Below are 144,179 nucleotides of genomic sequence, written 5' to 3'. Positions count from 1 at the left end.
ATGTAACCGTTTCAGAGAGAAATGCGACCAATGTGACGATCTCGCGTTATATCGATTCGATGGTGAATGACGAAACACGGAGATTTTCTAAGGTTTTTACTACATATTAACACTTTTCACATTTTCTCGTGTTACGTGGCTGCCAGTCCTCGGTTCATGCAAAATCGTAAGGTCCTCGGTCATGTCCAAGGCACCAAACCGACCAATAATTCAATAATCGATAACTAAAACTATAAATGTAGCTCTTCTTACTGGGCGATTGCATCAACTTAGATGCTTCTCCTGTGTTCTACTGTGCTGCTTGTATTGTCCCCACATACCGCAGCACGCGACAAGGGCTGGCAGACCATAAATGTAACCGTTTCAGGGAGAAATGCGACCCATGTGACGATCTCGCGTTATATCGATTCGATGGTGAATGACGAAACACGGAGATTTTCTAAGGTTTTTACTACATATTAACACTTTTCACATTTTCTCGTGTTACGTGGCTGCCAGTCCTCGGTTCATGCAAAATCTTAACGTCCTCGGTCATGTCCAAGGCACCAAACCGACCAATAATTCAATAATCGATAACTAAAACTATAAATGTAGCTCTTCTTACTGGGCGATTGCATCAACTTAGATGCTTCTCCTGTGTTCTACTGTGCTGCTTGTATTGTCCCCACATACCGCAGCACGCGACAAGGGCTGGCAGACCATAAATGTAACCGTTTCAGAGAGAAATGCGACCAATGTGACGATCTCGCGTTATATCGATTCGATGGTGAATGACGAAACACGGAGATTTTCTAAGGTTTTTACTACATATTAACACTTTTCACATTTTCTCGTGTTACGTGGCTGCCAGTCCTCGGTTCATGCAAAATCTTAAGGTCCTCGGTCATGTCCAAGGCACCAAACCGACCAATAATTCAATAATCGATAACTAAAACTATAAATGTAGCTCTTCTTACTGGGCGATTGCATCAACTTAGATGCTTCTCCTGTGTTCTACTGTGCTGCTTGTATTGTCCCTACATACCGCAGCACGCGACAAGGGCTGGCAGACCATAAATGTAACCGTTTCAGAGAGAAATGCGACCAATGTGACGATCTCGCGTTATATCGATTCGATGGTGAATGACGAAACACGGAGATTTTCTAAGGTTTTTACTACATATTAACACTTTTCACATTTTCTCGTGTTACGTGGCTGCCAGTCCTCGGTTCATGCAAAATCTTAAGGTCCTCGGTCATGTCCAAGGCACCAAACCGACCAATAATTCAATAATCGATAACTAAAACTATAAATGTAGCTCTTCTTACTGGGCGATTGCATCAACTTAGATGCTTCTCCTGTGTTCTACTGTGCTGCTTGTATTGTCCCCACATACCGCAGCACGCGACAAGGGCTGGCAGACCATAAATGTAACCGTTTCAGAGAGAAATGCGACCAATGTGACGATCTCGCGTTATATCGATTCGATGGTGAATGACGAAACAAGGAGATTTTCTAAGGTTTTTACTAAATATTAACATTTTTCACATTTTCTCGTGTTACGTGGGTACCCGTCCTCGGTTCATGCACAATCTTAAGGTCCTCGGTAATGTCCAGGGCACCAAACCGACCAATAATTCAATAATCGATAACTAAAACTATAAATGTAGCTCTTCTTACTGGGCGATTGCATCAACTTAGATGCTTCTCCTGTGTTCTACTGTGCTGCTTGTATTGTCCCCACATCCCGCAGCACGCGACAAGGGCTGGCAGACCATAAATGTAACCGTTTCAGAGAGAAATGCGACCAATGTGACGATCTCGCGTTATATCGATTCGATGGTGAATGACGAAACACGGAGATTTTCTAAGGTTTTTACTACATATTAACACTTTTCACATTTTCTCGTGTTACGTGGCTGCCAGTCCTCGGTTCATGCAAAATCGTAAGGTCCTCGGTCATGTCCAAGGCACCAAACCGACCAATAATTCAATAATCGATAACTAAAACTATAAATGTAGCTCTTCTTACTGGGCGATTGCATCAACTTAGATGCTTCTCCTGTGTTCTACTGTGCTGCTTGTATTGTCCCCACATACCGCAGCACGCGACAAGGGCTGGCAGACCATAAAGGTAACCGTTTCAGAGAGAAATGTGACCAATGTGACGATCTCGCGTTATATCGATTCGATGGTGAATGACGAAACACGGAGATTTTCTAAGGTTTTTACTACATATTAACACTTTTCACATTTTCTCGTGTTACGTGGCTGCCAGTTCTCGGTTCATGCAAAATCTTAAGGTCCTCGATGTCCAAGGCACCAAACCGACCAATAATTCAATAATCGATAACTAAAACTATAAATGTAGCTCTTCTTACTGGGCGATTGCATCAACTTAGATGCTTCTCCTGTGTTCTACTGTGCTGCTTGTATTGTCCCCACATCCCGCAGCACGCGACAAGGGCTGGCAGACCATAAATGTAACCGTTTCAGAGAGAAATGCGACCAATGTGACGATCTCGCGTTATATCGATTCGATGGTGAATGACGAAACACGGAGATTTTCTAAGGTTTTTACTACATATTAACACTTTTCACATTTTCTCGTGTTACGTGGCTGCCAGTTCTCGGTTCATGCAAAATCTTAAGGTCCTCGGTCATGTCCAAGGCACCAAACCGACCAATAATTCAATAATCGATAACTAAAACTATAAATGTAGCTCTTCTTACTGGGCGATTGCATCAACTTAGATGCTTCTCCTGTGTTGTGCTATGCTGCTTGTATTGTCCCCACATACCGCAGCACGCGACAAGGGCTGGCAGACCATAAATGTAACCGTTTCAGAGAGAAATGCGACCAATGTGACGATCTCGCGTTATATCGATTCGATGGTGAATGACGAAACACGGAGATTTTCTAAGGTTTTTACTACATATTAACACTTTTCACATTTTCTCGTGTTACGTGGCTGCCAGTCCTCGGTTCATGCAAAATCTTAAGGTCCTCGGTCATGTCCAAGGCACCAAACCGACCAATAATTCAATAATCGATAACTAAAACTATAAATGTAGCTCTTCTTACTGGGCGATTGCATCAACTTAGATGCTTCTCCTGTGTTCTACTGTGCTGCTTGTATTGTCCCCACATACCGCAGCACGCGACAAGGGCTGGCAGACCATAATAGTAACCGTTTCAGAGAGAAATGCGACCAATGTGACGATCTCGCGTTATATCGATTCGATGATGAATCACGAAACACGGAGATTTTCTAAGGTTTTTACTACATATTAACACTTTTCACATTTTCTCGTGTTACATGGCTGCCAGTCCTCGGTTCATGCAAAATCTTAAGGTCCTCGGTCATGTCCAAGGCACCAAACCGACCAATAATTCAATAATCGATAACTAAAACTATAAATGTAGCTCTTCTTACTGGGCGATTGCATCAACTTAGATGCTTCTCCTGTGTTCTACTGTGCTGCTTGTATTGTCCCCACATACCGCAGCACGCGACAAGGGCTGGCAGACCATAAATGTAACCGTTTCAGAGAGAAATGCGACCAATGTGACGATCTCGCGTTATATCGATTCGATGGTGAATGACGAAAACGGAGATTTTCTAAGGTTTTTACTACATATTAACAGTTTTCACATTTTCTCGTGTTACGTGGCTGCCAGTCCTTGGTTCATGCAAAATCTTAATGTCCTCGGTCATGTCCAAGGCACCAAACCGACCAATAATTCAATAATCGATAACTAAAACTATAAATGTAGCTCTTCTTACTGGGCGATTGCATCAACTTAGATGCTTCTCCTGTGTTCTACTGTGCTGCTTGTATTGTCCCCACATACCGCAGCACGCGACAAGGGCTGGCAGACCATAAATGTAACCGTTTCAGAGAGAAATGCGACCAATGTGACGATCTCGCGTTATATCGATTCGATGGTGAATGACGAAACACGGAGATTTTCTAAGGTTTTTACTACATATTAACACTTTTCACATTTTCTCGTGTTACGTGGCTGCCAGTCCTCGGTTCATGCAAAATCGTAAGGTCCTCGGTCATGTCCAAGGCACCTAACCGACCAATAATTCAATAATCGATAACTAAAACTATAAATGTAGCTCTTCTTACTGGGCGATTGCATCAACTTAGATGCTTCTCCTGTGTTCTACTGTGCTGCTTGTATTGTCCCCACATACCGCAGCACGCGACAAGGGCTGGCAGACCATAAATGTAACCGTTTCAGAGAGAAATGCGACCAATGTGACGATCTCGCGTTATATCGATTCGATGGTGAATGACGAAACACGGAGATTTTCTAAGGTTTTTACTACATATTAACACTTTTCACATTTTCTCGTGTTACGTGGCTGCCAGTCCTCGGTTCATGCAAAATCTTAAGGTCCTCGGTCATGTCCAAGGCACCAAACCGACCAATAATTCAATAATCGATAACTAAAACTATAAATGTAGCTCTTCTTACTGGGCGATTGCATCAACTTAGATGCTTCTCCTGTGTTCTACTGTGCTGCTTGTATTGTCCCCACATACCGCAGCACGCGATTAGGGCTGGCAGACCATAAATGTAACCGTTTCAGAGAGAAATGCGACCAATGTGACGATCTCGCGTTATATCGATTCGATGGTGAATGACGAAACACGGAGATTTTCTAAGGTTTTTACTACATATTAACACTTTTCACATTTTCTCGTGTTACGTGGCTGCCAGTCCTCGGTTCATGCAAAATCTTAAGGTCCTCGGTCATGTCCAAGGCACCAAACCGACCAATAATTCAATAATCGATAAATAAAACTATAAATGTAGCTCTTCTTACTGGGCGATTGCATCAACTTAGATGCTTCTCCTGTGTTCTACTGTGCTGCTTGTATTGTCCCCACATACCGCAGCACGCGACAAGGGCTGGCAGACCATAAATGTAACCGTTTCAGAGAGAAATGCGACCAATGTGACGATCTCGCGTTATATCGATTCGATGGTGAATGACGAAACACGGAGATTTTCTAAGGTTTTTACTACATATTAACACTTTTCACATTTTCTCGTGTTACCTGGCTGCCAGTCCTCGGTTCATGCAAAATCTTAAGGTCCTCGGTCATGTCCAAGGCACCAAACCGACCAATAATTCAATAGTCGATAACTAAAACAATAATTGTAGCTCTTCTTACTGGGCGATTGCATCAACCTAAGCTTCTCCTGTGTTCTACTGTGCTGCTTGTATTGTCCCCACATACCGCAGCACGCGACAAGGGCTGGCAGACCATAAATGTAACCGTTTCAGAGAGAAATGCGACCAATGTGACGATTTCGCGTTATATCGATTCGATGGTGAATGACGAAACACGGAGATTTTCTAAGGTTTTTACTACATATTAACACTTTTCACATTTTCTCGTGTTACCTGGCTGCCAGTCCTCGGTTCATGCAAAATCTTAAGGTCCTCGGTCATGTCCAAGGCACCAAACCGACCAATAATTCAATAATCGATAACTAAAACTATAAATGTAGCTCTTCTTACTGGGCGATTGCATCAACTTAGATGCTTCTCCTGTGTTCTACTGTGCTGCTTGTATTGTCCCCACATACCGCAGCACGCGATTAGGGCTGGCAGACCATAAATGTAACCGTTTCAGCGAGAAATGCGACCAATTTGACGATCTCGCGTTATATCGATTCGATGGTGAATGACGAAACACGGAGATTTTCTAAGGTTTTTACTACATATTAACACTTTTCACATTTTCTCGTGTTACGTGGCTGCCAGTCCTCGGTTCATGCAAAATCTTAAGGTCCTCTGTCATGTCCAAGGCACCAAACCGACCAATAATTCAATAATCGATAACTAAAACTATAAATGTAGCTCTTCTTACTGGGCGATTGCATCAACTTAGATGCTTCTCCTGTGTTCTACTGTGCTGCTTGTACTGTCCCCACATACCGCAGCACGCGACAAGGGCTGGCAGACCATAAATGTAACCGTTTCAGAGAGAAATGCGACCAATGTGACGATCTCGCGTTATATCGATTCGATGGTGAATGACGAAACACGGAGATTTTCTAAGGTTTTTACTACATATTAACACTTTTCACATTTTCTCGTGTTACGTGGCTGCCAGTCCTCGGTTCATGCAAAATCTTAAGGTCCTCGGTCATGTCCAAGGCACCAAACCGACCAATAATTCAATAATCGATAACTAAAACTATAATTGTAGCTCTTCTTACTGGGCGATTGCATCAACTTAGATGCTTCTCCTGTGCTGCTTGTATTGTCCCCACATCTCGCAGCACGCGACAAGGGCTGGCAGACCATAAATGTAACCGTTTTAGAGAGAAATGCGACCAATGTGACGATCTCGCGTTATATCGATTCGATGGTGAATGACGAAACACGGAGATTTTCTAAGGTTTTTACTACATATTAACACTTTTCACATTTTCTCGTGTTACGTGGCTGCCAGATCTCGGTTCATGCAAAATCGTAAGGTCCTCGGTCATGTCCAAGGCACCAAACCGACCAATAATTCAATAATCGATAACTAAAACTATAATTGTAGCTCTTCTTACTGGGCGATTGCATCAACTTAGATGCTTCTCCTGTGTTCTACTGTGCTGCTTGTATTGTCCCCACATACCGCAGCACGCGTCAAGGGCTGGCAGACCATAAATGTAACCATTTCAGAGAGAAATGCGACCAATGTGACGATCTCGCGTTATATCGATTCGATGGTGGATGACGAAACACGGAGATTTTCTAAGGTTTTTGCTACATATTAACACTTTTCACATTTTCTCGTGTTACGTGGCTGCCAGTCCTCGGTTCATGCAAAATCTTAAGGTCCTCGGTCATGTCCAAGGCACCAAACCGACCAATAATTCAATAATCGATAACTAAAACTATAAATGTAGCTCTTCTTACTGGGCGATTGCATCAACTTAGATGCTTCTCCTGTGTTCTACTGTGCTGCTTATATTGTCCCCACATACCGCAGCACGCGACAAGGGCTGGCAGACCATAAATGTAACCGTTTCAGAGAGAAATGCGACCAATGTGACGATCTCGCGTTATATCGATTCGATGGTGAATGACAAAACACGGAGATTTTCTAAGGTTTTTACTACATATTAACACTTTTCACATTTTCTCGTGTTACGTGGCTGCCAGTCCTCGGTTCATGCGAAATCTTTAGGTCCTCGCTCATGTCCAAGGCACCAAACCGACCAATAATTCAATAATCGATAACTAAAACTATAAATGTAGCTCTTCTTACTGGGCGATTGCATCAATTTAGATGCTTCTCCTGTGTTCTACTGTGCTGCTTGTATTGTCCCCACATACCGCAGCACGCGACAAGGGCTGGCAGACCATAAATGTAACCGTTTCAGAGAGAAATGCGACCAATGTGACGATCTCGCGTTATATCGATTCGATGGTGAATGACGAAACACGGAGATTTTCTAAGGTTTTTACTACATATTAACACTTTTCACATTTTCTCGTCTTACGTGGCTGCCAGTCCTCGGTTCATGCAAAATCTTAAGGTCCTCGGTCATGTCCAAGGCACCAAACCGACCAATAATTCAATAATCGATAACTAAAACTATAAATGTAGCTCTTCTTACTTGGCGATTGCATCATCTTAGATGCTTCTCCTGTGTTCTACTGTGCTGCTTGTATTGTCCCCACATACCGCAGCACGCGACAAGGGCTGGCAGACCATAAATGTAACCGTTTCAGAGAGAAATGCGACCAATGTGACGATCTCGCGTTATATCGATTCGATGGTGAATGACGAAACACGGAGATTTTCTAAGGTTTTTACTACATATAAACACTTTTCACATTTTCTCGTTTTACGTGGCTGCCAGTCCTCGGTTCATGCAAAATCTTAAGGTCCTCGGTCATGTCCAAGGCACCAAACCGACCAATAATTCAATAATCGATAACTAAAACTATAAATGTAGCTCTTCTTACTGGGCGATTGCATCAACTTAGATGCTTCTCCTGTGTTCTACTGTGCTGCTTGTATTGTCCCCACATACCGCAGCACGCGACAAGGGCTGGCAGACCATAAATGTATCCGTTTCAGAGAGAAATGCGACCAATGTGACGATCTCGCGTTATATCGATTCGATGGTGAATGACGAAACACGGAGATTTTCTAAGGTTTTTACTACATATTAACACTTTTCACATTTTCTCGTGTTACGTGGCTGCCAGTCCTCGGTTCATGCAAAATCTTAAGGTCCTCGGTCATGTCCAAGGCACCAAACCGACCAATAATTCAATAATCGATAACTAAAACTATAAATGTAGCTCTTCTTACTGGGCGATTGCATCAACTTAGATGCTTCTCCTGTGTTCTACTGTGCTGCTTGTATTGTCCCCACATACCGCAGCACGCGACAAGGGCTGGCAGACCATAAATGTAACCGTTTCAGAGAGAAATGCGACCAATGTGTCGATCTCGCGTTATATCGATTCGATGGTTAATGATGAAACACGGAGATTTTCTAAGGTTTTTACTACATATTAACACTTTTCACATTTTCTCGTGTTACGTGGCTGCCAGTCCTCGGTTCATGCAAAATCTTAAGGTCCTCGGTCATGTCCAAGGCACCAAACCGACCAATAATTCAATAATCGATAACTAAAACTATAAATGTAGCTCTTCTTACTGGGCGATTGCATCAACTTAGATGCTTCTCCTGTGTTCTACTGTGCTGCTTGTATTGTCCCCACATACCGCAGCACGCGACAAGGGCTGGCAGACCATAAATGTAACTGTTTCAGAGAGAAATGCGACCAATGTGACGATCTCGCGTTATATCGATTCGATGGTGAATGACGAAACACGGAGATTTTCTAAGGTTTTTACTACATATTAACACTTTTCACATTTTCTCGTGTTACGTGGCTGCCAGTCCTCGGTTCATGCAAAATCTTAAGGTCCTCGGTCATGTCCAAGGCACCAAACCGACCAATAATTCAATAATCGATAACTAAAACTATAAATGTAGCTCTTCTTACTGGGCGATTGCATCAACTTAGATGCTTCTCCTGTGTTCTACTGTGCTGCTTGTATTGTCCCCACATACCGCAGCACGCGACAAGGGCTGGCAGACCATAAATGTAACCGTTTCAGAGAGAAATGCGACCAATGTGACGATCTCGCGTTATATCGATTCGATGGTGAATGACGAAACACGGAGATTTTCTAAGGTTTTTACTACATATTAACACTTTTCACATTTTCTCGTGTTACGTCGCTGCCAGTCCTCGGTTCATGCAAAATCTTAAGGTCTTCGGTCATGTCCAAGGCACCAAACCGACCAATAATTCAATAATCGATAACTAAAACTATAAATGTAGCTCTTCTTACTGGGCGATTGCATCAACTTAGATGCTTCTCCTGTGTTCTACTGTGCTGCTTGTATTGTCCCCACATACCGCAGCACGCGACAAGGGCTGGCAGACCATAAATGTAACCGTTTTAGAGAGAAATGCGACCAATGTGTCGATCTCGCGTTATATCGATTCGATGGTGAATGATGAAACACGGAGATTTTCTAAGGTTTTTACTACATATTAACACTTTTCACATTTTCTCGTGTTACGTGGCTGCCAGTCCTCGGTTCATGCAAAATCTTAAGGTCCTCGGTCATGTCCAAGGCACCAAACCGACCAATAATTCAATAATCGATAACTAAAACTATAAATGTAGCTCTTCTTACTGGGCGATTGCATCAACTTAGATGCTTCTCCTGTATTCTACTGTGCTGCTTGTATTGTCCCCACATACCGCAGCACGCGACAAGGGCTGGCAGACCATAAATGTAACCGTTTCAGAGAGAAATGCGACCAATGTGACGATCTCGCGTTATATCGATTCGATGGTGAATGACGAAACACGGAGATTTTCTAAGGTTTTTACTACATATTAACACTTTTCACATTTTCTCGTCTTACGTGGCTGCCAGTCCTCGGTTCATGCAAAATCTTAAGGTCCTCGGTCATGTCCAAGGCACCAAACCGACCAATAATTCAATAATCGATAACTAAAACTATAAATGTAGCTCTTCTTACTTGGCGATTGCATCATCTTAGATGCTTCTCCTGTGTTCTACTGTGCTGCTTGTATTGTCCCCACATACCGCAGCACGCGACAAGGGCTGGCAGACCATAAATGTAACCGTTTCAGAGAGAAATGCGACCAATGTGACGATCTCGCGTTATATCGATTCGATGGTGAATGACGAAACACGGAGATTTTCTAAGGTTTTTACTACATATAAACACTTTTCACATTTTCTCGTTTTACGTGGCTGCCAGTCCTCGGTTCATGCAAAATCTTAAGGTCCTCGGTCATGTCCAAGGCACCAAACCGACCAATAATTCAATAATCGATAACTAAAACTATAAATGTAGCTCTTCTTACTGGGCGATTGCATCAACTTAGATGCTTCTCCTGTGTTCTACTGTGCTGCTTGTATTGTCCCCACATACCGCAGCACGCGACAAGGGCTGGCAGACCATAAATGTATCCGTTTCAGAGAGAAATGCGACCAATGTGACGATCTCGCGTTATATCGATTCGATGGTGAATGACGAAACACGGAGATTTTCTAAGGTTTTTACTACATATTAACACTTTTCACATTTTCTCGTGTTACGTGGCTGCCAGTCCTCGGTTCATGCAAAATCTTAAGGTCCTCGGTCATGTCCAAGGCACCAAACCGACCAATAATTCAATAATCGATAACTAAAACTATAAATGTAGCTCTTCTTACTGGGCGATTGCATCAACTTAGATGCTTCTCCTGTGTTCTACTGTGCTGCTTGTATTGTCCCCACATACCGCAGCACGCGACAAGGGCTGGCAGACCATAAATGTAACCGTTTCAGAGAGAAATGCGACCAATGTGTCGATCTCGCGTTATATCGATTCGATGGTTAATGATGAAACACGGAGATTTTCTAAGGTTTTTACTACATATTAACACTTTTCACATTTTCTCGTGTTACGTGGCTGCCAGTCCTCGGTTCATGCAAAATCTTAAGGTCCTCGGTCATGTCCAAGGCACCAAACCGACCAATAATTCAATAATCGATAACTAAAACTATAAATGTAGCTCTTCTTACTGGGCGATTGCATCAACTTAGATGCTTCTCCTGTGTTCTACTGTGCTGCTTGTATTGTCCCCACATACCGCAGCACGCGACAAGGGCTGGCAGACCATAAATGTAACTGTTTCAGAGAGAAATGCGACCAATGTGACGATCTCGCGTTATATCGATTCGATGGTGAATGACGAAACACGGAGATTTTCTAAGGTTTTTACTACATATTAACACTTTTCACATTTTCTCGTGTTACGTGGCTGCCAGTCCTCGGTTCATGCAAAATCTTAAGGTCCTCGGTCATGTCCAAGGCACCAAACCGACCAATAATTCAATAATCGATAACTAAAACTATAAATGTAGCTCTTCTTACTGGGCGATTGCATCAACTTAGATGCTTCTCCTGTGTTCTACTGTGCTGCTTGTATTGTCCCCACATACCGCAGCACGCGACAAGGGCTGGCAGACCATAAATGTAACCGTTTCAGAGAGAAATGCGACCAATGTGACGATCTCGCGTTATATCGATTCGATGGTGAATGACGAAACACGGAGATTTTCTAAGGTTTTTACTACATATTAACACTTTTCACATTTTCTCGTGTTACGTCGCTGCCAGTCCTCGGTTCATGCAAAATCTTAAGGTCTTCGGTCATGTCCAAGGCACCAAACCGACCAATAATTCAATAATCGATAACTAAAACTATAAATGTAGCTCTTCTTACTGGGCGATTGCATCAACTTAGATGCTTCTCCTGTGTTCTACTGTGCTGCTTGTATTGTCCCCACATACCGCAGCACGCGACAAGGGCTGGCAGACCATAAATGTAACCGTTTTAGAGAGAAATGCGACCAATGTGTCGATCTCGCGTTATATCGATTCGATGGTGAATGATGAAACACGGAGATTTTCTAAGGTTTTTACTACATATTAACACTTTTCACATTTTCTCGTGTTACGTGGCTGCCAGTCCTCGGTTCATGCAAAATCTTAAGGTCCTCGGTCATGTCCAAGGCACCAAACCGACCAATAATTCAATAATCGATAACTAAAACTATAAATGTAGCTCTTCTTACTGGGCGATTGCATCAACTTAGATGCTTCTCCTGTATTCTACTGTGCTGCTTGTATTGTCCCCACATACCGCAGCACGCGACAAGGGCTGGCAGACCATAAATGTAACCGTTTCAGAGAGAAATGCGACCAATGTGACGATCTCGCGTTATATCGATTCGATGGTGAATGACGAAACACGGAGATTTTCTAAGGTTTTTACTACATATTAACACTTTTCACATTTTCTCGTGTTACGTGGCTGCCAGTCCTCGGTTCATGCAAAATCTTAAGGTCCTCGGTCATGTCCAAGGCACCAAACCGCCCAATAATTCAATAATCGATAACTAAAACTATAAATGTAGCTCTTCTTACTGGGCGATTGCATCAACTTAGATGCTTCTCCTGTGTTCTACTGTGCTGCTTGTATTGTCCCCACATACCGCAGCACGCGACAAGGGCTGGCAGACCATAAATGTAACCGTTTCAGAGAGAAATGCGACCAATGTGACGATCTCGCGTTATATCGATTCGATGGTGAATGACGAAACACGGAGATTTTCTAAGGTTTTTACTAAATATTAACACTTTTCACATTTTCTCGTGTTACGTGGGTACCCGTCCTCGGTTCATGCACAATCTTAAGGTCCTCGGTAATGTCCAAGGCACCAAACCGACCAATAATTCAATAATCGATAACTAAAACTATAAATGTAGCTCTTCTTACTGGGCGATTGCATCAACTTAGATGCTTCTCCTGTGTTCTACTGTGCTGCTTGTATTGTCCCCACATACCGCAGCACGCGACAAGGGCTGGCAGACCATAAATGTAACCGTTTCAGAGAGAAATGCGACCAATGTGACGATCTCGCGTTATATCGATTCGATGGTGAATGACGAAACACGGAGATTTTCTAAGGTTTTTACTACATATTAACACTTTTCACATTTTCTCGTGTTACGTGGGTACCAGTCCTCGGTTCATGCAAAATCTTAAGGTCCTCGGTCATGTCCAAGGCACCAAACCGACCAATAATTCAATAATCGATAACTAAAACTATAAATGTAGCTCTTCTTACTGGACGATTGCATCAACTTAGATGCTTCTCCTGTGTTCTACTGTGCTGCTTGTATTGTCCCCACATACCGCAGCACGCGACAAGGGCTGGCAGACCATAAATGTAACCGTTTCAGAGAGAAATGCGACCAATGTGACGATCTCGCGTTATATCGATTCGATGGTGAATGACGAAACACGGATATTTTCTAAGGTTTTTACTACATATTAACACTTTTCACATTTTCTCGTGTTACGTGGGTACCAGTCCTCGGTTCATGCAAAATCTTAAGGTCCTCGGTCATGTCCAAGGCACCAAACCGACCAATAATTCAATAATCGATAACTAAAACTATAAATGTAGCTCTTCTTACTGGACGATTGCATCAACTTAGATGCTTCTCCTGTGTTCTACTGTGCTGCTTGTATTGTCCCCACATACCGCAGCACGCGACAAGGGCTGGCAGACCATAAATGTAACCGTTTCGGAGAGAAATGCGACCAATGTGACGATCTCGCGTTATATCGATTCGATGGTGAATGACGAAACACGGAGATTTTCTAAGGTTTTTACTACATATTAACACTTTTCACATTTTCTCGTGTTACGTGGGTACCAGTCCTCGGTTCATGCAAAATCTTAAGGTCCTCGGTCATGTCCAAGGCACCAAACCGACCAATAATTCAATAATCGATAACTAAAACTATAAATGTAGCTCTTCTTACTGGGCGATTGCATCAACTTAGATGCTTCTCCTGTGTTCTACTGTGCTGCTTGTATTGTCCCCACATACCGCAGCACGCGACAAGGGCTGGCAGACCATAAATGTAACCGTTTCAGAGATAAATGCGACCAATGTGACGATCTCGCGTTATATCGATTCGATGGTGAATGACGAAACACGGATATTTTCTAAGGTTTTTACTACATATTAACACTTTTCACATTTTCTCGTGTTACGTGGCTGCCAGTCCTCGGTTCTTGCAAAATCTTAAGGTCCTCGGTCATGTCCAAGGCACCAAACCGACCAATAATTCAATAATCGATAACTAAAACTATAAATGTAGCTCTTCTTACTGGGCGATTGCATCAACTTAGATGCTTCTCCTGTGTTCTACTGTGCTGCTTGTATTGTCGCCACATACCGCAGCACGCGACAAGGGCTGGCAGACCATAAATGTAACCGTTTCAGAGAGAAATGCGACCAATGTGACGATCTCGCGTTATATCGATTCGATGGTGAATGACGAAACACGGAGATTTTCTAAGGTTTTTACTACATATTAACACTTTTCACATTTTCTCGTGTTACGTGGCTGCCAGTCCTCGGTTCATGCAAAATCGTAAGGTCCTCGGTCATGTCCAAGGCACCAAACCGACCAATAATTCAATAATCGATAACTAAAACTATAAATGTAGCTCTTCTTACTGGGCGATTGCATCAACTTAGATGCTTCTCCTGTGTTCTACTGTGCTGCTTGTATTGTCCCCACATACCGCAGCACGCGACAAGGGCTGGCAGACCATAAATGTAATCATTTCAGAGAGAAATGCGACCCATGTGACGATCTCGCGTTATATCGATTCGATGGTGAATGACGAAACACGGAGATTTTCTAAGGTTTTTACTACATATTAACACTTTTCACATTTTCTCGTGTTACGTGGCTGCCAGTCCTCGGTTCATGCAAAATCTTAAGGTCCTCGGTCATGTCCAAGGCACCAAACCGACCAATAATTCAATAATCGATAACTAAAACTATAAATGTAGCTCTTCTTACTGGGCGATTGCATCAACTTAGATGCTTCTCCTGTGTTCTACTTTGCTGCTTGTATTGTCCCCACATACCGCAGCACGCGACAAGGGCTGGCAGACCATAAATGTAACCGTTTCAGAGAGAAATGCGACCAATGTGACGATCTCGCGTTATATCGATTCGATGGTGAATGACGAAACACGGAGATTTTCTAAGGTTTTTACTACATATTAACACTTTTCACATTTTCTCGTGTTACGTGGCTGCCAGTCCTCGGTTCATGCAAAATCTTAAGGTCCTCGGTCATGTCCAAGGCACCAAACCGACCAATAATTCAATAATCGATAACTAAAACTATAAATGTAGCTCTTCTTACTGGGCGATTGCATCAACTTAGATGCTTCTCCTGTGTTCTACTGTGCTGCTTGTATTGTCCCTACATACCGCAGCACGCGACAAGGGCTGGCAGACCATAAATGTAACCGTTTCAGAGAGAAATGCGACCAATGTGACGATCTCGCGTTATATCGGTTCGATGGTGAATGACGAAACACGGAGATTTTCTAAGGTTTTTACTACATATTAACACTTTTCACATTTTCTCGTGTTACGTGGCTGCCAGTTCTCGGTTCATGCAAAATCTTAAGGTCCTCTGTCATGTCCAAGGCACCAAACCGACCAATAATTCAATAATCGATAACTAAAACTATAAATGTAGCTCTTCTTACTGGGCGATTGCATCAACTTAGATGCTTCTCCTGTGTTCTACTGTGCTGCTTGTATTGTCCCCACATACCGCAGCACGCGACAAGGGCTGGCAGACCATAAATGTAACCGTTTCAGAGAGAAATGCGACCAATGTGACGATCTCGCGTTATATCGATTCGATGGTGAATGACGAAACACGGAGATTTTCTAAGGTTTTTACTACATATTAACACTTTTCACATTTTCTCGTGTTACGTGGGTACCAGTCCTCGGTTCATGCAAAATCTTAAGGTCCTCGGTCATGTCCAAGGCACCAAACCGACCAATAATTCAATAATCGATAACTAAAACTATAAATGTAGCTCTTCTTACTGGGCGATTGCATCAACTTAGATGCTTCTCCTGTGTTCTACTGTGCTGCTTGTATTGTCCCCACATACCGCAGCACGCGACAAGGGCTGGCAGACCATAAATGTAACCGTTTCAGAGAGAAATGCGACCAATGTGACGATCTCGCGTAATATCGATTCGATGGTGAATGACGAAACACGGAGATTTTCTAAGGTTTTTACTACATATTAACACTTTTCACATTTTCTCGTGTTACGTGGCTGCCAGTTCTCGGTTCATGCAAAATCTTAAGGTCCTCGGTCATGTCCAAGGCACCAAACCGACCAATAATTCAATAATCGATAACTAAAACTATAAATGTAGCTCTTCTTACTGGGCGATTGCATCAACTTAGATGCTTCTCCTGTGTTCTACTGTGCTGCTTGTATTGTCCCCACATACCGCAGCACGCGACAAGGGCTGGCAGACCATAAATGTAACCGTTTCAGAGAGAAATGCGACCAATGTGACGATCTCGCGTTATATCGATTCGATGGTGAATGACGAAACACGGAGATTTTCTAAGGTTTTTACTAAATATTAACACTTTTCACATTTTCTCGTGTTACGTGGGTACCCGTCCTCGGTTCATGCACAATCTTAAGGTCCTCGGTAATGTCCAAGGCACCAAACCGACCAATAATTCAATAATCGATAACTAAAACTATAAATGTAGCTCTTCTTACTGGGCGATTGCATCAACTTAGATGCTTCTCCTGTGTTCTACTGTGCTGCTTGTATTGTCCCCACATACCGCAGCACGCGACAAGGGCTGGCAGACCATAAATGTAACCGTTTCAGAGAGAAATGCGACCAATGTGACGATCTCGCGTAATATCGATTCGATGGTGAATGACGAAACACGGAGATTTTCTAAGGTTTTTACTACATATTAACACTTTTCACATTTTCTCGTGTTACGTGGCTGCCAGTTCTCGGTTCATGCAAAATCTTAAGGTCCTCGGTCATGTCCAAGGCACCAAACCGACCAATAATTCAATAATCGATAACTAAAACTATAAATGTAGCTCTTCTTACTGGGCGATTGCATCAACTTAGATGCTTCTCCTGTGTTCTACTGTGCTGCTTGTATTGTCCCCACATACCGCAGCACGCGACAAGGGCTGGCAGACCATAAATGTAACCGTTTCAGAGAGAAATGCGACCAATGTGACGATCTCGCGTTATATCGATTCGATGGTGAATGACGAAACACGGAGATTTTCTAAGGTTTTTACTAAATATTAACACTTTTCACATTTTCTCGTGTTACGTGGGTACCCGTCCTCGGTTCATGCACAATCTTAAGGTCCTCGGTAATGTCCAAGGCACCAAACCGACCAATAATTCAATAATCGATAACTAAAACTATAAATGTAGCTCTTCTTACTGGGCGATTGCATCAACTTAGATGCTTCTCCTGTGTTCTACTGTGCTGCTTGTATTGTCCCCACATACCGCAGCACGCGACAAGGGCTGGCAGACCATAAATGTAACCGTTTCAGAGAGAAATGCGACCAATGTGACGATCTCGCGTTATATCGATTCGATGGTGAATGACGAAACACGGAGATTTTCTAAGGTTTTTACTACATATTAACACTTTTCACATTTTCTCGTGTTACCTGGCTGCCAGTCCTCGGTTCATGCAAAATCGTAAGGTCCTCGGTCATGTCCAAGGCACCAAACCGACCAATAATTCAATAATCGATAACTAAAACTATAAATGTAGATCTTCTTACTGGGCGATTGCATCAACTTAGATGCTTCTCCTGTGTTCTACTGTGCTGCTTGTATTGTCCCCACATCCCGCAGCACGCGACAAGGGCTGGCAGACCATAAATGTAACCGTTTCAGAGAGAAATGCGACCAATGTGACGATCTCGCGTTATATCGATTCGATGGTGAATGACGAAACACGGAGATTTTCTAAGGTTTTTACTACATATTAACACTTTTCACATTTTCTCGTGTTACGTGGCTGCCAGTTCTCGGTTCATGCAAAATCTTAAGGTCCTCTGTCATGTCCAAGGCACCAAACCGACCAATAATTCAATAATCGATAACTAAAACTATAAATGTAGCTCTTCTTACTGGGCGATTGCATCAACTTAGATGCTTCTCCTGTGTTCTACTGTGCTGCTTGTATTGTCCCCACATACCGCAGCACGCGACAAGGGCTGGCAGACCATAAATGTAACCGTTTCAGAGAGAAATGCGACCAATGTGACGATCTCGCGTTATATCGATTCGATGGTGAATGACGAAACACGGAGATTTTCTAAGGTTTTTACTACATATTAACACTTTTCACATTTTCTTGTGTTACGTGGGTACCAGTCCTCGGTTCATGCAAAATCTTAAGGTCCTCGGTCATGTCCAAGGCACCAAACCGACCAATAATTCAATAATCGATAACTAAAACTATAAATGTAGCTCTTCTTACTGGGCAATTGCATCAACTTAGATGCTTCTCCTGTGTTCTACTGTGCTGCTTGTATTGTCCCCACATACCGCAGCACGCGACAAGGGCTGGCAGACCATAAATGTAACCGTTTCAGAGAGAAATGCGACCAATGTGACGATCTCGCGTAATATCGATTCGATGGTGAATGACGAAACACGGAGATTTTCTAAGGTTTTTACTACATATTAACACTTTTCACATTTTCTCGTGTTACGTGGCTGCCAGTTCTCGGTTCATGCAAAATCTTAAGGTCCTCGGTCATGTCCAAGGCACCAAACCGACCAATAATTCAATAATCGATAACTAAAACTATAAATGTAGCTCTTCTTACTGGGCGATTGCATCAACTTAGATGCTTCTCCTGTGTTCTACTGTGCTGCTTGTATTGTCCCCACATACCGCAGCACGCGACAAGGGCTGGCAGACCATAAATGTAACCGTTTCAGAGAGAAATGCGACCAATGTGACGATCTCGCGTTATATCGATTCGATGGTGAATGACGAAACACGGAGATTTTCTAAGGTTTTTACTAAATATTAACACTTTTCACATTTTCTCGTGTTATGTGGGTACCCGTCCTCGGTTCATGCACAATCTTAAGGTCCTCGGTAATGTCCAAGGCACCAAACCGACCAATAATTCAATAATCGATAACTAAAACTATAAATGTAGCTCTTCTTACTGGGCGATTGCATCAACTTAGATGCTTCTCCTGTGTTCTACTGTGCTGCTTGTATTGTCCCCACATACCGCAGCACGCGACAAGGGCTGGCAGACCATAAATGTAACCGTTTCAGAGAGAAATGCGACCAATGTGACGATCTCGCGTTATATCGATTCGATGGTGAATGACGAAACACGGAGATTTTCTAAGGTTTTTACTACATATTAACACTTTTCACATTTTCTCGTGTTACGTGGCTGCCAGTTCTCGGTTCATGCAAAATCTTAAGGTCCTCGATGTCCAAGGCACCAAACCGACCAATAATTCAATAATCGATAACTAAAACTATAAATGTAGCTCTTCTTACTGGGCGATTGCATCAACTTAGATGCTTCTCCTGTGTTCTACTGTGCTGCTTGTATTGTCCCCACATCCCGCAGCACGCGACAAGGGCTGGCAGACCATAAATGTAACCGTTTCAGAGAGAAATGCGACCAATGTGACGATCTCGCGTTATATCGATTCGATGGTGAATGACGAAACACGGAGATTTTCTAAGGTTTTTACTACATATTAACACTTTTCACATTTTCTCGTGTTACGTGGCTGCCAGTCCTCGGTTCTTGCAAAATCTTAAGGTCCTCGGTAATGTCCAAGGCACCAAACCGACCAATAATTCAATAATCGATAACTAAAACTATAAATGTAGCTCTTCTTACTGGGCGATTGCATCAACTTAGATGCTTCTCCTGTGTTCTACTGTGCTGCTTGTATTGTCGCCACATACCGCAGCACGCGACAAGGGCTGGCAGACCATAAATGTAACCGTTTCAGAGAGAAATGCGACCAATGTGACGATCTCGCGTTATATCGATTCGATGGTGAATCACGAAACACGGAGATTTTCTAAGGTTTTTACTACATATTAACACTTTTCACATTTTCTCGTGTTACGTGGCTGCCAGTCCTCGGTTCATGCAAAATCGTAAGGTCCTCGGTCATGTCCAAGGCACCAAACCGACCAATAATTCAATAATCGATAACTAAAACTATAAATGTAGCTCTTCTTACTGGGCGATTGCATCAACTTAGATGCTTCTCCTGTGTTCTACTGTGCTGCTTGTATTGTCCCCACATACCGCAGCACGCGACAAGGGCTGGCAGACCATAAATGTAACCATTTCAGAGAGAAATGCGACCCATGTGACGATCTCGCGTTATATCGATTCGATGGTGAATGACGAAACACGGAGATTTTCTAAGGTTTTTACTACATATTAACACTTTTCACATTTTCTCGTGTTACGTGGGTACCAGTCCTCGGTTCATGCAAAATCTTAAGGTCCTCGGTCATGTCCAAGGCACCAAACCGACCAATAATTCAATAATCGATAACTAAAACTATAAATGTAGCTCTTCTTACTGGGCGATTGCATCAACTTAGATGCTTCTCCTGTGTTCTACTGTGCTGCTTGTATTGTCCCCACATACCGCAGCACGCGACAAGGGCTGGCAGACCATAAATGTAACCGTTTCAGAGAGAAATGCGACCAATGTGACGATCTCGCGTTATATCGATTCGATGGTGAATGACGAAACACGGAGATTTTCTAAGGTTTTTACTACATATTAACACTTTTCACATTTTCTCGTGTTACGTGGCTGCCAGTCCTCGGTTCATGCAAAATCTTAAGGTCCTCGGTCATGTCCAAGGCACCAAACCGACCAATAATTCAATAATCGATAACTAAAACTATAAATGTAGCTCTTCTTACTGGGCGATTGCATCAACTTAGATGCTTCTCCTGTGTTCTACTGTGCTGCTTGTATTGTCCCCACATACCGCAGCACGCGACAAGGGCTGGCAGACCATAAATGTAACCGTTTCAGAGAGAAATGCGACCAATGTGACGATCTCGCGTTATATCGATTCGATGGTGAATGACGAAACAAGGAGATTTTCTAAGGTTTTTACTAAATATTAACATTTTTCACATTTTCTCGTGTTACGTGGGTACCCGTCCTCGGTTCATGCACAATCTTAAGGTCCTCGGTAATGTCCAGGGCACCAAACCGACCAATAATTCAATAATCGATAACTAAAACTATAAATGTAGCTCTTCTTACTGGGCGATTGCATCAACTTAGATGCTTCTCCTGTGTTCTACTGTGCTGCTTGTATTGTCCCCACATACCGCAGCACGCGACAAGGGCTGGCAGACCATAAATGTAACCGTTTCAGAGAGAAATGCGACCAATGTGACGATCTCGCGTTATATCGATTCGATGGTGAATGACGAAACACGGAGATTTTCTAAGGTTTTTACAACATATTAACACTTTTCACATTTTCTCGTGTTACGTGGCTGCCAGTCCTCGGTTCATGCAAAATCGTAAGGTCCTCGGTCATGTCCAAGGCACCAAACCGACCAATAATTCAATAATCGATAACTAAAACTATAAATGTAGATCTTCTTACTGGGCGATTGCATCAACTTAGATGCTTCTCCTGTGTTCTACTGTGCTGCTTGTATTGTCCCCACATCCCGCAGCACGCGACAAGGGCAGGCAGACCATAAATGTAACCGTTTCAGAGAGAAATGCGACCAATGTGACGATCTCGCGTTATATCGATTCGATGGTGAATGACGAAACACGGAGATTTTCTAAGGTTTTTACTACATATTAACACTTTTCACATTTTCTCGTGTTACGTGGCTGCCAGTTCTCGGTTCATGCAAAATCTTAAGGTCCTCTGTCATGTCCAAGGCACCAAACCGACCAATAATTCAATAATCGATAACTAAAACTATAAATGTAGCTCTTCTTACTGGGCGATTGCATCAACTTAGATGCTTCTCCTGTGTTCTACTGTGCTGCTTGTATTGTCCCCACATACCGCAGCACGCGACAAGGGCTGGCAGACCATAAATGTAACCGTTTCAGAGAGAAATGCGACCAATGTGACGATTTCGCGTTATATCGATTCGATGGTGAATGACGAAACACGGAGATTTTCTAAGGTTTTTACTACATATTAACACTTTTCACATTTTCTCGTGTTACGTGGGTACCAGTCCTCGGTTCATGCAAAATCTTAAGGTCCTCGGTCATGTCCAAGGCACCAAACCGACCAATAATTCAATAATCGATAACTAAAACTATAAATGTAGCTCTTCTTACTGGGCGATTGCATCAACTTAGATGCTTCTCCTGTGTTCTACTGTGCTGCTTGTATTGTCCCCACATACCGCAGCACGCGACAAGGGCTGGCAGACCATAAATGTAACCGTTTCAGAGAGAAATGCGACCAATGTGACGATCTCGCGTAATATCGATTCGATGGTGAATGACGAAAAACGGAGATTTTCTAAGGTTTTTACTACATATTAACACTTTTCACATTTTCTCGTGTTACGTGGCTGCCAGTTCTCGGTTCATGCAAAATCTTAAGGTCCTCGGTCATGTCCAAGGCACCAAACCGACCAATAATTCAATAATCGATAACTAAAACTATAAATGTAGCTCTTCTTACTGGGCGATTGCATCAACTTAGATGCTTCTCCTGTGTTCTACTGTGCTGCTTGTATTGTCCCCACATACCGCAGCACGCGACAAGGGCTGGCAGACCATAAATGTAACCGTTTCAGAGAGAAATGCGACCAATGTGACGATCTCGCGTTATATCGATTCGATGGTGAATGACGAAACACGGAGATTTTCTAAGGTTTTTACTACATATTAACACTTTTCACATTTTCTCGTGTTACGTGGCTGCCAGTTCTCGGTTCATGCAAAATCTTAAGGTCCTCGATGTCCAAGGCACCAAACCGACCAATAATTCAATAATCGATAACTAAAACTATAAATGTAGCTCTTCTTACTGGGCGATTGCATCAACTTAGATGCTTCTCCTGTGTTCTACTGTGCTGCTTGTATTGTCCCCACATCCCGCAGCACGCGACAAGGGCTGGCAGACCATAAATGTAACCGTTTCAGAGAGAAATGCGACCAATGTGACGATCTCGCGTTATATCGATTCGATGGTGAATGACGAAACACGGAGATTTTCTAAGGTTTTTACTACATATTAACACTTTTCACATTTTCTCGTGTTACGTGGCTGCCAGTCCTCGGTTCATGCAAAATCTTAAGGTCCTCGGTCATGTCCAAGGCACCAAACCGACCAATAATTCAATAATCGATAACTAAAACTATAAATGTAGCTCTTCTTACTGGGCGATTGCATCAACTTAGATGCTTCTCCTGTGTTGTGCTATGCTGCTTGTATTGTCCCCACATACCGCAGCACGCGACAAGGGCTGGCAGACCATAAATGTAACCGTTTCAGAGAGAAATGCGACCAATGTGACGATCTCGCGTTATATCGATTCGATGGTGAATGACGAAACACGGAGATTTTCTAAGGTTTTTACTACATATTAACACTTTTCACATTTTCTCGTGTTACGTGGCTGCCAGTCCTCGGTTCATGCAAAATCTTAAGGTCCTCGGTCATGTCCAAGGCACCAAACCGACCAATAATTCAATAATCGATAACTAAAACTATAAATGTAGCTCTTCTTACTGGGCGATTGCATCAACTTAGATGCTTCTCCTGTGTTCTACTGTGCTGCTTGTATTGTCCCCACATACCGCAGCACGCGACAAGGGCTGGCAGACCATAATAGTAACCGTTTCAGAGAGAAATGCGACCAATGTGACGATCTCGCGTTATATCGATTCGATGATGAATCACGAAACACGGAGATTTTCTAAGGTTTTTACTACATATTAACACTTTTCACATTTTCTCGTGTTACGTGGCTGCCAGTCCTCGGTTCATGCAAAATCTTAAGGTCCTCGGTCATGTCCAAGGCACCAAACCGACCAATAATTCAATAATCGATAACTAAAACTATAAATGTAGCTCTTCTTACTGGGCGATTGCATCAATTTAGATGCTTCTCCTGTGTTCTACTGTGCTGCTTGTATTGTCCCCACATACCGCAGCACGCGACAAGGGCTGGCAGACCATAAATGTAACCGTTTCAGAGAGAAATGCGACCAATGTGACGATCTCGCGTTATATCGATTCGATGGTGAATGACGAAACACGGAGATTTTCTAAGGTTTTTACTACATATTAACACTTTTCACATTTTCTCGTGTTACGTGGCTGCCAGTCCTCGGTTCATGCAAAATCTTAAGGTCCTCGGTCATGTCCAAGGCACCAAACCGACCAATAATTCAATAATCGATAACTAAAACTATAAATGTAGCTCTTCTTACTGGGCGATTGCATCAACTTAGATGCTTCTCCTGTGTTCTACTGTGCTGCTTGTATTGTCCCCACATACCGCAGCACGCGACAAGGGCTGGCAGACCATAAATGTAACCGTTTCAGAGAGAAATGCGACCAATGTGACGATCTCGCGTTATATCGATTCGATGGTGAATGACGAAACACGGAGATTTTCTAAGGTTTTTACTACATATTAACACTTTTCACATTTTCTCGTGTTACGTGGCTGCCAGTCCTCGGTTCATGCAAAATCGTAAGGTCCTCGGTCATGTCCAAGGCACCTAACCGACCAATAATTCAATAATCGATAACTAAAACTATAAATGTAGCTCTTCTTACTGGGCGATTGCATCAACTTAGATGCTTCTCCTGTGTTCTACTGTGCTGCTTGTATTGTCCCCACATACCGCAGCACGCGACAAGGGCTGGCAGACCATAAATGTAACCGTTTCAGAGAGAAATGCGACCAATGTGACGATCTCGCGTTATATCGATTCGATGGTGAATGACGAAACACGGAGATTTTCTAAGGTTTTTACTACATATTAACACTTTTCACATTTTCTCGTGTTACGTGGCTGCCAGTCCTCGGTTCATGCAAAATCTTAAGGTCCTCGGTCATGTCCAAGGCACCAAACCGACCAATAATTCAATAATCGATAACTAAAACTATAAATGTAGCTCTTCTTACTGGGCGATTGCATCAACTTAGATGCTTCTCCTGTGTTCTACTGTGCTGCTTGTATTGTCCCCACATACCGCAGCACGCGACAAGGGCTGGCAGACCATAAATGTAACCGTTTCAGAGAGAAATGCGACCAATGTGACGATCTCGCGTTATATCGATTCGATGGTGAATGACGAAACACGGAGATTTTCTAAGGTTTTTACTACATATTAACACTTTTCACATTTTCTCGTGTTACATGGCTGCCAGTCCTCGGTTCATGCAAAATCGTAAGGTCCTCGGTCATGTCCAAGGCACCTAACCGACCAATAATTCAATAATCGATAACTAAAACTATAAATGTAGCTCTTCTTACTGGGCGATTGCATCAACTTAGATGCTTCTCCTGTGTTCTACTGTGCTGCTTGTATTGTCCCCACATACCGCAGCACGCGACAAGGGCTGGCAGACCATAAATGTAACCGTTTCAGAGAGAAATGCGACCAATGTGACGATCTCGCGTTATATCGATTCGATGGTGAATGACGAAACACGGAGATTTTCTAAGGTTTTTACTACATATTAACACTTTTCACATTTTCTCGTGTTACGTGGCTGCCAGTCCTCGGTTCATGCAAAATCTTAAGGTCCTCGCTCATGTCCAAGGCACCAAACCGACCAATAATTCAATAATCGATAACTAAAAGTATAAATGTAGCTCTTCTTACTGGGCGATTGCATCAACTTAGATGCTTCTCCTGTGTTCTACTGTGCTGCTTGTATTGTCCCCACATACCGCAGCACGCGACAAGGGCTGGCAGACCATAAATGTAACCGTTTCAGAGAGAAATGCGACCAATGTGACGATCTCGCGTTATATCGATTCGATGGTGAATGACGAAACACGGAGATTTTCTAAGGTTTTTACTACATATTAACACTTTTCACATTTTCTCGTGTTACGTGGCTGCCAGTTCTCGGTTCATGCAAAATCTTAAGGTCCTCGATGTCCAAGGCACCAAACCGACCAATAATTCAATAATCGATAACTAAAACTATAAATGTAGCTCTTCTTACTGGGCGATTGCATCAACTTAGATGCTTCTCCTGTGTTCTACTGTGCTGCTTGTATTGTCCCCACATCCCGCAGCACGCGACAAGGGCTGGCAGACCATAAATGTAACCGTTTCAGAGAGAAATGCGACCAATGTGACGATCTCGCGTTATATCGATTCGATGGTGAATGACGAAACACGGAGATTTTCTAAGGTTTTTACTACATATTAACACTTTTCACATTTTCTCGTGTTACGTGGCTGCCAGTCCTCGGTTCATGCAAAATCTTAAGGTCCTCGGTCATGTCCAAGGCACCAAACCGACCAATAATTCAATAATCGATAACTAAAACTATAAATGTAGCTCTTCTTACTGGGCGATTGCATCAACTTAGATGCTTCTCCTGTGCTCTACTGTGCTGCTTGTATTGTCCCCACATACCGCAGCACGCGACAAGGGCTGGCAGACCATAATAGTAACCGTTTCAGAGAGAAATGCGACCAATGTGACGATCTCGCGTTATATCGATTCGATGATGAATCACGAAACACGGAGATTTTCTAAGGTTTTTACTACATATTAACACTTTTCACATTTTCTCGTGTTACGTGGCTGCCAGTCCTCGGTTCATGCAAAATCTTAAGGTCCTCGGTCATGTCCAAGGCACCAAACCGACCAATAATTCAATAATCGATAACTAAAACTATAAATGTAGCTCTTCTTACTGGGCGATTGCATCAACTTAGATGCTTCTCCTGTGTTCTACTGTGCTGCTTGTATTGTCCCCACATACCGCAGCACGCGACAAGGGCTGGCAGACCATAAATGTAACCGTTTCAGAGAGAAATGCGACCAATGTGACGATCTCGCGTTATATCGATTCGATGGTGAATGACGAAAACGGAGATTTTCTAAGGTTTTTACTACATATTAACAGTTTTCACATTTTCTCGTGTTACGTGGCTGCCAGTCCTTGGTTCATGCAAAATCTTAATGTCCTCGGTCATGTCCAAGGCACCAAACCGACCAATAATTCAATAATCGATAACTAAAACTATAAATGTAGCTCTTCTTACTGGGCGATTGCATCAACTTAGATGCTTCTCCTGTGTTCTACTGTGCTGCTTGTATTGTCCCCACATACCGCAGCACGCGACAAGGGCTGGCAGACCATAAATGTAACCGTTTCAGAGAGAAATGCGACCAATGTGACGATCTCGCGTTATATCGATTCGATGGTGAATGACGAAACACGGAGATTTTCTAAGGTTTTTACTACATATTAACACTTTTCACATTTTCTCGTGTTACGTGGCTGCCAGTCCTCGGTTCATGCAAAATCGTAAGGTCCTCGGTCATGTCCAAGGCACCTAACCGACCAATAATTCAATAATCGATAACTAAAACTATAAATGTAGCTCTTCTTACTGGGCGATTGCATCAACTTAGATGCTTCTCCTGTGTTCTACTGTGCTGCTTGTATTGTCCCCACATACCGCAGCACGCGACAAGGGCTGGCAGACCATAAATGTAACCGTTTCAGAGAGAAATGCGACCAATGTGACGATCTCGCGTTATATCGATTCGATGGTGAATGACGAAACACGGAGATTTTCTAAGGTTTTTACTACATATTAACACTTTTCACATTTTCTCGTGTTACGTGGCTGCCAGTCCTCGGTTCATGCAAAATCTTAAGGTCCTCGGTCATGTCCAAGGCACCAAACCGACCAATAATTCAATAATCGATAACTAAAACTATAAATGTAGCTCTTCTTACTGGGCGATTGCATCAACTTAGATGCTTCTCCTGTGTTGTGCTATGCTGCTTGTATTGTCCCCACATACCGCAGCACGCGACAAGGGCTGGCAGACCATAAATGTAACCGTTTCAGAGAGAAATGCGACCAATGTGACGATCTCGCGTTATATCGATTCGATGGTGAATGACGAAACACGGAGATTTTCTAAGGTTTTTACTACATATTAACACTTTTCACATTTTCTCGTGTTACGTGGCTGCCAGTCCTCGGTTCATGCAAAATCTTAAGGTCCTCGGTCATGTCCAAGGCACCAAACCGACCAATAATTCAATAATCGATAACTAAAACTATAAATGTAGCTCTTCTTACTGGGCGATTGCATCAACTTAGATGCTTCTCCTGTGTTCTACTGTGCTGCTTGTATTGTCCCCACATACCGCAGCACGCGACAAGGGCTGGCAGACCATAATAGTAACCGTTTCAGAGAGAAATGCGACCAATGTGACGATCTCGCGTTATATCGATTCGATGATGAATCACGAAACACGGAGATTTTCTAAGGTTTTTACTACATATTAACACTTTTCACATTTTCTCGTGTTACGTGGCTGCCAGTCCTCGGTTCATGCAAAATCTTAAGGTCCTCGGTCATGTCCAAGGCACCAAACCGACCAATAATTCAATAATCGATAACTAAAACTATAAATGTAGCTCTTCTTACTGGGCGATTGCATCAACTTAGATGCTTCTCCTGTGTTCTACTGTGCTGCTTGTATTGTCCCCACATACCGCAGCACGCGACAAGGGCTGGCAGACCATAAATGTAACCGTTTCAGAGAGAAATGCGACCAATGTGACGATCTCGCGTTATATCGATTCGATGGTGAATGACGAAAACGGAGATTTTCTAAGGTTTTTACTACATATTAACAGTTTTCACATTTTCTCGTGTTACGTGGCTGCCAGTCCTTGGTTCATGCAAAATCTTAATGTCCTCGGTCATGTCCAAGGCACCAAACCGACCAATAATTCAATAATCGATAACTAAAACTATAAATGTAGCTCTTCTTACTGGGCGATTGCATCAACTTAGATGCTTCTCCTGTGTTCTACTGTGCTGCTTGTATTGTCCCCACATACCGCAGCACGCGACAAGGGCTGGCAGACCATAAATGTAACCGTTTCAGAGAGAAATGCGACCAATGTGACGATCTCGCGTTATATCGATTCGATGGTGAATGACGAAACACGGAGATTTTCTAAGGTTTTTACTACATATTAACACTTTTCACATTTTCTCGTGTTACCTGGCTGCCAGTCCTCGGTTCATGCAAAATCTTAAGGTCCTCGGTCATGTCCAAGGCACCAAACCGACCAATAATTCAATAGTCGATAACTAAAACAATAATTGTAGCTCTTCTTACTGGGCGATTGCATCAACCTAAGCTTCTCCTGTGTTCTACTGTGCTGCTTGTATTGTCCCCACATACCGCAGCACGCGACAAGGGCTGGCAGACCATAAATGTAACGGTTTCAGAGAGAAATGCGACCAATGTGACGATTTCGCGTTATATCGATTCGATGGTGAATGACGAAACACGGAGATTTTCTAAGGTTTTTACTACATATTAACACTTTTCACATTTTCTCGTGTTACGTGGCTGCCAGTCCTCGGTTCATGCAAAATCGTAAGGTCCTCGGTCATGTCCAAGGCACCAAACCGACCAATAATTCAATAATCGATAACTAAAACTATAAATGTAGCTCTTCTTACTTGGCGATTGCATCATCTTAGATGCTTCTCCTGTGTTCTACTGTGCTGCTTGTATTGTCCCCACATACCGCAGCACGCGACAAGGGCTGGCAGACCATAAATGTAACCGTTTCAGAGAGAAATGCGACCAATGTGACGATCTCGCGTTATATCGATTCGATGGTGAATGACGAAACACGGAGATTTTCTAAGGTTTTTACTACATATTAACACTTTTCACATTTTCTCGTGTTACGTGGCTGCCAGTCCTCGGTTCATGCAAAATCTTAAGGTCCTCGGTCATGTCCAAGGCACCAAACCGACCAATAATTCAATAATCGATAACTAAAACTATAAATGTAGCTCTTCTTACTGGGCGATTGCATCAACTTAGATGCTTCTCCTGTGTTCTACTGTGCTGCTTGTATTGTCCCCACATACCGCAGCACGCGACAAGGGCTGGCAGACCATAAATGTAACCGTTTCAGAGAGAAATGCGACCAATGTGTCGATCTCGCGTTATATCGATTCGATGGTTAATGATGAAACACGGAGATTTTCTAAGGTTTTTACTACATATTAACACTTTTCACATTTTCTCGTGTTACGTGGCTGCCAGTCCTCGGTTCATGCAAAATCTTAAGGTCCTCGGTCATGTCCAAGGCACCAAACCGACCAATAATTCAATAATCGATAACTAAAACTATAAATGTAGCTCTTCTTACTGGGCGATTGCATCAACTTAGATGCTTCTCCTGTGTTCTACCGTGCTGCTTGTATTGTCCCCACATACCGCAACACGCGACAAGGGCTGGCAGACCATAAATGTAACCGTTTCAGAGAGAAATGCGACCAATGTGACGATCTCGCGTTATATCGATTCGATGGTGAATGACGAAACACGGAGATTTTCTAAGGTTTTTACTACATATTAACACTTTTCACATTTTCTCGTGTTACGTGGCTGCCAGTCCTCGGTTCATGCAAAATCTTAAGGTCCTCGGTCATGTCCAAGGCACCAAACCGACCAATAATTCAATAATCGATAACTAAAACTATAAATGTAGCTCTTCTTACTGGGCGATTGCATCAACTTAGATGCTTCTCCTGTGTTCTACTGTGCTGCTTGTATTGTCCCCACATACCGCAGCACGCGACAAGGGCTGGCAGACCATAAATGTAACCGTTTCAGAGAGAAATGCGACCAATGTGAGGATCTCGCGTTATATCGATTCGATGGTGAATGACGAAACACGGAGATTTTCTAAGGTTTTTACTACATATTAACACTTTTCATATTTTCTCGTGTTACGTGGCTGCCAGTCCTCGGTTCATGCAAAATCTTAAGGTCCTCGGTCATGTCCAAGGCACCAAACCGACCAATAATTCAATAATCGATAACTAAAACTATAAATGTAGCTCTTCTTACTGGGCGATTGCATAAACTTAGATGCTTCTCCTGTGTTCTACTGTGCTGCTTGTATTGTCCCCACATACCACAGCACGCGACAAGGGCTGGCAGACCATAAATGTAACCGTTTCAGAGAGAAATGCGACCAATGTGACGATCTCGCGTTATATCGATTCGATGGTGAATGACGAAACACGGAGATTTTCTAAGGTTTTTACTACATATTAACACTTTTCACATTTTCTCGTGTTACGTGGCTGCCAGTCCTCGGTTCATGCAAAATCTTAAGGTCCTCGGTCATGTCCAAGGCACCAAACCGACCAATAATTCAATAATCGATAACTAAAACTATAAATGTAGCTCTTCTTACTGGGCGATTGCATCAACTTAGATGCTTCTCCTGTGTTCTACTGTGCCGCTTGTATTGTCCCCACATACCGCAGCACGCGACAAGGGCTGGCAGACCATAAATGTAACCGTTTCAGAGAGAAATGCGACCAATGTGACGATCTCGCGTTATATCGATTCGATGGTGAATGACGAAACACGGAGATTTTCTAAGGTTTTTACTACATATTAACACTTTTCACATTTTCTCGTGTTACGTGGCTGCCAGTCCTCGGTTCATGCAAAATCTTAAGGTCCTCGGTCATGTCCAAGGCACCAAACCGACCAATAATTCAATAATCGATAACTAAAACTATAAATGTAGCTCTTCTTACTGGGCGATTGCATCAACTTAGATGCTTCTCCTGTGTTGTGCTATGCTGCTTGTATTGTCCCCACATACCGCAGCACGCGACAAGGGCTGGCAGACCATAAATGTAACCGTTTCAGAGAGAAATGCGACCAATGTGACGATCTCGCGTTATATCGATTCGATGGTGAATGACGAAACACGGAGATTTTCTAAGGTTTTTACTACATATTAACACTTTTCACATTTTCTCGTGTTACGTGGCTGCCAGTCCTCGGTTCATGCAAAATCTTAAGGTCCTCGGTCATGTCCAAGGCACCAAACCGACCAATAATTCAATAATCGATAACTAAAACTATAAATGTAGCTCTTCTTACTGGGCGATTGCATCAACTTAGATGCTTCTCCTGTGTTCTACTGTGCTGCTTGTATTGTCCCCACATACCGCAGCACGCGACAAGGGCTGGCAGACCATAATAGTAACCGTTTCAGAGAGAAATGCGACCAATGTGACGATCTCGCGTTATATCGATTCGATGATGAATCACGAAACACGGAGATTTTCTAAGGTTTTTACTACATATTAACACTTTTCACATTTTCTCGTGTTACGTGGCTGCCAGTCCTCGGTTCATGCAAAATCTTAAGGTCCTCGGTCATGTCCAAGGCACCAAACCGACCAATAATTCAATAATCGATAACTAAAACTATAAATGTAGCTCTTCTTACTGGGCGATTGCATCAACTTAGATGCTTCTCCTGTGTTCTACTGTGCTGCTTGTATTGTCCCCACATACCGCAGCACGCGACAAGGGCTGGCAGACCATAAATGTAACCGTTTCAGAGAGAAATGCGACCAATGTGACGATCTCGCGTTATATCGATTCGATGGTGAATGACGAAAACGGAGATTTTCTAAGGTTTTTACTACATATTAACAGTTTTCACATTTTCTCGTGTTACGTGGCTGCCAGTCCTTGGTTCATGCAAAATCTTAATGTCCTCGGTCATGTCCAAGGCACCAAACCGACCAATAATTCAATAATCGATAACTAAAACTATAAATGTAGCTCTTCTTACTGGGCGATTGCATCAACTTAGATGCTTCTCCTGTGTTCTACTGTGCTGCTTGTATTGTCCCCACATACCGCAGCACGCGACAAGGGCTGGCAGACCATAAATGTAACCGTTTCAGAGAGAAATGCGACCAATGTGACGATCTCGCGTTATATCGATTCGATGGTGAATGACGAAACACGGAGATTTTCTAAGGTTTTTACTACATATTAACACTTTTCACATTTTCTCGTGTTACCTGGCTGCCAGTCCTCGGTTCATGCAAAATCTTAAGGTCCTCGGTCATGTCCAAGGCACCAAACCGACCAATAATTCAATAGTCGATAACTAAAACAATAATTGTAGCTCTTCTTACTGGGCGATTGCATCAACCTAAGCTTCTCCTGTGTTCTACTGTGCTGCTTGTATTGTCCCCACATACCGCAGCACGCGACAAGGGCTGGCAGACCATAAATGTAACGGTTTCAGAGAGAAATGCGACCAATGTGACGATTTCGCGTTATATCGATTCGATGGTGAATGACGAAACACGGAGATTTTCTAAGGTTTTTACTACATATTAACACTTTTCACATTTTCTCGTGTTACGTGGCTGCCAGTCCTCGGTTCATGCAAAATCGTAAGGTCCTCGGTCATGTCCAAGGCACCAAACCGACCAATAATTCAATAATCGATAACTAAAACTATAAATGTAGCTCTTCTTACTTGGCGATTGCATCATCTTAGATGCTTCTCCTGTGTTCTACTGTGCTGCTTGTATTGTCCCCACATACCGCAGCACGCGACAAGGGCTGGCAGACCATAAATGTAACCGTTTCAGAGAGAAATGCGACCAATGTGACGATCTCGCGTTATATCGATTCGATGGTGAATGACGAAACACGGAGATTTTCTAAGGTTTTTACTACATATTAACACTTTTCACATTTTCTCGTGTTACGTGGCTGCCAGTCCTCGGTTCATGCAAAATCTTAAGGTCCTCGGTCATGTCCAAGGCACCAAACCGACCAATAATTCAATAATCGATAACTAAAACTATAAATGTAGCTCTTCTTACTGGGCGATTGCATCAACTTAGATGCTTCTCCTGTGTTCTACTGTGCTGCTTGTATTGTCCCCACATACCGCAGCACGCGACAAGGGCTGGCAGACCATAAATGTAACCGTTTCAGAGAGAAATGCGACCAATGTGTCGATCTCGCGTTATATCGATTCGATGGTTAATGATGAAACACGGAGATTTTCTAAGGTTTTTACTACATATTAACACTTTTCACATTTTCTCGTGTTACGTGGCTGCCAGTCCTCGGTTCATGCAAAATCTTAAGGTCCTCGGTCATGTCCAAGGCACCAAACCGACCAATAATTCAATAATCGATAACTAAAACTATAAATGTAGCTCTTCTTACTGGGCGATTGCATCAACTTAGATGCTTCTCCTGTGTTCTACTGTGCTGCTTGTATTGTCCCCACATACCGCAGCACGCGACAAGGGCTGGCAGACCATAAATGTAACTGTTTCAGAGAGAAATGCGACCAAAGTGACGATCTCGCGTTATATCGATTCGATGGTGAATGACGAAACACGGAGATTTTCTAAGGTTTTTACTACATATTAACACTTTTCACATTTTCTCGTGTTACGTGGCTGCCAGTCCTCGGTTCATGCAAAATCTTAAGGTCCTCGGTCATGTCCAAGGCACCAAACCGACCAATAATTCAATAATCGATAACTAAAACTATAAATGTAGCTCTTCTTACTGGGCGATTGCATCAACTTAGATGCTTCTCCTGTGTTCTACTGTGCTGCTTGTATTGTCCCCACATACCGCAGCACGCGACAAGGGCTGGCAGACCATAAATGTAACCGTTTCAGAGAGAAATGCGACCAATGTGACGATCTCGCGTTATATCGATTCGATGGTGAATGACGAAACACGGAGATTTTCTAAGGTTTTTACTACATATTAACACTTTTCACATTTTCTCGTGTTACGTCGCTGCCAGTCCTCGGTTCATGCAAAATCTTAAGGTCTTCGGTCATGTCCAAGGCACCAAACCGACCAATAATTCAATAATCGATAACTAAAACTATAAATGTAGCTCTTCTTACTGGGCGATTGCATCAACTTAGATGCTTCTCCTGTGTTCTACTGTGCTGCTTGTATTGTCCCCACATACCGCAGCACGCGACAAGGGCTGGCAGACCATAAATGTAACCGTTTTAGAGAGAAATGCGACCAATGTGTCGATCTCGCGTTATATCGATTCGATGGTGAATGATGAAACACGGAGATTTTCTAAGGTTTGTACTACATATTAACACTTTTCACATTTTCTCGTGTTACGTGGCTGCCAGTCCTCGGTTCATGCAAAATCTTAAGGTCCTCGGTCATGTCCAAGGCACCAAACCGACCAATAATTCAATAATCGATATCTAAAACTATAAATGTAGCTCTTCTTACTGGGCGATTGCATCAACTTAGATGCTTCTCCTGTATTCTACTGTGCTGCTTGTATTGTCCCCACATACCGCAGCACGCGACAAGGGCTGGCAGACCATAAATGTAACCGTTTCAGAGAGAAATGCGACCAATGTGACGATCTCGCGTTATATCGATTCGATGGTGAATGACGAAACACGGAGATTTTCTAAGGTTTTTACTACATATTAACACTTTTCACATTTTCTCGTGTTACGTGGCTGCCAGTCCTCGGTTCATGCAAAATCTTAAGGTCCTCGGTCATGTCCAAGGCACCAAACCGCCCAATAATTCAATAATCGATAACTAAAACTATAAATGTAGCTCTTCTTACTGGGCGATTGCATCAACTTAGATGCTTCTCCTGTGTTCTACTGTGCTGCTTGTATTGTCCCCACATACCGCAGCACGCGACAAGGGCTGGCAGACCATAAATGTAACCGTTTCAGAGAGAAATGCGACCAATGTGACGATCTCGCGTTATATCGATTCGATGGTGAATGACGAAACACGGAGATTTTCTAAGGTTTTTACTACATATTAACACTTTTCACATTTTCTCGTGTTACGTGGCTGCCAGTCCTCGGTTCATGCAAAATCTTAAGGTCCTCGGTCATGTCCAAGGCACCAAACCGACCAATAATTCAATAATCGATAACTAAAACTATAAATGTAGCTCTTCTTACTGGGCGATTGCATCAACTTAGATGCTTCTCCTGTGTTCTACTGTGCTGCTTGTATTGTCCCCACATACCGCAACACGCGACAAGGGCTGGCAGACCATAAATGTAACCGTTTCAGAGAGAAATGCGACCAATGTGACGATCTCGCGTTATATCGATTCGATGGTGAATGACGAAACACGGAGATTTTCTAAGGTTTTTACTACATATTAACACTTTTCACATTTTCTCGTGTTACGTGGCTGCCAGTCCTCGGTTCATGCAAAATCTTAAGGTCCTCGGTCATGTCCAAGGCACCAAACCGACCAATAATTCAATAATCGATATCTAAAACTATAAATGTAGCTCTTCTTACTGGGCGATTGCATCAACTTAGATGCTTCTCCTGTGTTCTACTGTGCTGCTTGTATTGTCCCCACATACCGCATAACGCGACAAGGGCTGGCAGACCATAAATGTAACCGTTTCAGAGAGAAATGCGGCCAATGTGACGATCTCGCGTTATATCGATTCGATGGTGAATGACGAAACACGGAGATTTTCTAAGGTATTTACTACATATTAACACTTTTCACATTTTCTCGTGTTACGTCGCTGCCAGTCCTCCGTTCATGCAAAATCTTAAGGTCCTCGGTCATGTCCAAGGCACCAAACCGACCAATAATTTAATAATCGATAACTAAAACTATAAATGTAGCTCTTCTTACTGGGCGATTGCATCAACTTAGATGCTTCTCCTGTGTTCTACTGTGCTGCTTGTATTGTCCCCACATACAGCAGCACGCGACAAGGGCTGGCAGACCATAAATGTAACCGTTTCAGAGAGAAATGCGACCAATGTGACGATCTCGCGTTATATCGATTCGATGGTGAATGACGAAACACGGAGATTTTCTAAGGTTTTTACTACATATTAACACTTTTCACATTTTATCGTGTTACGTGGCTGCCAGTCCTCGGTTCATGCAAAATCTTAAGGTCCTCTGTCATGTCCAAGGCACCAAACCGACCAATAATTCAATAATCGATAACTAAAACTATAAATGTAGCTCTTCTTACTGGGCGATTGCATCAACTTAGATGCTTCTCCTGTGTTCTACTGTGCTGCTTGTATTGTCCCCACATACCGCAGCACGCGACAAGGGCTGGCAGACCATAAATGTAACCGTTTCAGAGAGAAATGCGACCAATGTGACGATCTCGCGTTATATCGATTCGATGGTGAATGACGAAACACGGAGATTTTCTAAGGTTTTTACTACATATTAACACTTTTCACATTTTCTCGTGTTACGTGGCTGCCAGTCCTCGGTTCATGCAAAATCTTAAGGTCCTCGGTCATGTCCAAGGCACCAATCCGACCAATAATTCAATAATCGATAACTAAAACTATAAATGTAGCTCTTCTTACTGGGCGATTGCATCAACTTAGATTCTTCTCCTGTATTCTACTGTGCTGCTTGTATTGTCCCCATATACAGCAGCACGCGACAAGGGCTGGCAGACCATAAATATAACCGTTTCAGAGAGAAATGCGACCAGTGTGACGATCTCGCGTTCTATCGATTCGATGGTGAATGACGAAACACGGAGATTTTCTAAGGTTTTTACTACATATTAACACTTTTCACATTTTCTCGTGTTACGTGGCTGCCAGTCCTCGGTTCATGCAAAATCTTACGGTCCTCGGTCATGTCCAAGGCACCAACCCGACCAATAATTCAATAATCGATAACTAAAACTATAAATGTAGCTCTTCTTACTGGGCGATTGCATCAACTTAGATGCTTCTCCTGTGTTCTACCGTGCTGCTTGTATTGTCCCCACATACCGCAACACGCGACAAGGGCTGGCAGACCATAAATGTAACCGTTTCAGAGAGAAATGCGACCAATGTGACGATCTCGCGTTATATCGATTCGATGGTGAATGACGAAACACGGAGATTTTCTAAGGTTTTTACTACATATTAACACTTTTCACATTTTCTCGTGTTACGTGGCTGCCAGTCCTCGGTTCATGCAAAATCTTAAGGTCCTCGGTCATGTCCAAGGCACCAAACCGACCAATAATTCAATAATCGATAACTAAAACTATAAATGTAGCTCTTCTTACTGGGCGATTGCATCAACTTAGATGCTTCTCCTGTGTTCTACTGTGCTGCTTGTATTGTCCCCACATACCGCAGCACGCGACAAGGGCTGGCAGACCATAAATGTAACCGTTTCAGAGAGAAATGCGACCAATGTGAGGATCTCGCGTTATATCGATTCGATGGTGAATGACGAAACACGGAGATTTTCTAAGGTTTTTACTACATATTAACACTTTTCATATTTTCTCGTGTTACGTGGCTGCCAGTCCTCGGTTCATGCAAAATCTTAAGGTCCTCGGTCATGTCCAAGGCACCAAACCGACCAATAATTCAATAATCGATAACTAAAACTATAAATGTAGCTCTTCTTACTGGGCGATTGCATCAACTTAGATGCTTCTCCTGTGTTCTACTGTGCTGCTTGTATTGTCCCCACATACCGCAGCACGCGACAAGGGCTGGCACACCATAAATGTAACCGTTTCAGAGAGAAATGCGACCAATGTGACGATCTCGCGTTATATCGATTCGATGGTGAATGACGAAACACGGAGATTTTCTAAGGTTTTTACTACATATTAACACTTTTCACATTTTCTCGTGTTACGTGGCTGCCAGTCCTCGGTTCATGCAAAATCTTAAGGTCCTCGGTCATGTCCAAGGCACCAAACCGACCAATAATTCAATAATCGATAACTAAAACTATAAATGTAGCTATTCTTACTGGGCGATTGCATCAACTTAGATGCTTCTCCTGTGTTCTACTGTGCTGCTTGTATTGTCCCCATATACCGCAGCACGCGACAAGGGCTGGCAGACCATAAATGTAACCGTTTCAGAGAGAAATGCGACCAATGTGACGATCTCGCGTTATATCGATTCGATGGTGAATGACGAAACACGGAGATTTTCTAAGGTTTTTACTACATATTAACACTTTTCACATTTTCTCGTGTTACGTGGCTGCCAGTCCTCGGTTCATGCAAAATCTTAAGGTCCTCGGTCATGTCCAAGGCACCAAACCGACCAATAATTTAATAATCGATAACTAAAACTATAAATGTAGCTCTTCTTACTGGGCGATTGCATCAACTTAGATGCTTCTCCTGTGTTCTACTGTGCTGCTTGTATTGTCCCCACATACCGCAGCACGCGACAAGGGCTGGCACACCATAAATGTAACCGTTTCAGAGAGAAATGCGACCAATGTGACGATCTCGCGTTATATCGATTCGATGGTGAATGACGAAACACGGAGATTTTCTAAGGTTTTTACTACATATTAACACTTTTCACATTTTCTCGTGTTACGTGGGTACCAGTCCTCGGTTCATGCACAATCTTAAGGTCCTCAGTCATGTCCAAGGCACCAAACCGACCAATAATTCAATAATCGATAATTAAAACTATAAATGTAGCTCTTCTTACTGGGCGATTGCATCAACTTAGATGCTTCTCCTGTGTTCTACTGTGCTGCTTGTATTGTCCCCACATACCGCAGCACGCGACAAGGGCTGGCAGACCATAAATGTAACCGTTTGAGAGAGAAATGCGACCAATGTGACGATCTCGCGTTATATCGATTCGATGGTGAATGACGAAACACGGAGATTTTCTAAGGTTTTTACTACATATTAACACTTTTCACATTTTCTCGTGTTACGTGGCTGCCAGTCCTCGGTTCATGCAAAATCTTAAGGTCCTCTGTCATGTCCAAGGCACCAAACCGACCAATAATTCAATAATCGATAACTAAAACTATAAATGTAGCTCTTCTTACTGGGCGATTGCATCAACTTAGATGCTTCTCCTGTGTTCTACTGTGCTGCTTGTATTGTCCCCACATACCGCAGCACGCGACAAGGGCTGGCAGACCATAAATGTAACCGTTTCAGAGAGAAATGCGACCAATGTGACGATCTCGCGTTATATCGATTCGATGGTGAATGACGAAACACGGAGATTTTCTAAGGTTTTTACTACATATTAACACTTTTCACATTTTCTCGTGTTACGTGGCGGCCAGTACTCGGTTCATGCAAAATCTTAAGGTCCTCGGTCATGTCCAAGGCACCAAACCGACCAATAATTCAATAATCGATAACTAAAACTATAAATGTAGCTCTTCTTACTGGGCGATTGCATCAACTTAGATGCTTCTCCTGTGTTCTACTGTGCTGCTTGTATTGTCCCCACATACCGCAGCACGCGACAAAGGCTGGCAGACCATAAATGTAACCGTTTCAGAGAGAAATGCGACCAATGTGACGATCTCGCGTTATATCGATTCGATGGTGAATGACGAAACACGGAGATTTTCTAAGGTTTTTACTACATATTAACACTTTTCACATTTTCTCGTGTTACGTGGCTGCCAGTCCTCGGTTCATGCAAAATCTTAAGGTCCTCGGTCATGTCCAAGGCACCAAACCGACCAATAATTCAATAATCGATAACTAAAACTATAAATGTAGCTCTTCTTACTGGGCGATTGCATCAACTTAGATGCTTCTCCTGTGTTCTACTGTGCTGCTTGTATTGTCCCCACATACCGCAGCACGTGACAAGGGCTGGCAGACCATAAATGTAACCGTTTCAGAGAGAAATGCGACCAATGTGACGATCTCGCGTTATATCGATTCGATGGTGAATGACGAAACACGGAGATTTTCTAAGGTTTTTACTACATATTAACAATTTTCACATTTTCTCGTGTTACTTGGCTGCCAGTCCTCGGTTCATGCAAAATCTTAAGGTCCTGGCTCATGTCCAAGGCACCAAACCGACCAATAATTCAATAATCGATAACTAAAACTATAAATGTAGCTCTTCTTACTGGGCGATTGCATCAACTTAGATGCTTCTCCTGTGTTCTACTGTGCTGCTTGTATTGTCCCCACATACCGCAGCACGCGACAAGGGCTGGCAGACCATAAATGTAACCGTTTCAGAGAGAAATGCGACCAATGTGACGATCTCGCGTTATATCGATTCGATGGTGAATGACGAAACACGAAGAGTTTCTAAGGTTTTTACTACATATTAACACTTTTCACATTTTCTCGTGTTACGTGGGTACCAGTCCTCGGTTCATGCAAAATCTTAAGGTCCTCGGTCATGTCCAAGGCACCAAACCGACCAATAATTCAATAATCGATAACTAAAACTATAAATGTAGCTCTTCTTACTGGGCGATTGCATCAACTTAGATGCTTCTCCTGTGTTCTACTGTGCTGCTTGTATTGTCCCCACATACCGCAGCACGCGACAAGGGCTGGCAGACCATAAATGTAACCGTTTCAGAGAGAAATGCGACCAATGTGACGATCTCGCGTTATATCGATTCGATGGTGAATGACGAAACACGGAGATTTTCTAAGGTTTTTACTACATATTAACACTTTTCACATTTTCTCGTGTTACGTGGCTACCAGTCCTCGGTTCATGCAAAATCTTAAGGTCCTCTGTCATGTCCAAGGCACCAAACCGACCAATAATTCAATAATCGATAACTAAAACTATAAATGTAGCTCTTCTTACTGGGCGATTGCATCAACTTAGATGCTTCTCCTGTGTTCTACTGTGCTGCTTGTATTGTCCCCATATACCGCAGCACGCGACAAGGGCTGGCAGACCATAAATGTAACCGTTTCAGAGAGAAATGCGACCAATGTGACGATCTCGCGTTATATCGATTCGATGGTGAATGACGAAACACGGAGATTTTCTAAGGTTTTTACTACATATTAACACTTTTCACATTTTCTCGTGTTACGTGGCTGCCAGTCCTCGGTTCATGCAAAATCTTAAGGTCCTCGGTCATGTCCAAGGCACCAAACCGACCAATAATTTAATAATCGATAACTAAAACTATAAATGTAGCTCTTCTTACTGGGCGATTGCATCAACTTAGATGCTTCTCCTGTGTTCTACTGTGCTGCTTGTATTGTCCCCACATACCGCAGCACGCGACAAGGGCTGGCACACCATAAATGTAACCGTTTCAGAGAGAAATGCGACCAATGTGACGATCTCGCGTTATATCGATTCGATGGTGAATGACGAAACACGGAGATTTTCTAAGGTTTTTACTACATATTAACACTTTTCACATTTTCTCGTGTTACGTGGCTGCCAGTCCTCGGTTCATGCAAAATCTTAAGGTCCTCGGTCATGTCCAAGGCACCAAACCGACCAATAATTCAATAATCGATAACTAAAACTATAAATGTAGCTATTCTTACTGGGCGATTGCATCAACTTAGATGCTTCTCCTGTGTTCTACTGTGCTGCTTGTATTGTCCCCATATACCGCAGCACGCGACAAGGGCTGGCAGACCATAAATGTAACCGTTTCAGAGAGAAATGCGACCAATGTGACGATCTCGCGTTATATCGATTCGATGGTGAATGACGAAACACGGAGATTTTCTAAGGTTTTTACTACATATTAACACTTTTCACATTTTCTCGTGTTACGTGGCTGCCAGTCCTCGGTTCATGCAAAATCTTAAGGTCCTCGGTCATGTCCAAGGCACCAAACCGACCAATAATTTAATAATCGATAACTAAAACTATAAATGTAGCTCTTCTTACTGGGCGATTGCATCAACTTAGATGCTTCTCCTGTGTTCTACTGTGCTGCTTGTATTGTCCCCACATACCGCAGCACGCGACAAGGGCTGGCACACCATAAATGTAACCGTTTCAGAGAGAAATGCGACCAATGTGACGATCTCGCGTTATATCGATTCGATGGTGAATGACGAAACACGGAGATTTTCTAAGGTTTTTACTACATATTAACACTTTTCACATTTTCTCGTGTTACGTGGGTACCAGTCCTCGGTTCATGCACAATCTTAAGGTCCTCAGTCATGTCCAAGGCACCAAACCGACCAATAATTCAATAATCGATAATTAAAACTATAAATGTAGCTCTTCTTACTGGGCGATTGCATCAACTTAGATGCTTCTCCTGTGTTCTACTGTGCTGCTTGTATTGTCCCCACATACCGCAGCACGCGACAAGGGCTGGCAGACCATAAATGTAACCGTTTGAGAGAGAAATGCGACCAATGTGACGATCTCGCGTTATATCGATTCGATGGTGAATGACGAAACACGGAGATTTTCTAAGGTTTTTACTACATATTAACACTTTTCACATTTTCTCGTGTTACGTGGCTGCCAGTCCTCGGTTCATGCAAAATCTTAAGGTCCTCTGTCATGTCCAAGGCACCAAACCGACCAATAATTCAATAATCGATAACTAAAACTATAAATGTAGCTCTTCTTACTGGGCGATTGCATCAACTTAGATGCTTCTCCTGTGTTCTACTGTGCTGCTTGTATTGTCCCCACATACCGCAGCACGCGACAAGGGCTGGCAGACCATAAATGTAACCGTTTCAGAGAGAAATGCGACCAATGTGACGATCTCGCGTTATATCGATTCGATGGTGAATGACGAAACACGGAGATTTTCTAAGGTTTTTACTACATATTAACACTTTTCACATTTTCTCGTGTTACGTGGCGGCCAGTACTCGGTTCATGCAAAATCTTAAGGTCCTCGGTCATGTCCAAGGCACCAAACCGACCAATAATTCAATAATCGATAACTAAAACTATAAATGTAGCTCTTCTTACTGGGCGATTGCATCAACTTAGATGCTTCTCCTGTGTTCTACTGTGCTGCTTGTATTGTCCCCACATACCGCAGCACGCGACAAGGGCTGGCAGACCATAAATGTAACCGTTTCAGAGAGAAATGCGACCAATGTGACGATCTCGCGTTATATCGATTCGATGGTGAATGACGAAACACGGAGATTTTCTAAGGTTTTTACTACATATTAACACTTTTCACATTTTCTCGTGTTACGTGGCTGCCAGTCCTCGGTTCATGCAAAATCTTAAGGTCCTCGGTCATGTCCAAGGCACCAAACCGACCAATAATTCAATAATCGATAACTAAAACTATAAATGTAGCTCTTCTTACTGGGCGATTGCATCAACTTAGATGCTTCTCCTGTGTTCTACTGTGCTGCTTGTATTGTCCCCACATACCGCAGCACGTGACAAGGGCTGGCAGACCATAAATGTAACCGTTTCAGAGAGAAATGCGACCAATGTGACGATCTCGCGTTATATCGATTCGATGGTGAATGACGAAACACGGAGATTTTCTAAGGTTTTTACTACATATTAACACTTTTCACATTTTCTCGTGTTACTTGGCTGCCAGTCCTCGGTTCATGCAAAATCTTAAGGTCCTGGCTCATGTCCAAGGCACCAAACCGACCAATAATTCAATAATCGATAACTAAAACTATAAATGTAGCTCTTCTTACTGGGCGATTGCATCAACTTAGATGCTTCTCCTGTGTTCTACTGTGCTGCTTGTATTGTCCCCACATACCGCAGCACGCGACAAGGGCTGGCAGACCATAAATGTAACCGTTTCAGAGAGAAATGCGACCAATGTGACGATCTCGCGTTATATCGATTCGATGGTGAATGACGAAACACGAAGAGTTTCTAAGGTTTTTACTACATATTAACACTTTTCACATTTTCTCGTGTTACGTGGGTACCAGTCCTCGGTTAATGCAAAATCTTAAGGTCCTCGGTCATGTCCAAGGCACCAAACCGACCAATAATTCAATAATCGATAACTAAAACTATAAATGTAGCTCTTCTTACTGGGCGATTGCATCAACTTAGATGCTTCTCCTGTGTTCTACTGTGCTGCTTGTATTGTCCCCACATACCGCAGCACGCGACAAGGGCTGGCAGACCATAAATGTAACCGTTTCAGAGAGAAATGCGACCAATGTGACGATCTCGCGTTATATCGATTCGATGGTGAATGACGAAACACGGAGATTTTCTAAGGTTTTTACTACATATTAACACTTTTCACATTTTCTCGTGTTACGTGGCTACCAGTCCTCGGTTCATGCAAAATCTTAAGGTCCTCTGTCATGTCCAAGGCACCAAACCGACCAATAATTCAATAATCGATAACTAAAACTATAAATGTAGCTCTTCTTACTGGGCGATTGCATCAACTTAGATGCTTCTCCTGTGTTCTACTGTGCTGCTTGTATTGTCCCCACATACCGCAGCACGCGACAAGGGCTGGCAGACCATAAATGTAACCGTTTCAGAGAGAAATGCGACCAATGTGACGATCTCGCGTTATATCGATTCGATGGTGAATGACGAAACACGGAGATTTTCTAAGGTTTTTACTACATATTAACACATTTCACATTTTCTCGTGTTACGTGGCTGCCAGTCCTGGGTTCATGCAAAATCTTAAGGTCCTCGGTCATGTCCAAGGCACCAAACAGACCAATAATTCAATAATCGATAACTAAAACTATAAATGTAGCTCTTCTTACTGGGCGATTGCATCAACTTAGATGCTTCTCCTGTGTTCTACTGTGCTGCTTGTATTGTCCCCACATACCGCAGCACGCGACAAGGGCTGGCAGACCATAAATGTAACCGTTTCAGAGAGAAATGCGACCAATGTGACGATCTCGCGTTATATCGATTCGATGGTGAATGACGAAACACGGAGATTTTCTAAAGTTTTTACTACATATTAACACTTTTCACATTATCTCGTGTTACGTGGGTACGAGTCCTCGGTTCATGCACAATCTTAAGGTCCTAGGTAATGTCCAAGGCACCAAACCGACCAATAATTCAATAATCGATAACTAAAACTATAAATGTAGCTCTTCTTACTGGGCGATTGCATCAACTTAGATGCTTCTCCTGTGTTCTACTGTGCTGCTTGTATTGTCCCCACATACCGCAGCACGCGACAAGGGCTGGCAGACCATAAATGTAACCGTTTCAGAGAGAAATGCGACCAATGTGACGATCTCGCGTTATATCGATTCGATGGTGAATGACGAAACACGGAGATTTTCTAAGGTTTTTACTACATATTAACACTTTTCACATTTTCTCGTGTTACGTGGCTGCCAGTCCTCGGTTCATGCAAAATCTTAAGGTCCTCTGTCATGTCCAAGGCACCAAACCGACCAATAATTCAATAATCGATAACTAAAACTATAAATGTAGCTCTTCTTACTGGGCGATTGCATCAACTTAGATGCTTCTCCTGTGTTCTACTGTGCTGCTTGTATTGTCCCCACATACCGCAGCACGCGACAAGGGCTGGCAGACCATAAATGTAACCGTTTCAGAGAGAAATGCGACCAATGTGACGATCTCGCGTTATATCGATTGGATGGTGAATGACGAAACACGTAGATTTTCTAAGGTTTTTACTACATATTAACACTTTTCACATTTTCTCGTGTTACGTGGCTGCCAGTCCTCGGTTCATGCAAAATCTTAAGGTCCTCGGTCATGTCCAAGGCACCAAACCGACCAATAATTCAATAATCGATAACTAAAACTATAAATGTAGCTCTTCTTACTGGGCGATTGCATCAACTTAGATGCTTCTCCTGTGTTCTACTGTGCTGCTTGTATTGTCCCCACATACCGCAGCACGCGACAAGGGCTGGCAGACCATAAATGTAACCGTTTCAGAGAGAAATGCGACCAATGTGACGATCTCGCGTTATATCGATTCGATGGTGAATGACGAAACACGGAGATTTTCTAAGGTTTTTACTACATATTAACACTTTTCACATTTTCTCGTGTTACGTGGCTGCCAGTCCTCGGTTCATGCAAAATCTTAAGGTCCTCGGTCATGTCCAAGGCACCAAACCGACCAATAATTCAATAATCGATAACTAAAACTATAAATGTAGCTCTTCTTACTGGGCGATTGCATCAACTTAGATGCTTCTCCTGTGTTCTACTGTGCTGCTTGTATTGTCCCCACATACCGCAGCACGCGACAAGGGCTGGCAGACCATAAATGTAACCGTTTCAGAGAGAAATGCGACCAATGTGACGATCTCGCGTTATATCGATTCGATGGTGAATGACGAAACACGGAGATTTTCTAAGGTTTTTACTACATATTAACACTTTTCACATTTTCTCGTGTTACGTGGCTGCCAGTCCTCGGTTCATGCAAAATCTTAAGGTCCTCGGTCATGTCCATGGCACCAAACCGACCAATAATTCAATAATCGATAACTAAAACTATAAATGTAGCTCTTCTTACTGGGCGATTGCATCAACTTAGATGCTTCTCCTGTGTTCTACTGTGCTGCTTGTATTGTCCCCACATACCGCAGCACGCGACAAGGGCTGGCAGACAATAAATGTAACCGTTTCAGAGAGAAATGCGACCAATGTGACGATCTCGCGTTATATCGATTCGATGGTGAATGACGAAACACGGAGATTTTCTAAGGTTTTTACTACATATTAACACTTTTCACATTTTCTCGTGTTACGTGGCTGCCAGTCCTCGGTTCATGCAAAATCTTAAGGTCCTCGGTCATGTCCAAGGCACCAAACCGACCAATAATTCAATAATCGATAACTAAAACTATAAATGTAGCTCTTCTTACTGGGCGATTGCATCAACTTAGATGCTTCTCCTGTGTTCTACTGTGCCGCTTGTATTGTCCCCACATACCGCAGCACGCGACAAGGGCTGGCAGACCACAAATGTAACCGTTTCAGAGAGAAATGCGACCAATGTGACGATCTCGCGTTATATCGATTCGATGGTGAATGACGAAACACGGAGATTTTCTAAGGTTTTTACTACATATTAACACTTTTCACATTTTCTCGTGTTACGTGGCTGCCAGTCCTCGGTTCATGCAAAATCTTAAGGTCCTCGGTCATGTCCAAGGCACCAAACCGACCAATAATTTAATAATCGATAACTAAAACTATAAATGTAGCTCTTCTTACTGGGCGATTGCATCAACTTAGATGCTTCTCCTGTGTTCTACTGTGCTGCTTGTATTGTCCCCACATACCGCAGCACGCGACAAGGGCTGGCAGACCATAAATGTAACCGTTTCAGAGAGAAATGCGACCAATGTGACGATCTCGCGTTATATCGATTCGATGGTGAATGACGAAACACGGAGATTTTCTAAGGTTTTTACTACATATTAACACTTTTCACATTTTCTCGTGTTACGTGGCGGCCAGTCCTCGGTTCATGCAAAATCTTAAGGTCCTCGGTCATGTCCAAGGCACCAAACCGACCAATAATTCAATAATCGATAACTAAAACTATAAATGTAGCTCTTCTTACTGGGCGATTGCATCAACTTAGATGCTTCTCCTGTGTTCTACTGTGCTGCTTGTATTGTCCCCACATACCGCAGCACGCGACAAGGGCTGGCAGACCATAAATGTAACCGTTTCAGAGAGAAATGCGACCAATGTGACGATCTCGCGTTATATCGATTGGATGGTGAATGACGAAACACGTAGATTTTCTAAGGTTTTTAGTACATATTAACACTTTTCACATTTTCTCGTGTTATGTGGCTGCCAGTCCTCGGTTCATGCAAAATCTTAAGGTCCACGGTCATGTCCAAGGCACCAAACCGACCAATAATTTAATAATCGATAACTAAAACTATAAATGTAGCTCTTCTTACTGGGCGATTGCATCAACTTAGATGCTTCTCCTGTGTTCTGCTGTGCTGCTTTTATTGTCCCCACATACCGCAGCACGCGACAAGGGCTGGCAGACCATAAATGTAACCGTTTCAGAGAGAAATGCGACCAATGTGACGATCTCGCGTTATATCGATTCGATGGTGAATGACGAAACACGGAGATTTTCTAAGGTTTTTACTACATATTAACACTTTTCACATTGTCTCGTGTTACGTGGCGGCCAGTCCTCGGTTCACGCAAAATCTTAAGGTCCTCTGTCATGTCCAAGGCACCAAACCGACCAATAATTCAATAATCGATAACTAAAACTATAAATGTAGCTATTCTTACTGGGCGATTGCATCAACTTAGATGCTTCTCCTGTGTTCTACTGTGCTGCTTGTATTGTCCCCACATACCGCAGCACGCGACAAGGGCTGGCAGACCATAAATGTAACCGTTTCAGAGAGAAATGCGACCAATGTGACAATCTCGCGTTATATCGATTCGATGGTGAATGACGAAACACGGAGATTTTCTAAGGTTTTTACTACATATTAACACTTTTCCCATTTTCTCGTGTTACGTGGCTGCCAGTCCTCGGTTCATGCAAAATCTTAAGGTCCTCGGTCATGTCCAAGGCACCAAACCGACCAATAATTCAATAATCGATAACTAAAACTATAAATGTAGCTCTTCTTACTGGGCGATTGCATCAACTTAGATGCTTCTCCTGTGTTCTACTGTGCTGCTTGTATTGTCCCAACATACCGCAGCACGCGACAAGGGCTGGCAGACCATAAATGTAACCGTTTCAGAGAGAAATGCGACCAATGTGACGATCTCGCGTTATATCGATTCGATGGTGAATGACGAAACACGGAGATTTTCTAAGGTTTTTACTACATATTAACACTTTTCACATTATCTCGTGTTACTTAGGTACCAGTCCTCGGTTCATGCACAATCTTAAGGTCCTCGGTCATGTCCAAGGCACCAAACCGACCAATAATTCAATAATCGATAACTAAAACTATAAATGTAGCTCTTCTTACTGGGCGATTGCATCAACTTAGATGCTTCTCCTGTGTTCTACTGTGCTGCTTGTATTGTCCCCACATACCGCAGCACGCGACAAGGGCTGGCAGACCATAAATGTAACCGTTTCAGAGAGAAATGCGACCAATATGACGATCTCGCGTTATATCGATTCGATGGTGAATGACGAAACACGGAGATTTTCTAAGGTTTTTACTACATATTAACACTTTTCACATTTTCTCGTGTTACGTGGCTGCCAGTCCTCAGTTCATGCAAAATCTTAAGGTCCTCGGTCATGTCCAAGGCACCAAACCGACCAATAATTTAATAATCGATAACTAAAACTATAAATGTAGCTCTTCTTACTGGGCGATTGCATCAACTTAGATGCATCTCCTGTGTTCTACTGTGCCGCTTGTATTGTCCCCACATACCGCAGCACGCGACAAGGGCTGGCAGACCATAAATGTAACCGTTTCAGAGAGAAATGCGACCAATGTGACGATCTCGCGTTATATCGATTCGATGGTGAATGACGAAACACGGATATTTTCTAAGGTTTTTACTACATATTAACACTTTTCACATTTTCTCGTGTTACGTGGCTGCCAGTCCTCGGTTCATGCAAAATCTTAAGGTCCTCGGTCATGTCCAAGGCACCAAACCGACCAATAATTCAATAATCGATAACTAAAACTATAAATGTAGCTCTTCTTACTGGGCGATTGCATCAACTTAGATGCTTCTCCTGTGTTCTACTGTGCTGCTTGTATTGTCCCAACATACCGCAGCACGCGACAAGGGCTGGCAGACCATAAATGTAACCGTTTCAGAGAGAAATGCGACCAATGTGACGATCTCGCGTTATATCGATTCGATGGTGAATGACGAAACACGGAGATTTTCTAAGGTTTTTACTACATATTAACACTTTTCACATTTTCTCGTGTTACGTGGCTGCCAGTCCTCGGTTCATGCAAAATCTTAAGGTCCTCGGTCATGTCCAAGGCACCAAACCGACCAATAATTCAATAATCGATAACTAAAACTATAAATGTAGCTCTTCTTACTGGGCGATTGCATCAACTTAGATGCTTCTCCTGTGTTCTACTGTGCTGCTTGTATTGTCCCCACATACCGCAGCACGCGACAAGGGCTGGCAGACCATAAATGTAACCGTTTCAGAGAGAAATGCGACCAATGTGACGATCTCGCGTTATATCGATTCGATGGTGAATGACGAAACACGGAGATTTTCTAAGGTTTTTGTGGTGTCACCGCTAGACACCACACTTGCTAGGTGGTAACTTAAATCGGCCGCGGTCCTGTAGTACATGTCGGACCCGCGTGTCGCCACTGTGTACTCGCAATCCTAGCGCCACCACATGGCAGGTCACAAGACACGGACATGACCTCGCCCCAGTTGTACGGACGACATAGCTTGCGACTAGACCTACCAAGTATTCCTCTCATTTGCCGAGAGACAGATTAAATAGCCTTCAGCTAGTCCATCGCTACTACCTAGCAAGGCGCCAGTTGTATCAGTGCTAATTGCTTACTACTATGCAAGAGATGTATTTCAACAAGAAGAACATCATTAAAAGTTAAGTAATCTACTCAATACGTTCTTTTCTTTATAGTTTTTCATCCAGTCTCCTGTTTCAGAATTTACGCCCGTCTGCGTTAGTTTCGCGTGCACCTAGCCACTCATTGTGTCTATGCTGTATTAGCATAGATACAACATATTGGCGACGAGGATGGGATTTTGTATTATTTTGCTTGTGTCATGGCTTCGCCACCATCTCCGGATGTACTGTCCGAATTTTTTCGCTTGCAGAATCAGCAGACGCAGGCGTTACTGGAAGCCCTTGGACAGCTCGTCCAGGGTCAACGTGTGTTGCAAACCGATGCGGCGGCAGCCGCTTCATCGCTACCGCAGCCACACACCGCTGTCGCACCGCCATTTAGGCCCTTCGAGGCCGCGTGCGAAACTTGGACTGAGTGGACCGCTCAGTTCCAGTTCCACATGGCAGCCCATGGAATTCAAGGTAAAGAGCGGCAGCCGTTTTTGCTTTCTTGTGTCGGTGTGTCTACCTACCGGGTGATAGTGAAATTGTTTCCCCGACGCGACGTAGCAACTCTGACCTACGAGGAAATTTTGTCGGCTTTAGATGCCTATTTCAAAGAAACAGTTAATGTAGTTGCCAAACGGTATACGTTTTTTCGTACAAAACGTACCGCCGGTCAGACTAATAGGGAGTGGGTAGCAACTTTGCAAGGACTTACTAGAGACTGCGCGTTTGCCTGTGAATGTGGCCTCCCATATTCAGATACTATGGTGCGTGATGCAATTGCACAGAACGTTTCTGATGTTCGCATAAGGGAACAGATTTTGAAGCTAGTTAATCCCTCCCTGCAACAAGTGATAGACATATTGGACAGGCAAGACACACTTGACTTTGCTCAGGAATCATTTGAAACTTCGCCAGCAGTGTGTCACGTTCATCGGCCCGCCGGGCCCGCTGCACGGGACGCTAAGCGGCCCTCGCGCCCGACTTCGCAGCGGCCGCCTAGCTGGCAACCACGTGCGCCGCGTAAGCAAGCAAATGCAGTGAAATCTTGCCCGCGGTGTGCAACTAGACATTCGCGTGAAAATTGCCCGTCACGCCAAGCTATTTGCTTTTACTGCCAAAAGAAAGGACATGTACAAAGTGTTTGCCAGAAAAAGCTTAGGTCAGACAATCACACAAATTACAGGCCCTTTGCTTCGCGCCGGAATCGAACCCAGGACAATCAGGCTCGTGGACCTTCGCCCATGGACATTAATGTAGTTCATTCCCACCCGTCCAGTGACACTTTAGCTAACAGTGACTGTGTTCGTCCCACCCAAAGTGTGCGTCGACGTCGCCGGAAATCCCGTAAAGTCGCAAGTGCTTCTGTACCTGTCTCCGTTCAAATTGCACGAGACAGTCGCTCTTGTCGTCAACAAGACAATAAACTTTTTGTGGACTTAGACTTTGCAGGCAAAGTGATACCATTCCAGCTCGATACCGGAGCTGCAGTTTCATTGCTCAATCACGACACGTACAAACAACTGGGCAAACCGCCATTGCGTGCCGCAGATGTTACGTTAACTAGTTACTCAGGACAGCATATACCTGTGTTCGGACAGTGCAGCCTTCTTGCAACATACAAGGGACAGACAAAACTTGTGTCATTTTATGTTCTTCGTTCCTCTAGTGCCGTGAACTTGTTTGGTTTAGATTTGTTTCAATTGTTTAATATGTCTATTGTAAATCAGGTCCTATCAGTGAATCAGACTGTGCCTTCCGCCAGTGTTTCTAGTCTTTGTGACGAATTTGCAGACATTTTTGCACCGGGCCTTGGTTGCGCTAAGAACTATGAAGCGCATTTGGAATTGAAAGATAACGCGCAACCAAAATTTTTCAGAGCGCGCAATGTTCCCCACGCATTGCGTGATGAGGTCGCAAGAACATTAGCCGAATTAGAATCTCAAGGTGTCATTGAACGTGTGCAGGCTTCTCTCTGGGCCTCACCCTTAGTCATTTTGCCAAAACCTTCCGGAAAATTGAGACTTTGTGTGGACTTCAAGGCCACTGTGAATCCACAACTTGTGACTGCTACTTTTCCTTTGCCCCGCCCGGAAGATCTTTTTGACAAACTGTGCCCGGGAAAATATTTTTCAAAATTGGACCTAGCAGATGCGTACTTGCAAATACCTGTGGACGAAGAATCCCAGCGCGTCTTAGTGGTAAACACGCATCTTGGCTTGTATCGCTTCAAAAGACTGCCATTCGGGTGTGCATCCGCCCCTGCTTTATTTCAGCAATATTTACAAACTATTTGTGCGTCGGTCCCTACGGCTGCGAACTATCTGGACGATATTGTAATCTCAGGAAAGACAGAAGCAGAACATTTGCAAAATCTCCGAACATTATTTCAGGTATTGCGACTAAATGGTCTTCGCTTGAGGAAGGACAAATGTGTGTTTTTTGCTCGTGACTTACCGTACCTGGGGCATGTCATAAATGCCCAAGGTATACATCCGAGTCCAGAGCACCTTCGTGCCATTCAGGACTTGCCGTCACCGCAGAACTTAAAACAGCTGCAGAGTGTGCTGGGTAAGGTAAATTATTATCATCGATTTGTGCGCAATGCTTCTTCTATTTCAGCTCCGCTTCATCGCTTACGCCGTAAAGGTGTTCCGTTCGTCTGGACGACGGAATGCGAACGCGCCTTTCGCCAGTTGAAATCGGCGTTACTATCAAATACTTGCCTTACGCCATTCGATCCCCGAAAACCCCTTTTGTTGATGGTCGATGCATCGGATTTCGGGATCGGTGCTGTGCTTGCGCACAAAGATGGTTCGCATGATCGCCCTATTGCCTTTGCGTCAAAATTGCTCTCATCTGCGCAAAGAAATTATTCCCAAATCGAGAAGGAAGCTTTGGCTCTTGTGTTTGGTGTAACAAAGTTTCACGATTTCTTGTATGGTCGTCACTTTACAATCATCACGGACCACAAGCCTTTGACATCGCTTTTTCATCCGAACAAGCCTGTACCTCCACGTACAGCGCAGAAATTCATTCGCTGGTCTCTTTTTCTCTCGCAGTACCGCTACGATATCTTGTATCGGTCCACTGCTAAGCACGGAAACGCTGATGCGTTGTCCCGTTTGCCTGTTGCTGAGGATAAAGCATTCGATTCTTCCGAACTTGCTTGCATGTTCATTGATTCGGAAGCCGATGACGTGGTCGCATCGTTTCCGATTGATTTTCGTCGTGTAGCTACAGCCACAGCTGCTGACCCTGTCCTTGCTCCCGTTTTGCGTTTTGTTGCTACGCAATGGCCCTTGTCCAAGTCACGGATCGAGGATCCTTTGGTTCGCCGTTTTTTTGCTCACAAGGAGAGACTTTTTGTCCGACGTGGTGTTTTGTTGTTGCGTTCCGATAATGATCAATCCCGAGTCGTGGTCCCACGTTCGTTGCAGTCCTCTGTCTTAAAGCTTCTTCACCAAGGACATTGGGGTATAGTGCGAACGAAACAACTTGCTCGACAGCACTGTACTTGGTTCGGAATCGATGCTGCGATTGCGAATATGTGCTCCTCTTGCGTGGCGTGTGCCGAACAACAATCCGCACCGCCACGGAAATTCTTTGCATGGCCGAAAGCCACTTCCCCTTGGCAACGCTTGCACATCGATTTTGCTGGTCCGTTCTGGAATGCTCGATGGTTGGTTGTGGTCGATGCTTTCAGTAATTTTCCTTTTGTTGTCCGGATGTCTTCCACGACGTCTTCTGCCACCATCCAAGCCTTGTCTGCTATCTTTTGCCTTGAAGGTCTTCCGCAGACTATTGTTTCCGACAATGGCCCACAATTCATGTCCGCAGAATTTCAGTCGTTCTGCAAGGCCAATGGTATTCAACATCTGACATCCGCGCCGTTTTCGCCTCAGTCAAACGGTGCCGCTGAACGTTTGGTCCGGACTTTCAAGTCACAGATGTTGAAGTTGAAAGAGTCGCATTCTCGGGAGGACGCTTTGTTGCTCTTTTTGTCCTCATATCGCTCTCAGCCCCGCGATGGTCGCTCGCCGGCTGAGTTGCTCCATGGTCGTCCTCATCGAACTCTGATGTCTTTGCTGCATCCGCCACATCAGGTTCCTGTGCAGCGGCAGACTCCTGCTTTTGCTCCTGGCGACGTTGTCTATTATCGCAACTATCGCGGTTCACAGCGTTGGCTCGCAGGGCGCATTCTTCGCTGCCTCGGCCGCGCGATGTATTTGGTTTTGGGGGCCTCTGGTGAGGTGCGTCGGCATCTCAATCAGCTGCGCCTCTGTCGTCGCCTGGGTTCTGCCGCTCCCCGTCTGCTTTCAGCGACGGAGCCGTCCGGTCGGCGCCTTGGGGACCCATCTACTGGCTCGCCTCATCCCCAGGTGTTACCGACGATGCCTTCCATTTTGCCTCATGGCGTCGCGCCGCCGCAGCCGCCGCCGGCGCCGCCAGCAGCGGACGCTTCGCTGCAGCCGCCTCGCGCCTCCCTGGGTCACGCGCCGCCGCTTGCTTCCCGTGACCAGCCGTCCTCCGCCATGGACCTCTTGCCCGCTCCGGACCAGATGTCGTCTTCGCCCGTCGGGTGCTCCGACCACATGGAGGTCGACCCCGCGGCTCCTTTTATATCATTACGTGCGCAAACACCTCATGTTGACGTGCACCCTGGACTAGGTTTGCAGGCGTTTCCTAGCTCCCCTCGGACCGAATGGCCGGGTGCGGGTGGCACAGCCTCGCCTGTTGTTAGGCTCCCCACCTCATCGCATACGTCAACATGGGGTCCTCCCCACGGCGGGCGGAAGCCTTATCTCACGACCGTTCGCCGATTTGCGGGGGAGGAATGTGGTGTCACCGCTAGACACCACACTTGCTAGGTGGTAACTTAAATCGGCCGCGGTCCTGTAGTACATGTCGGACCCGCGTGTCGCCACTGTGTATTCGCAAACCTAGCGCCACCACATGGCAGGTCAGAAGACACGGACTTGACCTCGCCCCAGTTGTACGGACGACATAGCTTGCGACTAGACCTACCAAGTATTCCTCTCATTTGCCGAGAGACAGATTAAATAGCCTTCAGCTAGTCCATCGCTACTACCTAGCAAGGCGCCAGTTGTATCAGTGCTAATTGCTTACTACTATGCAAGAGATGTATTTCAACAAGAAGAACATCATTAAAAGTTAAGTAATCTACTCAATACGTTCTTTTCTTTATAGTTTTTCATCCAGTCTCCTGTTTCAGAATTTACGCCCGTCTGCGTTAGTTTCGCGTGCACCTAGCCACTCATTGTGTCTATGCTGTATTAGCATAGATACAACAGTTTTTACTACATATTAACACTTTTCACATTTTCTCGTGTTACGTGGCTGCCAGTCCTCAGTTCATGCAAAATCTTAAGGTCCTCGGTCATGTCCAAGGCACCAAACCGACCAATAATTTAATAATCGATAACTAAAACTATAAATGTAGCTCTTCTTACTGGGCGATTGCATCAACTTAGATGCTTCTCCTGTGTTGTGCTATGCTGCTTGTATTGTCCCCACATACCGCAGCACGCGACAAGGGCTGGCAGACCATAAATGTAACCGTTTCAGAGAGAAATGCGACCAATGTGACGATCTCGCGTTATATCGATTCGATGGTGAATGACGAAACACGGAGATTTTCTAAGGTTTTTACTACATATTAACACTTTTCACTTTTTCTCGTGTTACGTGGCTGCCAGTCCTCGGTTCATGCAAAATCTTAAGGTCCTCGGTCATGTCCAAGGCACCAAACCGACCAATAATTTAATAATCGATAACTAAAACTATAAATGTAGCTCTTCTTACTGGGCGATTGCATCAACTTAGATGCTTCTCCTGTGTTCTACTGTGCTGCTTGTATTGTCCCCACATACCGCAGCACGCGACAAGGGCTGGCAGACCATAAATGTAACCGTTTCAGAGAGAAATGCGACCAATGTGACGATCTCACGTTATATCGATTCGATGGTGAATGACGAAACACGGAGATTTTCTAAGGTTTTTACTACATATTAACACTTTTCACATTTTCTCGTGTTACGTGGCGGCCAGTCCTCGGTTCATGCAAAATCTTAAGGTCCTCTGTCATGTCCAAGGCACCAAACCGACCAATAATTCAATAATCGATAACTAAAACTATAAATGTAGCTATTCTTACTGGGCGATTGCATCAACTTAGATGCTTCTCCTGTGTTCTACTGTGCTGCTTGTATTGTCCCCACATACCGCAGCACGCGACAAGGGCTGGCAGACCATAAATGTAACCGTTTCAGGGAGAAATGCGACCAATGTGACGATCTCGCGTTATATCGATTCGATGGTGAATGACGAAACACGGAGATTTTCTAAGGTTTTTACTATATATTAACACTTTTCACATTTTCTCGTGTTACGTGGCGGCCAGTCCTCGGTTCATGCAAAATCTTAAGGTCCTCGGTCATGTCCAAGGCACCAAACCGACCAATAATTCAATAATCGATAACTAAAACTATAAATGTAGCTATTCTTACTGGGCGATTGCACAACTTAGATGCTTCCCCTGTGTTCTACTGTGCTGCTTGTATTGTCCCCACATACCGCAGCACGCGACAAGGGCTGGCAGACCATAAATGTAACCGTTTCAGAGAGAAATGCGACCAATGTGACGATCTCGCGTTATATCGATTCGATGGTGAATGACGAAACACGGAGATTTTCTAAGGTTTTTACTACATATTAACACTTTTCACATTATCTCGTGTTACGTGGGTACCAGTCCTCGGTTCATGCACAATCTTAAGGTCCTCGGTCATGTCCAAGGCACCAAACCGACCAATAATTCAATAATCGATAACTAAAACTATAAATGTAGCTCTTCTTACTGGGCGATTGCATCAACTTAGATGCTTCTCCTGTGTTCTACTGTGCTGCTTGTATTGTCCCCACATACCGCAGCACGCGACAAGGGCTGGCAGACCATAAACGTAACCGTTTCAGAGAGAAATGCGACCAATGTGACGATCTCGCGTTATATCGATTCGATGGTGAATGACGAAACACGGAGATTTTCTAAGGTTTTTACTACATATTAACACTTTTCACATTTTCTCGTGTTACGTGGCTGCCAGTCCTCGGTTCATGCAAAATCTTAAGGTCCTCGGTCATGTCCAAGGCACCAAACCGACCAATAATTCAATAATCGATAACTAAAACTATAAATGTAGCTCTTCTTACTGAGCGATTGCATCAACTTAGATGCTTCTCCTGTGTTCTACTGTGCTGCTTGTATTGTCCCCACATACCGCAGCACGCGACAAGGGCTGGCAGACCATAAATGTAACCGTTTCAGAGAGAAATGCGACCAATGTGACGATCTCGCGTTATATCGATTCGATGGTGAATGACGAAACACGGAGATTTTCTAAGGTTTTTACTACATATTAACACTTTTCACATTTTCTCGTGTTACGTGGCTGCCAGTCCTCGGTTCATGCAAAATCTTAAGGTCCTCGGTTATGTCCAAGGCACCAAACCGACCAATAATTCAATAATCGATAACTAAAACTATAAATGTAGCTCTTCTTACTGGGCGATTGCATCAACTTAGATGCTTCTCCTGTGTTCTACTGTGCTGCTTGTATTGTCCCCACATACCGCAGCACGCGACAAGGGCTGGCAGACCATAAATGTAACCGTTTCAGAGAGAAATGCGACCAATGTGACGATCTCGCGTTATATCGATTCGATGGTGAATGACGAAACACGGAGATTTTCTAAGGTTTTTACTACATATTAACACTTTTCACATTTTCTCGTGTTACGTGGCTGCCAGTCCTCGGTTCATGCAAAATCTTAAGGTCCTCGGTCATGTCCAAGGCACCAAACCGACCAATAATTCAATAATCGATAACTAAAACTATAAATGTAGCTCTTCTTACTGGGCGATTGCATCAACTTAGATGCTTCTCCTGTGTTCTACTGTGCCGCTTGTATTGTCCCCACATACCGCAGCACGCGACAAGGGCTGGCAGACCATAAATGTAACCGTTTTAGAGAGAAATGCGACCAATGTGACGATCTCGCGTTATATCGATTCGATGGTGAATGACGAAACACGGAGATTTTCTAAGGTTTTTACTACATATTAACACTTTTCACATTTTCTCGTGTTACGTGGCTGCCAGTCCTCGGTTCATGCAAAATCTTAAGGTCCTCGGTCATGTCCAAGGCACCAAACCGACCAATAATTTAATAATCGATAACTAAAACTATAAATGTAGCTCCTCTTACTGGGCGATTGCATCAACTTAGATGCTTCTCCTGTGTTCTACTGTGCCGCTTGTATTGTCCCCACATACCGCAGCACGCGACAAGGGCTGGCAGACCATAAATGTAACCGTTTTAGAGAGAAATGCGACCAATGTGACGATCTCGCGTTATATCGATTCGATGGTGAATGACGAAACACGGAGATTTTCTAAGGTTTTTACTACATATTAACACTTTTCACATTTTCTCGTGTTACGTGGCTGCCAGTCCTCGGTTCATGCAAAATCTTAAGGTCCTCGGTCATGTCCAAGGCACCAAACCGACCAATAATTTAATAATCGATAACTAAAACTATAAATGTAGCTCCTCTTACTGGGCGATTGCATCAACTTAGATGCTTCTCCTGTGTTCTACTGTGCCGCTTGTATTGTCCCCACATACCGCAGCACGCGACAAGGGCTGGCAGACCATAAATGTAACCGTTTCAGAGAGAAATGCGACCAATGTGACGATCTCGCGTTATATCGATTCGATGGTGAATGACGAAACACGGAGATTTTCTCAGGTTTTTGCTACATATTAACACTTTTCACATTTTCTCGTGTTACGTGCCTGCCAATCCTCGGTTCATGCAAAATCTTAAGGTCCTCTGTCATGTCCAAGGCACCAAACCGACCAATAATTCAATAATCGATAACTAAAACTATAAATGTAGCTCTTCTTACTGGGCGATTGCATCAACTTAGATGCTTCTCCTGTGTTCTACTGTGCTGCTTGTATTGTCCCCACATACCGCAGCACGCGACAAGGGCTGGCAGACCATAAATGTAACCGTTTCAGAGAGAAATGCGACCAATGTGACGATCTCGCGTTATATCGATTCGATGGTGAATGACGAAACACGGAGATTTTCCAAGGTTCTTACTACATATTAACACTTTTCACATTTTCTCGTGTTACGTGGCTGCCAGTCCTCGGTTCATGCAAAATCTTGAGGTCCTCGGTCATGTCCAAGGCACCAAACCGACCAATAATTCAATAATCGATAACTAAAACTATAAATGTAGCTCTTCTTACTGGGCGATTGCATCAACTTAGATGCTTCTCCTGTGTTCTACTGTGCTGCTTGTATTGTCCCCACATACCGCAGCACGCGACAAGGGCTGGCAGACCATAAATGTAACCGTTTCAGAGAGAAATGCGACCAATGTGACGATCTCGCGTTATATCGATTCGATGGTGAATGACGAAACACGGAGATTTTCTAAGGTTTTTACTACATATTAACACTTTTCACATTTTCTCGTGTTACGTGGCTGCCAGTCCTCGGTTCATGCAAAATCTTAAGGTCCTCCGTCATGTCCAAGGCACCAAACCGACCAATAATTTAATAATCGATAACTAAAACTATAAATATAGCTCTTCTTACTGGGCGATTGCATCAACTTAGATGCTTCTCCTGTGTTCTACTGTGCTGCTTGTATTGTCCCCACATACCGCAGCACGCGACAAGGGCTGGCAGACCATAAATGTAACCGTTTCAGAGAGAAATGCGACCAATGTGACGATCTCGCGTTATATCGATTCGATGGTGAATGACGAAACACGTAGATTTTCTAAGGTTTTTACTACATATTAACTCTTTTCACATTTTCTCGTGTTACGTGGCGGCCAGTCCTCGGTTCATGCAAAATCTTAAGGTCCTCTGTCATGTCCAAGGCACCAAACCGACCAATAATTCAATAATCGATAACTAAAGCTATAAATGTAGCTCTTCTTACTGGGCGATTGCATCAACTTAGATGCTTCTCCTGTGTTCTACTGTGCTGCTTGTATTGTCCCCACATACCGCAGCACGCGACAAGGGCTGGCAGACCATAAATGTAACCGTTTCAGAGAGAAATGCGACCAATGTGACGATCTTGCGTTATATCGATTCGATGGTGAATGACGAAACACGGAGATTTTCTAAGGTTTTTACTACATATTAACACTTTTCACATTTTCTCGTGTTACGTGGCTGCCAGTCCTCGGTTCATGCAAAATCTTAAGGTCCTCTGTCATGTCCAAGGCACCAAACCGACCAATAATTCAATAATCGATAACTAAAACTATAAATGTAGCTCTTCTTACTGAGCGATTGCATCAACTTAGATGCTTCTCCTGTGTTCTACTGTGCTGCTTGTATTGTCCCCACATACCGCAGCACGCGACAAGGGCTGGCAGACCATAAATGTAACCGTTTCAGAGAGAAATGCGACCAATGTGACGATCTCGCGTTATATCGATTCGATGGTGAATGACGAAACACGGAGATTTTCTAAGGTTTTTACTACATATTAACACTTTTCACATTTTCTCGTGTTACGTGGCTGCCAGTCCTCGGTTCATGCAAAATCTTAAGGTCCTCGGTTATGTCCAAGGCACCAAACCGACCAATAATTCAATAATCGATAACTAAAACTATAAATGTAGCTCTTCTTACTGGGCGATTGCATCAACTTAGATGCTTCTCCTGTGTTCTACTGTGCTGCTTGTATTGTCCCCACATACCGCAGCACGCGACAAGGGCTGGCAGACCATAAATGTAACCGTTTCAGAGAGAAATGCGACCAATGTGACGATCTCGCGTTATATCGATTCGATGGTGAATGACGAAACACGGAGATTTTCTAAGGTTTTTACTACATATTAACACTTTTCACATTTTCTCGTGTTACGTGGCTGCCAGTCCTCGGTTCATGCAAAATCTTAAGGTCCTCGGTCATGTCCAAGGCACCAAACCGACCAATAATTCAATAATCGATAACTAAAACTATAAATGTAGCTCTTCTTACTGGGCGATTGCATCAACTTAGATGCTTCTCCTGTGTTCTACTGTGCCGCTTGTATTGTCCCCACATACCGCAGCACGCGACAAGGGCTGGCAGACCATAAATGTAACCGTTTTAGAGAGAAATGCGACCAATGTGACGATCTCGCGTTATATCGATTCGATGGTGAATGACGAAACACGGAGATTTTCTAAGGTTTTTACTACATATTAACACTTTTCACATTTTCTCGTGTTACGTGGCTGCCAGTCCTCGGTTCATGCAAAATCTTAAGGTCCTCGGTCATGTCCAAGGCACCAAACCGACCAATAATTTAATAATCGATAACTAAAACTATAAATGTAGCTCCTCTTACTGGGCGATTGCATCAACTTAGATGCTTCTCCTGTGTTCTACTGTGCCGCTTGTATTGTCCCCACATACCGCAGCACGCGACAAGGGCTGGCAGACCATAAATGTAACCGTTTTAGAGAGAAATGCGACCAATGTGACGATCTCGCGTTATATCGATTCGATGGTGAATGACGAAACACGGAGATTTTCTAAGGTTTTTACTACATATTAACACTTTTCATATTTTCTCGTGTTACGTGGCTGCCAGTCCTCGGTTCATGCAAAATCTTAAGGTCCTCGGTCATGTCCAAGGCACCAAACCGACCAATAATTTAATAATCGATAACTAAAACTATAAATGTAGCTCCTCTTACTGGGCGATTGCATCAACTTAGATGCTTCTCCTGTGTTCTACTGTGCCGCTTGTATTGTCCCCACATACCGCAGCACGCGACAAGGGCTGGCAGACCATAAATGTAACCGTTTCAGAGAGAAATGCGACCAATGTGACGATCTCGCGTTATATCGATTCGATGGTGAATGACGAAACACGGAGATTTTCTCAGGTTTTTGCTACATATTAACACTTTTCACATTTTCTCGTGTTACGTGCCTGCCAATCCTCGGTTCATGCAAAATCTTAAGGTCCTCTGTCATGTCCAAGGCACCAAACCGACCAATAATTCAATAATCGATAACTAAAACTATAAATGTAGCTCTTCTTACTGGGCGATTGCATCAACTTAGATGCTTCTCCTGTGTTCTACTGTGCTGCTTGTATTGTCCCCACATACCGCAGCACGCGACAAGGGCTGGCAGACCATAAATGTAACCGTTTCAGAGAGAAATGCGACCAATGTGACGATCTCGCGTTATATCGATTCGATGGTGAATGACGAAACACGGAGATTTTCCAAGGTTTTTACTACATATTAACACTTTTCACATTTTCTCGTGTTACGTGGCTGCCAGTCCTCGGTTCATGCAAAATCTTGAGGTCCTCGGTCATGTCCAAGGCACCAAACCGACCAATAATTCAATAATCGATAACTAAAACTATAAATGTAGCTCTTCTTACTGGGCGATTGCATCAACTTAGATGCTTCTCCTGTGTTCTACTGTGCTGCTTGTATTGTCCCCACATACCGCAGCACGCGACAAGGGCTGGCAGACCATAAATGTAACCGTTTCAGAGAGAAATGCGACCAATGTGACGATCTCGCGTTATATCGATTCGATGGTGAATGACGAAACACGGAGATTTTCTAAGGTATTTACTACATATTAACACTTTTCACATTTTCTCGTGTTACGTGGCTGCCAGTCCTCGGTTCATGCAAAATCTTAAGGTCCTCGGTTATGTCCAAGGCACCAAACCGACCAATAATTCAATAATCGATAACTAAAACTATAAATGTAGCTCTTCTTACTGGGCGATTGCATCAACTTAGATGCTTCTCCTGTGTTCTACTGTGCTGCTTGTATTGTCCCCACATACCGCAGCACGCGACAAGGGCTGGCAGACCATAAATGTAACCGTTTCAGAGAGAAATGCGACCAATGTGACGATCTCGCGTTATATCGATTCGATGGTGAATGACGAAACACGGAGATTTTCTAAGGTTTTTACTACATATTAACACTTTTCACATTTTCTCGTGTTACGTGGCTGCCAGTCCTCGGTTCATGCAAAATCTTAAGGTCCTCGGTCATGTCCAAGGCACCAAACCGACCAATAATTCAATAATCGATAACTAAAACTATAAATGTAGCTCTTCTTACTGGGCGATTGCATCAACTTAGATGCTTCTCCTGTGTTCTACTGTGCCGCTTGTATTGTCCCCACATACCGCAGCACGCGACAAGGGCTGGCAGACCATAAATGTAACCGTTTTAGAGAGAAATGCGACCAATGTGACGATCTCGCGTTATATCGATTCGATGGTGAATGACGAAACACGGAGATTTTCTAAGGTTTTTACTACATATTAACACTTTTCACATTTTCTCGTGTTACGTGGCTGCCAGTCCTCGGTTCATGCAAAATCTTAAGGTCCTCGGTCATGTCCAAGGCACCAAACCGACCAATAATTTAATAATCGATAACTAAAACTATAAATGTAGCTCCTCTTACTGGGCGATTGCATCAACTTAGATGCTTCTCCTGTGTTCTACTGTGCCGCTTGTATTGTCCCCACATACCGCAGCACGCGACAAGGGCTGGCAGACCATAAATGTAACCGTTTTAGAGAGAAATGCGACCAATGTGACGATCTCGCGTTATATCGATTCGATGGTGAATGACGAAACACGGAGATTTTCTAAGGTTTTTACTACATATTAACACTTTTCACATTTTCTCGTGTTACGTGGCTGCCAGTCCTCGGTTCATGCAAAATCTTAAGGTCCTCGGTCATGTCCAAGGCACCAAACCGACCAATAATTTAATAATCGATAACTAAAACTATAAATGTAGCTCCTCTTACTGGGCGATTGCATCAACTTAGATGCTTCTCCTGTGTTCTACTGTGCCGCTTGTATTGTCCCCACATACCGCAGCACGCGACAAGGGCTGGCAGACCATAAATGTAACCGTTTCAGAGAGAAATGCGACCAATGTGACGATCTCGCGTTATATCGATTCGATGGTGAATGACGAAACACGGAGATTTTCTCAGGTTTTTGCTACATATTAACACTTTTCACATTTTCTCGTGTTACGTGCCTGCCAATCCTCGGTTCATGCAAAATCTTAAGGTCCTCTGTCATGTCCAAGGCACCAAACCGACCAATAATTCAATAATCGATAACTAAAACTATAAATGTAGCTCTTCTTACTGGGCGATTGCATCAACTTAGATGCTTCTCCTGTGTTCTACTGTGCTGCTTGTATTGTCCCCACATACCGCAGCACGCGACAAGGGCTGGCAGACCATAAATGTAACCGTTTCAGAGAGAAATGCGACCAATGTGACGATCTCGCGTTATATCGATTCGATGGTGAATGACGAAACACGGAGATTTTCCAAGGTTTTTACTACATATTAACACTTTTCACATTTTCTCGTGTTACGTGGCTGCCAGTCCTCGGTTCATGCAAAATCTTGAGGTCCTCGGTCATGTCCAAGGCACCAAACCGACCAATAATTCAATAATCGATAACTAAAACTATAAATGTAGCTCTTCTTACTGGGCGATTGCATCAACTTAGATGCTTCTCCTGTGTTCTACTGTGCTGCTTGTATTGTCCCCACATACCGCAGCACGCGACAAGGGCTGGCAGACCATAAATGTAACCGTTTCAGAGAGAAATGCGACCAATGTGACGATCTCGCGTTATATCGATTCGATGGTGAATGACGAAACACGGAGATTTTCTAAGGTATTTACTACATATTAACACTTTTCACATTTTCTCGTGTTACGTGGCTGCCAGTCCTCGGTTCATGCAAAATCTTAAGGTCCTCCGTCATGTCCAAGGCACCAAACCGACCAATAATTTAATAATCGATAACTAAAACTATAAATATAGCTCTTCTTACTGGGCGATTGCATCAACTTAGATGCTTCTCCTGTGTTCTACTGTGCTGCTTGTATTGTCCCCACATACCGCAGCACGCGACAAGGGCTGGCAGACCATAAATGTAACCGTTTCAGAGAGAAGTGCGACCAATGTGACGATCTCGCGTTATATCGATTCGATGGTGAATGACGAAACACGTAGATTTTCTAAGGTTTTTACTACATATTAACTCTTTTCACATTTTCTCGTGTTACGTGGCGGCCAGTCCTCGGTTCATGCAAAATCTTAAGGTCCTCGGTCATGTCCAAGGCACCAAACCGACCAATAATTCAATAATCGATAACTAAAACTATAAATGTAGCTCTTCGTACTGGGCGATTGCATCAACTTAGATGCTTCTCCTGTGTTCTACTGTGCCGCTTGTATTGTCCCCACATACCGCAGCACGCGACAAGGGCTGGCAGACCATAAATGTAACCGTTTCAGAGAGAAATGCGACCAATGTGACGATCTCGCGTTATATCGATTCGATGGTGAATGACGAAACACGGAGATTTTCTAAGGTTTTTACTACATATTAACACTTTTCACATTTTCTCGTGTTACGTGGCTGCCAGTCCTCGGTTCATGCAAAATCTTAAGGTCCTCGGTCATGTCCAAGGCACCAAACCGACCAATAATTCAATAATCGATAACTAAAACTATAAATGTAGCTCTTCTTACTGGGCGATTGCATCAACTTAGATGCTTCTCCTGTGTTCTACTGTGCCGCTTGTATTGTCCCCACATACCGCAGCACGCGACAAGTGCTGGCAGACCATAAATGTAACCGTTTCAGAGAGAAATGCGACCAATGTGACGATCTCGCGTTATATCGATTCGATGGTGAATGACGAAACACGGAAATTTTCTAAGGTTTTTACTACATATTAACACTTTTCACATTATCTCGTGTTACGTGGGTACCAGTCCTCGGTTCATGCACAATCTTAAGGTCCTCGGTCATGTCCAAGGCACCAAACCGACCAATAATTCAATAATCGATAACTAAAACTATAAATGTAGCTCTTCTTACTGGGCGATTGCATCAACTTAGATGCTTCTCCTGTGTTCTACTGTGCTGCTTGTATTGTCCCCACATACCGCAGCACGCGACAAGGGCTGGCAGACCATAAATGTAACCGTTTCAGAGAGAAATGCGACCAATGTGACGATCTCGCGTTATATCGATTCGATGGTGAATGACGAAACACGTAGATTTTCTAAGGTTTTTACTACATATTAACACTTTTCACATTTTCTCGTGTTACGTGGCTGCCAGTCCTCGGTTCATGCAAAATCTTAAGGTCCTCGGTCATGTCCAAGGCACCAAACCGACCAATAATTCAATAATCGATAACTAAAACTATAAATGTAGCTCTTCTTACTGGGCGATTGCATCAACTTAGATGCTTCTCCTGTGTTCTACTGTGCTGCTTGTATTGTCCCCACATACCGCAGCACGCGACAAGGGCTGGCAGACCATAAATGTAACCGTTTCAGAGAGAAATGTGACCAATGTGACGATCTCGCGTTATATCGATTCGATGGTGAATGACGAAACACGGAGATTTTCTAAGGTTTTTACTACATATTAACACTTTTCACATTTTCTCGTGTTACGTGGCTGCCAGTCCTCGGTTCATGCAAAATCTTAAGGTCCTCGGTCATGTCCAAGGCACCAAACCGACCAATAATTCAATAATCGATAACTAAAACTATAAATGTAGCTCTTCTTACTGGACGATTGCATCAACTTAGATGCTTCTCCTGTGTTCTACTGTGCTGCTTGTATTGTCCCCACATACCGCAGCACGCGACAAGGGCTGGCAGACCATAAATGTAACCGTTTCAGAGAGAAATGCGACCAATGTGACGATCTCGCGTTATATCGATTCGATGGTGAATGACGAAACACGGAGATTTTCTAAGGTTTTTACTACATATTAACACTTTTCACATTTTCTCGTGTTACGTGGTTGCCAGTCCCCGGTTCATGCAAAATCTTAAGGTCCTCCGTCATGTCCAAGGCACCAAACCGACCAATAATTTAATAATCGATAACTAAAACTATAAATGTAGCTCTTCTTACTGGGCGATTGCATCAACTTAGATGCTTCTCCTGTGTTCTACTGTGCTGCTTGTATTGTCCCCACATACCGCAGCACGCGACAAGGGCTGGCAGACCATAAATGTAACCGTTTCAGAGAGAAATGCGACCAATGTGACGATCTCGCGTTATATCGATTCGATGGTGAATGACGAAACACGTAGATTTTCTAAGGTTTTTACTACATATTAACACTTTTCACATTTTCTCGTGTTACGTGGCGGCCAGTCCTCGGTTCATGCAAAATCTTAAGGTCCTCTGTCATGTCCAAGGCACCAAACCGACCAATAATTCAATAATCGATAACTAAAGCTATAAATGTAGCTCTTCTTACTGGGCGATTGCATCAACTTAGATGCTTCTCCTGTGTTCTACTGTGCTGCTTGTATTGTCCCCACATACCGCAGCACGCGACAAGGGCTGGCAGACCATAAATGTAACCGTTTCAGAGAGAAATGCGACCAATGTGACGATCTCGCGTTATATCGATTCGATGGTGAATGACGAAACACGGAGATTTTCTAAGGTTTTTACTACATATTGACACTTTTCACATTTTCTCGTGTTACGTGGCTGCCAGTCCTCGGTTCATGCAAAATCTTAAGGTCCTCGGTCATGTCCAAGGCACCAAACCGACCAATAATTCAATAATCGATAACTAAAACTATAAATGTAGCTCTTCGTACTGGGCGATTGCATCAACTTAGATGCTTCTCCTGTGTTCTACTGTGCCGCTTGTATTGTCCCCACATACCGCAGCACGCGACAAGGGCTGGCAGACCATAAATGTAACCGTTTCAGAGAGAAATGCGACCAATGTGACGATCTCGCGTTATATCGATTCGATGGTGAATGACGAAACACGTAGATTTTCTAAGGTTTTTACTACATATTAACACTTTTCACATTTTCTCGTGTTACGTGGCTGCCAGTCCTCGGTTCATGCAAAATCTTAAGGTCCTCGGTCATGTCCAAGGCACCAAACCGACCAATAATTCAATAATCGATAACTAAAACTATAAATGTAGCTCTTCTTACTGGGCGATTGCATCAACTTAGATGCTTCTCCTGTGTTCTACTGTGCTGCTTGTATTGTCCCCACATACCGCAGCACGCGACAAGGGCTGGCAGACCATAAATGTAACCGTTTCAGAGAGAAATGTGACCAATGTGACGATCTCGCGTTATATCGATTCGATGGTGAATGACGAAACACGGAGATTTTCTAAGGTTTTTACTACATATTAACACTTTTCACATTTTCTCGTGTTACGTGGCTGCCAGTCCTCGGTTCATGCAAAATCTTAAGGTCCTCGGTCATGTCCAAGGCACCAAACCGACCAATAATTCAATAATCGATAACTAAAACTATAAATGTAGCTCTTCTTACTGGGCGATTGCATCAACTTAGATGCTTCTCCTGTGTTCTACTGTGCTGCTTGTATTGTCCCCACATACCGCAGCACGCGACAAGGGCTGGCAGACCATAAATGTAACCGTTTCAGAGAGAAATGCGACCAATGTGACGATCTCGCGTTATATCGATTCGATGGTGAATGACGAAACACGGAGATTTTCTAAGGTTTTTACTACATATTAACACTTTTCACATTTTCTCGTGTTACGTGGCTGCCAGTCCCCGGTTCATGCAAAATCTTAAGGTCCTCCGTCATGTCCAAGGCACCAAACCGACCAATAATTTAATAATCGATAACTAAAACTATAAATGTAGCTCTTCTTACTGGGCGATTGCATCAACTTAGATGCTTCTCCTGTGTTCTACTGTGCTGCTTGTATTGTCCCCACATACCGCAGCACGCGACAAGGGCTGGCAGACCATAAATGTAACCGTTTCAGAGAGAAATGCGACCAATGTGACGATCTCGCGTTATATCGATTCGATGGTGAATGACGAAACACGTAGATTTTCTAAGGTTTTTACTACATATTAACACTTTTCACATTTTCTCGTGTTACGTGGCGGCCAGTCCTCGGTTCATGCAAAATCTTAAGGTCCTCTGTCATGTCCAAGGCACCAAACCGACCAATAATTCAATAATCGATAACTAAAGCTATAAATGTAGCTCTTCTTACTGGGCGATTGCATCAACTTAGATGCTTCTCCTGTGTTCTACTGTGCTGCTTGTATTGTCCCCACATACCGCAGCACGCGACAAGGGCTGGCAGACCATAAATGTAACCGTTTCAGAGAGAAATGCGACCAATGTGACGATCTCGCGTTATATCGATTCGATGGTGAATGACGAAACACGGAGATTTTCTAAGGTTTTTACTACATATTGACACTTTTCACATTTTCTCGTGTTACGTGGCTGCCAGTCCTCGGTTCATGCAAAATCTTAAGGTCCTCGGTCATGTCCAAGGCACCAAACCGACCAATAATTCAATAATCGATAACTAAAACTATAAATGTAGCTCTTCGTACTGGGCGATTGCATCAACTTAGATGCTTCTCCTGTGTTCTACTGTGCCGCTTGTATTGTCCCCACATACCGCAGCACGCGACAAGGGCTGGCAGACCATAAATGTAACCGTTTCAGAGAGAAATGCGACCAATGTGACGATCTCGCGTTATATCGATTCGATGGTGAATGACGAAACACGGAGATTTTCTAAGGTTTTTACTACATATTAACACTTTTCACATTTTCTCGTGTTACGTGGCTGCCAGTCCTCGGTTCATGCAAAATCTTAAGGTCCTCTGTCATGTCCAAGGCACCAAACCGACCAATAATTCAATAATCGATAACTAAAACTATAAATGTAGCTCTTCTTACTGGGCGATTGCATCAACTTAGATGCTTCTCCTGTGTTCTACTGTGCCGCTTGTATTGTCCCCACATACCGCAGCACGCGACAAGGGCTGGCAGACCATAAATGTAACCGTTTCAGAGAGAAATGCGACCAATGTGACGATCTCGCGTTATATCTATTCGATGGTGAATGACGAAACACGGAGATTTTCTAAGGTTTTTACTACATATTAACACTTTTCACATTTTCTCGTGTTACGTGGCTGCCAGTCCTCGGTTCATGCAAAATCTTAAGGTCCTCGGTCATGTCCAAGGCACCAAACCGACCAATAATTTAATAATCGATAACTAAAACTATAAATGTAGCTCTTCTTACTGGGCGATTGCATCAACTTAGATGCTTCTCCTGTGTTCTACTGTGCTGCTTGTATTGTCCCCACATACCGCAGCACGCGACAAGGGCTGGCAGACCATAAATGTAACCGTTTCAGAGAGAAATGCGACCAACGTGACGATCTCACGTTATATCGATTCGATGGTGAATGACGAAACACGGAGATTTTCTAAGGTTTTTACTACATATTAAGACTTTTCACATTTTCTCGTGTTACGTGGCGGCCAGTCCTCGGTTCATGCAAAGTCTGAAGGTCCTCGGTCATGTCCAAGGCACCAAACCGACCAATAATTCAATAATCGATAACTAAAACTATAAATGTAGCTCTTCTTACTGGGCGATTGCATCAACTTAGATGCTTCTCCTGTGTTCTACTGTGCTGCTTGTATTGTCCCCACATACCGCAGCACGCGACAAGGGCTGGCAGACCATAAATGTAACCGTTTCAGAGAGAAATGCGACCAATGTGACGATCTCGCGTTATATCGATTCGATGGTGAATGACGAAACACGGAGATTTTCTAAGGTTTTTACTACATATTAACACTTTTCACATTTTCTCGTGTTACGTGGCTGCCAGTCCTCGGTTCATGCAAAATCTTAAGGTCCTCGGTCATGTCCAAGGCACCAAACCGACCAATAATTCAATAATCGATAACTAAAACTATAAATGTAGCTCTTCTTACTGGGCGTTTGCATCAACTTAGATGCTTCTCCTGTGTTCTACTGTGCTGCTTGTATTGTCCCCACATACCGCAGCACGCGACAAGGGCTGGCAGACCATAAATGTAACCGTTTCAGAGAGAAATGCGACCAATGTGACGATCTCGCGTTATATCGATTCGATGGTGAATGACGAAACACGTAGATTTTCTAAGGTTTTTGCTACATATTAACACTTTTCACATTTTCTCGTGTTACGTGGCTGCCAGCCCTCGGTTCATGCAAAATCTTAAGGTCCTCGGTCATGTCCAAGGCACCAAACCGACCAATAATTCAGTAATCGATAACTAAAACTATAAATGTAGCTCTTCTTACTGGGCGATTGCATCAACTTAGATGCTTCTCCTGTGTTCTACTGTGCCGCTTGTATTGTCCCCACATACCGCAGCACGCGACAAGGGCTGGCAGACCATAAATGTAACCGTTTTAGAGAGAAATGCGACCAATGTGACGATCTCGCGTTATATCGATTCGATGGTGAATGACGAAACACGGAGATTTTCTAAGGTTTTTACTACATATTAACACTTTTCACATTTTCTCGTGTTACGTGGCTGCCAGTCCTCGGTTCATGCAAAATCTTAAGGTCCTCGGTCATGTCCAAGGCACCAAACCGACCAATAATTCAATAATCGATAACTAAAACTATAAATGTAGCTCTTCTTACTGGGCGATTGCATCAACTTAGATGCTTCTCCTGTGTTCTACTGTGCCGCTTGTATTGTCCCCACATACCGCAGCACGCGACAAGTGCTGGCAGACCATAAATGTAACCGTTTCAGAGAGAAATGCGACCAATGTTACGATCTCGCGTTATATCGATTCGATGGTGAATGACGAAACACGGAGATTTTCTAAGGTTTTTACTACATATTAACACTTTTCACATTATCTCGTGTTACGTGGGTACCAGTCCTCGGTTCATGCAAAATCTTAAGGTCCTCGGTCATGTCCAAGGCACCAAACCGACCAATAATTCAATAATAGATAACTAAAACTATAAATGTAGCTCTTCTTACTGGGCGATTGCATCAACTTAGATGCTTCTCCTGTTTCTACTGTGCTGCTTGTATTGTCCCCACATACCGCAGCACGCGACAAGGGCTGGCAGACCATAAATGTAACCGTTTCAGAGAGAAATGCGACCAATGTGACGATCTCGCGTTATATCGATTCGATGGTGAATGACGAAACACGGAGATTTTCTAAGGTTTTTACTACATATTAACACTTTTCACATTTTCTCGTGTTACGTGGCTGCCAGTCCTCGGTTCATGCAAAATCTTAAGGTCCTCTGTCTGTCCAAGGCACCAAACCGACCAATAATTCAATAATCGATAACTAAAACTATAAATGTAGCTCTTCTTACTGGGCGATTGCATCAACTTAGATGCTTCTCCTGTGTTCTACTGTGCTGCTTGTATTGTCCCCACATACCGCAGCACGCGACAAGGGCTGGCAGACCATAAATGTAACCGTTTCAGAGAGAAATGCGACCAATGTGACGATCTCGCGTTATATCGATTCGATGGTGAATGACGAAATACGGAGATTTTCTAAGGTTTTTACTACATATTAACACTTTTCACATTTTCTCGTCTTACGTGGCTGCCAGTCCTCGGTTCATGCAAAATCTTAAGGTCCTCGGTCATGTCCAAGGCACCAAACCGACCAATAATTCAATAATCGATAACTAAAACTATAAATGTAGCTCTTCTTACTGGGCGTTTGCATCAACTTAGATGCTTCTCCTGTGTTCTACTGTGCTGCTTGTATTGTCCCCACATACCGCAGCACGCGACAAGGGCTGGCAGACCATAAATGTAACCGTTTCAGAGAGAAATGCGACCAATGTGACGATCTCGCGTTATATCGATTCGATGGTGAATGACGAAACACGTAGATTTTCTAAGGTTTTTGCTACATATTAACACTTTTCACATTTTCTCGTGTTACGTGGCTGCCAGTCCTCGGTTCATGCAAAATCTTAAGGTCCTCGGTCATGTCCAAGGCACCAAACCGACCAATAATTCAGTAATCGATAACTAAAACTATAAATGTAGCTCTTCTTACTGGGCGATTGCATCAACTTAGATGCTTCTCCTGTGTTCTACTGTGCCGCTTGTATTGTCCCCACATACCGCAGCACGCGACAAGGGCTGGCAGACCATAAATGTAACCGTTTTAGAGAGAAATGCGACCAATGTGACGATCTCGCGTTATATCGATTCGATGGTGAATGACGAAACACGGAGATTTTCTAAGGTTTTTACTACATATTAACACTTTTCACATTTTCTCGTGTTACGTGGCTGCCAGTCCTCGGTTCATGCAAAATCTTAAGGTCCTCGGTCATGTCCAAGGCACCAAACCGACCAATAATTTAATAATCGATAACTAAAACTATAAATGTAGCTCCTCTTACTGGGCGATTGCATCAACTTAGATGCTTCTCCTGTGTTCTACTGTGCCGCTTGTATTGTCCCCACATACCGCAGCACGCGACAAGGGCTGGCAGACCATAAATGTAACCGTTTCAGAGAGAAATGCGACCAATGTGACGATCTCGCGTTATATCGATTCGATGGTGAATGACGAAACACGGAGACTTTCTAAGGTTTTTACTACATATTAACACTTTTCACATTATCTCGTGTTACGTGGGTACCAGTCCTCGGTTCATGCACAATCTTAAGGTCCTCGGTCATGTCCAAGGCACCAAACCGACCAATAATTCAATAATCGATAACTAAAACTATAAATGTAGCTCTTCTTACTGGGCGATTGCATCAACTTAGATGCTTCTCCTGTGTTCTACTGTGCTGCTTGTATTGTCTCCACATACCGCAGCACGCGACAAGGGCTGGCAGACCATAAATGTAACCGTTTCAGAGAGAAATGCGACCAACGTGACGATCTCACGTTATATCGATTCGATGGTGAATGACGAAACACGGAGATTTTCTAAGGTTTTTACTACATATTAAGACTTTTCACATTTTCTCGTGTTACGTGGCGGCCAGTCCTCGGTTCATGCAAAGTCTGAAGGTCCTCGGTCATGTCCAAGGCACCAAACCGACCAATAATTCAATAATCGATAACTAAAACTATAAATGTAGCTCTTCTTACTGGGCGATTGCATCAACTTAGATGCTTCTCCTGTGTTCTACTGTGCTGCTTGTATTGTCCCCACATACCGCAGCACGCGACAAGGGCTGGCAGACCATAAATGTAACCGTTTCAGAGAGAAATGCGACCAATGTGACGATCTCGCGTTATATCGATTCGATGGTGAATGACGAAACACGTAGATTTTCTAAGGTTTTTGCTACATATTAACACTTTTCACATTTTCTCGTGTTACGTGGCTGCCAGCCCTCGGTTCATGCAAAATCTTAAGGTCCTCGGTCATGTCCAAGGCACCAAACCGACCAATAATTCAGTAATCGATAACTAAAACTATAAATGTAGCTCTTCTTACTGGGCGATTGCATCAACTTAGATGCTTCTCCTGTTTCTACTGTGCTGCTTGTATTGTCCCCACATACCGCAGCACGCGACAAGGGCTGGCAGACCATAAATGTAACCGTTTCAGAGAGAAATGCGACCAATGTGACGATCTCGCGTTATATCGATTCGATGGTGAATGACGAAACACGGAGATTTTCTAAGGTTTTTACTACATATTAACACTTTTCACATTTTCTCGTGTTACGTGGCTGCCAGTCCTCGGTTCATGCAAAATCTTAAGGTCCTCTGTCTGTCCAAGGCACCAAACCGACCAATAATTCAATAATCGATAACTAAAACTATAAATGTAGCTCTTCTTACTGGGCGATTGCATCAACTTAGATGCTTCTCCTGTGTTCTACTGTGCTGCTTGTATTTTCCCCACATACCGCAGCACGCGACAAGGGCTGGCAGACCATAAATGTAACCGTTTCAGAGAGAAATGCGACCAATGTGACGATCTCGCGTTATATCGATTCGATGGTGAATGACGAAATACGGAGATTTTCTAAGGTTTTTACTACATATTAACACTTTTCACATTTTCTCGTCTTACGTGGCTGCCAGTCCTCGGTTCATGCAAAATCTTAAGGTCCTCGGTCATGTCCAAGGCACCAAACCGACCAATAATTCAATAATCGATAACTAAAACTATAAATGTAGCTCTTCTTACTGGGCGTTTGCATCAACTTAGATGCTTCTCCTGTGTTCTACTGTGCTGCTTGTATTGTCCCCACATACCGCAGCACGCGACAAGGGCTGGCAGACCATAAATGTAACCGTTTCAGAGAGAAATGCGACCAATGTGACGATCTCGCGTTATATCGATTCGATGGTGAATGACGAAACACGTAGATTTTCTAAGGTTTTTGCTACATATTAACACTTTTCACATTTTCTCGTGTTACGTGGCTGCCAGTCCTCGGTTCATGCAAAATCTTAAGGTCCTCGGTCATGTCCAAGGCACCAAACCGACCAATAATTCAGTAATCGATAACTAAAACTATAAATGTAGCTCTTCTTACTGGGCGATTGCATCAACTTAGATGCTTCTCCTGTGTTCTACTGTGCCGCTTGTATTGTCCCCACATACCGCAGCACGCGACAAGGGCTGGCAGACCATAAATGTAACCGTTTTAGAGAGAAATGCGACCAATGTGACGATCTCGCGTTATATCGATTCGATGGTGAATGACGAAACACGGAGATTTTCTAAGGTTTTTACTACATATTAACACTTTTCACATTTTCTCGTGTTACGTGGCTGCCAGTCCTCGGTTCATGCAAAATCTTAAGGTCCTCGGTCATGTCCAAGGCACCAAACCGACCAATAATTTAATAATCGATAACTAAAACTATAAATGTAGCTCCTCTTACTGGGCGATTGCATCAACTTAGATGCTTCTCCTGTGTTCTACTGTGCCGCTTGTATTGTCCCCACATACCGCAGCACGCGACAAGGGCTGGCAGACCATAAATGTAACCGTTTCAGAGAGAAATGCGACCAATGTGACGATCTCGCGTTATATCGATTCGATGGTGAATGACGAAACACGGAGACTTTCTAAGGTTTTTACTACATATTAACACTTTTCACATTATCTCGTGTTACGTGGGTACCAGTCCTCGGTTCATGCACAATCTTAAGGTCCTCGGTCATGTCCAAGGCACCAAACCGACCAATAATTCAATAATCGATAACTAAAACTATAAATGTAGCTCTTCTTACTGGGCGATTGCATCAACTTAGATGCTTCTCCTGTGTTCTACTGTGCTGCTTGTATTGTCTCCACATACCGCAGCACGCGACAAGGGCTGGCAGACCATAAATGTAACCGTTTCAGAGAGAAATGCGACCAATGTGACGATCTCGCGTTATATCGATTCGATGGTGAATGACGAAACACGTAGATTTTCTAAGGTTTTTACTACATATTAACACTTTTCACATTTTCTCGTCTTACGTGGCTGCCAGTCCTCGGTTCATGCAAAATCTTAAGGTCCTCGGTCATGTCCAAGGCACCAAACCGACCAATAATTCAATAATCGATAACTAAAACTATAAATGTAGCTCTTCTTACTGGGCGATTGCATCAACTTAGATGCTTCTCCTGTGTTCTACTGTGCCGCTTGTATTGTCCCCACATACCGCAGCCCGCGACAAGGGCTGGCAGACCATAAATGTAACCGTTTCAGAGAGAAATGCGACCAATGTGACGATCTCGCGTTATATCGATTCGATGGTGAATGACGAAACACGGAGATTTTCTAAGGTTTTTACTACATATTAACACTTTTCACATTTTCTCGTGTTACGTGGCTGCCAATCCTCGGTTCATGCAAAATCTTAAGGTCCTCTGTCATGTCCAAGGCACCAAACCGACCAATAATTCAATAATCGATAACTAAAACTAGAAATGTAGCTCTTCTTACTGGGCGATTGCATCAACTTAGATGCTTCTCCTGTGTTCTACTGTGCTGCTTGTATTGTCCCCACATACCGCAGCACGCGACAAGGGCTGGCAGACCATAAATGTAACCGTTTCAGAGAGAAATGCGACCAATGTGACGATCTCGCGTTATATCGATTCGATGGTGAATGACGAAACACGGAGATTTTCTAAGGTTTTTACTACATATTAACACTTTTCACATTTTCTCGTGTTACGTGGCTGCCAGTCCTCGGTTCATGCAAAATCTTAAGGTCCTCGGTCATGTCCAAGGCACCAAACCGACCAATAATTCAATAATCGATAACTAAAACTATAAATGTAGCTCTTCTTACTGGGCGATTGCATCAACTTAGATGCTTCTCCTGTGTTCTACTGTGCCGCTTGTATTGTCCCCACATACCGCAGCACGCGACAAGGGCTGGCAGACCATAAATGTAACCGTTTCAGAGAGAAATGCGACCAATGTGACGATCTCGCGTTATATCGATTCGATGGTGGATGACGAAACACGGAGATTTTCTAAGGTTTTTACTACATATTAACACTTTTCACATTTTCTCGTGTTACGTGGCTGCCAGTCCTCGGTTCATGCAAAATCTTAAGGTCCTCGGTCATGTCCAAGGCACCAAACCGACCAATAATTTAATAATCGATAACTAAAACTATAAATGTAGCTCTTCTTACTGGGCGATTGCATCAACTTAGATGCTTCTCCTGTGTTCTACTGTGCTGCTTGTATTGTCCCCACATACCGCAGCACGCGACAAGGGCTGGCAGACCATAAATGTAACCGTTTCAGAGAGAAATGCGACCAATGTGGCGATCTCGCGTTATATCGATTCGATGGTGAATGACGAAACACGGAGATTTTCTAAGGTTTTTACTACATATTAACACTTTTCACATTTTCTCGTGTTACGTGGCGGCCAGTCCTCGGTTCATGCAAAATCTTAAGGTCCTCTGTCATGTCCAAGGCACCAAACCGACCAATAATTCAATAATCGATAACTAAAACTATAAATGTAGCTATTCTTACTGGGCGATTGCATCAACTTAGATGCTTCTCCTGTGTTCTACTGTGCTGCTTGTATTGTCCCCACATACCGCAGCACGCGACAAGGGCTGGCAGACCATAAATGTAACCGTTTCAGAGAGAAATGCGACCAATGTGACGATCTCGCGTTATATCGATTCGATGGTGAATGACGAAACACGGAGATTTTCTAAGGTTTTTACTACATATTAACACTTTTCACATTATCTCGTGTTACGTGGGTACCAGTCCTCGGTTCATGCACAATCTTAAGGTCCTCGGTCATGTCCAAGGCACCAAACCGACCAATAATTCAATAATCGATAACTAAATCTATAAATGTAACTCTTCTTACTGGGCGATTGCATCAACTTAGATGCTTCTCCTGTGTTCTACTGTGCTGCTTGTATTGTCCCCACATACCGCAGCACGCGACAAGGGCTGGCAGACCATAAATGTAACCGTTTCAGAGAGAAATGCGACCAATGTGACGATCTCGCGTTATATCGATTCGATGGTGAATGACGAAACACGGAGATTTTCTAAGGTTTTTACTACATATTAACACTTTTCACATTTTCTCGTGTTACGTGGCTGCCAGTCCTCGGTTCATGCAAAATCTTAAGGTCCTCGGTCATGTCCAAGGCACCAAACCGACCAATAATTCAATAATCGATAACTAAAACTATAAATGTAGCTCTTCTTACTGGGCGATTGCATCAACTTAGATGCTTCTCCTGTGTTCTACTGTGCTGCTTGTATTGTCCCCACATACCGCAGCACGCGACAAGGGCTGGCAGACCATAAATGTAACCGTTTCAGAGAGAAATGCGACCAATGTGACGATCTCGCGTTATATCGATTCGATGGTGAATGACGAAACACGTAGATTTTCTAAGGTTTTTACTACATATTAACACTTTTCACATTTTCTCGTGTTACGTGGCTGCCAGTCCTCGGTTCATGCAAAATCTTAAGGTCCTCGCTCATGTCCAAGGCACCAAACCGACCAATAATTCAATAATCGATAACTAAAACTATAAATGTAGCTCTTCTTACTGGGCGATTGCATCAACTTAGATGCTTCTCCTGTGTTCTACTGTGCTGCTTGTATTGTCCCCACATACCGCTGCACGCGACAAGGGCTGGCAGACCATAAATGTAACCGTTTCAGAGAGAAATGCGACCAATGTGACGATCTCGCGTTATATCGATTCGTTGGTGAATGACGAAACACGGAGATTTTCTAAGGTTTTTACTACATATTAACACTTTTCACATTTTCTCGTGTTACGTGGTGGCCAGTCCTCGGTTCATGGAAAATCTTAAGGTCCTCTGTCATGTCCAAGGCACCAAACCGACCAATAATTCAATAATCGATAACTGAAACTATAAATGTAGCTTTTCTTACTGGGCGATTGCATCAACTTAGATGCTTCTCCTGTGTTCTACTGTGCTGCTTGTATTTTCCCCACATACCGCAGCACGCGACAAGGGCTGGCAGACCATAAATGTAACCGTTTCAGAGAGAAATGCGACCAATGTGACGATCTCGCGTTATATCGATTCGATGGTGAATGACGAAACACGGAGATTTTCTAAGGTTTTTACTACATATTAACACTTTTCACATTTTCTCGTGTTACGTGGCTGCCAGTCCACGGTTCATGCAAAATCTTAAGGTCCTCGGTCATGTCCAAGGCACCAAACCGACCAATAATTCAATAATCGATAACTAAAACTATAAATGTAGCTCTTCTTACTGGGCGATTGCATCAACTTAGATGCTTCTCCTGTGCTGCTTGTATTGTCCCCACATACCGCAGCACGCGACAAGGGCTGGCAGACCATAGATGTAACCGTTTCAGAGAGAAATGCGACCAATGTGACGATCTCGCGTTATATCGATTCGATGGTGAATGACGAAACACGGAGATTTTCTAAGGTTTTTACTACATATTAACACTTTTCACATTTTCTCGTGTTACGTGGCGGCCAGTCCTCGGTTCATGCAAAATCTTAAGGTCCTCTGTCATGTCCAAGACACCAAACCGACCAATAATTCAATAATCGATAACTAAAACTATAAATGTAGCTATTCTTACTGGGCGATTGCATCAACTTAGATGCTTCTCCTGTGTTCTACTGTGCTGCTTGTATTGTCCCCACATACCGCAGCACGCGACAAGGGCTGGCAGACCATAAATGTAACCGTTTCAGAGAGAAATGCGACCAATGTGACGATCTCGCGTTATATCGATTCGATGGTGAATGACGAAACACGGAGATTTTCTAAGATTTTACTACATATTGACACTTTTCACATTTTCTCGTGTTACGTGGCTGCCAGTCCTCGGTTCATGCAAAATGTTAAGGTCCTCGGTCATGTCCAAGGCACCAAACCGACCAATAATTCAATAATCGATAACTAAAACTATAAATGTAGCTCTTCTTACTGGGCGATTGCATCAACTTAGATGGTTCTCCTGTGTTCTACTGTGCCGCTTGTATTGTCCCCACATACCGCAGCACGCGACAAGGGCTGGCAGACCATAAATGTAACCGTTTCAGAGAGAAATGCGACCAATGTGACGATCTCGCGTTATATCGATTCGATGGTGAATGACGAAACACGGAGATTTTCTAAGGTTTTTACTACATATTAACACTTTTCACATTTTCTCGTGTTACGTGGCTGCCAGTCCTCGGTTCATGCAAAATCTTAAGGTCCTCGGTCATGTCCAAGGCACCAAACCGACCAATAATTCAATAATCGATAACTAAAACTATAAATGTAGCTCTTCTTACTGGGCGATTGCATCAACTTAGATGCTTCTCCTGTGTTCTACTGTGCTGCTTGTATTGTCCCCACATACCGCTGCACGCGACAAGGGCTGGCAGACCATAAATGTAACCGTTTCAGAGAGAAATGCGACCAATGTGACGATCTCGCGTTATATCGATTCGATGGTGAATGACGGAACACGGAGATTTTCTAACGTTTTTACTACATATTAACACTTTTCACATTTTCTCGTGTTACGTGGCTGCCAGTCCTCGGTTCATGCAAAATCTTAAGATCCTCGGTCATGTCCAAGGCACCAAACCGACCAATAATTTAATAATCGATAACTAAAACTATAAATGTAGCTCTTCTTACTGGGCGATTGCATCAACTTAGATGCTTCTCCTGTGTTCTACTGTGCTGCTTGTATTGTCCCCACATACCGCAGCACGCGACAAGGGCTGGCAGACCATAAATGTAACCGTTTCAGAGAGAAATGCGACCAATGTGACGATCTCGCGTTATATCGATTCCATGGTGAATGACGAAACACGGAGATTTTCTAAGGTTTTTACTACATATTAACACTTTTCACATTTTCTCGTGTTACGTGGCGGCCAGTCCTCGGTTCATGCAAAATCTTAAGGTCCTCTGTCATGTCCAAGGCACCAAACCGACCAATAATTCAATAATCGATAACTAAAACTATAAATGTAGCTATTCTTACTGGGCGATTGCATCAACTTAGATGCTTCTCCTGTGTTCTACTGTGCTGCTTGTATTGTCCCCACATACCGCAGCACGCGACAAGGGCTGGCAGACCATAAATGTAACCGTTTCAGAGAGAAATGCGACCAATGTGACGATCTCGCGTTATATCGATTCGATGGTGAATGACGAAACACGGAGATTTTCTAAGGTTTTTACTACATATTGACACTTTTCACATTTTCTCGTGTTACGTGGCTGCCAGTCCTCGTTTCATGCAAAATCTTAAGGTCCTCGGTCATGTCCAAGGCACCAAACCGACCAATAATTCAATAATCGATAACTAAAACTATAAATGTAGCTCTTTTACTGGCCGATTGCATCAACTTAGATGCTTCTCCTGTGTTCTACTGTGCCGCTTGTATTGTCCCCACATACCGCAGCACGCGACAAGGGCTGGCAGACCATAAATGTAACCGTTTCAGAGAGAAATGCGACCAATGTGACGATCTCGCGTTATATCGATTCGATGGTGAATGACGAAACACGGAGATTTTCTAAGGTTTTTACTATATATTAACAGTTTTCACATTTTCTCGTGTTACGTGGCTGCCAGTCCTCGGTTCATGCAAAATCTTAAGGTCCTCGGTCATGTCCAAGGCACCAAACCGACCAATAATTCAATAATCGATAACTAAAACTATAAATGTAGCTCTTCTTACTGGGCGATTGCATCAACTTAGATGCTTCTCCTGTGTTCTACTGTGCTGCTTGTATTGTCCCCACATACCGCAGCACGCGACAAGGGCTGGCAGACCATAAATGTAACCGTTTCAGAGAGAAATGCGACCAATGTGACGATCTCGCGTTATATCGATTCGATGGTGAATGACGAAACACGGAGATTTTCTAAGGTTTTTACTACATATTAACACTTTTCACATTTTCTCGTGTTACGTGGCGGCCAGTCCTCGGTTCATGCAAAATCTTAAGGTCCTCTGTCATGTCCAAGGCACCAAACCGACCAATAATTCAATAATCGATAACTAAAACTATAAATGTAGCTATTCTTACTGGGCGATTGCATCAACTTAGATGCTTCTCCTGTGTTCTACTGTGCTGCTTGTATTGTCCCCACATACCGCAGCACGCGACAAGGGCTGGCAGACCATAAATGTAACCGTTTCAGAGAGAAATGCGACCAATGTGACGATCTCGCGTTATATCGATTCGATGGTGAATGACGAAACACGGAGATTTTCTAAGGTTTTTACTACATATTAACACTTTTCACATTTTCTCGTGTTACGTGGCGGCCAGTCCTCGGTTCATGCAAAATCTTAAGGTCCTCTGTCATGTCCAAGGCACCAAACCGACCAATAATTCAATAATCGATAACTAAAACTATAAATGTAGCTATTCTTACTAGGCGATTGCATCAACTTAGATGCTTCTCCTGTGTTCTACTGTGCTGCTTGTATTGTCCCCACATACCGCAGCACGCGACAAGGGCTGGCAGACCATAAATGTAACCGTTTCAGAGAGAAATGCGACCAATGTGACGATCTCGCGTTATATCGATTCGATGGTGAATGACGAAACACGGAGATTTTCTAAGGTTTTTACTACATATTAACACTTTTCACATTTTCTCGTGTTACGTGGCAGCCAGTCCTCGGTTCATGCAAAATCTTAAGGTCCTCGGTCATGTCCAAGGCACCAAACCGACCAATAATTCAATAATCGATAACTAAAACTATAAATGTAGCTCTTCTTACTGGGCGATTGCATCAACTTAGATGCTTCTCCTGTGTTCTACTGTGCCGCTTGTATTGTCCCCACATACCGCAGCACGCAACAAGGGCTGGCAGACCATAAATGTAACCGTTTCAGAGAGAAATGCGACCAATGTGACGATCTCGCGTTATATCGATTCGATGGTGAATGACGAAACACGGAGATTTTCTAAGGTTTTTACTACATATTAACACTTTTCACATTTTCTCGTGTTACGTGGCTGCCAGTCCTCGGTTCATGCAAAATCTTAAGGTCCTCGGTCATGTCCAAGGCACCAAACCGACCAATAATTCAATAATCGATAACTAAAACTATAAATGTAGCTCTTCTTACTGGGCGATTGCATCAACTTAGATGCTTCTCCTGTGTTCTACTGTGCTGCTTGTATTGTCCCCACATACCGCAGCACGCGACAAGGGCTGGCAGACCATAAATGTAACCGTTTCAGAGAGAAATGCGACCAATGTGACGATCTCGCGTTATATCGAATCGATGGTGAATGACGAAACACGGAGATTTTCTAAGGTTTTTACTACATATTAACACTTTTCACATTTTCTCGTGTTACGTGGCTGCCAGTCCTCGGTTCATGCAAAATCTTAAGGTCCTCGGTCATGTCCAAGGCACCAAACCGACCAATAATTCAATAATCGATAACTAAAACTATAAATGTAGCTCTTCTTACTGGGCGATTGCATCAACTTAAATGCTACTCCTGTGTTCTACTGTGCTGCTTGTATTGTCCCCACATACCGCAGCACGCGACAAGGGCTGGCAGACCATAAATGTAACCGTTTCAGAGAGAAATGCGACCAATGTGACGATCTCGCGTTATATCGATTCGATGGTGAATGACGAAACACGGAGATTTTCTAAGGTTTTTACTACATATTAACACTTTTCACATTTTCTCGTGTTACGTGGCTGCCAGTCCTCGGTTCATGCAAAATCCTAAGGTCCTCGGTCATGTCCAAGGCACCAAACCGACCAATAATTCAATAATCGATAACTAAAACTATAAATGTAGCTCTTCTTACTGGGCGATTGCATCAACTTAGATGCATCTCCTGTGTTCTACTGTGCCGCTTGTATTGTCCCCACATACCGCAGCACGCGACAAGGGCTGGCAGACCATAAATGTAACCGTTTCAGAGAGAAATGCGACCAATGTGACGATCTCGCGTTATATCGATTCGATGGTGAATGACGAAACACGGAGATTTTCTAAGGTTTTTACTACATATTAACACTTTTCACATTTTCTCGTGTTACGTGGGTACCAGTCCTCGGTTCATGCACAATCTTAAGGTCCTCAGTCATGTCCAAGGCACCCAACCGACCAATAATTCAATAATCGATAACTAAAACTATAAATGTAGCTCTTCTTACTGGGCGATTGCATCAACTTAGATGCTTCTCCTGTGTTCTACTGTGCTGCTTGTATTGTCCTCACATACCGCAGCACGCGACAAGGGCTGGCAGACCATAAATGTAACCGTTTCAGAGAGAAATGCGACCAATGTGACGATCTCGCGTTATATCGATTCGATGGTGAATGACGAAACACGGAGATTTTCTAAGGTTTTTACTACATATTAAGACTTTTCACATTTTCTCGTGTTACGTGGCTGCCAGTCCTCGGTTCATGCAAAATCTTGAGGTCCTCGGTCATGTCCAAGGCACCAAACCGACCAATAATTCAATAATCGATAACTAAAACTGTAAATGTAGCTCTTCTTACTGGGCGATTGCATCAACTTAGATGCTTCTCCTGTGTTCTACTGTGCTGCTTGTATTGTCCCCACATACCGCAGCACGCGACAAGGGCTGGCAGACCATAAATGTAACCGTTTCAGAGAGAAATGCGACCAATGTGACGATCTCGCGTTATATCGATTCGATGGTGAATGACGAAACACGGAGATTTTCTAAGGTTTTTACTACATATTAACACTTTTCACATTTTCTCGTGTTACGTGGCTGCCAGTCCTCGGTTCATGCAAAATCTTAAGGTCCTCGGTCATGTCCAAGACACCAAACCGACCAATAATTCAATAATCGATAACTAAAACTGTAAATGTAGCTCTTCTTACTGGGCGATTGCATCAACTTAGATGCTTCTCTTGTGTTCTACTGTGCTGCTTGTATTGTCCCCACATACCGCAGCACGCGACAAGGGCTGGCAGACCATAAATGTAACCGTTTCAGAGAGAAATGCGACCAATGTGACGATCTCGCGTTATATCGATTCGATGGTGAATGACGAAACACGGAGATTTTCTAAGGTTTTTACAACATATTAACACTTTTCACATTTTCTCGTGTTACGTGGCTGCCAGTCCTCGGTTCATGCAAAATCTTAAGGTCCTCGGTCATGTCCAAGGCACCAAACCGACCAATAATTCAATAATCGATAACTAAAACTATAAATGTAGCTCTTCTTACTGGGCGATTGCATCAACTTAGATGCTTCTCCTGTGCTGCTTGTATTGTCCCCACATACCGCAGCACGCGACAAGGGCTGGCAGACCATAAATGTAACCGTTTCAGAGAGAAATGCGACCAATGTGACGATCTCGCGTTATATCGATTCGATGGTGAATGACGAAACACGGAGATTTTCTAAGGTTTTTACTACATATTAACACTTTTCACATTTTCTCGTGTTACGTGGCGGCCAGTCCTCGGTTCATGCAAAATCTTAAGGTCCTCTGTCATGTCCAAGGCACCAAACCGACCAATAATTCAATAATCGATAACTAAAACTATAAATGTAGCTATTCTTACTAGGCGATTGCATCAACTTAGATGCTTCTCCTGTGTTCTACTGTGCTGCTTGTATTGTCCCCACATACCGCAGCACGCGACAAGGGCTGGCAGACCATAAATGTAACCGTTTCAGAGAGAAATGCGACCAATGTGACGATCTCGCGTTATATCGATTCGATGGTGAATGACGAAACACGGAGATTTTCTAAGGTTTTTACTACATATTAACACTTTTCACATTTTCTCGTGTTACGTGGCAGCCAGTCCTCGGTTCATGCAAAATCTTAAGGTCCTCGGTCATGTCCAAGGCACCAAACCGACCAATAATTCAATAATCGATAACTAAAACTATAAATGTAGCTCTTCTTACTGGGCGATTGCATCAACTTAGATGCTTCTCCTGTGTTCTACTGTGCCGCTTGTATTGTCCCCACATACCGCAGCACGCAACAAGGGCTGGCAGACCATAAATGTAACCGTTTCAGAGAGAAATGCGACCAATGTGACGATCTCGCGTTATATCGATTCGATGGTGAATGACGAAACACGGAGATTTTCTAAGGTTTTTACTACATATTAACACTTTTCACATTTTCTCGTGTTACGTGGCTGCCAGTCCTCGGTTCATGCAAAATCTTAAGGTCCTCGGTCATGTCCAAGGCACCAAACCGACCAATAATTCAATAATCGATAACTAAAACTATAAATGTAGCTCTTCTTACTGGGCGATTGCATCAACTTAGATGCTTCTCCTGTGTTCTACTGTGCTGCTTGTATTGTCCCCACATACCGCAGCACGCGACAAGGGCTGGCAGACCATAAATGTAACCGTTTCAGAGAGAAATGCGACCAATGTGACGATCTCGCGTTATATCGAATCGATGGTGAATGACGAAACACGGAGATTTTCTAAGGTTTTTACTACATATTAACACTTTTCACATTTTCTCGTGTTACGTGGCTGCCAGTCCTCGGTTCATGCAAAATCTTAAGGTCCTCGGTCATGTCCAAGGCACCAAACCGACCAATAATTCAATAATCGATAACTAAAACTATAAATGTAGCTCTTCTTACTGGGCGATTGCATCAACTTAAATGCTACTCCTGTGTTCTACTGTGCTGCTTGTATTGTCCCCACATACCGCAGCACGCGACAAGGGCTGGCAGACCATAAATGTAACCGTTTCAGAGAGAAATGCGACCAATGTGACGATCTCGCGTTATATCGATTCGATGGTGAATGACGAAACACGGAGATTTTCTAAGGTTTTTACTACATATTAACACTTTTCACATTTTCTCGTGTTACGTGGCTGCCAGTCCTCGGTTCATGCAAAATCCTAAGGTCCTCGGTCATGTCCAAGGCACCAAACCGACCAATAATTCAATAATCGATAACTAAAACTATAAATGTAGCTCTTCTTACTGGGCGATTGCATCAACTTAGATGCATCTCCTGTGTTCTACTGTGCCGCTTGTATTGTCCCCACATACCGCAGCACGCGACAAGGGCTGGCAGACCATAAATGTAACCGTTTCAGAGAGAAATGCGACCAATGTGACGATCTCGCGTTATATCGATTCGATGGTGAATGACGAAACACGGAGATTTTCTAAGGTTTTTACTACATATTAACACTTTTCACATTTTCTCGTGTTACGTGGGTACCAGTCCTCGGTTCATGCACAATCTTAAGGTCCTCAGTCATGTCCAAGGCACCCAACCGACCAATAATTCAATAATCGATAACTAAAACTATAAATGTAGCTCTTCTTACTGGGCGATTGCATCAACTTAGATGCTTCTCCTGTGTTCTACTGTGCTGCTTGTATTGTCCTCACATACCGCAGCACGCGACAAGGGCTGGCAGACCATAAATGTAACCGTTTCAGAGAGAAATGCGACCAATGTGACGATCTCGCGTTATATCGATTCGATGGTGAATGACGAAACACGGAGATTTTCTAAGGTTTTTACTACATATTAAGACTTTTCACATTTTCTCGTGTTACGTGGCTGCCAGTCCTCGGTTCATGCAAAATCTTGAGGTCCTCGGTCATGTCCAAGGCACCAAACCGACCAATAATTCAATAATCGATAACTAAAACTGTAAATGTAGCTCTTCTTACTGGGCGATTGCATCAACTTAGATGCTTCTCCTGTGTTCTACTGTGCTGCTTGTATTGTCCCCACATACCGCAGCACGCGACAAGGGCTGGCAGACCATAAATGTAACCGTTTCAGAGAGAAATGCGACCAATGTGACGATCTCGCGTTATATCGATTCGATGGTGAATGACGAAACACGGAGATTTTCTAAGGTTTTTACTACATATTAACACTTTTCACATTTTCTCGTGTTACGTGGCTGCCAGTCCTCGGTTCATGCAAAATCTTAAGGTCCTCGGTCATGTCCAAGACACCAAACCGACCAATAATTCAATAATCGATAACTAAAACTGTAAATGTAGCTCTTCTTACTGGGCGATTGCATCAACTTAGATGCTTCTCTTGTGTTCTACTGTGCTGCTTGTATTGTCCCCACATACCGCAGCACGCGACAAGGGCTGGCAGACCATAAATGTAACCGTTTCAGAGAGAAATGCGACCAATGTGACGATCTCGCGTTATATCGATTCGATGGTGAATGACGAAACACGGAGATTTTCTAAGGTTTTTACAACATATTAACACTTTTCACATTTTCTCGTGTTACGTGGCTGCCAGTCCTCGGTTCATGCAAAATCTTAAGGTCCTCGGTCATGTCCAAGGCACCAAACCGACCAATAATTCAATAATCGATAACTAAAACTATAAATGTAGCTCTTCTTACTGGGCGATTGCATCAACTTAGATGCTTCTCCTGTGCTGCTTGTATTGTCCCCACATACCGCAGCACGCGACAAGGGCTGGCAGACCATAAATGTAACCGTTTCAGAGAGAAATGCGACCAATGTGACGATCTCGCGTTATATCGATTCGATGGTGAATGACGAAACACGGAGATTTTCTAAGGTTTTTACTACATATTAACACTTTTCACATTTTCTCGTGTTACGTGGCTGCCAGTCCTCGGTTCATGCAAAATCTTAAGGTCCTCGGTCATGTCCAAGGCACCAAACCGACCAATAATTCAATAATCGATAACTAAAACTATAAATGTAGCTCTTCTTACTGGGCGATTGCATCAACTTAGATGCTTCTCCTGTGTTCTACTGTGCTGCTTGTATTGTCCCCACATACCGCAGCACGCGACAAGGGCTGGCAGACCATAAATGTAACCGTTTCAGAGAGAAATGCGACCAATGTGACGATCTCGCGTTATATCGATTCGATGGTGAATGACGAAACACGGAGATTTTCTAAGGTTTTTACTACATATTAACACTTTCCACATTTTCTCGTGTTACGTGGCTGCCAGTCCTCGGTTCATGCAAAATCTTAAGGTCCTCGGTCATGTCCAAGGCACCAAACCGACCAATAATTCAATAATCGATAACTAAAACTATAAATGTAGCTCTTCTTACTGGGCGATTGCATCAACTTAGATGCTTCTCCTGTGTTCTACTGTGCTGCTTGTATTGTCCCCACATACCGCAGCACGCGACAAGGGCTGGCCGACCATAAATGTAACCGTTTCAGAGAGAAATGCGACCAATGTGACGATCTCGCGTTATATCGATTCGATTGTGAATGACGAAACACGGAGATTTTCTAAGGTTTTTACTACATATTAACACTTTTCACATTTTCTCGTGTTACGTGGCTGCCAGTCCTCGGTTCATGCAAAATCTTAAGGTCCTCGGTCATGTCCAAGGCACCAAACCGACCAATAATTCAATAATCGATAGCTAAAACTATAAATGTAGCTCTTCTTACTGGGCGATTGCATCAACTTAGATGCTTCTCCTGTGTTCTACTGTGCTGCTTGTATTGTCCCCACATACCGCAGCACGCGACAAGGGCTGGCAGACCATAAATGTAACCGTTTCAGAGAGAAATGCGACCAATGTGACGATCTCGCGTTATATCGATTCGATGGTGAATGACGAAACACGGAGATTTTCTAAGGTTTTTACTACATATTAACACTTTTCATATTTTCTCGTGTTACGTGGGTACCAGTCCTCGGTTCATGCACAATCTTAAGGTCCTCGGTCATGTCCAAGGCACCAAACCGACCAATAATTCAATATTCGATAACTAAAACTATAAATGTAGCTCTTCTTACTGGGCGATTGCATCAACTTAGATGCTTCTCCTGTGTTCTACTGTGCTGCTTGTATTGTCCCCACATACCGCAGCATGCGACAAGGGCTTGCAGACCATAGATGTAACCGTTTCAGAGAGAAATGCGACCAATGTGACGATCTCGCGTTATATCGATTCGATGGTGAATGACGAAACACGGAGATTTTCTAAGGTTTTTACTACATATTAACACTTTTCACATTTTCTCGTGTTACGTGGCTGCCAGTCCTCGGTTCATGCAAAATCTTAAGGTCCTCGGTCATGTCCAAGGCACCAAACCGACCAATAATTCAATAATCGATAACTAGAACTATAAATGTAGCTCTTCTTACTGGGCGATTGCATCAACTTAGATGCTTCTCCTGTGTTCTACTGTGCTGCTTGTATTGTCCCCACATACCACAGCACGCGACAAGGGCTGGCAGACCATAAATGTAACCGTTTCAGAGAGAAATGCGACCAATGTGACGATCTCGCGTTATATCGATTCGATGGTGAATGACGAAACATGGAGATTTTCTAAGGTTTTTACTACATATTAACACTTTTCACATTTTCTCGTGTTACGTGGCAGCCAGTCCTCGGTTCATGCAAAATCTTAGGGTCCTCGGTCATGTCCAAGGAACCAAACCGACCAATAATTCAATAATCGATAACTAAAACTATAAATGTAGCTCTTCTTACTGGGCGATTGCATCAACTTAGATGCTTCTCCTGTGTTCTACTGTGCCGCTTGTATTGTCCCCACATACCGCAGCACGCGACAAGGGCTGGCAGACCATAAATGTAACCGTTTCAGAGAGAAATGCGACCAATGTGACGATCTCGTGTTATATCGATTCGATGGTGAATGACGAAACACGGAGAGTTTATAAGGTTTTTACTACATATTAACACTTTTCACATTTTCTCGTGTTACGTGGCTGCCAGTCCTCGGTTCATGCAAAATCTTAAGGTCCTCGGTCATGTCCAAGGCACCAAACCGACCAATAATTCAATAATCGATAACTAAATCTATAAATGTAGCTCTTCTTACTGGGCGATTGCATCAACTTAGATGCTTCTCCTGTGTTCTACTGTGCTGCTTGTATTGTCCCCACATACCGCAGCACGCGACAAGGGCTGGCAGACCATAAATGTAACCGTTTCAGAGAGAAATGCGACCAATGTGACGATCTCGCGTTATATCGATTCGATGGTGAATGACGAAACACGGAGATTTTCTAAGGTTTTTACTACATATTAACACTTTTCACATTTTCTCGTGTTACGTGGCTGCCAGTCCTCGGTTCATGCAAAATCTTAAGGTCCTCGGTCATGTCCAAGGCACCAAACCGACCATTAATTCAATAATCGATAACTAAAACTATAAATGTAGCTCTTCTTACTGGGCGATTGCATCAACTTAGATGCTTCTCCTGTGTTCTACTGTGCTGCTTGTATTGTCCACACATACCGCAGCACGCGACAAGGGCTGGCAGACCATAAATGTAACCGTTTCAGAGAGAAATGCGACCAATGTGACGATCTCGCGTTATATCGATTCGATGGTGAATGACGAAACACGGAGATTTTCTAAGGTTTTTACTACATATTAACACTTTTCACATTATCTCGTGTTACGTGGGTACGAGTCCTCGGTTCATGCACAATCTTAAGGTCCTAGGTCATGTCCAAGGCACCAAACCGACCAATAATTCAATAATCGTTAACTAAAACTATAAATGTAGCTCTTCTTACTGGGCGATTGCATCAACTTAGATGCTTCTCCTGTGTTCTACTGTGCTGCTTGTATTGTCCCCACATACCGCAGCACGCGACAAGGGCTGGCAGACCATAAATGTAACCGTTTCAGAGAGAAATGCGACCAATGTGACGATCTCGCGTTATATCGATTCGATGGTGAATGACGAAACACGGAGATTTTCTAAGGTTTTTACTACATATTAGCGCTTTTCACATTTTCTCGTGTTACGTGGGTACCAGTCCTCGGTTCATGCACAATCTTAAGGTCCTCGGTCATGTCCAAGGCACCAAACCGACCAATAATTCAATAATCGATAACTAAAACTATAAATGTAGCTCTTCTTACTGGGCGATTGCATCAACTTAGATGCTTCTCCTGTGTTCTACTGTGCTGCTTGTATTGTCCCCACATACCGCAGCACGCGACAAGGGCTGGCAGACCATAAATGTAACCGTTTCAGAGAGAAATGCGACCAATGTGACGATCTCGCGTTATATCGATTCGATGGTGAATGACGAAACATGGAGATTTTCTAAGGTTTTTACTACATATTAACACTTTTCACATTTTCTCGTGTTACGTGGCTGCCAGTCCTCGGTTCATGCAAAATCTTAAGGTCCTCGGTCATGTCCAAGGCACCAAACCGACCAATAATTCAATAATCGATACCTAAAACTATAAATGTAGCTATTCTTACTGGGCGATTGCATCAACTTAGATGCTTCTCCTGTGTTCTACTGTGCTGCTTGTATTGTCCCCACATACCGCAGCACGCGACAAGGGCTGGCAGACCATAAATGTAACCGTTTCAGAGAGAAATGCGACCAATGTGACGATCTCGCGTTATATCGATTCGATGGTGAATGACGAAACATGGAGATTTTCTAAGGTTTTTACTACATATTAACACTTTTCACATTTTCTCGTGTTACGTGGCTGCCAGTCCTCGGTTCATGCAAAATCTTAAGGTCCTCGGTCATGTCCAAGGCACCAAACCGACCAATAATTCAATAATCGATAACTAAAACTGTAAATGTAGCTCTTCTTACTGGGCGATTGCATCAACTTAGATGCTTCTCTTGTGTTCTACTGTGCTGCTTGTATTGTCCCCACATACCGCAGCACGCGACAAGGGCTGGCAGACCATAAATGTAACCGTTTCAGAGAGAAATGCGACCAATGTGACGATCTCGCGTTATATCGATTCGATGGTGAATGACGAAACACGGAGATTTTCTAAGGTTTTTACAACATATTAACACTTTTCACATTTTCTCGTGTTACGTGGCTGCCAGTCCTCGGTTCATGCAAAATCTTAAGGTCCTAGGTCATGTCCAAGGTACCAAACCGACCAATAATTCAATAATCGATAACTAAAACTATAAATGTAGCTCTTCTTACTGGGCGATTGCATCAACTTAGATGCTTCTCCTGTGCTGCTTGTATTGTCCCCACATACCGCAGGACGCGACAAGGGCTGGCAGACCATAAATGTAACCGTTTCAGAGAGAAATGCGACCAATGTGACGATCTCGCGTTATATCGATTCGATGGTGAATGACGAAACACGGAGATTTTCTAAGGTTTTTACTACATATTAACACTTTTCACATTTTCTCGTGTTACGTGGCTGCCAGTCCTCGGTTCATGCAAAATCTTAAGGTCCTCGGTCATGTCCAAGGCACCAAACCGACCAATAATTCAATAATCGATAACTAAAACTATAAATGTAGCTCTTCTTACTGGGCGATTGCATCAACTTAGATGCTTCTCCTGTGTTCTACTGTGCTGCTTGTATTGTCCCCACATACCGCAGCACGCGACAAGGGCTGGCAGACCATAAATGTAACCGTTTCAGAGAGAAATGCGACCAATGTGACGATCTCGCGTTATATCGATTCGATGGTGAATGACGAAACACGGAGATTTTCTAAGGTTTTTACTACATATTAACACTTTTCACATTTTCTCGTGTTACGTGGCTGCCAGTCCTCGGTTCATGCAAAATCTTAAGGTCCTCGGTCATGTCCAAGGCACCAAACCGACCAATAATTCAATAATCGATAACTAAAACTATAAATGTAGCTCTTCTTACTGGGCGATTGCATCAACTTAGATGCTTCTCCTGTGTTCTACTGTGCTGCTTGTATTGTCCCCACATACCGCAGCACGCGACAAGGGCTGGCAGACCATAAATGTAACCGTTTCGGAGAGAAATGCGACCAATGTGACGATCTCGCGTTATATCGATTCGATGGTGAATGACGAAACACGGAGATTTTCTAAGGTTTTTACTACATATTAACACTTTTCACATTTTCTCGTGTTACGTGGCTGCCAGTCCTCGGTTCATGCAAAATCTTAAGGTCCTCGGTCATGTCCAAGGCACCAAACCGACCAATAATTCAATAATCGATAACTAGAACTATAAATGTAGCTCTTCTTACTGGGCGATTGCATCAACTTAGATGCTTCTCCTGTGTTCTACTGTGCTGCTTGTATTGTCCCCACATACCGCAGCACGCGACAAGGGCTGGCAGACCATAAATGTAACCGTTTCAGAGAGAAATGCGACCAATGTGACGATCTCGCGTTATATCGATTCGATGGTGAATGACGAAACATGGAGATTTTCTAAGGTTTTTACTACATATTAACACTTTTCACATTTTCTCGTGTTACGTGGCTGCCAGTCCTCGGTTCATGCAAAATCTTAGGGTCCTCGGTCATGTCCAAGGCACCAAACCGACCAATAATTCAATAATCGATAACTAAAACTATAAATGTAGCTCTTCTTACTGGGCGATTGCATCAACTTAGATGCTTCTCCTGTGTTCTACTGTGCCGCTTGTATTGTCCCCACATAACGCAGCACGCGACAAGGGCTGGCAGACCATAAATGTAACCGTTTCAGAGAGAAATGCGACCAATGTGACGATCTCGCGTTATATCGATTCGATGGTGAATGACGAAACACGGAGAGTTTCTAAGGTTTTTACTACATATTAACACTTTCCACATTTTCTCGTGTTACGTGGCTGCCAGTCCTCGGTTCATGCAAAATCTTAAGGTCCTCGGTCATGTCCAAGGCACCAAACCGACCAATAATTCAATAATCGATAACTAAAACTATAAATGTAGCTCTTCTTACTGGGCGATTGCATCAACTTAGATGCTTCTCCTGTGTTCTACTGTGCTGCTTGTATTGTCCCCACATACCGCAGCACGCGACAAGGGCTGGCAGACCATAAATGTAACCGTTTCAGAGAGAAATGCGACCAATGTGACGATCTCGCGTTATATCGATTCGATGGTGAATGACGAAACACGGAGATTTTCTAAGGTTTTTACTACATATTAACACTTTTCACATTTTCTCGTGTTACGTGGCTGCCAGTCCTCGGTTCATGCAAAATCTTAAGGTCCTCGGTCATGTCCAAGGCACCAAACCGACCAATAATTCAATAATCGATAACTAAAACTATAAATGTAGCTCTTCTTACTGGGCGATTGCATCAACTTAGATGCTTCTCCTGTGTTCTACTGTGCTGCTTGTATTGTCCACACATACCGCAGCACGCGACAAGGGCTGGCAGACCATAAATGTAACCGTTTCAGAGAGAAATGCGACCAATGTGACGATCTCGCGTTATATCGATTCGATGGTGAATGACGAAACACGGAGATTTTCTAAGGTTTTTACTACATATTAACACTTTTCACATTATCTCGTGTTACGTGGGTACGAGTCCTCGGTTCATGCACAATCTTAAGGTCCTAGGTCATGTCCAAGGCACCAAACCGACCAATAATTCAATAATCGATAACTAAAACTATAAATGTAGCTCTTCTTACTGGGCGATTGCATCAACTTAGATGCTTCTCCTGTGTTCTACTGTGCTGCTTGTATTGTCCCCACATACCGCAGCACGCGACAAGGGCTGGCAGACCATAAATGTAACCGTTTCAGAGAGAAATGCGACCAATGTGACGATCTCGCGTTATATCGATTCGATGGTGAATGACGAAACACGGAGATTTTCTAAGGTTTTCACTACATATTAGCGCTTTTCACATTTTCTCGTGTTACGTGGGTACCAGTCCTCGGTTCATGCACAATCTTAAGGTCCTCGGTCATGTCCAAGGCACCAAACCGACCAATAATTCAATAATCGATAACTAAAACTATAAATGTAGCTCTTCTTACTGGGCGATTGCATCAACTTAGATGCTTCTCCTGTGTTCTACTGTGCTGCTTGTATTGTCCCCACATACCGCAGCACGCGACAAGGGCTGGCAGACCATAAATGTAACCGTTTCAGAGAGAAATGCGACCAATGTGACGATCTCGCGTTATATCGATTCGATGGTGAATGACGAAACACGGAGATTTTCTAAGGTTTTCACTACATATTAGCGCTTTTCACATTTTCTCGTGTTACGTGGGTACCAGTCCTCGGTTCATGCACAATCTTAAGGTCCTCGGTCATGTCCAAGGCACCAAACCGACCAATAATTCAATAATCGATAACTAAAACTATAAATGTAGCTCTTCTTACTGGGCGATTGCATCAACTTAGATGCTTCTCCTGTGTTCTACTGTGCTGCTTGTATTGTCCCCACATACCGCAGCACGCGACAAGGGCTGGCAGACCATAAATGTAACCGTTTCAGAGAGAAATGCGACCAATGTGACGATCTCGCGTTATATCGATTCGATGGTGAATGACGAAACATGGAGATTTTCTAAGGTTTTTACTACATATTAACACTTTTCACATTTTCTCGTGTTACGTGGCTGCCAGTCCTCGGTTCATGCAAAATCTTAAGGTCCTCGGTCATGTCCAAGGCACCAAACCGACCAATAATTCAATAATCGATAACTAAAACTATAAATATAGCTCTTATTACTGGGCGATTGCATCAACTTAGATGCTTCTCCTGTGTTCTACTGTGCCGCTTGTATTGTCCCCACATACCGCAGCACGCGACAAGGGCTGGCAGACCATAAATGTAACCGTTTCAGAGAGAAATGCGACCAATGTGACGAGCTCGCGTTATATCGATTCGATGGTGAATGACGAAACACGGAGAGTTTCTAAGGTTTTTACTACATATTAACACTTTTCACATTTTCTCGTGTTACGTGGCTGCCAGTCCTCGGTTCATGCAAAATCTTAAGGTCCTCGGTCATGTCCAAGGCACCAAACCGACCAATAATTCAATAATCGATAACTAAAACTATAAATGTAGCTCTTCTTACTGGGCGATTGCATCAACTTAGATGCTTCTCCTGTGTTCTACTGTGCTGCTTGTATTGTCCCCACATACCGCAGCACGCGACAAGTGCTGGCAGACCATAAATGTAACCGTTTCAGAGAGAAATGCGACCAATGTGACGATCTCGCGTTATATCGATTCGATGGTGAATGACGAAACACGGAGATTTTCTAAGGTTTTTACTACATATTAACACTTTTCACATTTTCTCGTCTTACGTGGCTGCCAGTCCTCGGTTCATGCAAAATCTTAAGGTCCTCGGTCATGTCCAAGGCACCAAACCGACCATTAATTCAATAATCGATAACTAAAACTATAAATGTAGCTCTTCTTACTGGGCGATTGCATCAACTTAGATGCTTCTCCTGTGTTCTACTGTGCTGCTTGTATTGTCCCCACATACCGCAGCACGCGACAAGGGCTGGCAGACCATAAATGTAACCGTTTCAGAGAGAAATGCGACCAATGTGACGATCTCGCGTTATATCGATTCGATGGTGAATGACGAAACACGGAGATTTTCTAAGTTTTTTACTACATATTAACACTTTTCACATTTTCTCGTGTTACGTGGCTGCCAGTCCTCGGTTCATGCAAAATCTTAAGGTCCTCGGTCATGTCCAAGGCACCAAACCGACCATTAATTCAATAATCGATAACTAAAACTATAAATGTAGCTCTTCTTACTGGGCGATTGCATCAACTTAGATGCTTCTCCTGTGTTCTACTGTGCTGCTTGTATTGTCCCCACATACCGCAGCACGCGACAAGGGCTGGCAGACCATAAATGTAACCGTTTCAGAGAGAAATGCGACCAATGTGACGATCTCGCGTTATATCGATTCGATGGTGAATGACGAAACACGGAGATTTTCTAAGGTTTTTACTACATATTAACACTTTTCACATTTTCTCGTGTTACGTGGCTGCCAGTCCTCGGTTCATGCACAATCTTAAGGTCCTCGGTCATGTCTAAGGCACCAAACCGACCAATAATTTAATAATCGATAACTAAAGCTATAAATGTAGCTCTTCTTACTGGGCGATTGCATCAACTTAGATGCTTCTCCTGTGTTCTACTGTGCTGCTTGTATTGTCCCCACATACCGCAGCACGCGACAAGGGCTGGCAGACCATAAATGTAACCGTTTCAGAGAGAAATGCGACCAATGTGACGATCTCGCGTTATATCGATTCGATGGTGAATGACGAAACACGGAGATTTTCTAAGGTTTTTACTACATATTAACAGTTTTCACATTTTCTCGTGTTACGTGGCTACCAGTCCTCGGTTCATGCACAATCTTAAGGTCCTCGGTCATGTCCAAGGCACCAAACCGACCAATAATTTAATAATCGATAACTAAAACTATAAATGTAGCTCTTCTTACTGAGCGATTGCATCAACTTAGATGCTTCTCCTGTGTTCTACTGTGCTGCTTGTATTGTCCCCACATTTCGCAGCACGCGACAAGGGCTGGCAGACCATAAATGTAACTGTTTCAGAGAGAAATGCGACCAATGTGACGATCTCGCGTTATATCGATTCGATGGTGAATGACGAAACACGGAGATTTTCTAAGGTTTTTACTACATATTAACACTTTTCACATTTTCTCGTGTTACGTGGCTGCCAGTCCTCGGTTCATGCAAAATCTTAAGGTCCTCTGTCATGTCCAAGGCACCAAACCGACCAATAATTCAATAATCGATAACTAAAACTATAAATGTAGCTCTTCTTACTGGGCGATTGCATCAACTTAGATGCTTCTCCTGTGTTCTACTGTGCTGCTTGTATTGTCCCCACATACCGCAGCACGCGACAAGGGCTGGCAGACCATAAATGTAACCGTTTCAGAGAGAAATGCGACCAATGTGACGATCTCGCGTTATATCGATTCGATGGTGAATGACGAAACACGGAGATTTTCTAAGGTTTTTACTACATATTAACACTTTTCACATTTTCTCGTGTTACGTGGCTGCCAGTCCTCGGTTCATGCAAAATCTTAAGGTCCTCGGTCATGTCCAAGGCACCAAACCGACCAATAATTCAATAATCGATAACTAAAACTATAAATGTAGCTCTTCTTACTGGGCGATTGCATCAACTTAGATGCTTCTCCTGTGTTCTACTGTGCTGCTTGTATTGTCCCCACATACCGCAGCACGCGACAAGGGCTGGCAGACCATAAATGTAACCGTTTCAGAGAGAAATGCGACCAATGTGACGATCTCGCGTTATATCGATTCGATGGTGAATGACGAAACACGGAGATTTTCTAAGGTTTTTACTACATATTAACACTTTTCACATTTTCTCGTGTTACGTGGCTGCCAGTCCTCGGTTCATGCAAAATCTTAAGGTCCTCGGTCATGTCCAAGGCACCAAACCGACCAATAATTCAATAATCGATAACTAAAACTATAAATGTAGCTCTTCTTACTGGGCGATTGCATCAACTTAGATGCTTCTCCTGTGTTCTACTGTGCTGCTTGTATTGTCCCCACATACCGCAGCACGCGACAAGGGCTGGCAGACCATAGATGTAACCGTTTCAGAGAGAAATGCGACCAATGTGACGATCTCGCGTTATATCGATTCGATGGTGAATGACGAAACACGGAGATTTTCTAAGGTTTTTACTACATATTAACACTTTTCACATTTTCTCGTGTTACGTGGGTACCAGTCCTCGGTTCATGCACAATCTTAAGGTCCTCGGTCATGTCCAAGTCACCAAACCGACCAATAATTCAATAATCGATAACTAAAACTATAAATGTAGCTCTTCTTACTGGGCGATTGCATCAACTTAGATGCTTCTCCTGTGTTCTACTGTGCTGCTTGTATTGTCCCCACATACCGCAGCACGCGACAAGGGCTGGCAGACCATAAATGTAACCGTTTCAGAGAGAAATGCGACCAATGTGACGATCTCGCGTTATATCGATTCGATGGTGAATGACGAAACACGGAGATTTTCTAAGGTTTTTACTACATATTAACACTTTTCACATTTTCTCGTGTTACGTGGCTGCCAGTCCTCGGTTCATGCAAAATCTTAAGGTCCTCCGTCATGTCCAAGGCACCAAACCGACCAATAATTCAATAATCGATAAAAAAACTATAAATGTAGCTCTTCTTACTGGGCGATTGCATCAACTTAGATGCTTCTCCTGTGTTCTACTGTGCTGCTTGTATTGTCCCCACATACCGCAGCACGCGACAAGGGCTGGCAGACCATAAATGTAACCGTTTCAGAGAGAAATGCGACCAATGTGACGATCTCGCGTTATATCGATTCGATGGTGAATGACGAAACACAGAGATTTTCTAAGGTTTTTACTACATATTAACACTTTTCACATTTTCTCGTGTTACGTGGCTGCCAGTCCTCGGTTCATGCAAAATCTTAAGGTCCTCGGTCATGTCCAAGGCACCAAACCGACCAATAATTCAATAATCGATAACTAAAACTATAAATGTAGCTCTTCTTACTGGGCGATTGCATCAACTTAGATGCTTCTCCTGTGTTCTACTGTGCTGCTTGTTTTGTCCCCACATACCGCAGCACGCGACAAGGGCTGGCAGACCATAAATGTAACCGTTTCAGAGAGAAATGCGACCAATGTGACGATCTCGCGTTATATCGATTCGATGGTGAATGACGAAACACGGAGATTTTCTAAGGTTTTTACTACATATTAACACTTTTCACATTTTCTCGTGTTACGTGGCTGCCAGTCCTCGGTTCATGCAAAATCTTAAGGTCCTCGGTCATGTCCAAGGCACCAAACCGACCAATAATTCAATAATCGATAACTAAAACTATAAATGTAGCTCTTCTTACTGGGCGATTGCATCAACTTAGATGCTTCTCCTGTGTTCTACTGTGCTGCTTGTATTGTCCCCACATACCGCAGCACGCGACAAGGGCTGGCAGACCATAAATGTAACCGTTTCAGAGAGAAATGCGACCAATGTGACGATCTCGCGTTATATCGATTCGATGGTGAATGACGAAACACGGAGATTTTCTAAGGTTTTTACTACATATTAACACTTTTCACATTTTCTCGTGTTACGTGGCTGCCAGTCCTGGGTTCATGCACAATCTTAAGGTCCTCGGTCATGTCCAAGGCACCAAACCGACCAATAATTCAATAATCGATAACTAAAACTATAAATGTAGCTCTTCTTACTGGGCGATTGCATCAACTTAGATGCTTCTCCTGTGTTCTACTGTGCTGCTTGTATTGTCCCCACATACCGCAGCACGCGACAAGGGCTGGCAGACCATAGATGTAACCGTTTCAGAGAGAAATACGACCAATGTGACGATCTCGCGTTATATCGATTCGATGGTGAATGACGAAACACGGAGATTTTCTAAGGTTTTTACTACATATTAACACTTTTCACATTTTCTCGTGTTACGTGGGTACCAGTCCTCGGTTCATGCACAATCTTAAGGTCCTCGGTCATGTCCAAGTCACCAAACCGACCAATAATTCAATAATCGATAACTAAAACTATAAATGTAGCTCTTCTTACTGGGCGATTGCATCAACTTAGATGCTTCTCCTGTGTTCTACTGTGCTGCTTGTATTGTCCCCACATACCGCAGCACGCGACAAGGGCTGGCAGACCATAAATGTAACCGTTTCAGAGAGAAATGCGACCAATGTGACGATCTCGCGTTATATCGATTCGATGGTGAATGACGAAACACGGAGATTTTCTAAGGTTTTTACTACATATTAACACTTTTCACATTTTCTCGTGTTACGTGGCTGCCAGTCCTCGGTTCATGCAAAATCTTAAGGTCCTCCGTCATGTCCAAGGCACCAAACCGACCAATAATTCAATAATCGATAAAAAAACTATAAATGTAGCTCTTCTTACTGGGCGATTGCATCAACTTAGATGCTTCTCCTGTGTTCTACTGTGCTGCTTGTATTGTCCCCACATACCGCAGCACGCGACAAGGGCTGGCAGACCATAAATGTAACCGTTTCAGAGAGAAATGCGACCAATGTGACGATCTCGCGTTATATCGATTCGATGGTGAATGACGAAACACAGAGATTTTCTAAGGTTTTTACTACATATTAACACTTTTCACATTTTCTCGTGTTACGTGGCTGCCAGTCCTCGGTTCATGCAAAATCTTAAGGTCCTCGGTCATGTCCAAGGCACCAAACCGACCAATAATTCAATAATCGATAACTAAAACTATAAATGTAGCTCTTCTTACTGGGCGATTGCATCAACTTAGATGCTTCTCCTGTGTTCTACTGTGCTGCTTGTATTGTCCCCACATACCGCAGCACGCGACAAGGGCTGGCAGACCATAGATGTAACCGTTTCAGAGAGAAATGCGACCAATGTGACGATCTCGCGTTATATCGATTCGATGGTGAATGACGAAACACGGAGATTTTCTAAGGTTTTTACTACATATTAACACTTTTCACATTTTCTCGTGTTACGTGGCTGCCAGTCCTCGGTTCATGCAAAATCTTAAGGTCCTCTGTCATGTCCAAGGCACCAAACCGACCAATAATTCAATAATCGATAACTAAAACTATAAATGTAGCTCTTCTTACTGGGCGATTGCATCAACTTAGATGCTTCTCCTGTGTTCTACTGTGCTGCTTGTATTGTCCCCACATACCGCAGCACGCGACAAGGGCTGGCAGACCATAAATGTAACCGTTTCAGAGAGAAATGCGACCAATGTGACGATCTCGCGTTATATCGATTCGATGGTGAATGACGAAACACGGAGATTTTCTAAGGTTTTTACTACATATTAACACTTTTCACATTTTCTCGTGTTACGTGGCTGCCAGTCCTCGGTTCATGCAAAATCTTAAGGTCCTCGGTCATGTCCAAGGCACCAAACCGACCAATAATTCAATAATCGATAAAAAAACTATAAATGTAGCTCTTCTTACTGGGCGATTGCATCAACTTAGATGCTTCTCCTGTGTTCTACTGTGCTGCTTGTATTGTCCCCACATACCGCAGCACGCGACAAGGGCTGGCAGACCATAAATGTAACCGTTTCAGAGAGAAATGCGACCAATGTGACGATCTCGCGTTATATCGATTCGATGGTGAATGACGAAACACGGAGATTTTCTAAAGTTTTTACTACATATTAACACTTTTCCCATTTTCTCGTGTTACGTGGCTGCCAGTCCTCGGTTCATGCAAAATGTTAAGGTCCTCGGTCATGTCTAAGGCACCAAACCGACCAATAATTTAATAATCGATAACTAAAACTATAAATGTAGCTCTTCTTACTGGGCGATTGCATCAACTTAGATGCTTGTCCTGTGTTCTACTGTGCTGCTTGTATTGTCCCCACATACCGCAGCATGCGACAAGGGCTGGCAGACCATAAATGTAACCGTTTGAGAGAGAAATGCGACCAATGTGACGATCTCGCGTTATATCGATTCGATGGTGAATGACGAAACACGGAGATTTTCTAAGGTTTTTACTACATATTAACACTTTCCACATTTTCTCGTGTTACGTGGCTGGCAGTCCTCGGTTCATGCAAAATCTTAAGGTCCTCGGTCATGTCCAAGGCACCAAACCGACCAATAATTCAATAATCGATAACTAAAACTATAAATGTAGCTCTTCTTACTGGGCGATTGCATCAACTTAGATGCTTCTCCTGTGTTCTACTGTGCTGCTTGTATTGTCCCCACATACCGCAGCACGCGACAAGGGCTGGCAGACCATAAATGTAACCGTTTGAGAGAGAAATGCGACCAATGTGACGATCTCGCGTTATATCGATTCGATGGTGAATGACGAAACACGGAGATTTTCTAAGGTTTTTACTACATATTAACACTTTTCACATTTTCTCGTGTTACGTGGCTGCCAGTCCTCGGTTCATGCAAAATCTTAAGGTCCTCGGTCATGTCCAAGGCACCAAACCGACCAATAATTCAATAATCGATAACTAAAACTATAAATGTAGCTCTTCTTACTGGGCGATTGCATCAACTTAGATGCTTCTCCTGTGTTCTACTGTGCTGCTTGTATTGTCCCCACATACCGCAGCACGCGACAAGGGCTGGCAGACCATAAATGTAACCGTTTCGGAGAGAAATGCGACCAATGTGACGATCTCGCGTTATATCGATTCGATGGTGAATGACGAAACACGGAGATTTTCTAAGGTTTTTACTACATATTAACACTTTTCACATTTTCTCGTGTTACGTGGCTGCCAGTCCTCGGTTCATGCAAAATCTTAAGGTCCTCGGTCATGTCCAAGGCACCAAACCGACCATTAATTCAATAATCGATAACTAAAACTATAAATGTAGCTCTTCTTACTGGGCGATTGCATCAACTTAGATGCTTCTCCTGTGTTCTACTGTGCTGCTTGTATTGTCCCCACATACCGCAGCACGCGACAAGGGCTGGCAGACCATAAATGTAACCGTTTCAGAGAGAAATGCGACCAATGTGACGATCTCGCGTTATATCGATTCGATGGTGAATGACGAAACACGGAGATTTTCTAAGGTTTTTACTACATATTAACACTTTTCACATTTTCTCGTGTTACGTGGCTGCCAGTCCTCGGTTCATGCAAAATCTTAAGGTCCTCGGTCATGTCTAAGGCACCAAACCGACCAATAATTTAATAATCGATAACTAAAACTATAAATGTAGCTCTTCTTACTGGGCGATTGCATCAACTTAGATGCTTCTCCTGTGTTCTACTGTGCTGCTTGTATTGTCCCCACATACCGCAGCACGCGACAAGGGCTGGCAGACCATAAATGTAACCGTTTCAGAGAGAAATGCGACCAATGTGACGATCTCGCGTTATATCGAATCGCTGGTGAATGACGAAACACGGAGATTTTCTAAGGTTTTTACTACATATTAACACTTTTCACATTTTCTCGTGTTACGTGGCTGCCAGTCCTCGGTTCATGCACAATCTTAAGGTCCTCGGTCATGTCTAAGGCACCAAACCGACCAATAATTTAATAATCGATAACTAAAACTATAAATGTAGCTCTTCTTACTGGGCGATTGCATCAACTTAGATGCTTCTCCTGTGTTCTACTGTGCTGCTTGTATTGTCCCCACATTTCGCAGCACGCGACATTGGCTGGCAGACCATAAATGTAACCGTTTCAGAGAGAAATGCGACCAATGTGACGATCTCGCGTTATATCGATTCGATGGTGAATGACGAAACACGGAGATTTTCTAAGGTTTTTACTACATATTAACACTTTTCACATTTTCTCGTGTTACGTGGCTGCCAGTCCTCGGTTCATGCAAAATCTTAAGGTCCTCTGTCATGTCCAAGGCACCAAACCGACCAATAATTCAATAATCGATAACTAAAACTATAAATGTAGCTCTTCTTACTGGGCGATTGCATCAACTTAGATGCTTCTCCTGTGTTCTACTGTGCTGCTTGTATTGTCCCCACATACCGCAGCACGCGACAAGGGCTGGCAGACCATAAATGTAACCGTTTCAGAGAGAAATGCGACCAATGTGACGATCTCGCGTTATATCGATTCGATGGTGAATGACGAAACACGGAGATTTTCTAAGGTTTTTACTACATATTAACACTTTTCACATTTTCTCGTGTTACGTGGCTGCCAGTCCTCGGTTCATGCAAAATCTTAAGGTCCTCGGTCATGTCCAAGGCACCAAACCGACCAATAATTCAATAATCGATAACTAAAACTATAAATGTAGCTCTTCTTACTGGGCGATTGCATCAACTTAGATGCTTCTCCTGTGTTCTACTGTGCTGCTTGTATTGTCCCCACATACCGCAGCACGCGACAAGGGCTGGCAGACCATAGATGTAACCGTTTCAGAGAGAAATGCGACCAATGTGACGATCTCGCGTTATATCGATTCGATGGTGAATGACGAAACACGGAGATTTTCTAAGGTTTTTACTACATATTAACACTTTTCACATTTTCTCGCTTACGTGGGTACCAGTCCTCGGTTCATGCACAATCTTAAGGTCCTCGGTCATGTCCAAGGCACCAAACCGACCAATAATTCAATAATCGATAACTAAAACTATAAATGTAGCTCTTCTTACTGGGCGATTGCATCAACTTAGATGCTTCTCCTGTGTTCTACTGTGCTGCTTGTATTGTCCCCACATACCGCAGCACGCGACAAGGGCTGGCAGACCATAAATGTAACCGTTTCAGAGAGAAATGCGACCAATGTGACGATCTCGCGTTATATCGATTCGATGGTGAATGACGAAACATGGAGATTTTCTAAGGTTTTTACTACATATTAACACTTTTCACATTTTCTCGTGTTACGTGGCTGCCAGTCCTCGGTTCATGCAAAATCTTAAGGTCCTCGGTCATGTCCAAGGCACCAAACCGACCAATAATTCAATAATCGATAACTAAAACTATAAATATAGCTCTTCTTACTGGGCGATTGCATCAACTTAGATGCTTCTCCTGTGTTCTACTGTGCCGCTTGTATTGTCCCCACATACCGCAGCACGCGACAAGGGCTGGCAGACCATAAATGTAACCGTTTCAGAGAGAAATGCGACCAATGTGACGAGCTCGCGTTATATCGGTTCGATGGTGAATGACGAAACACGGAGAGTTTCTAAGGTTTTTACTACATATTAACACTTTTCACATTTTCTCGTGTTACGTGGCTGCCAGTCCTCGGTTCATGCAAAATCTTAAGGTCCTCGGTCATGTCCAAGGCACCAAACCGACCAATAATTCAATAATCGATAACTAAAACTATAAATGTAGCTCTTCTTACTGGGCGATTGCATCAACTTAGATGCTTCTCCTGTGTTCTACTGTGCTGCTTGTATTGTCCCCACATACCGCAGCACGCGACAAGGGCTGGCAGACCATAAATGTAACCGTTTCAGAGAGAAATGCGACCAATGTGACGATCTCGCGTTATATCGATTCGATGGTGAATGACGAAACACGGAGATTTTCTAAGGTTTTTACAACATATTAACACTTTTCACATTTTCTCGTGTTACGTGGCTGCCAGTCCTCGGTTCATGCAAAATCTTAAGGTCCTCGGTCATGTCCAAGGCACCAAACCGCCCATTAATTCAATAATCGATAACTAAAACTATAAATGTAGCTCTTCTTACTGGGCGATTGCATCAACTTAGATGCTTCTCCTGTGTTCTACTGTGCTGCTTGTATTGTCCCCACATACCGCAGCACGCGACAAGGGCTGGCAGACCATAAATGTAACCGTTTCAGAGAGAAATGCGACCAATGTGACGATCTCGCGTTATATCGATTCGATGGTGAATGACGAAACACGGAGATTTTCTAAGGTTTTTACTACATATTAACACTTTTCACATTTTCTCGTGTTACGTGGCTGCCAGTCCTCGGTTCATGCAAAATCTTAAGGTCCTCGGTCATGTCCAAGGCACCAAACCGACCATTAATTCAATAATCGATAACTAAAACTATAAATGTAGCTCTTCTTACTGGGCGATTGCATCAACTTAGATGCTTCTCCTGTGTTCTACTGTGCTGCTTGTATTGTCCCCACATACCGCAGCACGCGACAAGGGCTGGCAGACCATAAATGTAACCGTTTGAGAGAGAAATGCGACCAATGTGACGATCTCGCGTTATATCGATTCGATGGTGAATGACGAAACACGGAGATTTTCTAAGGTTTTTACTACATATTAACACTTTTCACATTTTCTCGTGTTACGTGGCTGCCAGTCCTCGGTTCATGCAAAATCTTAAGGTCCTCTGTCATGTCCAAGGCACCAAACCGACCAATAATTCAATAATCGATAACTAAAACTATAAATGTAGCTCTTCTTACTGGGCGATTGCATCAACTTAGATGCTTCTCCTGTGTTCTACTGTGCTGCTTGTATTGTCCCCACATACCGCAGCACGCGACAAGGGCTGGCAGACCATAAATGTAACCGTTTCAGAGAGAAATGCGACCAATGTGACGATCTCGCGTTATATCGATTCGATGGTGAATGACGAAACACGGAGATTTTCTAAGGTTTTTACTACATATTAACACTTTTCACATTTTCTCGTGTTACGTGGCTGCCAGTCCTCGGTTCATGCAAAATCTTAAGGTCCTCGGTCATGTCCAAGGCACCAAACTGACCAATAATTCAATAATCGATAACTAAAACTATAAATGTAGCTCTTCTTACTGGGCGATTGCATCAACTTAGATGCTTCTCCTGTGTTCTACTGTGCTGCTTGTATTGTCCCCACATACCGCAGCACGCGACAAGGGCTGGCAGACCATAAATGTAACCGTTTCAGAGAGAAATGCGACCAATGTGACGATCTCGCGTTATATCGATTCGATGGTGAATGACGAAACACGGAGATTTTCTAAGGTTTTTACTACATATTAACACTTTTCACATTTTCTCGTGTTACGTGGGTACCAGTCCTCGGTTCATGCACAATCTTAAGGTCCTCGGTCATGTCCAAGGCACCAAACCGACCAATAATTCAATAATCGATAACTAAAACTATAAATGTAGCTCTTCTTACTGGGCGATTGCATCAACTTAGATGCTTCTCCTGTGTTCTACTGTGCTGCTTGTATTGTCCCCACATACCGCAGCACGCGACAAGGGCTGGCAGACCATAGATGTAACCGTTTCAGAGAGAAATGCGACCAATGTGACGATCTCGCGTTATATCGATTCGATGGTGAATGACGAAACACGGAGATTTTCTAAGGTTTTTACTAAATATTAACACTTTTCACATTTTCTCGTGTTACGTGGGTACCAGTCCTCGGTTCATGCACAATCTTAAGGTCCTCGGTCATGTCCAAGTCACCAAACCGACCAATAATTCAATAATCGATAACTAAAACTATAAATGTAGCTCTTCTTACTGGGCGATTGCATCAACTTAGATGCTTCTCCTGTGTTCTACTGTGCTGCTTGTATTGTCCCCACATACCGCAGCACGCGACAAGGGCTGGCAGACCATAAATGTAACCGTTTCAGAGAGAAATGCGACCAATGTGACGATCTCGCGTTATATCGATTCGATGGTGAATGACGAAACACGGAGATTTTCTAAGGTTTTTACTACATATTAACAGTTTTCACATTTTCTCGTGTTACGTGGCTGCCAGTCCTCGGTTCATGCAAAATCTTAAGGTCCTCCGTCATGTCCAAGGCACCAAACCGACCAATAATTCAATAATCATTAACTAAAACTATAAATGTAGCTCTTCTTACTGGGCGATTGCATCAACTTAGATGCTTCTCCTGTGTTCTACTGTGCTGCTTGTATTGTCCCCACATACCGCAGCACGCGACAAGGGCTGGCAGACCATAAATGTAACCGTTTCAGAGAGAAATGCGACCAATGTGACGATCTCGCGTTATATCGATTCGATGGTGAATGACGAAACACGGAGATTTTCTAAGGTTTTTACTACATATTAACACTTTTCCCATTTTCTCGTGTTACGTGGCTGCCAGTCCTCGGTTCATGCAAAATCTTAAGGTCCTCGGTCATGTCTAAGGCACCAAACCGACCAATAATTTAATAATCGATAACTAAAACTATAAATGTAGCTCTTCTTACTGGGCGATTGCATCAACTTAGATGCTTCTCCTGTGTTCTACTGTGCTGCTTGTATTGTCCCCACATACCGCAGCATGCGACAAGGGCTGGCAGACCATAAATGTAACCGTTTGAGAGAGAAATGCGACCAATGTGACGATCTCGCGTTATATCGATTCGATGGTGAATGACGAAACACGGAGATTTTCTAAGGTTTTTACTACATATTAACACTTTCCACATTTTCTCGTGTTACGTGGCTGCCAGTCCTCGGTTCATGCAAAATCTTAAGGTCCTCGGTCATGTCCAAGGCACCAAACCGACCAATAATTCAATAATCGATAACTAAAACTATAAATGTAGCTCTTCTTACTGGGCGATTGCATCAACTTAGATGCTTCTCCTGTGTTCTACTGTGCTGCTTGTATTGTCCCCACATACCGCAGCACGCGACAAGGGCTGGCAGACCATAAATGTAACCGTTTCAGAGAGAAATGCGACCAATGTGACGATCTCGCGTTATATCGATTCGATGGTGAATGACGAAACACGGAGATTTTCTAAGGTTTTTACTACATATTAACACTTTTCACATTTTCTCGTATTACGTGGCTGCCAGTCCTCGGTTCATGCAAAATCTTAAGGTCCTCGGTCATGTCCAAGGCACCAAACCGACCAATAATTCAATAATCGATAACTAAAACTATAAATGTAGCTCTTCTTACTGGGCGATTGCATCAACTTAGATGCTTCTCCTGTGTTCTACTGTGCTGCTTGTATTGTCCCCACATACCGCAGCACGCGACAAGGGCTGGCAGACCATAAATGTAACCGTTTCGGAGAGAAATGCGACCAATGTGACGATCTCGCGTTATATCGATTCGATGGTGAATGACGAAACCCGGAGATTTTCTAAGGTTTTTACTACATATTAACACTTTTCACATTTTCTCGTCTTACGTGGCTGCCAGTCCTCGGTTCATGCAAAATCTTAAGGTCCTCGGTCATGTCCAAGGCACCAAACCGACCATTAATTCAATAATCGATAACTAAAACTATAAATGTAGCTCTTCTTACTGGGCGATTGCATCAACTTAGATGCTTCTCCTGTGTTCTACTGTGCTGCTTGTATTGTCCCCACATACCGCAGCACGCGACAAGGGCTGGCAGACCATAAATGTAACCGTTTCAGAGAGAAATGCGACCAATGTGACGATCTCGCGTTATATCGATTCGATGGTGAATGACGAAACACGGAGATTTTCTAAGGTTTTTACTACATATTAACACTTTTCACATTTTCTCGTGTTACGTGGCTGCCAGTCCTCGGTTCATGCAAAATCTTAAGGTCCTCTGTCATGTCCAAGGCACCAAACCGACCAATAATTCAATAATCGATAACTAAAACTATAAATGTAGCTCTTCTTACTGGGCGATTGCATCAACTTAGATGCTTCTCCTGTGTTCTACTGTGCTGCTTGTATTGTCCCCACATACCGCAGCACGCGACAAGGGCTGGCAGACCATAAATGTAACCGTTTCAGAGAGAAATGCGACCAATGTGACGATCTCGCGTTATATCGATTCGATGGTGAATGACGAAACACGGAGATTTTCTAAGGTTTTTACTACATATTAACACTTTTCACATTTTCTCGTGTTACGTGGCTGCCAGTCCTCGGTTCATGCAAAATCTTAAGGTCCTCGGTCATGTCTAAGGCACCAAACCGACCAATAATTCAATAATCGATAACTAAAACTATAAATGTAGCTCTTCTTACTGGGCGATTGCATCAACTTAGATGCTTCTCCTGTGTTCTACTGTGCTGCTTGTATTGTCCCCACATACCGCAGCACGCGACAAGGGCTGGCAGACCATAAATGTAACCGTTTCAGAGAGAAATGCGACCAATGTGACGATCTCGCGTTATATCGATTCGATGGTGAATGACGAAACACGGAGATTTTCTAAGGTTTTTACTACATATTAACACTTTTCACATTTTCTCGTGTTACGTGGCTGCCAGTCCTCGGTTCATGCACAATCTTAAGGTCCTCGGTCATGTCCAAGGCACCAAACCGACCAATAATTCAATAATCGATAACTAAAACTATAAATGTAGCTCTTCTTACTGGGCGATTGCATCAACTTAGATGCTTCTCCTGTGTTCTACTGTGCTGCTTGTATTGTCCCCACATACCGCAGCACGCGACAAGGGCTGGCAGACCATAGATGTAACCGTTTCAGAGAGAAATGCGACCAATGTGACGATCTCGCGTTATATCGATTCGATGGTGAATGACGAAACACGGAGATTTTCTAAGGTTTTTGCTACATATTAACACTTTTCACATTTTCTCGTGTTACGTGGGTACCAGTCCTCGGTTCATGCACAATCTTAAGGTCCTCGGTCATGTCCAAGGCACCAAACCGACCAATAATTCAATAATCGATAACTAAAACTATAAATGTAGCTCTTCTTACTGGGCGATTGCATCAACTTAGATGCTTCTCCTGTGTTCTACTGTGCTGCTTGTATTGTCCCCACATACCGCAGCACGCGACAAGGGCTGGCAGACCATAAATGTAACCGTTTCAGAGAGAAATGCGACCAATGTGACGATCTCGCGTTATATCGATTCGATGGTGAATGACGAAACACGGAGATTTTCTAAGGTTTTTACTACATATTAACACTTTTCACATTTTCTCGTCTTACGTGGCTGCCAGTCCTCGGTTCATGCAAAATCTTAAGGTCCTCGGTCATGTCCAAGGCACCAAACCGACCATTAATTCAATAATCGATAACTAAAACTATAAATGTAGCTCTTCTTACTGGGCGATTGCATCAACTTAGATGCTTCTCCTGTGTTCTACTGTGCTGCTTGTATTGTCCCCACATACCGCAGCACGCGACAAGGGCTGGCAGACCATAAATGTAACCGTTTGAGAGAGAAATGCGACCAATGTGACGATCTCGCGTTATATCGATTCGATGGTGAATGACGAAACACGGAGATTTTCTAAGGTTTTTACTACATATTAACACTTTTCACATTTTCTCGTGTTACGTGGCTGCCAGTCCTCGGTTCATGCAAAATCTTAAGGTCCTCGGTCATGTCTAAGGCACCAAACCGCCCAATAATTTAATAATCGATAACTAAAACTATAAATGTAGCTCTTCTTACTGGGCGATTGCATCAACTTAGATGCTTCTCCTGTGTTCTACTGTGCTGCTTGTATTGTCCCCACATACCGCAGCACGCGACAAGGGCTGGCAGACCATAAATGTAACCGTTTCAGAGAGAAATGCGACCAATGTGACGAGCTCGCGTTATATCGATTCGATGGTGAATGACGAAACACGGAGATTTTCTAAGGTTTTTACTACATATTAACACTTTTCACATTTTCTCGTGTTACGTGGCTGCCAGTCCTCGGTTCATGCAAAATCTTAAGGTCCTCGGTCATGTCCAAGGCACCAAACCGACCAATAATTCAATAATCGATAACTAAAACTATAAATGTAGCTCTTCTTACTGGGCGATTGCATCAACTTAGATGCTTCTCCTGTGTTCTACTGTGCTGCTTGTATTGTCCCCACATACCGCAGCACGCGACAAGGGCTGGCAGACCATAAATGTAACCGTTTCAGAGAGAAATGCGACCAATGTGACGATCTCGCGTTATATCGATTCGATGGTGAATGACGAAACACGGAGATTTTCTAAGGTTTTTACTACATATTAACACTTTTCACATTTTCTCGTGTTACGTGGCTGCCAGTCCTCGGTTCATGCACAATCTTAAGGTCCTCGGTCATGTCCAAGGCACCAAACCGACCAATAATTCAATAATCGATAACTAAAACTATAAATGTAGCTCTTCTTACTGGGCGATTGCATCAACTTAGATGCTTCTCCTGTGTTCTACTGTGCTGCTTGTATTGTCCCCACATACCGCAGCACGCGACAAGGGCTGGCAGACCATAGATGTAACCGTTTCAGAGAGAAATGCGACCAATGTGACGATCTCGCGTTATATCGATTCGATGGTGAATGACGAAACACGGAGATTTTCTAAGGTTTTTACTACATATTAACACTTTTCACATTTTCTCGTGTTACGTGGGTACCAGTCCTCGGTTCATGCACAATCTTAAGGTCCTCGGTCATGTCCAAGTCACCAAACCGACCAATAATTCAATAATCGATAACTAAAACTATAAATGTAGCTCTTCTTACTGGGCGATTGCATCAACTTAGATGCTTCTCCTGTGTTCTACTGTGCTGCTTGTATTGTCCCCACATACCGCAGCACGCGACAAGGGCTGGCAGACCATAAATGTAACCGTTTCAGAGAGAAATGCGACCAATGTGACGATCTCGCGTTATATCGATTCGATGGTGAATGACGAAACACGGAGATTTTCTAAGGTTTTTACTACATATTAACACTTTTCACATTTTCTCGTGTTACGTGGCTGCCAGTCCTCGGTTCATGCAAAATCTTAAGGTCCTCCGTCATGTCCAAGGCACCAAACCGACCAATAATTCAATAATCGATAAAAAAACTATAAATGTAGCTCTTCTTACTGGGCGATTGCATCAACTTAGATGCTTCTCCTGTGTTCTACTGTGCTGCTTGTATTGTCCCCACATACCGCAGCACGCGACAAGGGCTGGCAGACCATAAATGTAACCGTTTCAGAGAGAAATGCGACCAATGTGACGATCTCGCGTTATATAGATTCGATGGTGAATGACGAAACACGGAGATTTTCTAAGGTTTTTACTACATATTAACACTTTTCACATTTTCTCGTCTTACGTGGCTGCCAGTCCTCGGTTCATGCAAAATCTTAAGGTCCTCTGTCATGTCCAAGGCACCAACCCGACCAATAATTCAATAATCGATAACTAAAACTATAAATGTAGCTGTTCTTACTGGGTGATTGCATCAACTTAGATGCTTCTCCTGTGTTCTACTGTGCTGCTTGTATTGTCCCCACATACCGCAGCACGCGACAAGGGCTGGCAGACCATAAATGTAACCGTTTCAGAGAGAAATGCGACCAATGTGACGATCTCGCGTTATATCGATTCGATGGTGAATGACGAAACACGGAGATTTTCTAAGGTTTTTACTACATATTAACACTTTTCACATTTTCTCGTGTTACGTGGCTGCCAGTCCTCGGTTCATGCAAAATCTTAAGGTCCTCGGTCATGTCTAAGGCACCAAACCGTCCAATAATTCAATAATCGATAACTAAAACTATAAATGTAGCTCTTCTTACTGGGCGATTGCATCAACTTAGATGCTTCTCCTGTGTTCTACTGTGCTGCTTGTATTGTCCCCACATACCGCAGCACGCGACAAGGGCTGGCAGACCATAAATGTAACCGTTTCAGAGAGAAATGCGACCAATGTGACGATCTCGCGTTATATCGATTCGATGGTGAATGACGAAACACGGAGATTTTCTAAGGTTTTTACTACATATTAACACTTCTCACATTTTCTCGTGTTACGTGGCTGCCAGTCCTCGGTTCATGCAAAATCTTAAGGTCCTCGGTCATGTCCAAGGCACCAAACCGACCAATAATTCAATAATCGATAACTAAAACTATAAATGTAGCTCTTCTTACTGGGCGATTGCATCAACTTAGATGCTTCTCCTGTGTTCTAATGTGCCGCTTGTATTGTCCCCACATACCGCAGCACGCGACAAGGGCTGGCAGACCATAAATGTAACCGTTTCGGAGAGAAATGCGACCAATGTGACGATCTCGCGTTATATCGATTGGATGGTGAATGACGAAACACGGAGAGTTTCTAAGGTTTTTACTACATATTAACACTTTTCACAGTTTCTCGTGTTACGTGGCTGCCAGTCCTCGGTTCATGCAAAATCTTAAGGTCCTCGGTCATGTCCAAGGCACCAAACCGACCAATAATTCAATAATCGATAACTAAAACTATAAATGTAGCTCTTCTTACTGGGCGATTGCATCAACTTAGATGCTTCTCCTGTGTTCTACTGTGCTGCTTGTATTGTCCCCACATACCGCAGCACGCGACAAGGGCTGGCAGACCATAAATGTAACCGTTTCAGAGAGAAATGCGACCAATGTGACGATCTCGCGTTATAACGATTCGATGGTGAATGACGAAACACGGAGATTTTCTAAGGTTTTTACTACATATTAACACTTTTCACATTTTCTCGTGTTACGTGGCTGCCAATCCTCGGTTCATGCAAAATCTTAAGGTCCTCTGTCATGTCCAAGGCACCAAACCGACCATTAATTCAATAATCGATAACTAAAACTATAAATGTAGCTCTTCTTACTGGGCGATTGCATCAACTTAGATGCTTCTCCTGTGTTCTACTGTGCTGCTTGTATTGTCCCCACATACCGCAGCACGCGACAAGGGCTGGCAGACCATAAATGTAACCGTTTCAGAGAGAAATGCGACCAATGTGACGATCTCGCGTTATATCGATTCGATGGTGAATGACGAAACACGGAGATTTTCTAAGGTTTTTACTACATATTAACACTTTTCACATTTTCTCGTGTTACGTGGATGCCAGTCCTCGGTTCATGCACAATCTTAAGGTCCTCGGTCATGTCCAAGGCACCAAACCGACCAATAATTTAATAATCGATAACTAAAACTATAAATGTAGCTCTTCTTACTGGGCGATTGCATCAACTTAGATGCTTCTCCTGTGTTCTACTGTGCTGCTTGTATTGTCCCCACATACCGCAGCACGCGACAAGGGCTGGCAGACCATAAATGTAACCGTTTCAGAGAGAAATGCGACCAATGTGACGATCTCGCGTTATATCGATTCGATGGTGAATGACGAAACACGGAGATTTTCTAAGGTTTTTACTACATATTAACACTTTTCACATTTTCTCCTGTTACGTGGCTACCAGTCCTCGGTTCATGCACAATCTTAAGGTCCTCGGTCATGTCCAAGGCACCAAACCGACCAATAATTTAATAATCGATAACTAAAACTATAAATGTAGCTCTTCTTACTGGGCGATTGCATCAACTTAGATGCTTCTCCTGTGTTCTACTGTGCTGCTTGTATTGTCCCCACATTTCGCAGCACGCGACAAGGGCTGGCAGACCATAAATGTAACCGTTTCAGAGAGAAATGCGACCAATGTGACGATCTCGCGTTATATCGATTCGATGGTGAATGACGAAACACGGAGATTTTCTAAGGTTTTTACTACATATTAACACTTTTCACATTTTCTCGTGTTACGTGGCTGCCAGTCCTCGGTTCATGCAAAATCTTAAGGTCCTCTGTCATGTCCAAGGCACCAAACCGACCAATAATTCAATAATCGATAACTAAAACTATAAATGTAGCTCTTCTTACTGGGCGATTGCATCAACTTAGATGCTTCTCCTGTGTTCTACTGTGCTGCTTGTATTGTCCCCACATACCGCAGCACGCGACAAGGGCTGGCAGACCATAAATGTAACCGTTTCAGAGAGAAATGCGACCAATGTGACGATCTCGCGTTATATCGATTCGATGGTGAATGACGAAACACGGAGATTTTCTAAGGTTTTTACTACATATTAACACTTTTCACATTTTCTCGTGTTACGTGGCTGCCAGTCCTCGGTTCATGCAAAATCTTAAGGTCCTCGGTCATGTCCAAGGCACCAAACCGACCAATAATTCAATAATCGATAACTAAAACTATAAATGTAGCTCTTCTTACTGGGCGATTGCATCAACTTAGATGCTTCTCCTGTGTTCTACTGTGCTGCTTGTATTGTCCCCACATACCGCAGCACGCGACAAGGGCTGGCAGACCATAGATGTAACCGTTTCAGAGAGAAATGCGACCAATGTGACGATCTCGCGTTATATCGATTCGATGGTGAATGACGAAACACGGAGATTTTCTAAGGTTTTTACTACATATTAACACTTTTCACATTTTCTCGTGTTACGTGGGTACCAGTCCTCGGTTCATGCACAATCTTAAGGTCCTCGGTCATGTCCAAGTCACCAAACCGACCAATAATTCAATAATCGATAACTAAAACTATAAATGTAGCTCTTCTTACTGGGCGATTGCATCAACTTAGATGCTTCTCCTGTGTTCTACTGTGCTGCTTGTATTGTCCCCACATACCGCAGCACGCGACAAGGGCTGGCAGACCATAAATGTAACCGTTTCAGAGAGAAATGCGACCAATGTGACGATCTCGCGTTATATCGATTCGATGGTGAATGACGAAACACGGAGATTTTCTAAGGTTTTTACTACATATTAACACTTTTCACATTTTCTCGTGTTACGTGGCTGCCAATCCTCGGTTCATGCAAAATCTTAAGGTCCTCTGTCATGTCCAAGGCACCAAACCGACCATTAATTCAATAATCGATAACTAAAACTATAAATGTAGCTCTTCTTACTGGGCGATTGCATCAACTTAGATGCTTCTCCTGTGTTCTACTGTGCTGCTTGTATTGTCCCCACATACCGCAGCACGCGACAAGGGCTGGCAGACCATAAATGTAACCGTTTCAGAGAGAAATGCGACCAATGTGACGATCTCGCGTTATATCGATTCGATGGTGAATGACGAAACACGGAGATTTTCTAAGGTTTTTACTACATATTAACACTTTTCACATTTTCTCGTGTTACGTGGATGACAGTCCTCGGTTCATGCACAATCTTAAGGTCCTCGGTCATGTCCAAGGCACCAAACCGACCAATAATTTAATAATCGATAACTAAAACTATAAATGTAGCTCTTCTTACTGGGCGATTGCATCAACTTAGATGCTTCTCCTGTGTTCTACTGTGCTGCTTGTATTGTCCCCACATACCGCAGCACGCGACAAGGGCTGGCAGACCATAAATGTAACCGTTTCAGAGAGAAATGCGACCAATGTGACGATCTCGCGTTATATCGATTCGATGGTGAATGACGAAACACGGAGATTTTCTAAGGTTTTTACTACATATTAACAGTTTTCACATTTTCTCGTGTTACGTGGCTACCAGTCCTCGGTTCATGCACAATCTTAAGGTCCTCGGTCATGTCCAAGGCACCAAACCGACCAATAATTTAACAATCGATAACTAAAACTATAAATGTAGCTCTTCTTACTGGGCGATTGCATCAACTTAGATGCTTCTCCTGTGTTCTACTGTGCTGCTTGTATTGTCCCCACATTTCGCAGCACGCGACAAGGGCTGGCAGACCATAAATGTAACCGTTTCAGAGAGAAATGCGACCAATGTGACGATCTCGCGTTATATCGATTCGATGGTGAATGACGAAACACGGAGATTTTCTAAGGTTTTTACTACATATTAACACTTTTCACATTTTCTCGTGTTACGTGGCTGCCAGTCCTCGGTTCATGCAAAATCTTAAGGTCCTCTGTCATGTCCAAGGCACCAAACCGACCAATAATTCAATAATCGATAACTAAAACTATAAATGTAGCTCTTCTTACTGGGCGATTGCATCAACTTAGATGCTTCTCCTGTGTTCTACTGTGCTGCTTGTATTGTCCCCACATACCGCAGCACGCGACAAGGGCTGGCAGACCATAAATGTAACCGTTTCAGAGAGAAATGCGACCAATGTGACGATCTCGCGTTATATCGATTCGATGGTGAATGACGAAACACGGAGATTTTCTAAGGTTTTTACTACATATTAACACTTTTCACATTTTCTCGTGTTACGTGGCTGCCAGTCCTCGGTTCATGCAAAATCTTAAGGTCCTCGGTCATGTCCAAGGCACCAAACCGACCAATAATTCAATAATCGATAACTAAAACTATAAATGTAGCTCTTCTTACTGGGCGATTGCATCAACTTAGATGCTTCTCCTGTGTTCTACTGTGCTGCTTGTATTGTCCCCACATACCGCAGCACGCGACAAGGGCTGGCAGACCATAAATGTAACCGTTTCAGAGAGAAATGCGACCAATGTGACGATCTCGCGTTATATCGATTCGATGGTGAATGACGAAACACAGAGATTTTCTAAGGTTTTTACTACATATTAACACTTTTCACATTTTCTCGTGTTACGTGGCTGCCAGTCCTCGGTTCATGCAAAATCTTAAGGTCCTCGGTCATGTCCAAGGCACCAAACCGACCAATAATTCAATAATCGATAACTAAAACTATAAATGTAGCTCTTCTTACTGGGCGATTGCATCAACTTAGATGCTTCTCCTGTGTTCTACTGTGCTGCTTGTATTGTCCCCACATACCGCAGCATGCGACAAGGGCTGGCAGACCATAAATGTAACCGTTTCAGAGAGAAATGCGACCAATGTGACGATCTCGCGTTATATCGATTCGATGGTGAATGACGAAACACGGAGATTTTCTAAGGTTTTTACTACATATTAACACTTTTCACATTTTCTCGTGTTACGTGGCTGCCAGTCCTCGGTTCATGCAAAATCTTAAGGTCCTCGGTCATGTCCAAGGCACCAAACCGACCAATAATTCAATAATCGATAACTAAAACTATAAATGTAGCTCTTCTTACTGGGCGATTGCATCAACTTAGATGCTTCTCCTGTGTTCTACTGTGCTGCTTGTATTGTCCCCACATACCGCAGCATGCGACAAGGGCTGGCAGACCATAAATGTAACCGTTTCAGAGAGAAATGCGACCAATGTGACGATCTCGCGTTATATCGATTCGATGGTGAATCACGAAACACGGAGATTTTCTAAGGTTTTTACTACATATTAACACTTTTCACATTTTCTCGTGTTACGTGGCTACCAGTCCTCGGTTCATGCAAAATCTTAAGGTCCTCGGTCATGTCCAAGGCACCAAACCGACCAATAATTCAATAATCGATAACTAAAACTATAAATGTAGCTCTTCTTAATGGGCGATTGCATCAACTTAGATGCTTCTCCTGTGTTCTACTGTGCCGCTTGTATTGTCCCCAGATACCGCAGCACGCGACAAGGGCTGGCAGACCATAAATGTAACCGTTTCAGAGAGAAATGCGACCAATGTGACGATCTCGCGTTATATCGATTCGATGGTGAATGACGAAACACGGAGATTTTCTAAGGTTTTTACTACATATTAACACTTTTCACATTTTCTCGTGTTACGTGGCTGCCAGTCCTCGGTTCATGCACAATCTTAAGGTCCTCGGTCATCTCCAAGGCACCAAACCGACCAATAATTTAATAATCGATAACTAAAACTATAAATGTAGCTCTTCTTACTGGGCGATTGCATCAACTTAGATGCTTCTCCTGTGTTCTACTGTGCTGCTTGTATTGTCCCCACATACCGCAGCACGCGACAAGGGCTGGCAGACCATAAATGTAACCGTTTCAGAGAGAAATGCGACCAATGTGACGATCTCGCGTTATATCGATTCGATGGTGAATCACGAAACACGGAGATTTTCTAAGGTTTTTACTACATATTAACACTTTTCACATTTTCTCGTGTTACGTGGGTACCAGTCCTCGGTTCATGCACAATCTTAAGGTCCTCGGTCATGTCCAAGGCACCAAACCGACCAATAATTCAATAATCGATAACTAAAACTATAAATGTAGCTCTTCTTACTGGGCGATTGCATCAACTTAGATGCTTCTCCTGTGTTCTACTGTGCTGCTTGTATTGTCCCCACATACCGCAGCACGCGACAAGGGCTGGCAGACCATAAATGTAACCGTTTCAGAGAGAAATGCGACCAATGTGACGATCTCGCGTTATATCGATTCGATGGTGAATGACGAAACACGGAGATTTTCTAAGGTTTTTACTACATATTAACACTTTTCACATTTTCTCGTGTTACGTGGCTGCCAGTCCTCGGTTCATGCAAAATCTTAAGGTCCTCTGTCATGTCCAAGGCACCAACCCGACCAATAATTCAATAATCGATAACTAAAACTATAAATGTAGCTGTTCTTACTGGGCGATTGCATCAACTTAGATGCTTCTCCTGTGTTCTACTGTGCTGCTTGTATTGTCCCCACATACCGCAGCACGCGACAAGGGCTGGCAGACCATAAATGTAACCGTTTCAGAGAGAAATGCGACCAATGTGACGATCTCGCGTTATATCGATTCGATGGTGAATGACGAAACACGGAGATTTTCTAAGGTTTTTACTACATATTAACACTTTTCACATTTTCTCGTGTTACGTGGCTGCCAGTCCTCGGTTCATGCAAAATCTTAAGGTCCTCGGTCATGTCTAAGGCACCAAACCGACCAATAATTTAATAATCGATAACTAAAACTATAAATGTAGCTCTTCTTACTGGGCGATTGCATCAACTTAGATGCTTCTCCTGTGTTCTACTGTGCTGCTTGTATTGTCCCCACATACCGCAGCACGCGACAAGGGCTGGCAGACCATAAATGTAACCGTTTCAGAGAGAAATGCGACCAATGTGACGATCTCGCGTTATATCGATTCGATGGTGAATGACGAAACACGGAGATTTTCTAAGGTTTTTACTACATATTAACACTTTTCACATTTTCTCGTGTTACGTGGCGGCCAGTCCTCGGTTCATGCACAATGTTAAGGTCCTCGGTCATGTCCAAGGCACCAAACCGACCAATAATTTAATAATCGATAACTAAAACTATAAATGTAGCTCTTCTTACTGGGCGATTGCATCAACTTAGATGCTTCTCCTGTGTTCTACTGTGCTGCTTGTATTGTCCCCACATACCGCAGCACGCGACAAGGGCTGGCAGACCATAAATGTAACCGTTTCAGAGAGAAATGCGACCAATGTGACGATCTCGCGTTATATCGATTCGATGGTGAATGACGAAACACGGAGATTTTCTAAGGTTTTTACTACATATTAACACTTTTCACATTTTCTCGTGTTACGTGGCTGCCAGTCCTCGGTTCATGCAAAATCTTAAGGTCCTCGGTCATGTCCAAGGCACCAAACCGACCAATAATTCAATAATCGATAACTAAAACTATAAATGTAGCTCTTCTTACTGGGCGATTGCATCAACTTAGATGCTTCTCCTGTGTTCTACTGTGCTGCTTGTATTGTCCCCACATACCGCAGCATGCGACAAGGGCTGGCAGACCATAAATGTAACCGTTTCAGAGAGAAATGCGACCAATGTGACGATCTCGCGTTATATCGATTCGATGGTGAATGACGAAACACGGAGATTTTCTAAGGTTTTTACTACATATTAACACTTTTCACATTTTCTCGTGTTACGTGGCTACCAGTCCTCGGTTCATGCAAAATCTTAAGGTCCTCAGTCATGTCCAAGGCACCAAACCGACCAATAATTCAATAATCGATAACTAAAACTATAAATGTAGCTCTTCTTAATGGGCGATTGCATCAACTTAGATGCTTCTCCTGTGTTCTACTGTGCCGCTTGTATTGTCCCCAGATACCGCAGCACGCGACAAGGGCTGGCAGACCATAAATGTAACCGTTTCAGAGAGAAATGCGACCAATGTGACGATCTCGCGTTATATCGATTCGATGGTGAATGACGAAACACGGAGATTTTCTAAGGTTTTTACTACATATTAACACTTTTCACATTTTCTCGTGTTACGTGGCTGCCAGTCCTCGGTTCATGCACAATCTTAAGGTCCTCGGTCATCTCCAAGGCACCAAACCGACCAATAATTTAATAATCGATAACTAAAACTATAAATGTAGCTCTTCTTACTGGGCGATTGCATCAACTTAGATGCTTCTCCTGTGTTCTACTGTGCTGCTTGTATTGTCCCCACATACCGCAGCACGCGACAAGGGCTGGCAGACCATAAATGTAACCGTTTCAGAGAGAAATGCGACCAATGTGACGATCTCGCGTTATATCGATTCGATGGTGAATGACGAAACACGGAGATTTTCTAAGGTTTTTACTACATATTAACACTTTTCACATTTTCTCGTGTTACGTGGGTACCAGTCCTCGGTTCATGCACAATCTTAAGGTCCTCGGTCATGTCCAAGGCACCAAACCGACCAATAATTCAATAATCGATAACTAAAACTATAAATGTAGCTCTTCTTACTGGGCGATTGCATCAACTTAGATGCTTCTCCTGTGTTCTACTGTGCTGCTTGTATTGTCCCCACATACCGCAGCACGCGACAAGGGCTGGCAGACCATAAATGTAACCGTTTCAGAGAGAAATGCGACCAATGTGACGATCTCGCGTTATATCGATTCGATGGTGAATGAAGAAACACAGAGATTTTCTAAGGTTTTTACTACATATTAACACTTTTCACATTTTTTCGTGTTACGTGGCTGCCAGTCCTCGGTTCATGCAAAATCTTAAGGTCCTCGGTCATGTCCAAGGCACCAAACCGACCAATAATTCAATAATCGATAACTAAAACTATAAATGTAGCTCTTCTTACTGGGCGATTGCATCAACTTAGATGCTTCTCCTGTGTTCTACTGTGCTGCTTGTATTGTCCCCACATACCGCAGCATGCGACAAGGGCTGGCAGACCATAAATGTAACCGTTTCAGAGAGAAATGCGACCAATGTGACGATCTCGCGTTATATCGATTCGATGGTGAATGACGAAACACGGAGATTTTCTAAGGTTTTTACTACATATTAACACTTTTCACATTTTCTCGTGTTACGTGGCTACCAGTCCTCGGTTCATGCAAAATCTGAAGGTCCTCGGTCATGTCCAAGGCACCAAACCGACCAATAATTCAATAATCGATAACTAAAACTATAAATGTAGCTCTTCTTAATGGGCGATTGCATCAACTTAGATGCTTCTCCTGTGTTCTACTGTGCCGCTTGTATTGTCCCCAGATACCGCAGCACGCGACAAGGGCTGGCAGACCATAAATGTAACCGTTTCAGAGAGAAATGCGACCAATGTGACGATCTCGCGTTATATCGATTCGATGGTGAATGACGAAACACGGAGATTTTCTAAGGTTTTTACTACATATTAACACTTTTCACATTTTCTCGTGTTACGTGGCTGCCAGTCCTCGGTTCATGCAAAATCTTAAGGTCCTCGGTCATGTCCAAGGCACCAAACCGACCAATAATTCAATAATCGATAACTAAAACTATAAATGTAGCTCTTCTTACTGGGCGATTGCATCAACTTAGATGCTTCTCCTGTGTTCTACTGTGCTGCTTGTATTGTCCCCACATACCGCAGCATGCGACAAGGGCTGGCAGACCATAAATGTAACCGTTTCAGAGAGAAATGCGACCAATGTGACGATCTCGCGTTATATCGATTCGATGGTGAATGACGAAACACGGAGATTTTCTAAGGTTTTTACTACATATTAACACTTTTCACATTTTCTCGTGTTACGTGGCTACCAGTCCTCGGTTCATGCAAAATCTTAAGGTCCTCGGTCATGTCCAAGGCACCAAACCGACCAATAATTCAATAATCGATAACTAAAACTATAAATGTAGCTCTTCTTAATGGGCGATTGCATCAACTTAGATGCTTCTCCTGTGTTCTACTGTGCCGCTTGTATTGTCCCCAGATACCGCAGCACGCGACAAGGGCTGGCAGACCATAAATGTAACCGTTTCAGAGAGAAATGCGACCAATGTGACGATCTCGCGTTATATCGATTCGATGGTGAATGACGAAACACGGAGATTTTCTAAGGTTTTTACTACATATTAACACTTTTCACATTTTCTCGTGTTACGTGGCTGCCAGTCCTCGGTTCATGCACAATCTTAAGGTCCTCGGTCATCTCCAAGGCACCAAACCGACCAATAATTTAATAATCGATTACTAAAACTATAAATGTAGCTCTTCTTACTGGGCGATTGCATCAACTTAGATGCTTCTCCTGTGTTCTACTGTGCTGCTTGTATTGTCCCCACATACCGCAGCACGCGACAAGGGCTGGCAGACCATAAATGTAACCGTTTCAGAGAGAAATGCGACCAATGTGACGATCTCGCGTTATATCGATTCGATGGTGAATCACGAAACACGGAGATTTTCTAAGGTTTTTACTACATATTAACACTTTTCACATTTTCTCGTGTTAAGTGGGTACCAGTCCTCGGTTCATGCACAATCTTAAGGTCCTCGGTCATGTCCAAGGCACCAAACCGACCAATAATTCAATAATCGATAACTAAAACTATAAATGTAGCTCTTCTTACTGGGCGATTGCATCAACTTAGATGCTTCTCCTGTGTTCTACTGTGCTGCTTGTATTGTCCCCACATACCGCAGCACGCGACAAGGGCTGGCAGACCATAAATGTAACCGTTTCAGAGAGAAATGCGACCAATGTGACGATCTCGCGTTATATCGATTCGATGGTGAATGACGAAACACGGAGATTTTCTAAGGTTTTTACTACATATTAACACTTTTCACATTTTCTCGTGTTACGTGGCTGCCAGTCCTCGGTTCATGCAAAATCTTAAGGTCCTCTGTCATGTCCAAGGCACCAAACCGACCAATAATTCAATAATCGATAACTAAAACTATAAATGTAGCTCTTCTTACTGGGCGATTGCATCAACTTAGATGCTTCTCCTGTGTTCTACTGTGCTGCTTGTATTGTCCCCACATACCGCAGCACGCGACAAGGGCTGGCAGACCATAAATGTAACCGTTTCAGAGAGAAATGCGACCAATGTGACGATCTCGCGTTATATCGATTCGATGGTGAATGACGAAACACGGAGATTTTCTAAGGTTTTTACTACATATTAACACTTTTCACATTTTCTCGTGTTACGTGGCTGCCAGTCCTCGGTTCATGCAAAATCTTAAGGTCCTCGGTCATGTCTAAGGCACCAAACCGACCAATAATTTAATAATCGATAACTAAAACTATAAATGTAGCTCTTCTTACTGGGCGATTGCATCAACTTAGATGCTTCTCCTGTGTTCTACTGTGCTGCTTGTATTGTCCCCACATACCGCAGCACGCGACAAGGGCTGGCAGACCATAAATGTAACCGTTTCAGAGAGAAATGCGACCAATGTGACGATCTCGCGTTATATCGATTCGATGGTGAATGACGAAACACGGAGATTTTCTAAGGATTTTACTACATATTAACACTTTTCACATTTTCTCGTGTTACGTGGCTGCCAGTCCTCGGTTCATGCACAATGTTAAGGTCCTCGGTCATGTCCAAGGCACCAAACCGACCAATAATTTAATAATCGATAACTAAAACTATAAATGTAGCTCTTCTTACTGGGCGATTGCATCAACTTAGATGCTTCTCCTGTGTTCTACTGTGCTGCTTGTATTGTCCCCACATTTCGCAGCATGCGACAAGGGCTGGCAGACCATAAATGTAACCGTTTCAGATAGAAATGCGACCAATGTGACGATCTCGCGTTATATCGATTCGATGGTGAATGACGAAACACGGAGATTTTCTAAGGTTTTTACTACATATTAGCACTTTTCACATTTTCTCGTGTTACGTGGGTACCAGTCCTCGGTTCATGCACAATCTTAAGGTCCTCGGTCATGTCCAAGGCACCAAACCGACCAATAATTCAATAATCGATAACTAAAACTATAAATGTAGCTCTTCTTACTGGGCGATTGCATCAACTTAGATGCTTCTCCTGTGTTCTACTGTGCTGCTTGTATTGTCCCCACATACCGCAGCACGCGACAAGGGCTGGCAGACCATAAATGTAACCGTTTCAGAGAGAAATGCGACCAATGTGACGATCTCGCGTTATATCGATTCGATGGTGAATGACGAAACACGGAGATTTTCTAAGGTTTTAACTACATATTAACACTTTTCACATTTTCTCGTGTTACGTGGCTGCCAGTCCTCAGTTCATGCAAAATCTTAAGGTCCTCGGTCATGTCCAAGGCACCAAACCGACCAATAATTCAATAATCGATAACTAAAACTATAAATGTAGCTCTTCTTACTGGGCGATTGCATCAACTTTGATGCTTCTCCTGTGTTCTACTGTGCTGCTTGTATTGTCCCCACATACCGCAGCACGCGACAAGGGCTGGCAGACCATAAATGTAACCGTTTCAGAGAGAAATGCGACCAATGTGACGATCTCGCGTTATATCGATTCGATGGTGAATGACGAAACACGGAGATTTTCTAAGGTTTTTACTACATATTAACACTTTTCATATGTTCTCGTGTTACGTGGCTGCCAGTCCTCGGTTCATGCAAAATCTTAAGGTCCTCTGTCATGTCCAAGGCACCAAACCGACCAATAATTCAATAATCGATAACTAAAACCATAAATGTAGCTCTTCTTACTGGGCGATTGCATCAACTTAGATGCTTCTCCTGTGTTCTACTGTGCTGCTTGTATTGTCCCCACATACCGCAGCACGCGACAAGGGCTGGCAGACCATAAATGTAACCGTTTCAGAGAGAAATGCGACCAATGTGACGATCTCGCGTTATATCGATTCGATGGTGAATGACGAAACACGGAGATTTTCTAAGGTTTTTACTACATATTAACACTTTTCACATTTTCTCGTGTTACGTGGCTGCCAGTCCTCGGTTCATGCAAAATCTTAAGGTCCTCGGTCATGTCCAAGGCACCAAACCGACCAATAATTCAATAATCGATAACTATAAATGTAGCTCTTCTTACTGGGCGATTGCATCAACTTAGATGCTTCTCCTGTGTTCTACTGTGCTGCTTGTATTGTCCCCACATACCGCAGCACGCGACAAGGGCTGGCAGACCATAAATGTAACCGTTTCAGAGAGAAATGCGACCAATGTGACGATCTCGCGTTATATCGATTCGATGGTGAATGACGAAACACGGAGATTTTCTAAGGTTTTTACTACATATTAACACTTTTCACATTTTCTCGTGTTACGTGGCTGCCAGTCCTCGGTTCATGCAAAATCTTAAGGTCCTCGGTCATGTCTAAGGCACCAAACCGACCAATAATTTAATAATCGATAACTAAAACTATAAATGTAGCTCTTCTTACTGGGCGATTGCATCAACTTAGATGCTTCTCCTGTGTTCTACTGTGCTGCTTGTATTGTCCCCACATACCGCAGCACGCGACAAGGGCTGGCAGACCATAAATGTAACCGTTTCAGAGAGAAATGCGACCAATGTGACGATCTCGCGTTATATCGATTCGATGGTGAATGACGAAACACGGAGATTTTCTAAGGTTTTTACTACATATTAACACTTTTCACATTTTCTCGTGTTACGTGGATGCCAGTCCTCGGTTCATGCACAATCTTAAGGTCCTCGGTCATGTCCAAGGCACCAAACCGACCAATAATTTAATAATCGATAACTAAAACTATAAATGTAGCTCTTCTTACTGGGCGATTGCATCAACTTAGATGCTTCTCCTGTGTTCTACTGTGCTGCTTGTATTGTCCCCACATTTCGCAGCACGCGACAAGGGCTGGCAGACCATAAATGTAACCGTTTCAGATAGAAATGCGACCAATGTGACGATCTCGCGTTATATCGATTCGATGGTGAATGACGAAACACGGAGATTTTCTAAGGTTTTTACTACATATTAGCACTTTTCACATTTTCTCGTGTTACGTGGGTACCAGTCCTCGGTTCATGCACAATCTTAAGGTCCTCGGTCATGTCCAAGGCACCAAACCGACCAATAATTCAATAATCGATAACTAAAACTATAAATGTAGCTCTTCTTACTGGGCGATTGCATCAACTTAGATGCTTCTCCTGTGTTCTACTGTGCTGCTTGTATTGTCCCCACATACCGCAGCACGCGACAAGGGCTGGCAGACCATAAATGTAACCGTTTCAGAGAGAAATGCGACCAATGTGACGATCTCGCGTTATATCGATTCGATGGTGAATGACGAAACACGGAGATTTTCTAAGGTTTTTACTACATATTAACACTTTTCACATTTTCTCGTGTTACGTGGCTGCCAGTCCTCGGTTCATGCAAAATCTTAAGGTCCTCGGTCATGTCCAAGGCACCAAACCGACCAATAATTCAATAATCGATAACTAAAACTATAATTGTAGCTCTTCTTACTGGGCGATTGCATCAACTTAGATGCTTCTCCTGTGTTCTACTGTGCTGCTTGTATTGTCCCCACATACCGCAGCACGCGACAAGGGCTGGCAGACCATAAATGTAACCGTTTCAGAGAGAAATGCGACCAATGTGACGATCTCGCGTTATATCGATTCGATGGTGAATGACGAAACACGGAGATTTTCTAAGGTTTTTACTACATATTAACACTTTTCACATTTTCTCGTGTTACGTGGCTGCCAGTCCTCGGTTCATGCAAAATCTTAAGGTCCTCGGTCATGTCTAAGGCACCAAACCGACCAATAATTTAATAATCGATAACTAAAACTATAAATGTAGCTCTTCTTACTGGGCCATTGCATCAACTTAGATGCTTCTCCTGTGTTCTACTGTGCTGCTTGTATTGTCCCCACATACCGCAGCACGCGACAAGGGCTGGCAGACCATAAATGTAACCCTTTCAGAGAGAAATGCGACCAATGTGACGATCTCGCGTTATATCGATTCGATGGTGAACGACGAAACACGGAGATTGTTAATATGTAGTAAAAACCTTAGAAACTTTTCACATTTTCTCGTGTTACGTGGGTACCAGTCCTCGGTTCATGCACAATCTTAAGGTCCTCGGTCATGTCCAAGGCACCAAACCGACCAATAATTCAATAATCGATAACTAAAACTATAAATGTAGCTCTTCTTACTGGGCGATTGCATCAACTTAGATGCTTCTCCTGTGTTCTACTGTGCCGCTTGTATTGTCCCCACATACCGCAGCACGCGACAAGGGCTGGCAGACCATAAATGTAACCGTTTCAGAGAGAAATGCGACCAATGTGACGATCTCGCGTTATATCGATTCGAAGGTGAATGACGAAACACGGAGATTTTCTAAGGTTTTTACTACATATTAACACTTTTCACATTTTCTCGTGTTACGTGGCTGCCAGTCCTCGGTTCATGCAAAATCTTAAGGTCCTCGGTCATGTCCAAGGCACCAAACCGACCAATAATTCAATAATCGATAACTAAAACTATAAATGTAGTTCTTCTTACTGGGCGATTGCATCAACTTAGATGCTTCTCCTGTGTTCTACTGTGCTGCTTGTATTGTCCCCACATACCGCAGCACGCGACAAGGGCTGGCAGACCATAAATGTAACCGTTTCAGAGAGAAATGCGACCAATGTGACCATCTCGCGTTATATCGATTCGATGGTGAATGACGAAACACGGAGATTTTCTAAGGTTTTTACTACATATTAACACTTTTCACATTTTCTCGTGTTACGTGGCTGCCAGTCCTCGGTTCATGCAAAATCTTAAGGTCCTCGCTCATGTCCAAGGCACCAAACCGACCAATAATTCAATAATCGATAACTAAAACTATAAATGTAGTTCTTCTTACTGGGCGATTGCATCAACTTAGATGCTTCTCCTGTGTTCTACTGGGCTGCTTGTATTGTCCACACATACCGCAGCACGCGACAAGGGTTGGCAGACCATAAATGTAACCGTTTCAGAGAGAAATGCGACCAATGTGACGATCTCGCGTTATATCGATTCGATGGTGAATGACGAAACACGGAGATTTTCTAAGGTTTTTACTACATATTAACACTTTTCACATTTTCTCGTGTTACGTGGCTGCCAGTCCTCGGTTCATGCAAAATCTTAAGGTCCTCGGTCATGTCCAAGGCACCAAACCGACCAATAATTCAATAATCGATAACTAAAACTATAAATGTAGCTCTTCTTACTGGACGATTGCATCAACTTAGATGCTTCTCCTGTGTTCTACTGTGCTGCTTGTATTGTCCCCACATACCGCAGCACGCGACAAGGGCTGGCAGACCATAAATGTAACCGTTTCAGAGAGAAATGCGACCAATGTGACGATCTCGCGTTATATCGATTCGATGGTGAATGACGAAACACGGAGATTTTCTAAGGTTTTTGCTACATATTAACACCTTTCACATTTTCTCGTGTTACGTGGCTGCCAGTCCTCGGTTCATGCAAAATCTTAAGGTCCTCGGTCATGTCCAAGGCACCAAACCGACCAATAATTCAATAATCGATAACTAAAACTATAAATGTAGCTCTTCTTACTGGGCGATTGCATCAACTTAGATGCTTCTCCTGTGTTCTACTGTGCTGCTTGTATTGTCCCCACATACCGCAGCACGCGACAAGGGCTGGCAGACCATAAATGTAACCGTTTCAGAGAGAAATGCGACCAATGTGACGATCTCGCGTTATATCGATTCGATGGTGAATGACGAAACACGGAGATTTTCTAAGGTTTTTACTACATATTAACACTTTTCACATTTTCTTGTGTTACGTGGGTACCAGTCCTCGGTTCATGCACAATCTTAAGGTCTTCGGTCATGTCCAAGGCACCAAACCGACCAATAATTCAATAATCGATAACTAAAACTATAAATGTAGCTCTTCTTACTGGGCGATTGCATCAACTTAGATGCTTCTCCTGTGTTCTACTGTGCTGCTTGTATTGTCCCCACATACCGCAGCACGCGACAAGGGCTGGCAGACCATAAATGTAACCGTTTCAGAGAGAAATGCGACCAATGTGACGATCTCGCGTTATATCGATTCGATGGTGAATGACGAAACACGGAGATTTTCTAAGGTTTTTACTACATATTAACACTTTTCACATTTTCTCGTGTTACGTGGCTGCCAGTCCTCGGTTCATGCAAAATCTTAAGGTCCTCGGTCATGTCCAAGGCACCAAACCGACCAATAATTCAATAATCGATAACTAAAACTATAAATGTAGCTCTTCTTACTGGGCGATTGCATCAACTTAGATGCTTCTCCTGTGTTCTACTGTGCTGCTTGTATTGTCCCCACATACCGCAGCACGCGACAAGGGCTGGCAGACCATAAATGTAACCGTTTCAGAGAGAAATGCGACCAATGTGACGATCTCGCGTTATATCGATTCGATGGTGAATGACGAAACACGGAGATTTTCTAAGGTTTTTACTACATATTAACACTTTTCACATTTTCTCGTGTTACGTGGCTGCCAGTCCTCGGTTCATGCAAAATCTTAAGGTCCTCGGTCATGTCCAAGGCACCAAACCGACCAATAATTCAATAATCGATAACTAAAACTATAAATGTAGCTCTTCTTACTGGGCGATTGCATCAACTTAGATGCTTCTCCTGTGTTCTACTGTGCTGCTTGTATTGTCCCCACATACCGCAGCACGCGACAAGGGCTGGCAGACCATAAATGTAACCGTTTCAGAGAGAAATGCGACCAATGTGACGATCTCGCGTTATATCGATTCGATGGTGAATGACGAAACACGGAGATTTTCTAAGGTTTTTACTACATATTAACACTTTTCACATTTTCTCGTGTTACGTGGCTGCCAGTCCTCGGTTCATGCACAATCTGAAGGTCCTCGGTCATGTCCAAGGCACCAAACCGACCAATAATTTAATAATCGATAACTAAAACTATAAATGTAGCTCTTCTTACTGGGCGATTGCATCAACTTAGATGCTTCTCCTGTGTTCTACTGTGCTGCTTGTATTGTCTCCACATACCGCAGCACGCGACAAGGGCTGGCAGACCATAAATGTAACCGTTTCAGAGAGAAATGCGACCAATGTGACGATCTCGCGTTATATCGATTCGATGGTGAATGACGAAACACGGAGATTTTCTAAGGTTTTTACTACATATTAACACTTTTCACATTTTCCGTGTGACGTGGCTGCCAGTCCTCGGTTCATGCAAAATCTTAAGGTCCTCGGTCATGTCCAAGGCACCAAACCGACCAATAATTCAATAATCGATAACTAAAACTATAAATGTAGCTCTTCTTACTGGGCGATTGCATCAACTTAGATGCTTCTCCTGTGTTCTACTGTGCTGCTTGTATTGTCCCCACATACCGCAGCACGCGACAAGGGCTGGCAGACCATAAATGTAACCGTTTCAGAGAGAAATGCGACCAATGTGACGATCTCGCGTTATATCGATTCGATGGTGAATGACGAAACACGGAGATTTTCTAAGGTTTTTACTACATATTAACACTTTTCACATTTTCTCGTGTTATGTGGGTACCAGTCCTCGGTTCATGCAAAATCTTAAGGTCCTCGGTCATGTCCAAGGCACCAAACCGACCAATAATTCAATAATCGATAACTAAAACTATAAATGTAGCTCTTCTTACTGGGCGATTGCATCAACTTAGATGCTTCTCCTGTGTTCTACTGTGCTGCTTGTATTGTCCCCACATACCGCAGCACGCGACAAGGGCTGGCAGACCATAAATGTAACCGTTTCAGAGAGAAATGCGACCAATGTGACGATCTCGCGTTATATCGATTCGATGGTGAATGACGAAACACGGAGATTTTCTAAGGTTTTTACAACATATTAACACTTTTCACATTTTCTCGTGTTACGTGGCTGCCAGTCCTCGGTTCATGCAAAATCTTAAGGTCCTCGGTCATGTCCAAGGCACCAAACCGACCAATAATTCAATAATCGATAACTAAAACTATAAATGTAGCTCTTCTTACTGGGCGATTGCATCAACTTAGATGCTTCTCCTGTGTTCTACTGTGCCGCTGGTATTGTCCCCACATACCGCAGCACGCGACAAGGGCTGGCAGACCATAAATGTAACCGTTTCAGAGAGAAATGCGACCAATGTGACGATCTCGCGTTATATCGATTCGATGGTGAATGACGAAACACGGAGATTTTCTAAGGTTTTTACTACATATTAACACTTTTCACATTTTCTCGTGTTACGTGGCTGCCAGTCCTCGGTTCATGCAAAATCTTAAGGTCCTCGGTCATGTCCAAGGCACCAAACCGACCAATAATTCAATAATCGATAACTAAAACTATAAATGTAGCTCTTCTTACTGGGCGATTGCATCAACTTAGATGCTTCTCCTGTGTTCTACTGTGCTGCTTGTATTGTCCCCACATACCGCAGCACGCGACAAGGGCTGGCAGACCATAAATGTAACCGTTTCACTGAGAAATGCGACCAATGTGACGATCTCGCGTTATATCGATTCGATGGTGAATGACGAAACACGGAGATTTTCTAAGGTTTTTACTACATATTAACACTTTTCACATTTTCTCGTGTTACGTGGCTGCCAGTCCTCGGTTCATGCACAATCTTAAGGTCCTCGGTCATGTCCAAGGCACCAAACCGACCAATAATTCAATAATCGATAACTAAAACTATAAATGTAGCTCTTCTTACTGGGCGATTGCATCAACTGAGATGCTTCTCCTGTGTTCTACTGTGCTGCTTGTATTGTCCCCACATACCGCAGCACGCGACAAGGGCTGGCAGACCATAAATGTAACCGTTTCAGAGAGAAATGCGACCAATGTGACGATCTCGCGTTATATCGATTCGATGGTGAATGACTAAACACGGAGATTTTCTAAGGTTTTTACTACATATTAACACTTTTCACATTTTCTCGTGTTACGTGGCTGCCAGTCCTCGGTTCATGCAAAATCTTAAGGTCCTCGGTCATGTCCAAGGCACCAAACCGACCAATAATTCAATAATCGATAACTAAAACTATAAATGTAGCTCTTCTTACTGGGCGATTGCATCAACTTAGATGCTTCTCCTGTGTTCTACTGTGCTGCTTGTATTGTCCCCACATACCGCAGCACGCGACAAGGGCTGGCAGACCATAAATGTAACCGTTTCAGAGAGAAATGCGACCAATGTGACGATCTCGCGTTATATCGATTCGATGGTGAATGACGAAACACGGAGATTTTCTAAGGTTTTTACTACATATTAACACTTTTCACATTTTCTCGTGTTACGTGGCTGCCAGTCCTCGGTTCATGCAAAATCTTAAGGTCCTCGGTCATGTCCAAGGCACCAAACCGACCAATAATTCAGTAACCGATAACTAAAACTATAAATGTAGCTCTTCTTACTGGGCGATTGCATCAACTTAGATGCTTCTCCTGTGTTCTACTGTGCTGCTTGTATTGTCCCCACATACCGCAGCACGCGGCAAGGGCTGGCAGACAATAAATGTAACCGTGTCAGAGAGAAATGCGACCAATGTGACGATCTCGCGTTATATCGATTCGATGGTGAATGACGAAACACGGAGATTTTCTAAGGTTTTTACAACATATTAACACTTTTCACATTTTCTCGTGTTACGTGGCTGCCAGTCCTCGGTTCCTGCAAAATCTTAAGGTCCTCGGTCATGTCCAAGGCACCAAACCGACCAATAATTCAATAATCGATAACTAAAACTATAAATGTAGCTCTTCTTACTGGGCGATTGCATCAACTTAGATGCTTCTCCTGTGTTCTACTGTGCTGCTTGTATTGTCCCCACATACCGCAGCACGCGACAAGGGCTGGCAGACCATAAATGTAACCGTTTCAGAGAGAAATGCGACCAATGTGACGATCTCGCGTTATATCGATTCGATGGTGAATGACGAAACACGGAGATTTTCTAAGGTTTTTACTACATATTAACACTTTTCACATTTTCTCGTGTTACGTGGCTGCCAGTCCTCGGTTCATGCAAAATCTTAAGGTCCTCTGTCATGTCCAAGGCACCAAACCGACCAATAATTCAATAATCGATAACTAAAACTATAAATGTAGCTCTTCTTACTGGGCGATTGCATCAACTTAGATGCTTCTCCTGTGTTCTACTGTGCTGCTTGTATTGTCCCCACATACCGCAGCACGCTACAAGGGCTGGCAGACCATAAATGTAACCGTTTCAGAGAGAAATGCGACCAATGTGACGATCTCGCGTTATATCGATTCGATGGTGAATGACGAAACACGGAGATTTTCTAAGGTTTTTACTACATATTCTTTTCACATTTTCTCGTGTTACGTGGCTGCCAGTCCTCGGTTCATGCAAAATCTTAAGGTCCTCGGTCATGTCCAAGGCACCAAACCGACCAATAATTCAATAATCGATAACTAAATCTATAAATGTAGCTCTTCTTACTGGGCGATTGCATCAACTTAGATGCTTCTCCTGTGTTCTACTGTGCTGCTTGTATTGTCCCCACATACCGCAGCACGCGACAAAGGCTGGCAGACCATAAATGTAACAGTTTCAGAGAGAAATGCGACCAATGTGACGATCTCGCGTTATATCGAATCGATGGTGAATGACGAAACACGGAGATTTTCTAAGGTTTTTACTACATATTAACACTTTTCACATTTTCTCGTGTTACGTGGCTGCCAGTCCTCGGTTCATGCAAAATCTTAAGGTCCTCGGTCATGTCCAAGGCACCAAACCGACCAATAATTCAATAATCGATAACTAAAACTATAAATGTAGCTCTTCTTACTGGGCGATTGCATTAACTTAGATGCTTCTCCTGTGTTCTACTCTGCTGCTTGTATTGTCCCCACATACCGCAGCACGCGACAAGGGCTGGCAGACCATAAATGTAACCGTTTCAGAGAGAAATGCGACCAATGTGACGATCTCGCGTTATATCGATTCGATGGTGAATGACGAAACACGGAGATTTTCTAAGGTTTTTACTACATATTAACACTTTTCACATTTTCTCGTGTTACGTGGCTGCCAGTCCTCGGTTCATGCAAAATCTTAAGGTCCTCGGTCATGTCCAAGGCACCAAACCGACCAATAATTCAATAATCGATAACTAAAACTATAAATGTAGCTCTTCTTACTGGACGATTGCATCAACTTAGATGCTTCTCCTGTGTTCTACTGTGCTGCTTGTATTGTCCCCACATACCGCAGCACGCGACAAGGGCTGGCAGACCATAAATGTAACCGTTTCAGAGAGAAATGCGACCAATGTGACGATCTCGCGTTATATCGATTCGATGGTGAATGACGAAACACGGAGATTTTCTAAGGTTTTTACTACATATTAACACTTTTCACATTTTCTCGTGTTACGTGGCTGCCAGTCCTCGGTTCATGCAAAATCTTAAGGTCCTCGGTCATGTCCAAGGCACCAAACCGACCAATAATTCAATAATCGATAACTAAAACTATAAATGTAGCTCTTCTTACGGGGCGATTGCATCAACTTAGATGCTTCTCCTGTGTTCTACTGTGCTGCTTGTATTGTCCCCACATACCGCAGCACGCGACAAGGGCTGGCAGACCATAAATGTAACCATTTCAGAGAGAAATGCGACCAATGTGACGATCTCGCGTTATATCGATTCGATGGTGAATGACGAAACACGGAGATTTTCTAAGGTTTTTACAACATATTAACACTTTTCACATTTTCTCGTGTTACGTGGCTGCCAGTCCTCGGTTCATGCAAAATCTTAAGGTCCTCGGTCATGTCCAAGGCACCAAACCGACCAATAATTCAATAATCGATAACTAAAACTATAAATGTAGCTCCTCTTACTGGGCGATTGCATCAACTTAGATGCTTCTCCTGTGTTCTACTGTGCTGCTTATATTGTCCCCACATACCGCAGCACGCGACAAGTGCTGGCAGACCATAAATGTAACCGTTTCACTGAGAAATGCAACCAATGTGACGATCTCTCGTTATATCGATTCGATGGTGAATGACGAAACACGGAAATTTTCTAAGGTTTTTACAACATATTAACACTTTTCACATTTTCTCGTGTTACGTGGCTGCCAGTCCTCGGTTCATGCAAAATCTTAAGGTCCTCGGTCATGTCCAAGGCACCAAACCGACCAATAATTCAATAATCGATAACTAAATCTATAAATGTAGCTCTTCTTACTGGGCGATTGCATCAACTTAGATGCTTCTCCTGTGTTCTACTGTGCTGCTTGTATTGTCCCCACATACCGCAGCACGCGACAAAGGCTGGCAGACCATAAATGTAACAGTTTCAGAGAGAAATGCGACCAATGTGACGATCTCGCGTTATATCGAATCGATGGTGAATGACGAAACACGGAGATTTTCTAAGGTTTTTACTACATATTAACACTTTTCACATTTTCTCGTGTTACGTGGCTGCCAGTCCTCGGTTCATGCAAAATCTTAAGGTCCTCGGTCATGTCCAAGGCACCAAACCGACCAATAATTCAATAATCGATAACTAAAACTATAAATGTAGCTCTTCTTACTGGGCGATTGCATTAACTTAGATGCTTCTCCTGTGTTCTACTCTGCTGCTTGTATTGTCCCCACATACCGCAGCACGCGACAAGGGCTGGCAGACCATAAATGTAACCGTTTCAGAGAGAAATGCGACCAATGTGACGATCTCGCGTTATATCGATTCGATGGTGAATGACGAAACACGGAGATTTTCTAAGGTTTTTACTACATATTAACACTTTTCACATTTTCTCGTGTTACGTGGCTGCCAGTCCTCGGTTCATGCAAAATCTTAAGGTCCTCGGTCATGTCCAAGGCACCAAACCGACCAATAATTCAATAATCGATAACTAAAACTATAAATGTAGCTCTTCTTACTGGACGATTGCATCAACTTAGATGCTTCTCCTGTGTTCTACTGTGCTGCTTGTATTGTCCCCACATACCGCAGCACGCGACAAGGGCTGGCAGACCATAAATGTAACCGTTTCAGAGAGAAATGCGACCAATGTGACGATCTCGCGTTATATCGATTCGATGGTGAATGACGAAACACGGAGATTTTCTAAGGTTTTTACTACATATTAACACTTTTCACATTTTCTCGTGTTACGTGGCTGCCAGTCCTCGGTTCATGCAAAATCTTAAGGTCCTCGGTCATGTCCAAGGCACCAAACCGACCAATAATTCAATAATCGATAACTAAAACTATAAATGTAGCTCTTCTTACGGGGCGATTGCATCAACTTAGATGCTTCTCCTGTGTTCTACTGTGCTGCTTGTATTGTCCCCACATACCGCAGCACGCGACAAGGGCTGGCAGACCATAAATGTAACCATTTCAGAGAGAAATGCGACCAATGTGACGATCTCGCGTTATATCGATTCGATGGTGAATGACGAAACACGGAGATTTTCTAAGGTTTTTACAACATATTAACACTTTTCACATTTTCTCGTGTTACGTGGCTGCCAGTCCTCGGTTCATGCAAAATCTTAAGGTCCTCGGTCATGTCCAAGGCACCAAACCGACCAATAATTCAATAATCGATAACTAAAACTATAAATGTAGCTCCTCTTACTGGGCGATTGCATCAACTTAGATGCTTCTCCTGTGTTCTACTGTGCTGCTTATATTGTCCCCACATACCGCAGCACGCGACAAGTGCTGGCAGACCATAAATGTAACCGTTTCACTGAGAAATGCAACCAATGTGACGATCTCTCGTTATATCGATTCGATGGTGAATGACGAAACACGGAAATTTTCTAAGGTTTTTACTACATATTAACACTTTTCACATTTTCTCGTGTTACGTGGCTGCCAGTCCTCGGTTCATGCACAATCTTAAGGTCCTCGGTCATGTCCAAGGCACCAAACCGACCAATAATTCAATAATCGATAACTAAAACTATAAATGTAGCTCTTCTTACTGGGCGATTGCATCAACTGAGATGCTTCTCCTGTGTTCTACTGTGCTGCTTGTATTGTCCCCACATACCGCAGCACGCGACAAGGGCTGGCAGACCATAAATGTAACCGTTTCAGAGAGAAATGCGACCAATGTGACGATCTCGCGTTATATCGATTCGATGGTGAATGACGAAACACGGAGATTTTCTAAGGTTTTTACTACATATTAACACTTTTCACATTTTCTCGTGTTACGTGGCTGCCAGTCCTCGGTTCATGCAAAATCTTAAGGTCCTCGGTCATGTCCAAGGCACCAAACCGACCAATAATTCAATAATCGATAACTAAAACTATAAATGTAGCTCTTCTTACTGGGCGATTGCATCAACTTAGATGCTTCTCCTGTGTTCTACTGTGCTGCTTATATTGTCCCCACATACCGCAGCACGCGACAAGTGCTGGCAGACCATAAATGTAACCGTTTCACTGAGAAATGCAACCAATGTGACGATCTCGCGTTATATCGATTCGATGGTGAATGACGAAACACGGAAATTTTCTAAGGTTTTTACTACATATTAACACTTTTCACATTTTCTCGTGTTACGTGGCTGCCAGTCCTCGGTTCATGCACAATCTTAAGGTCCTCGGTCATGTCCAAGGCACCAAACCGACCAATAATTCAATAATCGATAACTAAAACTATAAATGTAGCTCTTCTTACTGGGCGATTGCATCAACTGAGATGCTTCTCCTGTGTTCTACTGTGCTGCTTGTATTGTCCCCACATACCGCAGCACGCGACAAGGGCTGGCAGACCATAAATGTAACCGTTTCAGAGAGAAATGCGACCAATGTGACGATCTCGCGTTATATCGATTCGATGGTGAATGACGAAACACGGAGATTTTCTAAGGTTTTTACTACATATTAACACTTTTCACATTTTCTCGTGTTACGTGGCTGCCAGTCCTCGGTTCATGCAAAATCTTAAGGTCCTCGGTCATGTCCAAGGCACCAAACCGACCAATAATTCAATAATCGATAACTAAAACTATAAATGTAGCTCTTCTTACTGGGCGATTGCATCAACTTAGATGCTTCTCCTGTGTTCTACTGTGCTGCTTGTATTGTCCCCACATACCGCAGCACGCGACAAGGGCTGGCAGACCATAAATGTAACCGTTTCAGAGAGAAATGCGACCAATGTGACGATCTCGCGTTATATCGATTCGATGGTGAATGACGAAACACGGAGATTTTCTAAGGTTTTTACTACATATTAACACTTTTCACATTTTCTCGTGTTACGTGGCTGCCAGTCCTCGGTTCATGCAAAATCTTAAGGTCCTCGGTCATGTCCAAGGCACCAAACCGACCAATAATTCAGTAATCGATAACTAAAACTATAAATGTAGCTCTTCTTACTGGGCGATTGCATCAACTTAGATGCTTCTCCTGTGTTCTACTGTGCTGCTTGTATTGTCCCCACATACCGCAGCACGCGACAAGGGCTGGCAGACCATAAATGTAACCGTTTCAGAGAGAAATGCGACCAATGTGACGATCTCGCGTTATATCGATTCGATGGTGAATGACGAAACACGGAGATTTTCTAAGGTTTTTACTACATATTAACACTTTTCACATTTTCTCGTGTTACGTGGCTGCCAGCCCTCGGTTCATGCAAAATCTTAAGGTCCTCGGTCATGTCCAAGGCACCAAACCGACCAATAATTCAATAATCGATAACTAAAACTATAAATGTAGCTCTTCTTACTGGGCGATTGCATCAACTTAGATGCTTCTCCTGTGTTCTACTGTGCTGCTTGTATTGTCCCCACATACCGCAGCACGCGGCAAGGGCTGGCAGACCATAAATGTAACCGTTTCAGAGAGAAATGCGACCAATGTGACGATCTCGCGTTATATCGATTCGATGGTGAATGACGAAACACGGAGATTTTCTAAGGTTTTTACAACATATTAACACTTTTCACATTTTCTCGTGTTACGTGGCTGCCAGTCCTCGGTTCCTGCAAAATCTTAAGGTCCTCGGTCATGTCCAAGGCACCAAACCGACCAATAATTCAATAATCGATAACTAAAACTATAAATGTAGCTCTTCTTACTGGACGATTGCATCAACTTAGATGCTTCTCCTGTGTTCTACTGTGCTGCTTGTATTGTCCCCA

This window comes from Schistocerca nitens, unplaced genomic scaffold, assembly GCF_023898315.1.
Source record: "Schistocerca nitens isolate TAMUIC-IGC-003100 unplaced genomic scaffold, iqSchNite1.1 HiC_scaffold_468, whole genome shotgun sequence".
Lineage (NCBI taxonomy): Eukaryota > Metazoa > Arthropoda > Insecta > Orthoptera > Acrididae > Schistocerca > Schistocerca nitens.
Note: the sequence above shows the minus strand (reverse complement) of the source record.